Source organism: Rattus norvegicus, chromosome 1, assembly GCF_021556685.1.
Source record: "Rattus norvegicus strain SHRSP/BbbUtx chromosome 1, alternate assembly SHRSP_T2T, whole genome shotgun sequence".
In the NCBI taxonomy this organism is placed as follows: Eukaryota; Metazoa; Chordata; class Mammalia; order Rodentia; family Muridae; genus Rattus; species Rattus norvegicus.
This window is the reverse complement of record NC_141534.1, coordinates 219,899,490-220,020,000: the sequence shown is the minus strand read 5'-3', so window position 1 is coordinate 220,020,000 and position 120,511 is coordinate 219,899,490. Positions and strand designations below refer to the sequence as shown.

The window sequence follows — 120,511 nt, the reverse complement described above, 5'->3', positions numbered from 1 at the left end:
ACTATTACACAAATCGGCTGCTTTGAATTCTGTGCCTTGGGTATGAGACTGAAGGCTCATGGGTTTGTTTGTTTTCCAGCAGTTTATGAATATGTACTTCTTTTGCTGGGCTATCAGCATGTAATTCCAATTCAGGGGGCTCTGGCATCCACTTGTATGCTGTGTGGGCACCAGGCACTTACGTGGTATAATACACACACAAGCAAAACACTTACAGACGTAAAATAAATAAACAAATCCAAAATGAAAAAGCCATTTTAAAACTTTAAGAGATGAGATCATACTATGCTGCCCAGGCTGACCCCAAACTCCTAAACTTCCATCAAACCTCATGCTTCATGTCTCCTGAGTAGCTAGAATTACAGACACATGCCACCATGCCCAGTTTAGAAAAGGTTTGTGTGGCTCACAGTTTTGCAGAGTTCAGTCATGAGGTGATAGGCTCCAGTACTGGTGAAGCAGCTATGCAGGTGAGGCAGCACCTGATGCAGCGAGCTCATGATGAGCAGTGTTCATTTGATAGCAGGAAGCATGTGTCAGGTGTGTGGGGGTAGGAAAGGGAGAGACTCGATCCTGTTATTTCCTGACTGGAAGACTTTCTAGGTCCCCCAAATTTCTACTACCTTCCAATAACAGTAAGCTGGGGATACATGGGGGGCATTGTCCTTGCAGGAACACTCCCTATCCTAACAATAGCAGCATGCCTAGGTCTTTGTTTTGGCATTTACCTGTTTGGGGTTCTCAGTATTTTTATGTCTTTGATTATTATTGGAAAATCCTTCAGTCTCCTTCATGCTCTCTTTTTCTTTTGTAATTCTGATTGCACTTTGAACAATTTGTGTCCACAGTTCTTGGCATCTGTTCTCTGTGCTTTTCTCTTTGTAAATCATTTTGGGTCCTTTGTATTTGGCAACATCTCTTGGCCTGTCTTTCACAGATTCTTGAATTGTGTCAGATGTCACAATGAGCCCCTTGAAGTCATTTTGCATTGCTGCTGCTGTGCTTTTATTTTTAGCATTTCCATATGACATTTAGACTTTCTAGCTCCCCGCTGGAGCTCCTCATCTGTTCTTATATTTGGCTTGCTTTTCCCCCAGAGCTTTTGATATTGTTTAATTACTTTCAGTTCTTACTGAGAGTCCTACACGAGTTATTCCTGCGTCTGTTTATTGCTTTGCTTTCTTGTAGTTTCCCTCCTTTTAGGCTTATTTTATTTTTCATCATGTATATGTATGTGTGTCTGTATGCCACATGTGATGGGTACAGGAGTTAGTGGAGGCCAAAAACATCGGATCCCCTGGAGCAGGAGTACAAGTGGTTGTGAGGCACCTGATACAGGTGCTGGAATCAAACTTAGGTCCTCTGGAAAAGCAGTTCATGCTCCTAACTCCGAGCCATCCCTCTAGACCCTACATCACATTTTTATTCGTTTGCTTTAAGAAAATTGGAGTGTGTGTGTGTGTGTGTGTGTGTGTGAGAGAGAGAGAGAGAGAGAGAGAGAGAGAGAGAGAGAGAGAGAGAGAGAGACAGAGAAACAGAGAAACAGACAGACAGACAGTATATTTATGCATGCTATGCAGTGCACCTGTGGAGGTCTGAGTGTGAATTTAGTTCTCTTTTACCTTAACATGATTTTGGAGATAGAATTCAAACACAGCAAACAGCTGTGCCTAGTGTGCTAGGGCTTCCAGGGACTCTCCTGTCTTGGTGGAGGAGCAGGAGCACTAAGATTACATGTTTGTTCTTCTCTGTGACTTCTGGACATTCTTTTTTTTTTTTTTTTTTTTCTTTTTTTCCGGAGCTGGGGACTGAACCCAGGGCCTTGCGCTTCCTAGGCAAGCACTCTACCACTGAGCTAAATCCCCAACCCCGACTTCTGGACATTCTAATGCAGGCCTTCATGCTTGCATGTCAAATACTTTACTTACTGGGGTATTTCCTGAGATAGCTTCTTGAGATGAGGTTTCTTTGTGTATCCTAGGCTAGCTTCAAATTCCTTTCTCTCATGCTCTCTCTCTTTCTCTCTTTCTTCCTCCCTCCCTCCCTCCCTCTCTCCCTCTTTCCTTTTGAGACAGGGTCTCACTGTGCAGCCCTGGATATCCTGGAACTCACAGAGATCTGCCCACTTCTACCTCCAGAGTTCTGAGATTATAAGCAAGTTCCACTTGACCTGGATTTGTTTTTAAATTCTTGATCCTTTTGCCTCAGTTTTGCCAGTGCCAAAATTAGTAGGTATGTGCTAACACTCATGTAAAAAGCACATATAGTGGAGTGTGGTTTTTTTTGTTTTTGTTTTTTTTTTTTTGGTTCTTTTTTTCGGAGCTGGGGACCGAACCCAGGGCCTTGTGCTTCCTAGGTAAGCGCTCTACCACTGAGCTAAATCCCCAGCCCCGAGTGTGGTTTTTTTAATGTTTGTTGAGACAGGTCTCATGCTGCTATGGCTGGCCTGGCATTCACTCCGTAGATAAGGTGGTCTTGAGCTCACAGAGATCTACTTACTTTTGTGCTAGAATTATAGGCTCATACCACCAATCCAAGTGGTACATATCTGTAATGCCAGCATTCTTATAGTAAGTACTCAGGAAGCTAGTAAGCCAATCAACTTGGAACATCCAACACAAAAACAAGGTGGAAAGAGGGATGTGACTTCCAAAGCCATACTATAGAATGCATGGATGTGCATGTGCAAGTGCACACACACACACACACACACACACACACACACACACACACACTGTTTTAAAAAGTAAAATAGGGGCTGGGGAGATGGCTTCATAATTGAGAGCACTTGCTATTCTTGCAGAAAACCCAGGTTTAGTTTCAAGCACTCACATGGTTGCTTGCAAACAACTATAATCCCAGTTACTGGAGAGCTGATGCTTTCTTCTGGCCTTCACTGGTACCAGTCGTGCACATGATACACATATATACCTGCAGGCAAAACACTCATACACAAAAAATAAATACTAGGAAAAGAATTGTTTTAAAGATTTATTTATTCATTTAACATATATGAGTACACTGTTGCTGTCTTCAGACACACCAGAAGAGGGCATCAGATCCCATTACAGATGGTTGTGAGCCACCATGTGGGTGCTGAGAATTGAACTCAGGACCTCTGGAAGAGCAGTCAGTGCTCTTAACTGCTAAGCCATCTCTCCAGCCCAAGAAAAAAAAATTAACCCTCCCAAATCACAAAACACCCAGAACACTCACTGGGTGCCAGGCTCTGGACAGACAGAATCTGTCTTCTTTTTAGCATTTTATTTAGTTCTCTGGAGACTCACCTAAATTTTGCTGGTAGGAGGCTTTGCTTGTAATTGGCCTCTTAGACAACTATCTCTAGGGTAGAAAGAGAGATTGAAAATGATGAACACTACTAAACTCCTACCACTAGACAAGACTAGCATTCTTGCTTTTTGTCTTCTAGCCCTGTTGCCTGTCTACTAACATCTCATTCCTCAGATTTATCTTCATTCTTTGGGCCTCTCATCTCTTCCCAGAGATTTCCACTGGCTCAAGTTTACAGTAGTTAGTTTCTGTGCCTTGCAACCAAGGGTCTCTAACTGATGAAGAGAAGAAGCAGAGCTTTTGTTTCAGGAAGTTCATAGCTTAGAGTGGGAGATGGAAATAGAGCTCCCAGAACAGGAAAGAATAGGAGACACAGTGCTGTAGTCTCCCTTTATTTGCAGGGAATTTATTCTAAAGTCCTCAGTGGATTCCTAAAACGGAATGATACCAAGCCCATGTAGTTCATGCTTTTCCCATATATGTATGTGCGCGTGCGTATACACACACACACACACACACACACACACACACACACACACACACACCCTGCAGTGTTACCTGCTACACAGCACCAGAATCAACCTGTCTGTCCATCTCTGTGCCCCAGTGCCTTTTTTGCATTACTACTCTTGTATTTTGGGTCTGTTATTGATTAAAAAGAATATGGTTATACAGTTTTAATCCCAGCACTCAGGAGGCAGAGGCAGGTGGATCTTTATGAGTTTGAGGCCAGCCTGGTCTACCTAGAGGGTTCCAGGACAGCCAGAGCTACATAGAGAGACCCTGTCTCAAAAAATAACTAAACAGTGGTGGCTCACATCTTTAATTTCAATGTTGACACTAGAAGCAGAGGCAAGGAGATCTCTGAGTTCCAGGACAGCCAGGGTTGCAGAAAAACTTTGTCTCAAAAACAAACAAACAAAAATGAAAAATATGGTTACTTAAACATAAACCTGCAATATTTATACATTTACTATATTCCCAAAACAGAAGTGTCTGAGTGACTCACACATGGGTAGCATTTACAGTGTACATACATGGACAAGAATGATGCATACTCAAGACAGAAAGAACAAGATGGCTTAAGATTTTATCAGCTTATGACAAATAGTTTAAATAAAACTCACTAATTATTTCCAGAATTTTATATTTTGTCAAACTACAAGGACCCAAGGTAAATGATATTGTGATGTGAAACCACAGATAAGGGGGAAAACTACTCAGTGTACCCAGAGGACAACTGAGGCCAAATGCAAAGCCAAACAGGACAGCCAGGATCACGCAAGCCAAGGGCCATCAGATTTGTTCCTTATGCACCAGCGAGTAAATATTTCAATCTTAAGGCCGTATGAGCTCTGTTGTGACTCCTTGGCTCTGCCATTGTAATACAAAGTAGCCTGGGTCATAATGCAAGCAAATGAGAGCAGCTGCACTAACAAAGCTACTGACACGTGTAGGCCAACAGTCTGCCAACCCTGGTGTAGCCTAGAGTATTCGGAGGAAGAACAGAGATGGCCTAAGGGCTGTTTATCCATCTGTGGTTCTTGGCATTGCCAGAGTTTCAGTTTGCTTTTTGTTGTTGCTTGCCTTTAGATTAAAAAAAAAAAGATTTACTTTTTCTTTAAAAACTATTTTTATGTTGTACAGCGTGTGTGTGTTCAGAGGATTACTTGTGGGAAGTGGTTCTTTCTCCCATGTGGATTCAGAGATTAAACTCAGTTATCAGGCATGGTGGCAAGGCTCTATCCACTGAGCCTTTGAACTGGCTCTTAAGGTTTACCTTATTTTTATTGATACATGTGTGTGGGTGCGCTGTGGGTGGCCAGAAGAGGGCAGGGTATCTCCTGGGATTGGAGTTAAAGGTAATTGTGAGTCCCCTTGAAGAGCAACAAGTGCTCATAACAGCTGAGTCATCTCTCCAGCCCCAGTTTTGTTTTTTGAGATAGGGTTTTTACTCTTGCCCAGGCTAGTCTGGAACTCACTCAGGCCCAGGCTGGTCTTGAACTTGCAATAATCTTCCTGCCTTAGCCTCATAACTGCTGAGATTCCATAGGCATGGACACTGTATGCAGCTTCGTAGCTCCACATCCTTTACATCAACATTGACTGTGCACAATCCTTTCTGCCTACCCTTCTGTTGCAGAAGCAAAACCAGCTCCAGAAATATTTGAAAATGAAGTCATGGAACTACTGAGAGAATTCACCAAAAACAAAAACAAAGAGCAGAGACTGCGTGCCCCAGATCTGGAATATCTCTTTGAAAAGCCTCGTTAAGCCGGGTGCCACTGCCTGTTGTGGTGGTCATTATATGGATAGAAACTGCTTCTGGTACTGACCTTGGCTTCCTGCTTCTCCTTAGACACTTGAACCTCTCCCAGGACAGACATGTAATGTGTAAGATGACTCATCTAACCTGTGCTTGTCTGTAAAACCCAAGTCAGACCCCTTACCTGGCTGATATGTGCTGTGCTGCAGGTCTGCCACAAGAGGGCACTGTAGGGAAGCGAGTCCACTGCCTCAGCGCCAACAATGCAAAAGACACTGCTGCTGTAGGAAGAGCTGACCCCATCCTCCTCCACCCAGTGGCCCTGGACTTTTTTAAGATAAAACCACCCCAACCTGATAGTTCCACCAAAGAATGTCGATTCAGGCCTCTAAACTGAGCCCATCAAAGGTACAGCAAGCTGAATGAGGGCACCAAAGCAGGAATATTGTGGGCATACTGCTTAAGTCAACATCCTCATCAGCTTTTCACAACATACATGTTTTAAACTGAAAGATAGTTGAATGTTGAAGACTATCGAGAAGAAAGTCAACAGTTCACTAACCCTCACAGTTATCTTCATTTTTGTCTGATTCTCTGCTACATATAGTCCTATAATGGGGTTTTACAAGCTTATAGTCATAAGTTTTCTGACCTTCTGGTATTGTGGCAAACTTTCCTCTCATTCTGACAGCCATCAAATTATTTTAGTTGACCAAATAATAATGGCATATAAGAAGTAACATATTAACTGTGTCATAGGTCCTACCCTCGGGGAACTGAGGTAGGAACAGCACTAAGAATTTGAAGCTAGCCTAGATCACACTGTAGAGTGAGGCAGCTAGGAGAGCTGTGCACTCCTGAAGGATTCTTTCTGCAGGAGCTCTGGCTGGTATGTGAAGGTGCTGGCTGGAGAGAAAACTGGCCAGCACTGAGAGACTTGGGTGGGTAACTACAGGAGCTATAGGAAAACGGGAAAGATACCTGTCCAGGGAGGGAAGAGGGGAACCAGCCTTCACTTACCTCAGAGCACTTCCACAGACAGATAGCATTAGGCCTGTTTATGGACAAGAGATTAGCTTGGAAGGAGTCAGTAATACAGCCATGATCAAAAACCAGAATTTGGGCCTGGAGAGATGGCTTGGTGGTTAAGAGCAATGGCTGGCTGTTCTTCCAGAGGACCTGGGTTCAATTTCTAGTACCTACAAAGCAGCTCACAACGGTCTATAGCTCCATTTCAGAGGATCTGACACAGACACAGAAACACCAATGAACATAAAAATATAAACATAAAAAAGTAAATAAAAAGATGAAAGCTGGAATTCATTATTGTTTGATCTACATCCAAAGCTCATGAACGTCCTGCTAGACAACATGGCTTCTCTGTTAACATTTAGTAGCAACCATCACTTCTGGACAATTGAAGGCAAGAATGACAATATTGAGACACAGCTCTGTATTGCTCTATGGTGGGTAGGAGGCCACCAACTACTTCCCAAAGTGAGGAGCTTCCACCCAGAATCACCCAGGCCCCACTGTGGCTCTGGTAAGAAGTGGTGCAGCGTGATGGCTATGAGCTCAAGCCATTGCTTTATTGCTTTGCTGCTGGAGAAATTTACTGGCCTAAGCTGTGGTTTCTAACTAAGGGTGATAATCACTTAAGTCTCAAGATTGCCAAACGCTATAATAGGTAACACTGGATGGCATCAGCACCCGGGATAGCATAGGAAGACAGGAACCTTTGTTCAAAGCCTCACACTGAGATTTCTGTCTTCTAACAGACCGTCAACTGCACATATACAGACAAGGCAGTCTCATCTGAAAGTCAGGAGGCTAATCCTATTAAAATAACCACAGAGTGCCTTACCAGAATGCAAAGTAGAAGGAAAAAAAAACCCTACCCTGGTGACAAGTCCTTTGATGGAAAAGTTTAGCACTCACTTAGGCAAGGAATAGGGATGAGAGCTACGGAGTAAAAGGAGCTTACAGAGATGCTAGCCCTTTGGGCTTCTGATGTCCTAGGGGTGGTGGGGGTGCTAAACAGGCAGGGTTTATATATAGAAACATCTGGACTATAAGGAGTGCACAGGAATTGCATAGCGCCTTCCCCATTTATCCTGGGCATGTTATACAACAAGCCCCAGAAGCCAAGTATGCACCTCAGTTCTGATCCCTTCTTACCCTCATTTTGTCTTATTTCACATGGTGTTCGGCGTGCACCTGGGAATGGCATGCTTCTAAAGGAACTGTTTCCCTTCATGCTGCTGGCTTGTGTCATCTTTGAAAGGGAAGGATTTTGCTAACTTCAGCTGCTCAGTGTCAAGCCCAAGGGTGCTATGTAAACAGTTTTCTCTTTTATTAGACAGTAAGTAAAACTAGACTGGCCACAGTGCATTTTCAGAAAAATAAACGTATCACCAGGGCCAGCAGCTCCCATGACCCATGAGAAGCAGCAACTAGACTTTTTGTTCTTGGTTTGACATGTCACTGCTCAGTGACCTCATTCAGAGCCTGTACTGGGCACATGAGCATTTGACCTACCCTGTGAGTACCCTTGCACAGGTTCTTCCAGACACATCAAACTAGGTCAAGGCTGCTTCCTGCCCCCTCCCCCTCCCAGTTCTTCTCTTCACTGTTTTAAGTTGAGGCTTCCCATGACAGCTGAGTGTTTCTTGTGGCTGCCGTTAGAGAGGCACCTCATAGTGGCTTGGAGCACCATCTGGAGTTCATCCAGTTTCTTCAGCTCCAGCCAAGGTGACAGTGGCATAACCTGGCTTGTATTTTTAAGCATCAGAGGGGAAGGAGTCTTCTGAGATAGTTGAACTTCACATTTATCTTTCAATCCATCTGCCACTTTGAGGCTAGACAAGGAAAGCTGAAAGCCAGGTATGGTGGCACCGGCCTATAAGCCTAGCATTCAGGAGACTGAGATAGATAGTTACAAGTTCAAAGTTAGCCCAGGCTACACAGTTAATACCAGCCTAACTAGGATTATGGAATAATACCCTGTCAAAAAAATGAGGTGATGAACAACTGAAAAAGACACTAAATGTCAACGTCTGGCCTTCACATACATGTGTACATACCCATTCACACAGACAAAAACACATGTGCATGTACACCAGTACCAATAGCACACCAATTCATAGACCAAATAGCCAAGCAGCCTTATGTGGTAAGCGGGTCAGTGAAACTGGGAAGCAGAAAGTCCCCTTGTTAGTACAGCCCATTACTTATATGATACTGAACTTCCTGCCTTTCAACACTTGATGAGTCTGTTCAGATGTCACCCAAGGCAAGCAAGCTCTCTGGGGATGGGCTATGGAAGCGTCTTTCCTCCGTCTAGTAGAGCAGTGTGAGGGGGTGGGTAGCTTTCGGCAGAGGCGCCCTGGTTTTTTTTGGTTCTTTTTTTTGGAGCTGGGGACCGAACCCAGGGCCTTGCGCTTCCTAGGTAAGCGCTCTACCACTGAGCTAAATCCCCAGCCCCGAGGCGCCCTGGTTTTGAGAAACAAATATCTAGTTATATCTGGTGGTGTGAATCTGTCTTCTTTTCTACTCACCAGACTGAAGGAAGAGAACTGCTGGAGTCTGGGGGTCCTAGGCAATGCAGATCCTGTTTCAACAAAACTTTTAAAAGGCAGTCCATTGATAGAAATGTAGATATCTCTGCTGTGAAAGACAGTGTCAGTCTTGAAGAGTGGAGATGTGCAGAGAATTCGGACCCCAATGATGAGACATTAAAGCCAGGTCCTGGGCTGCTCCTGAGTTTAAAGTAAAATGTGAGCTAGGCATATCAGCTTATGTAACTAGCCAGCACGGCATGCGATTCTTTGTTTTTGTTGCTATTTATTTTTTTAAAATGTGATCTTATGTAGCCCAGGCTAGCCTTGAGCTTGATATAACCTAAACTTCTGATTCTCCTGCCTTTACCTCCCACAGGTTGAGACTACATGTGTGTGTGCTACTAAGCCGGTGTGATGATTCAGCGGATAAGGTGCTTTCCACCAAGCCTTAGAACCTGAGGTCAATCCCTGGGAACCACATGGTAGAAAGAGAGAACTGACTCCTCCAAGTTGTCCTCTGACCTCAATATGCATACTATAGCTCTCACAAAATACAAGGGTGCTACATACCCAGCTTGTTAGTATTTAATAAAGATACTCACCTATGGGGTTGCAGAGATGGCCCAGTACCTACTGCTCTTGTGGTTTCCAGCACCGATGTGCAGATCACACACACACACACACACACACACACACACACACACACACACACACCACAGAGACCCATAATTAAATGTCATAAAAATGTGGGTCAAGAAGGATGGCTCGGGTTAAGAGCGATTGTAGAGGTCCTAAGTTCAGCTTGCAGTTGTCACCAGGCCGTTCATAACCACCTGTAACTAGCTCCAGGGCATCTGACTTCCTCATCTGATGTTAGTCCCTACACAAGTGTGCATGCAAACACACACATCAAAGTTGTTTTTAAACTAAAAGAGGTGCCTATTGCAGTGCCCTGGAACACACGGGAAAGAACAAAGCTGCTAAGAGCAGATATTGGCAGAGGGGGGACAAGGCTATGGCTCTGTGGTTGAGCACTCACCTAGTGTGCATGAAATCTTGGGTTCAATCTCTAGCCCTGCAACAAATCTATAAAGCCGAGGGCAGTTCTCTGGGAGCTCATGCTCGGAGTCCTAGAACTGCCAGTGATCAGCCGGTTGACCCTGGCCACATTTCTTCTCCAGCTTCTCTCCTGTGGAGGTGAACCTTGTGCAGGGATAAGGACTAAAGGAAGGAATGCATGGAAAGTGCTGGCGGTGGTACTTGGCATCCTAGTGACACAGTGGTAGCCATAGTGAATTATTAAATCTGACCATATGCCAGACCGCTAAGGGTTTTATGCGGATCTTAGCGTTTAATCCTTGTTTACCGGTTCCCCCTATTGGTAGGAAATAAGGGTTGGTTGGATGGGTTGCGTGCTCAGAGTCACAGGAAGTGCAGGGACTAGGGTCTGAAAGGAAGCAATAGCCCCAGAGCTACCAAGTGCCACACTGCCCCTCGCCAGCGCTTGCGGAGTCTGTAGGAAGGCTACTGATCCTGATGACTCAGCTGTAGCTACCTCCGGGGCTCCCTGTAGAACTAAATGTTAGTCACTTCTTGTAAAGTAATGCCTGGCACTATTAAAAGGAGGCAAGATTTGTTTTGGCTCGTGTTTTCAAAAGGTACAGTTCACAGTTGGCTGACTGTTGCTTCAGGGCTGTGGAAGCCGAGCACCACAGCAGAAGAATATGGAGGGGCAACATCTCATAGTGACCAGGTAGTAGGGAGAAGCAGAAGGAAGGAACAAGATGTATCCTGGGTATGTCCCCAGGACCTATTTCCTCCTCCTAGGCCCCACCTTCAATTAATGCCACCATATAATAACTCTGTAAGGAATGAGGTCAGAGTCCTCAGGAGCCAGTTACTGCCCCCCAGTTTCCATCAGCTGGCAATGCTGTCCCCCCAGTGTAGGAGCCTGTGGGGGACATTTTATATTCAAACTGTAATGAGTAGCCTGGGGAGTTGATTTTCACAGAGATGGCCACAGCCTTAGCCACTGCAGACTTAATTACTTAAGCCCTCCAAGTAGGACACATGCAGTCAAGCTCCCCCTGACAGTTTGAGCTCAGACTTCCTTTGGGCTTAGGGAGAGGGGAGCAGGAGGGAAGGATTAGTATTCCCATCTTGCTTTGAGTGTTTCCTCCTCTCCTGGGTAACAGAGTTGTCTTGTCACTGGCTGGCTGCTTCCTCCGAGTGGGGAGTGGGGTGCAATGAGTGTTATCAGGAAGCACATAGGGACCTCGTCCCAGGGCCCCCGGATTGGCTTTCACCTCACCACAGCTCCCGCTCCAAGGCTGTCGCTGAAAAGCCAGCACTGGTCCTGAGGCTGGAGACCCTAAGGCCAGCCCTTTTTTGAGCCAGATCCACAGTCCCTGACCCTTGCTGCCCCAGGCTCCCATCTCTCAGCAGTCACTCTGTGGGAGGTTTTAGTGGATGGTGAATTAGATACTGTGTCTCCTGTCTAAGTAGAAGCAGGGTGTGTGATGCTCAGACACATAATTGGAAGGATATACTGTAATGGTTTTCACTAGACACTGGGGATGGGGAAGAATGCGCTTGCTCTTTCCTTGAGGCGTTCACTGTTTCCCTCTGTGCTTTGTCTCATTGATTGTCGAGCAGTGTGCTAGACTCAGTACCAGACACACAGAAAAATCAATGAATGAGTTACAGCTTACACCCCAAGGGATCACTGAAGGACAGCTGAGTAAGAGGCAGGCAAGGCCTCATCTGTGTGCCTCAGCCACTGACCCCCAAAGGCAGCAGCAAGACAAGCTAGCCTTGGGTGGGAGTGGCGATGCAGGCCACAGGGCAGTTGCAGTTACACATAAACTTTCCCTGTTCTGAATTCAGCTCACCAATTGAAATTGCCAGACAGACTCTGAACCCTGGCAGCCTTAGCCTTCGAGGTGCAGCTGTGATGTCAGCCATAGGCCTGAGGTTGGCCACTGCGTTGTTAGTGGTCGTGAAGCATCATGGTGAGTCATGGTCGTGGTGAGTGCTCACTCTAGTTTTCGTGCTTCTGCTGCCATCTGTCAACCTGCCCAGGCCACACTTGTGGAGGAGAGTGAAGGGCTTACATCTAAGCCACCCCCAGTCTCAGCGTGACTCTGGTAAAGACAAGAAGAATTAGGCTGAGCAGCTAAGCACAGTCCCTGCTCTTGAAGAGGACCTGAGTTGGGTTCCCAGCACCCACATGGCAGTTCACAACCGCTTGTAACTCCAGTTCCAGGGGATCTGGTATCTTTCTCTCACTTCCTCAGGAACTATATACACATGGTACATAGACATACTTGTAGGCAAGATACTTAGGCACATAAAATAAAAATAAGGAAATCTTAAAAAAAAAAAAAAGAATTAGCAACATCCAGTCCTCTTTGCTATCCATAGACTCTGGCTTATTAGTCCATCCCACCACGTTTTGGGGTAACTTGTTATGCACCATTATAGCCACAGTTGGTAATTGATGTAGGTGGTAAGTTGGGCTCCCCATGCAGCTTTGCTTACAGGGAGAAAAGTCATTGTGTGTGTGTGTGTGTGTGTGTGTGTGTGTGTGTGTGTGTGTGTGTGGCGTATGACTATCAGAGGATAGTGTGTGGAAGTCAGTTCTCTCCACCATGAGGATTCTGGGCTCAACATTTTGCTGGAGCAGGTACCTTTTCCCATTGAGCTGTTTGCCAGCCCTCATTTTTAAAAAAAGATTTATTTATTTATTATATATAAGTACACTGTAGATGTCTTCAGACACACCAGAAGAGGGCATCAGATCCGATTACAGATGGTTGTGAGCCACCATGTGGTTGCTGGGAATTGAACTCAGAACCTCTGGAAGAGCAGTCAGTGCTCTTAACCACTGAGCCACCTCTCCAGCCCCGCCTCATTTTTTAAAAAGTAGTTACTTAGTATCTCCAACTCTAGTAACAGTACATCAGTCTTACCTGAACACTTAAAATAACAACTAATACTATAGAATATTCACTCCAACCAGACATTGAGCTAGCAGGGGATAATGCCGTTCCTAGGGAAGCTTGCTCTGCCACCCTACTTCCATATAGCCTAGGACCAGTAAGGCAAAGGAAGAGACCCCCTCCATCACCCATCCAGAGAGGCAAGCTTGGCCAATGGGAAGAGTGAGAGAGTCCCAGGAGCCCAGCACCCACTTCCCACCCCCAAGTAGGTGGCCAGGTCTTTGGTGACTGAGTGACTGGACAAAGAGAAGCCATACAGCATGAGATGAAACTATCTCATATCACCATAGACTCTGGACTTTGAGCTGAACATAGGGGCTGGAGTAAAGGATCCTACAGGGGCTACACAAAGCAGAAGGGCAGCCTATATACTCTCAAACCATGAGTGTGAAAGAAACCCCTTTCCCGAGATGACCTGGAGACTTGGCTCAGTACTCACTTTCTTGTCACTGCTTCGGTCTGACTGACACATCTTAGGACAGTTGGCTCATGGTGTGTCACCAGCCCAGCTTAGTAGGACAGACTCATAGTGTGTCACCAGTGCAACTAGGGACAGTAGACTCATGGTGTGTCACCAGCTTTCCACCTCATTACTCTAGGATAGCATCTCTTCCCAAGCATCTCTTTTCAAGTGCACTGTGACCGAGTGGACCCCAGGCATCTCTTGCCATTGCTTCTGTCCAGTAGAAGAAAGCTCTGTCCTTGGCTTTATGATGTGTCATTTCCTTGAGCTTCCTGCTGCTTCTCCAGTCATACCTTTGCCTCTATGAATCCCATCCAAGTCATGGAAAAGGATGCCCCTTATGCTAGTCTCCTTTCTCTGGATGCTGGCAGTGGTGGCCTCATTCATGCCGGGGTCCCTGACCACCTATGTGTGAGTTCTAGCCTGCTAATGTGGCACCTCTGCTGTGCCTTGAAAGCCTTAAAGGCTCAACAGAAAGGAAGAGGGAGAGAGTGGAGGAAAGGAAAAAAGAGAGGAGGGGAAGGAAAACCCTTAAGATGACGTCCAAGAGTTCCTTGCTGTTGGGATGGTTTGGATGGTTATTTCCCAAAGTGATATTAGTCTCTGATACTGACTAAGGTACTGGAAGGAGCTGGAATCAGGGAAAGGTGGAGCCTTGGAGGAGGAAGGACATTAGGTCACTGGGATACTGTACCTCAGCCCTGTCCTTTCTCCCTTTTGCTTCCTGGCTCCTGTGAGGTGTGTGTGCCACCACATGCTGTCCACCTTGAACCTTGCCACATATCCAAGAGCAATAGGGCCAAATGACCAGGGACTGAATCCTATAAAATCAGACATATAGAACTGTGTGTCCCAGGCAACAGAGATAGAAAACTGAGTAAGACAGAGGTTATATGTCATATCCCTTCTTTAGGCTTTACTAAGTTTAAGCTGGCTTTAGCTCTGTAACTCTGTAACTCAGGCAGGCCTTGAACCGAGTGGACCCCAGGCATCTCTTGCCATTGCTTCTGTCCAGTAGAAGAAAGCTCTGTCCTTGGCTTTATGATGTGTCATTTCCTTGAGCTTCCTGCTCAACCCACGTACTTCTTCTTCTGGAATAGTTGGTGTTACAGACCCGTGTCACTGGCTTGCTATACATCTCCATCTTAAACCAATCCCTCTCAGTTTTTGTGCTTCAGCTTCTAAGTTGCACCCAAACCTCTGTGCTTCCTACCACAGGGCCTTTGCACAGGCTCTTCCCTCCTCCTGCCTCATCCTTCTCCTTCAGTGTCAGTCCTTTGGAGACACTTTCCCCCATCTCTCAGGTTTAAATCTATCTAATGATTCTCTGACTAACAAACGCCTGTTTGCCTTTTGGATTTAAACATCACAAAGCAAGGGCTAGGTCTGTTTTGTTGTGTTGTTGTTGTTTGGTTTTGTTCCTTTGTATTATATAGAGCCAGGTTCATCACCTGGCACACAAAAGATATTGTTAATTATTTAAGAAATTACCATTTGAGTCAGTGAAATGACTCAGCAGGCAGAGCCGCATGCTGCCAAGCCTGACGAAGGGCTCTATCCCCAGGTTCCACTGGTGGTAGGAGAGAGCTGACTTCTACGAATTGTCATCTGACATCTATGTGTATATATATATATGCACCTACATACATACACAAATATAATTAATTGGTTGATTAAAATGAAATGGCTAGGGGCCATGACTGGCTCCAAGGTTAAGAGCACTTGTTCTTGCAGAGGAGTTTGATTCCTAGCGCCCACATGGCAGCTTACAGTCACCCATAACTCCTTCTATGGGGATGTGACACCCTTTTGTGGCTTCTGTGGGTGAGAGGCTTACATGCGGTGCACCCGTATACAGGCAGGCGGTATGCTCACACATGCTTTTGAAAGATAAAAGAATGAACTGACTGACAGAGAGCTGCAGATGTAGCTCAGGTCATAGAGACATACCTGACATACCAGAGGACGTAGGCTTCACATAAGTAGGGCATGGTGGCACATGCTTATAATCCGAGGGATTAGGGACCTGAGTCAGGAGGGTTTCTAGCTGGAGGCCAGCCTGGGCTACAAAAGGAGACTCCTGTCTAAAACAAAGAAAAAGTACAGATAGGGGGGTCTGACTTGATCCCAAAAGTAAATATCACAGCAGCGAGAATCAAGAGTCTCTCTGGGGCTGCTGGGATGAAGAACCTGACCCTTCTCTAGTTACAGTGGTCCATTGTGGGAAAAGTAGCTCACCGTCTTCTACTTCCATAGGGAGAAGGGCTTTAATGAATGAGACCCATCTCTCTTGCCAAGTAAAGGGCCACATACTTGGTTGCCTCCCTGGCCTCTGAAGATCTGAGACGCTAAAAGAAGACAGCTCTGGGTTCCAGGCATGCTTCAGGAGACAGATGCTACTCCACAAGGCCTGGGAGCAGCCAACCCTGCTGCGGGTAGGCAGGACGCTCCTCAGGTGGATAGAAATGACTGGCTAGCCTAATGACAGGAACACGCACGTGCGCATACACACACACACACACACACACACACACACACACACACACACACACACGTTCTCCCAGCCTCAGCTGGATGCTTCCCCAGCTTTCCCAGAAGACATGCCCTTGGTCTTTCTCCAAAGGCCAGAAGGAAGGGGCCAAGTACTGCGGCTTCCTATCTGTACTGTCCCCTTTGTACAGCCAGGCAGAGCCCTATGTACAGAGGTGGAGAGAGCAAACGGTTCAAAAGATTTCCATTGTTTGCTCTCACACAAGTATCAGTTTGCCACCAAAGGGAATAAAATGGTGGTCAGTGTCCAGAACTTTTTTGTCTCAGTGACATGTGTGCAGGAATAGTTTCCAGAAAACCAGAACCCCCATCCTCCCCACCCGGTAACAGGCCCCTGTGCAGCTCTTCTGGAGGCTCTGGAGATGGGATCCTGGGTCACATGACCTGCTGCCTGGTCATTGTCAGGACAGCCAAGCAGTGCCTCCTCCCCCTAATTTGGTTACTCAACACCTCAGCCTGAGTCTGAGCCCATAAAGCTGAGAAGTGCTTGCCATGTATGAAGTGAGCTGCTAATAAAGCTCACTCATATCTCATACAGAAGAGCAGGAGCACTTATCAGCCCCACTTAAGCCAAGAGGCAGAGGCAAGGAGATGTCCTGCAGCTTGCCCTCAGTGTCTCTCTGGTTTGTCTATATCGCTTCTAAAACACCAGGGAGCCAATGTTTCCCAGTGGGTGCACCATACTGCTCTTTGGGACCGGCTGCCTGTATCCTGCCAACTCTCTCTTCTCTGAGGCTACTGTTCAAGACCTCAGTCTCCACTGGGTGCTGCAGCTCCCAGGTGAGGGCCCATTGGACCTGGAGACCAGCCTCTTGATCCTTCTGGGAGCTGGTAGCACACAAGATCCCACTTCCTAAATATGGCCTTTACTCCTCCAAACAACACAAACGTAGCTGGAGAGTGATCTCTTATCGTGACTGCCAGAAACCATCAGGAATCTCTGTGCAAGGAGAGACTTTTCAGGTGAGGAAGGGGTGCCCAGCGAGGAGAGGGATTGCAAATGAAGGCATTGGAGGATTTGGGATGTGTTTGCAGAGGGCTGCAGTGTTTATGGCAGGGAGAGAACAGCGGTTGTCTGGTGCATAAGCGATAAATCGGGGCTTCGAGGGAGAATGGCAGATTATATATCAATCCTAAAGTGAAACTGGTTTTAGGTTCTCATTATTATGATGAAACAGCTGAGATAATTAGCTTAGAAATACAAGAAAGCTCTTTGGGCCCCGACTTCAGAGGTTCTTCTAGGACTGGGCAGATCCACTGCTTTGGTTTCTGATGGGGGTTTCTAAGGCAGGAAATGTGTGGTGTCCAGGAGGCAAAAGTCGCCAAATCTCCTCCAAGAACATGCTTCCAATGACCTAAGGGCCTGTGGTGAGGATCTAGTTTTTTTTTAAAAGATTTATTTATTATTTTATGATATGTGTACACTGTAGCTATCTTCAGACACACCAGAACAGGGCATCAGCCCCATTACAAATGGCTGTGAACCACCATGTGGTCACTGGGAATTGAACTCAAGACCTCTGGAAGAGCAATCAGTGCTCTTAACCTCTGAGCCATCTCTCCAGCCCCGAGGCTCTACTTCTTAAAGGGCCTTAGCACCTCCTAATAGCACCAGTGGGGAGACCAAGGCTTTAATACACTAACATTTGAGAGATACTTAATATGCAAAGTATAGCAGTATATTGTTTAAAAATTATGATGCTTAATCACAGACTTATAATTCAGTGGGAGAGCGCTAGCCTAGCATGCCTGTAAGGCTCCGGGCTCCATCCTTAGAACCATAAAATAAAAGCAAGTAAGTTAAAATTATGGTGTTTGGGCCAGGACATGCCATAATGGGTAAAAGTCCTTATTGGGAAGGCTTGGTGACCTGAATTCAAGTCCTCAGAGCCTGTGTCAAACTGGGTTCAGCGAGGGGACATCTGTAGCCTCAGAATGCCTATAGCAAAACGGGAGGTGGAGGCAGGAGAGTCCCCTAGAAGCTCTCCAGTCAGGAGCCTGGACTGTGGAACACAGGTGCATGATGAGAAAAACTTTGCCTCAAACAAGGCCAGTGTGAAGGGCTGACACCTGAAGCTCTCTGCTTACATGCTGTGGCCCACAGGCATCCTCACACTCAAACATAAGTGTGTTGATGCCTCAATAAATATTGAAGAAAACAATTCATAAAAGTCCAGAGGGCTGAGTTGTGTATAGCGACACTGGAGCTTGGTGGCTACCAACAGCACATATCTCCTTCTTGCTTGTGTCATGTGTCCAGGGCTGATTGTGGGTTTGGCAAGACATCTTTATTACCCTCACCCTGGTCTTCCCCCAGACAGAGCAGTTCATGTGCTCATGTGGGAACACTGCAGGTGACAGACAGGAATGTTCTAGTGGTTTCAGGCTGTGTTTTAGTTCATTTTCTGCTGCTGTCACAGAATACCATAGACTAAAGTCAATTAGAAACAAAAGTTTATTTAGTTCATGTTTCTGGAGACTGGGAAGCCCAGAGTAGGGTGCAACTTTGCACTAGTCGTCCGGTGACAGAGGGACAAGTCAATACCTGCTAGATAGAAGGGGTGTCTGCTCAGGGCTCTCTGCCTCTTCATGTAAAGTCACTAATGCTACCCTCATGGGTCCAACCTCCCTACATCATCAAACTCTAATCGCATCTTTATACTACCAAATGCATGAATTTGGGGGTTAATTTCCAATAGATGGATTTCTGGGAACACATTCAAATCACGGTAAGTTGCCATGACATAGTACCAGGATGCTCCCATCTGCTAGGTCCCACATTTGTTCTCTGCTCTGGAACGTACCCTTGTACACTTCACCAGGAGTGGCACTCTGTAGCTCCTCCCATAGCACCAGCCAATCAACTACAAGGCAGTCTGGGGATGCAGTACTGCCCATCTTATTCCCCAGTCCTGTCAGTGTGGTTTGCTTTGTGCTCAGCGCTTGAACACTGCTTTTTCTGGATCCTCCACTCCATTCTGAACCATTTCTCCATGAATCCGAGGAAACAGGCTTAGGGAGGGGAGGCCTGGGTTTGGGCTACGAACCCAGATCAGATCCCTGGACTCCACCCGACCCTCCCTCCAGCCCCTTACCTGAGTGTCTGTCTTGCTGGTGGCTGTGGAGAATCTCCCTGGCTGTGTGAGGAGGTTAAGACTGGCTCCTGCTTGCTCTTGTATCACGCTGCATCTTCTGAGGGAGTCATAAATTTTTTTTTCTTTTTTTTCGGAGCTGGGGACCGAACCCAGGGCCTTGCGCTTGCTAGGCAAGCGCTCTACCACTGAGCTAAATCCCCAACCCCGGGAGTCATAAAATTTTAAGTCTTGTACAAGACCAACAAATTCACCCGGAGGAGACAGTGAGACAACAGAGCACGCAGAGCCAGAACAGCCATGAAATCAGCGCTGTAGCGTTCTGCTCGGAAATGTTCATGCAGGCTGAAGAGGGAAGCAGAGTTCAGCTCGGAGTGCAGAGTGCAGAGTGCAGAGAGAGCCACCGCCTATCCTGGAAGTCGGTGTCTTTAAGAAGAAAGGAGGGGTTGGGGATTTAGCTCAGTGGTAGAGCGCTTGTCTAGCAAGCAGAAGGCCCTGGGTTCGGTCCCCAACTCCGAAAAAAAGAAAAAAGAAAAAAAAAAAAGAAAAAAGAAGAAAGGAGCGGGGGGGGGGGAGATTGCATTTAATCTAGTAGTTTCATGCCTATTCAGTTCCCAGTGATGTCACTCTGTGTGTGTGTGTGTGTGTGTGTGAGAGAGAGAGAGAGTGTGTACACATCTGCAGTTGCATGTGGAAATCAGAGGACAGCTGTAACTATCATTGCTTAGACACTGTCCCTATGTTTATTTTTAATTGTTTTTATGTGTGTGCACGCGTGTTGGGTGTATACATGGGTGTGCACGTGTGTGAAGGTCAGGGGCCAATGCCAGGTTTCTTCCTCATTCACTATCCACCTATATTTTCTAGATGGAGTGTCTCTCACTGAACTTGATTGGCTGACTAGTGAGCCATGGGATCCATCCTCCTGTCTCTTTTCTTTCAGGGCTGAGATTAGAGGTGTGGGCTGCTGTCCCTAGTCTTCATGTGTCTTCTAGGGGACAAGCTCAGCTCCTTCTGCTTACATGGTAAGCACTTCGCTGGTGGAGCTGTTTGCACAGTCGGCCATGTGTTTACCTCACTCCCAGTAGACGGGGCTAGCTGACTAGCAAGTGCCAGCATCCTTTTATCTCTGCCTTCCAAGTGGTTGGATTTCAGGCACATGTTGCTACACCCACCTTTTTTTTTAAATATGTGGAGAGGAGAGAGAGAGACAGAGAGAGAGAGAGAGAGAGAGAGAGAGAGAGAGAGAGAGAGAGAGAGAGAGAGAATTTATCGTGTAACATAATCTGAGATGGAAGCATTCCATCCCGCAGGGAAGATCCCTAATCAGGATGGTTAAAGGACTCAAAATAGTTTTATGAAGTCCCTAAAACTGACCAGATTCACTAGGCCACTCTCTGCCAGCTATAAAAGCTTAGAGTTCCTCTCAGACAAGCCACGCTGCAAACAAGACTGAGACCAGACCCAGGTTCCTGGAAGAAGCAGAAACTAGCCAAGCCGCCAGGAAGAGGTTTAGACCAATGGAGGCGCTTGGAAAGAACATTCTTCAACTTGAGCTGCCTACAGCCTGTGTGCTGAGCTCCAGGTTCCCAGCTTCTGTGAGCTCTCGCCCATGCTGGGGAGGGCCTTGATGATGCAGCTGTCTTCCAGTCATTTTTGCTCCTGTAAGCAACCCCCCACTCACGCTCCCGTAAGTTACTCTAGTAAAACTCATTGGCTCACCAGGTTGGACTTTGGTGGTAGATACCTATCTGGTACCTTGGTCTGCCTCGGGCTACCTATTTAGGGTATGTCTACCCCTCACCCCAGGAAAAGTTTGGTCACACACGGCTATGATGCCCATGGAGGTCAGATGTCATCAGATCTCCTTGAACTGGAGTAGAGATGGTGGAGAACCATCATGGGAGTACTGGGAACTGAACCTGGGTTCTCTGTAAGAGCAACAAGCCCTGAGCCATGTCTTCAGTCCTCCCCTCCGTCTGAAAGAACGTGGGTTCTGGGAATAGACCTCAGGTCTTTGTGCTTGCCTGGCGAGCATGCTGCTGACTGTCCTGTCACCCCAGGCTCTCAGAGCACCTTTGAAAGGATTGGTCCTGTCTGTCATTCCTGCCTCACTGAGGCTTACTGGTCCTAGTGCCGAGAAACTAAAGATGGAGCCCTGTCCATATGACCAGGCTCTGGACATATGACCAGTCTACCCGAACAGTCACATCATCTGCCACTCCCTAGAGTCCATCATGCGGGGCACTATTCAGACTTCCCTTCCCTCTCTGGCTGTATCATCTCTCTTTCTACAGCCCAGGAAGCAGCCACTTCCCACTGTCCTGATTAGGACAAGTCTCCTTGGCTGGTTCATGACAGATACAAAAGTGTGACCATCAGACCCCAGACCTAGGGCTCTTACAATTTATGTTTATTTTCTTTTTGAATTAAGGACTCATGTCGCCAAAGCTGGCCTTGAACTCGCTATGTAGCAGAGGATGACCCTGAACTTCTAAGATCCTCCTGCCTCCACCTCCCGAGTGCTATGGTTACAGGTGTGTGCCACTGTGTACTGACATCACCAGTTTTATACAGTGCTGGGGGTGGAACTCAGGGCCTCATGAGTGCCAAGCAAGCTCTCTGCAAACTGAGCTACATCCACAGCCTCCCTGCTTCCCGCTTTTGATGCTTTTCTTTAGTGAATTGTTTGCCCAGGGCATTTGAAGGTGAGAGGCAGGAAAAGAATTGCAGCCAGTTATAATGGCATATACTTTTTAAAAAATAATTTATTTTTATTTTATGCCCATTGGCATTTTGCCTGCATGTGATCCTGTAGGAGGATGCTGGATCCTCTGGAGCTGGAGGTACAGACACTTGTGAACCGCCATGTGTGCACTGGGAACCGAACCCGGGTTCTCTGGAAGAGCAGCCAGTACTGTCAACTGCCAAGCCATCACTCCAGCTCCTGGCTTGCACTTTTTATCCCAGCACTCGGGAGGTGGAGGCAGGTGAATCTCTGAGTCTACAAGTCAAGTTCCAGGATAGCCAGGACTACACAGAGAAACTGAGTCTTGAAAAACTACTTTTGGTTGGATTTCAAGTAATTGTTTGAGTTGGACTTCACAACCAGCCATACAAACAAACAAAAGGATTCTACAGCATGTCATCAAGAGTAAGATTTTTAAGAGTTTGTAGAACTCCTGACACACGGTCTATGAGCAGCATGGCCTTGGGGGCAGTCGAACTTGCTTCTAACTGTGACTACTTCCTTCCTGAGCCATGTGATCCTAGATACTGTGTGACCCTAGATAAATCAGGCAGTCTCTCTGTGCCTCAGATTTTCCATCCACAAAATGGAGGCTCTAATCCTTCCCTGTGGTAAGGTTTAGATGCGCCAACGTGTGGGAAATGATGAGGATAGTGTCTGGTACCCAGCAAATTCTGAGCCAGTCAGCCTGTGAGGCCCTTGCTTGAATGCCCCTGTTGGATGGTACCCTTCCATTAAGCTGGGATCTACTGGCCTGCCTCTTCTTGAGAGCTCTGCACTCTGAGACCAGCCATCAAGATGCACCAACCAAGGTCAAACCACGAATGCTTGATGGTATGACATCTTACATGCTCCATTTAACCCTCTTAAGGGGACCTGCAGCCCAGACCATAAATATCTGAACTGAGTCAGATCTGGAAAAGGGAAAGATGTTGCCCTCCTGCCTGAGGCAGCCATTACTTTGCAAATCCATTAAGTCGAACCAAGTAGTGTCAGAGCTCACCGCTGCAGCCCCAGCGCTCTGCAGAGTATTACCCGGCAGGAAGGGAATGGATTCTCCAGTTAAAGCTGCATTCTGAGCCAAGTCCCGCCTCTTCCTGCCTGTGAGACTCCAGTTGGCCTCCCCATTTGTAAAATAAGCTTATTAGCAATAATTTTTCACTGGTAGGGCCGGAGCAAAAATTGATGGGATGCAGCGGCGAGAGGACTGGAAGTGTAACTCAGCTGACAAAGTACTTGCCTGGCATAAATACACAGAGGCCTGGGTTCAAACCCCAGCACTGTATAAACTGAGTGCTGTAGCCCATGCCTGTGATCCCAGCACTTGGAAGGTGGAGATAGCAGAGTCACAAATTCAAGGCCATCAGTGGCTGTGTTGCAAAGTAGACTTGAAGCCCTGTTTCAAAAGTAAAAAGCCAGGAGATGATTTCTAGGTTGGTGGCCATCACGGTGGTAGCAGTTAATAAGTATCAGGAATTATGGGAAGAAAGTGGACTGATGTGGGTCCTGGATTTTCAATCTAGATTGAAAGGATTGGTCGTTAGCTTCTCAGTAGAGGTGGGGAAACCTGGGCTACAGATGACAGATGAGAGGGCCAAGTCACACACTTTGCTAAAAGGACCTTCATCCATGTGGGTAGCCCCTCCTGAGACCCAGGACTGTCCAGTTTGCTCGGAAGAGTGGGTGTGTAGAGTTGCATAGGTAAACCAGGCTCTAGGCATCGTCCACTCCGCAGACTCGGCCGAGAAATCCCAGTTGCAGTTCTGAATTACAACCATTAGATGCCGCCACACAGCAAAAAATAAGGTACCACAAAGGGCTAGCTAGAGCTTCCCTCCCACTTCCCTTCCCTGTACAGGATCCAGTCACACAGAATCAGTCCCAAAACCCAGGCTGAAGTCCGCTATTTGCCATTACCTTCCTGGTGGAGCGTCCTCTTCCCTCCCTGCCTGTACAGGTTGCCAGACATGGCCATCAGGTATTTCACCTCACCAAAGACCTTGACCCTGTGAGTCAGACATGTTATCTTAGCTTGCAGACACGGAAACAGGCGCAGAGAAGTCCTACGGGGAGATTCTGAGCTCAGTCTCAGGACAGAACATTTTTACAGTCCTTCATATGACCTAGTCTGAAATCCTTGCTCTGCCGTGCTGGACTCTACCCTTGGACTGTTAGCCTGAATAAGCCCTTTGTCCCTTACGTTGTTCTTTTTAGAGTATTTTTGTCACAGCAAATTCCCATCTTTAACTGTTTGGCTCAACCCTTTGCCTCGTGAACTGGGAGATAGCTCAGAAGTTAAAGCACTTGCCTCACGAGCGGGGGGGCTGAGTGTGGATACTCAGAAAACCATGTATAAAGCTGTGGTGTGAGAAGGAATGGACTTGTGATCCCAGCCATAGCAGAATGGGAGACAGAGACAGGCAGGTTCCTGGAAGTTCAGGGACTAGATAGCATGACTTACATGGCAAAGTTCCAGACCAATGAGAGACTGGGTCTCACAAAAGGTGGAAAGAGACTACAATGGTTAGTGTTCATTGTCAACTTGACAGGACATAGAATTTACTGGGAGATGGGCCACAGGGATTATTTTGTTTTGTTTTGTAACAAGGTCTCTCTCTCTCTCTCTCTCTCTCTCTCTCTCTCTCTCTCTCTCTCTCTCTCTCTCCAGCCTTGGCTGTTCTGGAAATAAATGTGTAGATAGGGCTTCAAGCAGAGGTCTCACTCCCTCTCTACCCCTGGATAAATTGATGTGGGAAGATCTATTAAAATAAAGGACAGGCTCATCTCCTGACCAGGGAGGGTAACCTGGACCGTATAAAATGGAGAAGCTACCTGAACAGTAGAATGTATTCAGTTGCTGTCTTAGAGGGCATAGAATTTCCTGGAGCTGGAATTACAGATGACGGTGAGTCACCTGAAATGACATTTTCTTCACGAGTGGAAAGTTTCCTTAACTACCAAGGCACCTTTCCAGCTCAGCTGTCTGCCTTCTGCTTGTGCATGCAATGAGACCAGCTACTTCAGGCTTCTGTTACCTTGCTCTGCCGTGCTGGACTCTACCCTTGGACTGTTAGCCTGAACAAGCCCTTTGTTCCTTACGATGTTCTTTTTAGAGTATTTTTGTCACAGCAACAGGAAAAGAAACGGAGACAGTGCCTAAGTTCATACACTAAGACTAAGACTGACATGCACATGCATACATACATACATACATACATACATACATACATTTACACACACACACACACACACACACACACACACACACACACACCTCCACCACCACCACCACCTCCACCACCTCTACCACCACCACCACCACCACCACCACCACCACCACCACCACCACCACCACCAACATGCTTGCCCCAGTGAGTGGCACTAATAGGAGGTGTGGCCTTGTGGAAGTATGTGTGTCACTGTGCTCATGGGCTTAAGACCCTTACCCTAGCTGCCTGGCAGTCAGTCTTTTCCTAGCAGCCTTCAGATGAAGATGTAGAATTCTCAACTCCTCCTGCACCATGCCTGCCTGGACACTGCCCTGGTCCCGCATTGATGATAATAGACTGAAACTTGGAACCTGTAGGTCAGCCCCAATTAAATGTTGTCCTTATAAGAGTCACCTTGGTCATGGTGTCTGTTCACAGGGGTAAAACCCTAAGATTCTGCTTCTCTCCAGAGTTTTCCCCTAACCCAGGAGATGGCCTTCATCTACTGGTGCTTGGCTAAGTGGTTCATGGCCATTGTCACTGTCTCCATTTTCCAGGAGGGGCTGCAAAGAGCCAAGTGCCCTGTACCAGGTCTCCCATACAGAGCCAGAGCTTGTGTCCCCCGTCTTCAGAATCTGAGTTCAGGCTGTGACCTCTCCTCCAGGGGTTCCTAGAGGAAGGACGCCTGCTCTCTGCCTTTGCCCTTTGCCCTTTGCCCTGGGTGGTCCCATGTTTCACGTATGGAGTGCCCACGAGCCTCTTTGTTGACAAGCTGGAAGCTGCTTGATGGAGGCCAGGCTGAGTGCATTCAGTCCTCTGGCCGGTAGCCCCTGACCTCTGAGCAGAGTCATGACTCTGAAGGGTAAGAATCCAGTGGACCTCAGTTTGTCCTGAAGCCCTCCTAGACCACAATAAGTTCCGGATCCAGAGAATAGCATGCTCATGATCACTGGTGCTGGTGGGGCTAGTGTGGATGTAGTAGGATTTATTCTATGTGCCTGGCCCATATAAGAGCATGTATCCTAGGCAGTGCAGCCCCTTTCCCTCCATGTCCCTTTTCTTCATAGGCCACTTGTCCCAGAAGAGAAGCTCAAATACCCATGATAGCTGAAGGCTGGAAATCTACAGGCTTGCTAGTAAACCTGGCTGTGTTAAAAATTAAGTTATTTAGCTGGGCAGTGGTGGTACACGCCTTTAATCCCAGCACTTGGGAGGCAGAGGCAAGAGACTTGGAGGCTAGCCTGGTCTACAAGAGCAAGTTACACAGCTAGGGCCACACAGAGCAACCCTGTCTCAAAAAACCAAACCAAAACATTATTTAAGGTTCCCATTTGGCACACTGCACTGGCTGTTTGCAGGTAGCCCTGATGGCGGAATTGGCAGATACTGAGCCAATTTCCTCTGCACTCCTGGATATCCAACTGTTATAATGTTGACAAGACTGAAAACCAACTTGAGGCTTGCATGCTGTTACTGAAGTCTCTGTGGAGCTGGCCCTGAACATTTAGACCACAGCTTGCAAGTGAGTACCAATGTTGCCCCCTCCTTCCAGCAGGTGTTGAACCTGTACTTTCTGTCAGAAGTCACACACTTGATCAAGATGAGAAGTGACGGTGTAAAGAGGAAAGACACCTCATCAAAGCCAATAGGCCTTGATCTCAACCACTGCTGTGGTTATTGGCCATATACCAAGAGCCCCAAAGCTCATGGGGGAGTCTGGGAAATTGTAAGAGGTAATGTGTGTAAAAGGGCTTAGCACAGATTTAGCTGGAGCAGAACATAGCAAACATTAATTTACCAAGAGGCATAAGAGTGGGATCAGATCCACCACGTGAAATTTCAACTGTTTTGTTTCTTTTCTTTTGGGGGGAGGTGTTTTGTTTTGTTTTGTTTTGCTTTGGTTTGGTTTGGTTTTTAAGATCTCCGACCAGTCCAGGTGCTTTGTCGGTCTAAGCCTCTTGTTCCCCAGTGATGAGAGAATAATAATAGCTGCCTGGAAGAACCACTAGGAGAACGGAGATAAACATGTCTGCTGAGAAGTGGATACTTTGTAAATGGGAGAGATTGTCCAGGATTATCTTTGATTTCACATCAGCAAGACAAGCAACTCTCTGTGGTCTCGTGCAGGCAGTGTGGGTCAGAGCCATAAAGAGGCAGGCCAAATTTGTGCTATGCCTGGATTTCCCTTCCTGGACAGGTCAGCCCCTCAGTGGGCCATGGCTTGAGAAGGACATCAGAGGCTTGGGACGCTGTTGCTAGGTGCTGGTTGCTAAGCAACACTCTGTTTCTTCTCCGCTTGGCCATCTCCACCTCAGGAGAGCCAGCTTCTCTAGAGCAGCTCCAGCCTCTTGTGGCCTCTGCTGACCTCAGAGCTACCTAAGAGGGTAGGTGAGGGTGGGGCTTACTGTCTAGGGCCCCAGGAGAGCACAGTCAACTTCCAGAGGGAGGTGGGTGGGGAAGGAACTGAGTAAGAGATGGGGTAGGGGTGGGGCATGTCTGGAAGGAGAAAAATCTCAGGCAGGCGGTCATCTGGTCATGTACACTCTAAGAACCACATATAGGAGGTCAGACTAGAGGACTAGGAGTCAGATACCCCAATTCTAAATCCCAGCTCTGTCCCTTGTCCAGAGCTTTAATTCATTTCTTGGCATTGTTTCTTGGCTCTAAAGTGGGGGCATTTGAAGAGACTCTGGTAAGAGACTCTCCAGTATGAGTTGAAGGTGGGCTCTTTGTTTAGCTTAGGATGCAGTGTCCAGAGACGGGAGCAGGGGCCTGTGAGGATGACTCGGGTCTAAGAGGGGAGACTGCCTGTCACTGCTGGGGTTGAAGCTTGGGATCAAGATTAACGAGTATCTCCTGGGCTTCTTCTCAGGCCCGTGGGGCTCTGCCCTGCAGCATCATGATGGGAAAACTCCCTCTTGGGGTTGTCTCTCCTTATGTGAAGATGAGTTCAGGGGGATGTTCTGACCCTCTGAAGTTTTATGCTACTAGCTACTGCACAGCTTATGGTGAGGACTCCTCTCTGTTGGTGCTACCTTCAGGACCTTGGGTGGGAAGAGGGACCAGGAGAGGGACACCCTGTAGGTCAATCTTCACAGACAGTGACCTGCCACACAGAGGGGCTCTATTCCCCGAGCCCAAGGACTCACACTATCATGCTGGCCTTGTCTGGCTGTTCCCTTCTTTGGTCCTGTCACTGAAATGTGTCTGCCACATGGTTCCTGTGACCCATGACATTGGCTTTGTTTCCTGGCACCATAGTTCTCCAAGGGCCAGGCCTACACAGCTCTCATCACCTGGGCTTTTAGGTGTTCCCCTGGCTTAGTGTTCCCTAAGCCCTGGAGGGTCCTGGCTCTGCTTGGGAAGTCACTCCTCAACCTTTATCCTGTTTCTTTCTTGCCCCTTGGCAGGTCGGGAGGAGTTTAAGCCCCGCATGGGGAGCCATGTAGGCACAGGCTACAAATCCAACTATCGACCCCTGGTCTCCTACCAACCACACCTGGACACCCTGGACAATCCTGCCGTGGGGTACAATTTCCATCCTTGCCTTCCCTCCTCTGCCCTGCTGGATCTTAAATATTAAGGATGTCATTGCCCCAGGCTCCAAAACAAGGCCTGAGTGGCTCTGGGCTTGCTGCCCAGTTTTGGCCCTAGGGCCAAGAGGGACTCTTGAAACATTTGGGAAAGGGATGGGAGAGACGGCTGGGAATAAGAAATGCATCTCTCAGCCCCAGAACAAAGAAGGTGGCCCTGGAGGTTCCATCTCTTTCTTACTCCCACTCCGTAGGGAACAAATCCATGACACTTCCAAGTCTGTGGCCAGTCAGAGCTACGCTCCCCTGGAAGTGCCTGACGGCAAGCAGCCCCTGCCCTGGAACCTGCACCAGACGACCTCCGGCTACGGGCGAGAGAAGGTCAACATCGGACCACTTTCCAAGGAGGTCAGTGCTGGGCCCACGCTGGAAAGGAGTGAGCCCCAGGATGTGTGCAGGAAGACGGGTAGGGTAGGTTCCTTCTAGCAAGTGGGAATAGCACCTCCATCCATTGCACAGAACTGAGAAGACGTGGCATGGAAGAACCAAAGTGTAGGGTAAGGGGCCACCCCCCACGGCGGTCCTGTCTTCATCCCCGCTATCCCCACTGTCACTCCCTCTCCATCTCCCTGAAGCCCTGTCCCCACCCTCGCCCCTACTCCATCCTCTCAGATGCCAGGATCCTATTCATACGTCCGAACCCTTTGCCACCACTCTCACTGCCATAAGGTCACTGTCACAATCACTCGACCTCTCTGCTTCTGTCATCATTATCACCACCACTCAGATCACCACCACAGTCACGAGGACAGGTAGCCGTTCATCCAAGCAACCTACTTTGAATGCCTTTTAAGTGTGGAGGGAATGTGCAGCTGTAGCTCGGTGGGTAACACGTTTGCTGAACATTCACGAGGTTCTGGGGTCCATCCCCCAGTGCTTCGGAAACCAGGCGGAGTGGTATATGCCTGTAATCCAGCATTGGAGAGCGGGAGGCAGCAAGATAAAAAGTTCAAAGTTATCCTTAGCTACACATCAAGTTTAAGGCCAGCCTGGGCCACATGAGCCCACATCTCAATTTTAATAATGACGGTGACAAGGGCTGAAGAGATGGCTCAGCGGTTAAGAGCACCGACCTGTTCTTCCAGAGGTCCTGAGTTCAATTCCCAGCAACCACATGGTGGCTCACAACCATCTGTAATGAAATCGGATGCCCTCTTCTGGTGTGTCTGAAGACAGCTACAGTGTATTCATATAAATAAAATAAATCTTTAAAAAAAATAATGACGGTGACGATAGCAGGAGATGTGGTTCAGAGGTTAAGAGTGTTTACTGTTCTTCCAGAAGATGCGAGTTCAGTTCCTGGAACTCCAGCTCCTGGGAATCTGATGCTCTCATCTGGTCCTTGTGGGCCCCTATCTACATGTGGCATATACAAGCTCAAACACATAAAATACTAACAAATCTCTTTTCTGACTTTCTCTCTCTCTCTCTCTCTCTCTCTCTCTCTCTCTCTCTCTCCCTCTCTCTCTCTCTTTCTCTCTCCCCCTCCCTCTCCCTCTCCCTCTCCCTCTCCTCCCTCTTTCCCTCTCCCTCTCTTTGAGACAGGGTTTCTCTTTGTAGTCCTGTCTGTTCACAAACTAACTCTATAGCTATGTAGCCTAGGCTGGCCTCGAACTCAGAGATCTGCTTGCTTCTGTTTCTCAAGTGCTGGGATTAAAGGGGTGTGCCACCACAGCCTGGCTAATAAATCTTTTAAAATGTAAAATAAAACTAAAAAGTTTGAAGGGGTAAGAGCAGAGGGAGATACAGCACTGGAGGAGTGATGAGCAGAAGCCCAAAGGCTGGGAAAGAAGTTAGTATGGAAACCCTGGGTAAGGTTCAAAAGAGGCCACCATTCCTCTCACCACAGCCACCTAAGGGATGTGTGATCCAAGCAGTATCAGCTATGAGTTCAAAGGCCCTGGGGCAGGAGTTTCTGGGTGAGGGGCCCAGCAAGGGGTTACGTTTCTGTTGCCGTCTGAGGACCCAAAGTCCCCCATAGACTGCTGTCAGGGTGTGAGAGTCACCACTCTGAGCAAGGTACAGCAAGATACAAGCTGAGGTACAGGAGGGCCCGCTGATGTCACTGTATTAGAGTCACACAGACTGCCATTAACTAGCTCTGTAGGAGTAGGGAATGGACTGTGACTGGCGCTCTCTCGCCTGTCAGAATGATCATGTACTTCACTCTTCCAGGTCAGGAAGGTCCACTTTGACACCCAGGATCACGGGCCTCAGACTATCACGGGACTGGAGCCCAAGGAGGTTCCCCTGATCCACCAGCAGCAGGGCAAGGGCTCTACGGAGTGGGAGAACTCGCGCTATGTGAGTGGATATCTGCTAGGGCTGAGGAGGGGGCACGCCCACCTCCTCCTCCTGCAGAGGTTGGACCTGTGTTTGCTCTCTCAGGGGGCTCCCTCGGGCCCTGAAACAATGCAGACAAGGCATTTTCAATTTGATAGTTCTCAAACTGCATCAAAGTGGCCACCATACCCTCCTCTGTCCCATGACTAAGCTGATATTTTTTTTTTTTTGTTCTATCAACTTATCCTTCATCACAACCCCCTCACTTCTGTCTGGGTTCCTTGGGGTCATTTCCAGGAACTCAGCATGCTGTATGATTTGGAATTATCATGGAGGCATTTGAGGCACTGACGTGCCTCATCAGGCATCTCAGGTGTCTGTTGGGGAGCTGTGCTAGCCTCTTCCTCCCAGGCCCACTGGGTATCCACACATCCAAAGAGCTACCACCACCAACATGGGATGCCTACGTTCTGCCCTGGTCCACTGCGTTCCTATTGTTCTGCCTTGTACGTTCCAGGGCCCACGCTTCATGACTTCCGAGTATAATTCCAAGTATCTCAAGGAGTCTCCAAACCATCCAGGTAGGCCCTCCCAGCTCCACCTTCCTTCTCCGGCCCCTAGGAGAGACTCCAGGGTTGGAGCTGGTGCAGTTCTCAGAAGCTACCAAGGGGAGAAAGGAGGACTGTCAAATGGGTGACTTGAGGGAGAAGCTGTGCCCCTGGGCTGATTTCAGTGCCCTGTCCTGCTGTTGTAGCAGGGCCACTTGGCAGCTACTCCTGCCTGTCAGTCCCTATTCTTCCTTCTGCTTTCCTGGCCTGGCCCCTGGAGTCCATCCCTCTCTGCTGGTTCACTGATGTAGCCCCATGAAGCATAGAGAGCTGTGGCTTTTGCAGATCTCTTGCTTAAGAAGACAATTGGTTCCAAAGAAGAGACTGGCTTCACGGAAGAGTCTACCAAGAATCCCATTGTCTTCCAGCCGCCCTCACAGGCATATCCTGGGGACCCTGTAAGTGTGGACCCAGGAGCATCAAAATTCCCAAGACTGAGGGACGGGGTCTGAAGTTACTTTTAAAGCTTTGGACACAAAGTCTTCCAGTCAAGTATGGTATGAAATGAAAGAGAGAACACCACTGCTGTGCTTAAGACTCCCACTTTATAGATGACAATACTGAGGTCCAAGTAGGTGAAGGGGCAAGGCTCAAAGCTCAGATGGGAATCTTCTGTATTGGCTCCCATTCTGGACCGGGGGTTGGTCATTCCACCCAAACTTACCTATTCCTTAGTTGCCCCAGGCACATTTGTCTGTACAGAACCCTTCTGCATGCTTGACACAGTGGAGGCTGGATCAGAGGGTGTGGGAGCCATTGAGGGCAAGGGAAGCTAGGCTGATTTTCCACTGTGCATTCTTCCCCAGGTCCTCCATCCAGGACGGAGTATCACCAAGTCAGACTACCTCCCTATAAGTCACCCTCAGGTAAGCTCTGTGCTGGGGGGCCGGGACCACATATAGGGACAGTTGTACAAGGCTTAGAATTGTGAAGGAGTGGTACCCACAACTTCTTTGCTCCCCCCAGGGAAATGAGTTCCTCCCTGTGCTGGCCAGAGGCTCTGATCGGGACACTGGATACAGCCGAGTGAGTGAAAGGAGCTTGAACCCCAGAGTAAGTAATGGGCCCAGCAGGGAAGGATGGGAAGAGGCAGAGATGGATGAAGGGTATTGTTGCAGATGGGGCATAAAGTTAAGAGCTGGGATGGAGCCTGCGCTTGGAAGCCTGGAATACTTTGGCAGGGGGTGGGAGGACCTCTGCCCATCCCTTCTCCATCATATGACCTCAGCCAGCTTCTCAGCCTCTGGACTTATGTCTCTGCTCCTTCCAGATGCCTACTCCAAGCTCACAGCCCACCAGCATGAGCCACAGGTCCTACCAGCCTCCCCAGCGGATGCAACAGTCAAATGTTGCCCTGCTTGGCAGGGAGTCTGTGGGGAACAAGGTAAGGCTGCTGCACCCATCCCAGTCCCTGACTATGTTCTGAGTCTTAACCTTTCGTTCCCTTGCCCCCCTCTTGTGCAGGAGCCCACAGGGTTCACTCTTAACAACCCCAGCTATGTTCGGAGTTCCTATGAACAAGACAGAGATCAACGGTACCTCACCACCTACAACCAAGGGTGAGGCTCCCTTCCTGGCTGAAAGCCGAGACCCATTTGACTGACTGAAATTGAGGCAGAGCAAATACTAAGGATACAACCTTTGGGAGGAGAACCTGGCACTAAACTCTTCCAGACACAGACCCTCAGCTGTGCTGCCCCTTCCCTGGGAGAACGGACTTCAGGGGGGCATGTGTGGAAGTTGCACGGAAGGCAAAGCAGACAGTGAAGAGGTGTTATGAGGCCAGCTGGCCTGTGGCAGAAACATAGACAACAACGTAAGGGCACACACTTCTGATCTGGCCCAGCCTGAGGGTGACAGAGCCAGAGCGGTCACAGCCCAGGCCCATTAGTCACTGGTTAAAAAGCTGTCCTCAGGGCGACATGAAGTCTCACGGGGACTCCTTGCTCAGGAGAAACAGATCCTAGCAAGTCAAGGGGAGCTCTCACACAACAGGCAGAGCAGGATGCCAGGGCCAGGCTGGGAAAGGTAAATGAATGTAGAGCTCTGCAGCAGCAAACCATCAGTTGTTAAGGAACCGCATCCATCACATGCCAGGTGGGCTCAGTGCTCCCTCGGCAGGTAAGCTGTGAGCCATGCCTGAGGCCTAAGGAGGGCTTCTGCAGGGAAGTAGCCCAAGAGCCATGAGGACAGCTTCTGAAACCAGGGCTGGGTGGGAAGGGCTTATAGGGGCAGCAGAAAGCAAGTGTTGTAATACCTTTGTTTGTTTTTCCTTTATTTTGAGACACTCTTGCTGGCCTGAAACTTTCTCTGTAGATTAGACTGGCCCAGAGCTTGTGGCAGTGGCGACTTCCATCTCTGCCTCTCAAACGCCGAGATTATGCGTGCATGAACCCACTCCAACAGGAAGTGGGTTTGGGGCGAGGGGGACAGAATCCTAAGCTGGAAAGCCAGGCTGGCTCTCAGCACACCTCTGATCTTTCCATGCATGCACACTGCCCCCAAACCAGAGTATTCCATGTTCCTCTGGCTTGTCAGGCTTCCCTCCTCCTACCCCAGTTCTAGGGCACTTCCTGCTTTTCCACTGAATCCTGACTGAGGGCAGATACTGACCTAGGCCCCGGAGGATAAACCTTGTGATCACATCGGGGTGTGGTGAGAGAGGCGGGGAGTAGGAGTGCTGGGACCAGGGTGTTGATGTAAGAAGGTAGCATTGGAGACTTCAGAGTGTCTGGCCGAGGACCAGCTGGCAATAGAGGTCTCAGCTGAAAAAGCCTTGGTGCCCTCTGGGCCACACTCTTAGGGCTTAGCTTGGGAACACAGTAACTGCTCTCTTTCCACAAGGGTGACAGGGGAGCACTCTGGATGTTGGCAGACAAAATCTGTCTCTGTTTAAGAGACTGCCCCCGTTTTGAGGCCCTCATCAAGTTCCAGGCTTTCTGCAGGTCCTTACCCTGCTCACACACCCTGCCTCCATTACCTGTCAGGAATTCCTGCAGGTGCTGGACACCCTGCTTCTTGCTGGAGATCCTGAATTGCCCCCCGGGCGGGGGATGGTAATCCCTGATTTCCAAATGAACCTATTGGCATCCTGTCATTGTGTCTTCATAAGCCAGGGTGGGTCCCAGTCTTACTCATTCTGTGTCTCAGAACTCGGCCTAAAGCTCAGTTCTTTAGGTGGATGGAAGGGAGTCAGAGGCTTAGAGGAGACTGATGGAGCAGGGCTCTTTTCTGGGTGCTGACAGGGCCACAGGTGGGAACCCCACAGATCCTGTTCTTTGCTCCCCACACCCGTCTCAGCTTTGGAGTGGAGCAGGGGGACTCGGCTCCAGGAACAGGGGCAGGCTTCCTGAGTGACTGTCCTGGGTGGACAAGGCCTCGGGTGTGACAGGCAGAGGAGACACATGGGCAGAGGCAAGCAGACTGGAGCGCCCTGAGGCCCAAGATTGTTGGTAGTGAAGGGAGGAATGAGCTTCAGAAAGAGGTAAGCTGTATCTAAGGGCCCTTGTACCATACCAGGTACTTTGAGAACATCCCCAAGGGGCTGGATCGAGAAGGCTGGACTCGAGGTGGCATCCAGCCCCAGAAAGCAGGAGCCTATGCCCTCAGTGAGCCCGTTACCCACATGGACACCACACCCAACCCCACGGAGACCCTGAGGCACCTGCATCCCCATGTGGGAAGGTAGCATGTCCCCTCAGCTCTGCCCCTGCCACCCCTCCCTCAACTTTGCAGCCCAGATTCATCCCCTCAGCCCTACCCTTCCACTGCATGTTTTGCCTCTACCATGGTGACAGGGAGTGTGGGAATGGATTTAAAGGTGAATGAACTGTGGGCCCATCCCTCCCGTGACTCTTTCTCAGTTCTTCAAAACCTCCACCTGGATAGTATAGGCTCAGTTGGCAGACAGAATGTCTGTGGCTTGGCTGTCCTTGTTCGGACCTGGGTAGCTCTTGGGATCTGGGGACAGGAGGTAGAGGAGAGAGGCCCAGGCTTGGTCACCCTTCCTCCCACCAGTTTCCTTTCTTTCTGCAGAACCTTGACTTCAGTTGACCCCTTCTATCGAGACGTGCCTCATAGCAACCGCTACCCAACTTCCAGCTGAATCTGGGGGGTAAGAGGACAGGGTGCCTTCCTGTGCCCATTCCCTTCCCAAGGTCTGGGTTAAGTAAGGCTTGAGGGATGGGAGTCGGGAGGCCTTTTGTTTCTGTTGAAGAGGGTTCAGAGCCACCCCAGGGCTCTCCCTCAAACCTAATCTTTATCCCTTCTTCCCAGGTTTGCCATGATGGGACAAGCTCCTTCCCCTACACTTCCCAAGATGCCCTCGGTTACTTTACTAAAGAAATAAAGAACACTGAACTGGCATGGTATCCAGTCATTGTCAGGCAGGGTGGTGCTGGGGTAAGGGGTGAGCTAGAGTGCATCGGGGTAGAGGGTTCAGGGTCAGATTTGGAGTCAGGGGACTCAGAGCATCTGAGTGACAGCGGCTCAGCTGACAAGGGGCATCAGTTGGAGATGTGTCCCTCTGGTTGTGCTGTCTGGGACAGTGATTAGTCACGTCAGGCTGGAGGTTTGATACAAATGGGAACGTGGATTAAAGCAGGACTTTAGGGTCCCACTGATAGCCTCAAAAGAGAGAGGTCTATAGGGATAGGCCAGGAAGAACGTCAGGGAGATGGGGGGTGGGGTGTGATGGATGGGCAAGGTAGACACCAGCACAGGGTAGAAGGCTGGTGGCAAGGCTGGGTTTCTCTCCTGCCAAGCAAGCAGAGGAAGACATCTTTTGTGAGAATGAGAACAAGTTGTCTGTTAGAGGGATACCCCACTGAGCTTAGCGCCCAGTGAGCAAATGCGTGGGAAGATGGAGCAGCTGGGCACTGCTGCTTCTCATCTGCAAGGCAAAAGTCTAGCCCGGCTCTCAGCACCTGCTGCCGCCCGGCCAGGTCTGTTCCGTGCACAACTGTGCAGCTGTATATGTGGCTCTGTAAGCAACAACCCCTTACTTTATGCCTCAGGAGCCTAGATCCTAAAGAAGCATGTGAGTTGCTCGGGGTCCCGGAAGGTAGCCAGATAGCACTGCTGAACTAGGGGCTGTCCCCTCCAAGTTCAGCCTGTAATGAAGTTATGACAAGACACTGGACCCAGGCCTGTCTGTGGGTTAGTGACTCACACCTAATGTTGGAGGTCATGGACCAGCAGGTTCTTGGGCACAGCCATCTACTCTCCCTAGGTCCATTTGTGCGTCTCAGTGGGCATCCATGTTGCAGTTTTGGTGACCCTGGAGTGCCGTTGTACCTGGTAAAGTCCTGTGTAGCAGGCCTGGGGCTGTCCAGAGCCTTCCAGGGGCTCCATGTGGACTGTGGGAGGCTCCAGCTGGTCCCAGAGTTGGAGGAGGGGAGTCAGGGACACAGAGTCTCTGGGCTGTAAACCCAATCAGACTCAGGGCCCGGTGACAGCCTCACAGGCTGTGCGTGGGGACCTGCTGGTCCATGGCCTCCAACATTAGGGGTGAGTCACCAACCCAGAAACGGACCTGGATCCTAAAAATGTCTTGTTATAACTGCATAGTGGGGTGAGGGCATCCACAATTACTAGCCCCTTCCTGCCAAAACACAAAACACACACACACACACACACACACACACACACACACACATGGTGGGAGTGGAGGGAAGAGAGAGAGACAGCACAAAACAAAATCACATGAAAGCAGTTAAAAAGGACACAGAGCCCTGAAGACACCCATACACAAACATAGGGCACATTTGTGCCAACAAAATGTAACCTCAGTTACATACTTGGGCACAATGACACATATCTAAGGAGCACTAGAGAAGCAGAAACAGGAGGATCAGGAATTCAAAAAACCATGCTTGGGCTCTCAGTGGTTAAGAGCACTGACTGCTCTTCCAGAGGTCCTGAGTTCAATTCCCAGCAACCACATGGTGGCTCACAACCATCTGTAATGGGATCTGATGCCCTCTTCTGGTGTGTCTGAAGACAGCTACAGTGTACTCATATAAATAAAAATTAATAAAAAAAATTAAAAACCATCCTCAGCTACATGGGCCAGCCTGGACTACATGAGACTTTGTTTCAAGAAAACTTAAAGAAAGAAAAGAAGGAAGAAAGGAAGAAAAGAAAGGAAGGAAGAAGCAATAATAAGAGCACACCTGGGGGTTGGGGATTTAGCTCAGCGGTAGAGCACTTGCCTAGCGAGCGCAAGGCCCTGGGTTCGGTCCCCAGCTCCGAAAAAAAAAAAGAAAAAAAAAAAAAAGAGCACACCTGAACAAGAAGAACATACACAATACGTAGATGTTCACATGAGCATTTAATATGTTCATACATGCAGACACATGCACATGTAGACACGGGTAAGCAAAGACACAGATACACAGACACATGAAAATAGTGTATAAGGGTCAGGGAAGATGGCTTAGTTGGTAAAGTGTTTGTTACATAACCGTGAAAACTTGAGTTTGGATCCCCAACACCCATGGGCAAAAGCTGAGCATGGTAGAAAGTGTCTTTGATCTCAGTTCTGGGAAAGGAGAGACAGGAGATCTCTGGAGCTCCTGGAGATAGTCTGGCTGAATTCATGGGCTTCTGGGTTAGTGACTCTACCATAAAAAATAAATTGAAAAGCAATTGAAGAAGACATTCAAGGTAAAACTCTAGCACACACACACATACACACACACACACACACACACACACCATACATACAGACACACAGCTCACATACACATACATATACACACATACACATACACCACACATACCACACACCACACACACACCACATATACATACACCACACATACACCCCACACACACCAATACACCAACATACATCACACATACACATACAACACACATGCACACACATACCACATACATATACACACCACACATACACACACATACCACATACATACCACACACCACACACACACACACAACACATATACACACATAACATATATAACACACACACCACACACACACCACATACACACACACATACCACACACCACACATACCACACACCACACACACACACACAAACCACACACACACACACACCACACAGACACACACACCACACAGACACACACACAACACAGGCATACACACACAAATGGATGTGTGTATAATAACTTGCATAGCAAACACACACACACACACACACACACACACACGGATACATGCACATATCCACACACATGCACACATCCATATACATCCACTACCCCCAATCCCATTTCATTTCTTGAATGTTTTCCCACGAGAGTCACTTCACAGTTCATGTTTCCCATTTGTCCTATCTCTACCTGGCCCAACAGGGGACCCGGGGTCTGTGTCACAGGCACTGAAGTCTGATAACAGTCTTTCTCCATTGTCTCTCTTTATTCTATGTCCTACACGCCAATTTTCAAAACATGTGAGGGGGCACTTGAGCAGGAGCTGTGAACTCTGCCCCTGAGGAGAGGTGAAGAACTTCAATTTGCTCCTTAAATTTCTGTTCCTTCCTACAGCAGGGGCTACAGCCTGCTTCCAGGTAGATGATCCATGGGTCCTAATTTGGGTCCTGTGCCCCAGTCCAAGGATCGGTGTGAGGACAAGATAGCCTAGGGCCCTGGGGGCAGGAAGGGTGTCTAGAAAGGTCAAGGCTGAGCCATGTTGATGATTGAGGGTCTCTGCTTGGTAGGCCTGAGAAGTCTCAGGTCACACAGCCGTAAGAGATGTGAGTTAAGCCTGTTGGTAAGGAGTAGAGTTGAGAGCCTTCAGTGGCAGCTATAGCCCACTGGGATGACTCAACTGCAAGCCAAGCTTGCTTCCTTGGAGACCTTTGCAGTAGGCCTAAAGAGATCCAAAGTACAGGAGGACAGTGGGGGATGGGTTGAGCCTGGGTCATGGCTGTGGAGAAAGGGCCTTCTACAGGGGCACCCTACAGAAGACAGGCTGCTCGGATCTGAAGACCGTGCTCGACTGACAAGCCTCAGTAGGGGCACACACAGCATCTCTCGTTCACAGCCGATCCACCAGAGCCCAGCACAGAACTGTCTAGAATGTCTGGAAGAATGAGATGAATATAGGAAGATGGGTGGGTGGGTGGGCGGGCGGATGGACAGATGAATGGATGGGTGGGATAATACTTTGTGCCTGGAGAAGTACCTGACATGGGTTTCTGGGTGTCACCTGCCCTAACAACAAACAGGGTGTTGGTCAGTAGGTACCCTGCATCTGTGTGGCAGACAGCTGAGGCTCTGTGGTGCTGCCCTCAGGACAGCTGCTCTTTTTATAACACTACCCTTTCAGCCTCCCCTTACCTTCAGTCTCTGACCCTCATAGCTTTCACACTGGGGCGAAGGGACCCCACATGGTCCCTTGGTGGGTGAGCATTCAGTTTGTACAACCTGACAGAGAGGCTGCCCCTCAGTAGGGCTGGGCCCTCACCTCTTCCCAGGGTCACACTCTGCCAGACCTTTGTGGCAGCTGACTACTAAAATGCTTCCTTCCTCAAGCTGCCGGTATCTTAGAAAAGGTTCTAGGGGTGCCATTGCTCATGATTAACCTTTACTAAGCTCCCACGGCTTGCCAGGTGCGGAGAATATTCTGTGGGCCTTCCCCGCTGCAGATAGAGCACAGAGCGTCTCCCTGTGGGGGCATGTTGAGGACACGTAGGCAGGGTGGTGACGGCATTGGGGTGGGGGTGCAGGGCAGGGCGGAGAGGGAGTGAAGGCAGGTCAGGCCATATCCTTGATGCACGGGGACGTGTGTGAGGCTGCTGCTTGTCATAGCAGTATGGCAGCTGACGTTGACAGGTACCATCTGGCCTGGAGCACGTGATGACATAGAACCAACAGCTCACGGGCTTGACAGCTGGCCAGCTGGGAAAGCAGGGCTCCCAGGAGAGTGATGGGGTGGAGGGTGTTGTTCAAAAGCATCTGTCTGTGAGAACTGGAGGCCCTGGGCGGGTTGGGGGCTGAAGATGGTGGGCATGATACACACAGGCAGATGGAGTACACGAAACTTCTCCGATTTCCTCTCTGGCCATCTGGAGAGCCACCCATTCACCAGGAACTGTTCCCCAAACAACCACACAGGCAGAAGGGAGGAATGGGGATCAGGGCCCACCCACTGGGGGCTTCTTTTAAAGGGTCAGGGCAGGGATGGGTACTCTTGTCTTCCTCCAGCTACTGTTCCAAACAGATCTGCCAAGAAAAGTCTTTGAGGGACACATGTCCTTCACCGACTTCCCAAAGACCTTTGGGACAACCTGAACCAGAGAGAAGAAACCACTTTCTCAAAGTTGTGTGGCTTGGTGAACACATACTATCTCTGGCCCTTCTTATCAGACTGCTTAGTTAGGTAGGGGCCTGGGATGGGTAGGAGCCTAGAAGCTTCCTATTTGAGGTCAGTGACAGTAAGGGCGTTGTCTATTTTCTGCTAAAGGGAGAGGATGTGAGTGTATGTTAGAATAAGTAAGGTGTTCGTGTGTGTTTGGGTGAGGTCCTAGGTAAACAGCCAAGTCAGAGGGGCATCTGTCCACCCAACCTAAGCTTGGATGACTGGGAGCTCCAGTCAGTGTCCAGTGAGAGGTGTGGACCCTAGGCACACAGCCTTACTACCGAGTCCTCTCCCTGTGGCTCCTGGCACCATAGGCAGGAGGCTCATACCAACAACCCAGGGCAAATCCTGGGCACACAGAAACAGGAGCTGGTAGTCCAGTGGCTCCCTGGTTCACAGTAGAAGGTAGAAGTAGGGTGAGAGATGGGTGGGGGTAGCTCATGTGACTCCCAGAGTGAGAGCAACCTGGCTCTCAAAGTTCCTTGAAAAACATAGAAACTGATTTGATGACAGTTTATTTTTTTATTTTAAAATTATACTTTGTTCATTTGCTTTTGAGGGGGTAGGAGGAGGTGAGTATGAATATGCCATCGCTCTCCTAGGTCAGAGGACATCTTGAAGGAGTTGATTCTCCTCCCTTCTACTATTTGGATCCAATATAGGCCATCAGGCTTGGCTGCAAGTACATATACTCTCTGAACCATTCTGCAGGCTTGAATACCCTATTTTATTATTTCTGAGGGGACAGAGTCCAATCTGTAGCCCAGGATGTGTCAAACCTAGGACAATCTTTTGGCTTCTATCTATCAAGTCCTGGGATTACAGACAGCCATGACACTTCAAATGCAGGGTACTCTGGATATGCAAACCCCTTCCTTCCCATAACAAAACAAATAAACATAACTAAAACATTTGAGAGGCTTTGGACTCTCACACAATCCCGGCTTAGCAGGGAAGTCAGGGAAGGAACTGGAGGAGGCAGAAATTGAAGCAGTGGCCATGGAGAAGTGCTCCTTACTGGCTTGTTCCTCATGGCCTGCTAAACCTGCTTTCTTATGACAACCAGCACTCACAGTGAGCTGGGTTCTTCTACATCGTCAACCAAGAAAATGCACTGCGGGCTTCCTCACAGGCCATTCTGGTGAGGGCATTTTCTCACTGGAGGTTACCTCTCTTAAAAGTGACTGTAGCTTGTGCCAACTTTGCATAAACTAGTCAGTACACCGGGAAACTGAGCTGCAAGTGGTTTCAACTTCTAGAGTCTGCATGGGGGTGAAGTGTTTGCAAGGCCAGTGGGATTCTCCAATATCAGAAGAGACTTCAGAGCAGCGAGGCCCTGAAGAATTCAAGTACCATTTACATATGGGACGCCATCACTAGCAAAAGGATGGACATTTGTGATGCCTTCTATGGGCCTGGAACAACACCCAGCTGCTGGTTTGCGACTGGAGGGATCTCTGGGAGACACAGAAAGATATGCACAGAGTGTCTCACCTGACTCTAGGCTCCTGCACAGACAGGCAGGTGGGTGCAACTTCAAAGGGGCCTCAGAGGCTGAAAGCTGTGTCCTTAGCTGAACTTAATGGTGTATATCTACAGATAGCATAGTAAGACTCTATTTGTTGTTTAATTGAACCTGGCATGGTGGTACATACCTGTAATCCCAGCATTTGAAAAGAGTGAGGAGAATTAGGAGTTCAAGGCTAGCCTGGGCTACAAGAGATCTTGTTTCAGAACCAAACAAAGCAAACAAAAATGTATCTTGGGGACCAGAGAATATAGCTCAGTAGAACATGTTCATGCATCAGGCACTGTTTAGCCTCCAACATCAGAAGAAAAAGGAATGAATCACCACACCACGAGCTTACCTGGTACTTGAGGAGGCCAGAGAGGGCATGTAGCTCCCTGAAACTGGAGTTACAGATGGTCCCGGGCTGCCTTGTGGGTGCTGAGAACCCAGTGTGGGCATCTGCAGTTCAGAGTCTCACTGTGTAAGTGAGGATACAGCTCAGTTGATAAAGCGCTTGCCTAACGTGCAGAAAGTCATGGGTTTGATCGCTAGCACTACTAAGTCGGCCTTGGTGCACGTGCCTGCAATCCCAGCACTTGCGGGATGGCCACAGGAGTATCAGAAGATCAAGGCCATGCCACATAATGAATTCAAAGCCAGCCCGGGCTATATTACATGACCCCCCGCCCCCCATTGTGTATGTGTGTGTGTGTGTGTGTGTGTGTGTGTGTGAGACAAAGGAGGGAGAGGAAGAGGCAAAGGAAGAGGGAGAAGGAGAGGAAGAGGGGCAGGGGGGAGGGGAAGGGAGGGGAGGGGAAGGGAGGGGGAGGAGACTTGGTCTGTCAGTGGTTAGACTTAGCAAAGACATCAGTGTGGTTATTTCCAGTCGATTTCTAGTGAATGAATCTATTCTTAAGGTCTAAAATCCAGTAAGGGCAGGATTTCTGTCTTCTTGGCATTTCCTTCTCTTTAGGGAATAGACTGCCTTCCACACAGCCTGTGAGTGGGAGAGACATACCTTTTCACATGTTTGTGTTTTGGCTTTTTAAAACCTTTTACAAAAAGGGCATGGTGGTGCATGCCTTTAATCTCAGCACTTGGGAAGCACAGGTAGGTAGATGTGTATGATTTCGAGACCAGTCTTGTCTACATAGCAAGTTTCAGGCCAGTCTGGGCTACATAGTGAGATTCTGTCTCAGAGAACAAAAATAAATAAATAAAACAAAAGTTATTATTGGAGCTGAATTGCAGATGACCCAGACTGAGTTCCCAGCACCCACAAGGCAGCTCAGAACCATCTGTAACTCCAGGTCTAGGGGATCTGATAGCTGATCTCTGGCCTCCTCGAGTACCAGGCAAACTGATAGTGATTATAGCATATATACATCCAGGCAAAACACTGATATAAAATAAAAATAAATCTTTACAAAAATTATTAGTATGTTGTATGTATCTGAATGGTGTGTGTATGTGTGTGTTGTGTGTATATGTGTGCATATGTCTGTATGTGTGTGGGTGTGTATGTGTGTGCATGTGTGTGTATGTGTGTGTTGTGTGTATGTGTGTGTATATGTGTATGTGTGTGTTGTGTGTGTGCGTATATGTGTATGTGTGTGTTGTGTGTATGTGTGCATATATGTGTATGTGTGTGTTGTGTGTATTTGTGCACATGTGTGTGTATATGTGTGTGTGTTGTATGTGTGCATGTGTGTGGGTATGTATGTGTGTGGGTATGTGTATGTGTGGGTGTGTATGTGTATGTGTGTGGGTGTGTATGTGTGTGTATGTATATGTGTATGTGTGTTGTGTGTATGTGTGTGGGTGTGTATGTGTGTGTATGTATGTGTGTGGGTGTGTATGTGTGTGTACGTGTGTGTATATATGTGTGTTGTGTGTATGTGTATGTGTGTGGGTGTGTATGTGTGTATATGTGTGTGTATGTGTGTGTTGTGTGTATCACAGCATATGGGGGTCAGAGGACAATATTGTAGAGTCGGGTTTTTTTTCAAACATGTTGAGTCATTTCCTTGGCACAGTGTGGGCTTCTTGAGACAGGGTTTCATGTATGTCAGGTTATCCTCCAACTTGTTATGTAATGGAGGCTGGGCTTAACTCCTGATCCTTCTGCCTCCACCTCTCAAATGATGGGTGGCAGGTGAGTGCCACAGCATCTGGCTGAGTGTTTTGTCTCTGTTCCTCCTCCAACTGCCTCCATGACCTGACCCATGGTTTCTAGGGTCACAGAACCATCCCTGCAGCTGCCTTATGACCTCTACTGCTCAGCCTGCCCTCCATGCCCTGGCACACCCATACCGGTCTTAGAGCTTCAGAAACTTCTGCTTAGCCCTGGTGAGAAAGATTCAGAGGAGAGATGGCTTACCTCCGCCTCTGCTCCAAGGCTTCTGTGATAGGTAGAATCAGGTCACATTCTCAGGCCACAAAAACTGGTCCCATGAGTGCTGGTGAACCCCCCACGCCCCATAGATCTGGGGCTTCTTCTCTCATGATTTCCCTTGACCTCTTTCCCTGGCATCTGTAAGGCCTCAACTGATTTCCTTCTCTCTCGTCTGCAGGTCTACCCTGGATATTCTTTTGGGTAGAATCTTGGCTTCCCTGATACTGCATGCTGTCCTTCTCCAGGGCTTATGGGCATCGGCTGTCTGCTTTTCAAGTTCAAAGGCAGGCTTTTGGACCTACAAAAATTCTTTTTCTCTTTCCAACCCTGGCTGTTGTAAGACTCTGTAGTCTGGGCTCTGGATTTCAAAGACCTTTTTGCAACTCTGAGCCGAGGATTTGCCTCTTTGTTCTGTTCCCCCAGAGAGTAGTAGGCTGGGAGGCCAGCTCAGCTTGTGAATGGAGGGGATGGATGTAGGGAAGTGCCTTCTCAGGGACAGCTGATCCTGAGTCAATGCCTCTCTTGACCAGCCACCCAGCCCTCAGCTTTGAGTAGATCCCCAGGGCGGAGTGGCTCTGCCCATTGTGGACTTGACACTGGAGGCCAGGAGAAGGACACCACACTTTAGAAAGTGCCCGAAATTGGGTTGGTAGATGGCTCAGCAGGTAAGAGCTTGCTAATCAAGCATGAGGTCCTGAGTTCAAATCCCTAGGATTAGGGGCTGGGCAGATAGCCCAGTGGTCAAGCCTCAAAAGTGTGAGGACTGGAGAGTTAGAGTTTGGACTCCCAGAATTTAGATAGCTGCCAGGCGGCCTGGTGGTTCCTCCCTGTAATTCTAGCTTCAGAAGGCAGAGACACAAGATCCCTAGAAGAAGCTCTGGGCTTGAGTGAGAGACCTTACCTCACTGAATAAAAAGGAAGAGTGAACAAGGATGATTCCCAACATCACTGTGGGCCTCTGCATGCAGTGCACCCTCATGAAACAAACACCTACCCACACGTGTGCCTTTTTACACATAAACACACACAGACACACAGACACACAGACACACACACACACACACACACACAGAGAGAGAGAGAGAGAGAGAGAGAGAGAGAGAGAGAGAGAGAGAGAGAGAGAGCGCTCCAGAAAACTGAGTATGGACCTACACACCTGAAATTCCAGAGCCTCTGTGCATATACGTGTGCACCTAACACACACATTGCAGGAAAATGTTATTTACTATTTACAGACAGTATATTTTTTAGCCCTGATCCTCACTGTTTATATTGGGTTTGTGTGTGTGTGTGGGGGGGGTTTGGAGGTCAAAGGACAACTTGAATATTGCTCCTCAGAGGCTATCTGGCTCTTTTCTTTCCTTTTTTTGGACAGGGTCTCTTACTTGCTTGGAACTTGCCTTTGGCCTGGATGGTGCATTAGTCCCTGGGATCCACCTGCCTCTGCCTCCCCAGTGCTGAGGTTTCAAGCGTATTCCACCACACACAGCTTCTTACATGAGTCTGGGGATTAGATTCAGATCCCCATGCCTTTGACACAAGTATATTACCAACTAATGTCCTTTCGGTTTTGAGGCCAGACAAGTGCCCCCCCCACCAGCCCTCCGACTTCGTTCAGGCTCATTCTCCAGGTGTAAGAATTGAGGTTCTAGGGTTGGGGATTTAGCTCAGTGGTAGAGCGCTAGCCTAGGAAGCACAAGGCCCTGGGTTTGGTCCCCAGCTCCGAAGAAAAAGGAAAAAAAAAAAAGAATTGAGGTTCAGAGAGGATGAGGAGCTGAAGTGGACAGGTGACCCTAAGACGTCATGAAACAGAGGCTCCCTACACTACTGGAGTTCACATTCTTAACAGTCTCCAGTCCAGCAAGCCATGACAGGCTCACCTCATCAGGAACTCATTTTGCAACACAGTGATAGCCTAGAGTAACAAGCCAGCCACTCCCTTCATCAGACTCTTTGACCTCTGTTGGTGCGGCTGAGCTCGGTTGTCCGAGGGGGTGGGGCCGGGTGGAAAGTGGAACTGGAAGGAGAAAACTCGTCTTTCAACACCGGTGGGCGAGTAGCTGTGCACTAGGGTTCCCTGGAACGTGATCCGATGGCCACACCTGGACTCACGTTTCATCCAGCTGGAGGAGGTGGGTGGCAGAGACTGACTCAGCCCTGCGAGCGGGTTTCCATTCTGTGTGCACCTCAGGGCCCTGGGATAACAAGTAGGCTAGAGAGTGCCAGTAATTTGGTACTAGGAAATCCTGAACCTGGGTCCTGGACTTGCAGACCTCTTTGTTCTTTGAAGCTGTTTTGGGGTTCTGAGGCCTGTCCTCTCAGTTGTAGGATCACTTTGTCCCTCAGGCCAATATGCTGAGCTCTCATGCTGTGAGAGGGAGTGGGGGCGTCTCTGTTTCTCCACCACTCTTGTACTCTGCAGCGATAGTAACATCTTCAAGTCGGGCACTCCTGGAAATCTTGTTTCAGGCTGAGGGCAAGCATTTGGGCACACTGAGTAGTTTCTTTGGTTTCTCTCAGCCAAGTGAGTCACTGATCCAAGGTATGAAAAGTTTTGTCTTCTTAAGATGGATCTGCATCTCAGCTCTGACTCTTCCCAGCTGTGTGACCTTGCTCAAGCTGCTTACCCTCTCTGAATCTGTTTCCTCATCTGTAGAGTGGGAGGGATACAGTACCTGCCTGGTGGATCGGCAGTGAAGGGTAAATTAGACAGCCCGTAGGTGCTCAGTAAATGACAACGCTCATTAGCGTGTGGGAGAGAACCAAGATGAGAGGGGGGTATACCATGCAGGCTTCTTCCTGCAGCTGTTGTTCAAATGCATGATCTCTGCTCCAAGTCTGTCAGTGACCTCAGATCCAAAGTCAACACTAAAGCCAGGTGCCTCCTCCTCACCTTCCTTCCCTGCCTCACCTGAAGTCACAACACTGGGAGCTCCACAGTCCCAGAAAGCTCCTGGGTTGATGTGCAAAGCCCAGACCCAGAAGCAGCCACCTTCAGGGATGTATCCCTGTGCACATCTTCTGGCCTCACTCTCATCTCCTCTTGTCCTGGCTCAATGTGCCTCTTTCACGAGGCATCTTCCCCCCCCCCCCTTACTCCTTCATTGCAACCTGACCATCACTAGGCTCCTTTTTAGTTGGCTGTCTCCACTGGCAGAATAACCCACAGAGGTGCAGAGTTCTGCCTTGGTGCACATAGTCATAGCAACCCCCAGTGCCCAGGCCTAGCTGTAGGTATTTGATGTTTTTTGAATGAATACCTTAAAGACCACAGGGAGTTAAGTTCTGGCTGCTGCAGGTAAGGGGACAACCCTGTCATTTCCCCACGTGAGATAATGAGACTAGATCTCCAGGAGACCATGAACGGACCAGTGGGCGAGTCCTTTCTGAAGCCAGGGTCTCCGGAGTCTCGCAGACATAAAGATCATGCCCTCCCAGAGGTGATGAGCCCCCTTCTTGCCCTGACATTTCCTTACTGGTTCTAATAAACTGGAGTCTTTGCTTTCTAAGAATCTCCAATAAGGTGACATTCTGGGACTATTTAAGTCTCAGCAAGCAGCCCGTGGTCCTGGCTCAGGGCAGGGAGAACTCAGGAGCCTGGGCAGGGTCAGCAGGGGGAGAGGTGCTTCTGGGACACAGGAGAGGATACAAAAGCCTCATTCTGTCTGTCTGTCATTCTTCCATTTTTTTATTTAAAAGAAAACAGACTTAGAACAAGCATAAGGAAGTGTGAACAATCATGGATGCTGGAGACTGGGTACAGGGGCATTTATCACAGAAAGCACTGGGTTGGTTTTTGGTATTTAAAAAAACCCTCATATAGATTTGAGAGTGGGTAATATTGTTATAGCTTGTGGTTGGCAATAGAGAGACCATTCCGAAGGCCTGGAGACCTGTCTTTTGGGTATTTTTGCAGTCTGTGTGTGTGGGGGGGGGGGGCAGAGGGCATGGCTTGGTCTGGGCCGGAACCTGGAGTTGTCAGAGTCCTGGCTCTTTGCAGGTCTCAGTTTCCTGCTTCCCCGGGAGTGGGGAAAGGTTGGGGGGCCATGCTGTGGGTGAATCTAATTCATTAGCGACAACTCAACAGGGACCAGGCGCTCACAGTGCCAGCATGACTCACCGAGATGATTGCTTCACTGCCGATCTGCGTGGGCTCTGAGAGCAGCACATTTTACCTTTACCCACTGCGAAGGGCCTGGTGGGAGGTATAGGTACAGGATCTACCCAGAACACGAAAAAGACCCGGAGGAGGCAGAGGGCTGGTCTCCATGCTCTCAGCCCCTGGAGCAATGCCTGGCTGGTCCCGGAGGGGAGGCATTCATAGGGCTGCCAGGATGCCTACCGAGTTCAGGAGGGCTGCCTGGTGCTGCAGTGCCAGCCTGAGCATGTGGTGAGGGTGGGTTGACTGCATTCCCTCCTCCACATCGAATGTCCCTTGGTAAAAAACGGTGAAGGGATGTGGGGGGTTGGGGGGATATTCATGCCTGCCTGGGTTTGCCCTGGATTCCTAATATCTGAATGCCCTCCTCTGCCAGATCCTCTCATGTGAGAAGAGTGTTGGGTTTGGACTTAACAAGGGTCTGAGTACTCAAGGAACTTGAACCCCGTCTAGCAAGGGCTGAGAATCCATCCTTCTGGGAATCTGATGTATGGGCTTGACTTTTTCTAGACATGGATCCCTTACCTTGGCCGGGGTCCCCACATCATTTTATTAGTTTCCCCCAGGATGGAGATCCACGGCTGTGTCTTAGTAACAGTCCCCTCTGTCTGTATCTACCATTATCTGCTCACCCCAAGAAACCCCTTACCTGAAGACCACTGCTGTTGCTCTGCGCTTCTGTTTCTTCAACTAACAAATTTCTATTAAGGGTCAGAAAAGGAAAAGCCAGGAGTGAAGAAAGGATTTGCTGGATGGTGTCATCCCTAGGAAATTCAAGAGCAAGCAAAGTTGACCCCTGATAATAGAGGTCATGATCAAAGCAGCCTCTGGGAGGTGGAAGAGGTGCGAAGGAACTTCTGGGTCACGGAAATGGAACATGGGGGCTGGGGGTGTAGCTCAGTTACTGTGGTGCTTGCCTAGCATGAGGTGGGTTTGATCGCCAGCACCATAGAATCAGAACACAGTGGTGCACACCTGTAATCCCAGAACTAAGGAGGTGGGAAGACCAGAAATTTGGCCATCTATTGAGTTGGAGAACAGTCTGAGTTATGTGAAACTCTGTACCTAACAAACAAAGGTAGGAAAGCTTAAACAAAGGAAAGGGGTTGGGGGAAACCAACTGTTACATAGCAGAGGTATTCACATTTGTTAGAATACACCCAATTGCACTGATATTCCCAGCCTTTCCGTCATTCTGTATATTAATCATTGTTTTTTATTTTTTCAGATAGGTTTTTTTTTCTTTTCTCTTTTTCGGAGCTGGGGACTGAACCCAGGGCCTTGCGCTTGCTAGGCAACTGCTCTACCACTGAGCTAAATCCCCAACCCCTTCAGATAGGTTCTTACTAAGCTGCCCAGGCTGGTTAACATAGCTGGGATGATAAGTGTGTGTCACTCTACCCACCTCCTTGTATTGCCCACCCACCCCATCCTATATATCTTGTTAGCCTTAAGCCACTATATAGCTTAGGATGACTTGGAACTCGCAGAAATTCTCTTGCTTCTGCGGGGGGGGGGGGAAATCTGGGATTACAGGCGTGAGCCACACCCTTGGGTTCTTGCTGTGTTGTTTCTACAGGCTGGTTGACCAGCTGGGGTTATAGAGGTGAACCAATGTGTCCTCCTCCTGTTGCCTGATGTTCAAAATTTCATGGCAGTACGGATGTGTTGGAGGACACCAAGGTGTGTCCCAACGGCTAGGTTCTAGAGAAGGCGGGGGTGGGAGGGGTGGGGGTGGGAAGGAGAAAGTGGTCTGCTGACTGAGTGCTCACAGTACAACCTCTTGTCACTTGTGCAACCCTCAAGCAGATTTGCCTAATCCCCAAAGGCCACTTTCCTCCTCATTTCTGTGGGATTAATAATTAATTCCCTTCTTAGTTTTTGCATTGTGAGTCAGAGACTCTGTTGAGGAAAACTCACTGGAGGGGTGGGTGGAATACTGGGTTTTCTTTTACTGGGAAGGTGTGTGCTTAGGAGTTGGGGCTCTTGAGTCACACACAGTGCTTGGCTTCAAACACCAGCTTTTCTGGTCAACCAAAGCTTAATCTCTTTGAGCCTTGCTCAATGCCTTTCTTTAAAGTATGGGAAGTAGTTTTTGGCAAAGTGACAGACACGTGGAGCTCTGGCAGCGAGAAAGGGGAGGAGGCTATGAGAGCTGCCGAGTCATAGAACCAAGGTGATTACCGTCGGTGGCACTCAAAGGTAGTCACTTGTCCCAGTCCTCCGCTTACCATGGCCATACGTAGACCTTGGGTATCCTCGGAGGGGCTTGGGTAGGAGAGGATGTTAGAGCACCAGCAATGGGCGGAACCCGGCGAGGGCGGAGCCAACCATAGTCCCACAAATCTTCAGATCTAAAAAAGGTCAGAACATAACATTGTTACGAGTTACTATCCTGAAGTGACCCCGGCTGGGAGACTGGTCGCACGCCGCTGGACGTGGGGAAAAAAAATGCAAGTGACTTGCCTTCAGGTACTCCCCAGTATCCCTCCCCCCTTTCTTCGGTCCCAGGTTTCTTCTTTCTGAGCCCGCCTTCCTTGAGGCTCACACAGCTACACCAAATGGCCCGCTGCGGCAAGTGTAGATAGCGTCGGACGTCGGGGCTCAGCGCTACCTAGCCCTGTGTCTGGTTTGCGCTCAGCGGCCGCCTGGGCTCAGGCTGGCTCACTGACCCGCTACTTATCCCGGAACCGGTTCCAGATTCAGGACCCTTCTCACGGTCCTCCTTGGCCCCGCCCCACCCCGCCCTCCCTCTGCCTATTGGCAGCCGCACGCGCGTCGGGGGTTGCCAGGGCGACGGGTCGCTAAGCTGCTAGTCAGCTCCAACTCCAGCCAGTCGGCCTTCGGCGGAGGCAGCGGGGGAGGCCGAAGGGCGGGAGACCGAACGCGGTGCGGGGCGGCGGGGCCCAGGCGGGCGCCTCCTCCCGGCCCGGCCCGGCCCCCCTCCCGGCACACAGGCAAGCCGGGGCGGGGGGCCCCCCGAGGCCGAAGTGGCCCAAGCCCCGTCGGGGCGGCCAGGGCGTGACGATGCCGGGTGGTGGCAGCGGCGTCCCGGGCCGGGGCCCGTGACTATGGGCATCGCAGAGTCCACGCCGGACGAGCTGCCGTCGGACGCCGAGGAGCAGCTACGCAGCGGCGAACAGCAGCTGGAGCTGAGCGGGCGGCGGTTGCGGCGGCTGCCCAGCGCCGTGTGCGCACTGAGCCGCTTGCAGAAGCTGTATGTGAGCGGCACCGGGCTGCGCGAGCTTCCGGAGGAGATAGAGGAGCTGCGCGAGCTGCGCATCCTGGCGCTCGACTTCAACAAGCTGGAGCGCCTGCCCGACGGCCTGTGTCGCCTGCCGCGCCTCACGCGCCTCTACCTGGGCGGCAACCGTCTGCTGGCGCTGCCATCCGACTTTGCGCAGCTGCAGAGCCTGCGCTGCCTCTGGATCGAAGGCAACTTCCTGCGGCGCTTTCCGCGGCCTCTGCTGCGCCTGGTGGCGCTGCAATCGCTGCAGATGGGCGACAACCGGCTGCGCGCGCTGCCCGCGGAGCTGCCGCGCATGACGGGCTTGCGTGGCCTCTGGCTCTATGGCAATCGCTTCGAAGAGTTCCCGCCCGCGCTGTTGCGCATGGGCCGGCTGCACATCCTCGACCTCGACCGCAACCGCCTGGGCGGCTTCCCCGACCTGCACCCTCTGCGTGCGCTCCGAGTTTTCTCCTACGACCACAACCCAGTCACTGGACCCCCGCGGGTGGCAGACACCGTTTTCCTAGTGGGTGAGGGCGCCGTCGAGCGCATGGCTGAGCGTGACGAACCCATTCCGCGGCCGCCAGCCCGGCGTCCAGCCCGGGCCTTTGATGATGAGGAGGAAGAAGACTTGCTCATAGGAAGTGCAGGACCCAGAGCCCTGGGGCCCGCCAGGGATAACCTCCGAGCCTTGGAAGCCCCTCCAGGATTGGGTACCTGAGCCTTTTCCCTGAGAGATGGGCTTGGCTACTCTGGAAGAAGGGGCTTTGCAAGGCTGTGGCTGTCTGGATATACGGTGCCGCTGGGCCTCTTACTTGGGTCAGTGAAGGAGCATCATTGATCGAGCTGCCTGGCACAGGCAGGCCTGAGGCCGTCTTCAGACACTCCTAGGTATTAAGAGAGAGTCCCTGGGCTAACCTCTGGGCAGTTTTCAGACCAAGAAGTCTGGGGTAGAGCCACTGATGGTACAACAGGCGAGCCGGTTCTCACCTGGAATCAGGGTCACCACTTATCCATAGAATCATCCCTACTCCGACTTGGGATGTCCAGGGCATCTATCACTTTCACCTGAGGTTTGGATCGCCTAGGCTTTCCCTAGCTCTTGCTAGAGTCATTACCTTTGGGACAGACTGTATAGGGGCAAAACTGCCTCTCCGTGTGTGTATTGGGGGGTGGGGAATAGTTCTGGCTAGAGGCAGGGCATAGGGACTCTGTCCAAGACAGAAACAGGCATAGACTGGGGCCCAACACCTCACCTTCCCTCAGTTCTCCAGCAGGTATCCCCCTGATAGCTGTATGGTACACAGAGGAGAGGGTCTCCACCCCATCTTTCCTCCTGATCTCTTCTCTCAGCATGTGCTGAAGTATTGCCGGGCAAAGAGAGATCTTCCCTCTCCTACAGCCTGTGCCCTCAGTTGTCAAGTGTGAGAAGATGCCACTGTGCCTCCAGGGCCTCCTGCCCCAAGAGAGAGGGGCTTTGCACTCTAGGAGGCTGCTCAGGGCCTCCGTACTGCCTGCACTCTCCATTTCCTTACATGGGCACAGCCAGGGTGGCTGGCACGGCATGGGGCACTGGACAGGCACCATGTGCCTCTACTCCGTCACCAGGGACAGCCTCTGAGGGGCTGAGGAGACAAGCGCTGCAATTCCCAGGGCCAGATCCAAGCAATAATAGGAGGAGAGGGCCAGAGGACACTCAGGGACACTGTCAGGGGCTGGAGCCCCAGAAGGTAGTGTTTTCTTTAGAAAGAAAAAAAAAAAAACCTTGTAAACATAAATTATATTTCTTGGAGAAAGAATGCGTGTTTCCCACATGTCTATTTATTTATAAGTCCGGGAGCACCAAGTTCCACTGGGGTGGGTGCACCTCCCCCGCCATGTGCTCCAACTCTGTGTCAGGATGACCCTGGCCAGCTGTTGTGCCCTTCTTGTCTGGGGAACAAATGCCCATTGCAGAGGGAAATAGCATTGACATCTTCGGGTGCCCTCATGTTCCGCTTCACCCTACCCTTGGTTATGCTGTGGGGGTCATCTGCAGCTTGGTTCTTGGGTTCTAATCTTGGCTCTCCCACCAGCGGGGCTGGCTTTCTTTTATTCGCTGGACAGTACTGGCTCCTCCCTCTCACTCTGCGCCTGCACTTGCTCCATTCTCCTTTGCCTTTCTCAGCCTCAGTCCCTTCAGTTTTGGTCCCCATCACCATGGCAATGAAAGCTGATGTCATATGAAGTCAAAAGGTCAGGCTCAACCCAGTAGCTAGACTAGCACATTGGGCCGGGCTCTGGGTAAGGAGGAGGCTGGGTATAGATCTAGAGTGAGATAAGACTAGACCGACAGACAGAATGAAAGGTGGGGCATGAGACTAATGTGGGACCCAGCTGTAGGCTTTGTTTCTGTTGAGGTTCCATTGGGGCGCTCTGGAGTCTGGTAATGCGGGGGTAAGGATTTGAGAGGTAAGGTTATCAGGTGGTTTGAGTGAGACTTGCAGCCCACCAGAGTCTGACCTCTGGTTCCAGAACTTGTCAGGTCCACGGGAGAACACCATGGACCAGGTCTGTCCCTGCTCCTAACTCTGCTGTTGGCTGAACGACCCTGATGAAACCTTGGATCCCTAAGTTTCTCCACCTGTAGCTGAGAAGAATGGGTTTTTAAGTCTGATGCCCCAGCCCAATACGCCACCCACCGTTTTATCTACCGTGCTTTCCTGCGTAGCTACAGTTCACGTTTCCTTTCTGATGTCTCTGCTTCCCGGCCCTGGCTCACCCAAAGCCAGATGGTCTGGGCAGTGCCCTACAGCGGACTCCCCTACGTCATCCTGACGTTCATGTTCAGCCCCCCCCTTTTTCCCTTACTCAGCTTAGCACCCTTATCTATGACTATTAACCATCCAAGGAGGAGGTAGTGAGGCTGTCAGACACAGATCCAGTTTCTTCTGGAAAGTTAGTTTGGTTAGAGTTCATGCAGATGCCTGAAGCACTGGTATGGATCTCTCTGAGGAAATGAGGGCACTTGAGAAAGGAGCGTCTGTCACCAGTTCCCCTGACCCAGCTTCCTTAGGTGTGAAGAGAGCACCTTATGAGGGATTCCATTAGCCCCACCACCCTATAAGTTCCTGAGTAGGCCCCTGAAGAGAAGGAAGAGATGTGAGACACTTGTAACCACAGCCTCATCTGTGGTCCCCCCGCCACCCACTGGGGCAGTCAGATGTGGGACACATGGTGAGTGGGACATGAAAGCTCTAGGAGATAGGTGTGTGGCTGGCAGGGGCAGGGGCCAAGGGAGCTGGGAGAAAAAGCCAAGGGAACATGAGTGGTGGGAAGAGGGGTGGTAGGACAAGAAACAGGTTGAGGAGAGAGTTCTGGGACCTGCCTATTGGCCTATTTGTGGTCTCCTAACCCAGCGCTCAGTTCCCACTCTGGAAGAGCTACTCCACCCTTGGCTGGCTGGCAAGTTGGCAAGTGAGACGGATGAGAATCATAGCCCGTCTCCTCCCCTCTGACTCTCAACTCTCTAGACTGATTCCCAAGCCTCCAGACCAGCCGACCTTTTGATTGGCAGGCAAGGCATCCGAGTCTGGGACGTTAGCAGGGTCCTTTCCTAGCTTTATAATTGCCCACCGCAAGGGTTTGATAAAGGGGGAAGCGGGGTGGTTGGGAACGGGACACCCTCCCCAGAAACCCCTCCCCTCCTTTCATGCAGCCACACCAGCTTTCTTATGTCTCCCAAAGCCTCCTTAAGACATCAGGGCACTGCGAGTCTGAAGATGGACATTTATTAACACAGCCAGGCGTGCCACACAGAACGTCTATTCAGACAGGGAACCCTGCCCAAGGGCTCACAATCTAAGAGACACCACACTCGCATTCATGTGCATCCACAGACACATAGACACACACAGGACCCAGACATGGGAAGTGGATGACTTCATGAGAAACAGATGGGGGCAGCTCAGGATGGGGGCATGAAGCATGTTCAGATTATCCCTCAGCTGTCTTTCTCAGAGAAGGAGAGGAGAGCCCAGAATCCAGAAAGGTCAGAGAGACCTTTAGAAGTAGTGCATCTGGGAGGGACTTGCAAGAGAGAGAGTGGTCTCAGGCACATGAAGGGATGTGTGAGTAGCTCAGAGCAGGCAGAGGGACTGAGCCTCAGAAGTCCAGGGTAGAGGTCCTGTGCCAGTGGCCAGGGTCTGGCACCTCTGCTGTGCTGAACCAACTTTGCTAAAACTGTTTCTTGGGTTTATTTTCCCAAAGAAAAGCTAAACCATATCCAGCGTGACCCTGAAGCTACTTACCTGACCCAGGACTCCCTCGAACTTCTGGAAGAGAAGCCAACTGAAACTGTTCTGCCCCCTGTCAGATGCTTGTGCACAGTAGGGCAAGAGCTGTACCTCTGAGCTATACCCTAGCCTGCGTACACCTTTAAAAAGGGATTTTAACCCACATTGTAGGACGTTAAAGGGGCAGAAGAGGAGAGGGTAGGCAGCTTCAGAATGGGGGTACTTAGTACAGGTTGAGGAGGCAGCTGCTGGCCCCCAGATGTGGGGGACAGAGGGTATGTGACCCTCTTCACTTCAGAGTGGGGCAGGGCCCATGGAATTATGGGGTTCCCTTAGTGCCTATCTGAAGCAGATATAGTTGGCCTTCTGCAGTACCCTGAGAACTGGCAGGCCAGCTGCCCTGGACCAAGCAGGGAGTGGCTGGGAAATTATTGCTTCTTTGTGAGTCGAGGACACTGAGAGCACAGCGAAAGACATGGCTTGCCAGACCCACAGACAGGAGGGCACTGGAGTCTCTCAGGTCCTCGGCCTGGAACTGGCCAATGGGGCTCTTTAGATGGGAGAGATTTTTTTTTCCAACCATAGAAAATCAGCCTAGACAATAGGTTGGAGAAAGGCCATGGGTCCAGCAGGCTGACCTAGAGCTCAGCCTGTTCTTTCTTTCCCCTGCCAAGTCCTAGAAGGAGACATTGGCCCCAAGTCATAGCAGCTGAGCAGAGGTGATGGTAAGATGGTGGCTGGGGTCCCATCTTTGCTTTTTCAACCGACCTGGGAGTGTAATAAGGGTTCCCTGGCAAGAGAGAGAGTGTGTGCCCAACTAAGTGGATTCCAAGGGAGGTCTTGGAGATCTTAGGGAGTTCCCACTACTTCTAAGATGACTTTAGGTCTGACCTGGGACATGCAATGCTCTCTGCTTTGGGGCAGCTGGTGAATGTAGTGGGGATTAGTCTAGATCTGAGAGTGAGCTCAGGCAGGCCCCAGTCACTGATGAAAAATCAGAGGTGACAAGCTGAGTGGAGAACCCCAAGACCCCCCATTCCCTCCAATCCCAGCTGTTGCTTCCCTTGGAAGAAGAGAGAGAGGGCTGGGACCCTCAGAGGAAACAGCCAAGGCCCTACTTTTTCACGATCCTTTATTAATCAGAACAGGCCTTGCCACAAAAAGCAGGGCCCATTCCCACAAAAATATGATTTTGCAAAGAGGAAAATTTTGCTGGCTTAGAGGGTGCATATGGTGGAAAAATCGTATGGTTCTTTTTCCCTTTTGTCTTCAGTTCTCTTTGCTGTATTTTTTTCTTTTTTTTTTTTTGTGATAGTGGATTTTTGTTTTATTTTTTATAAAACACTTGCGCTCAAGGACTCAAACACAATACAAACAGCGCCACCAGTTCCCACCCCTGGGGGTTCCAGCTGAGCTGGGAGTCCCCTTGGCTTTTTTTTTTTTTTTCTTTTGTGGCTGTTTTCCTTTGTCCCTTCCCTGGCCTCTGGTGCTGGAGGGCAGGTGGAGGGGTGTGCTGGGGCAGGTGGAATTGTATAGCAGTTACACAGAGAAGATGGTCACAGGAAAGGCTACCTAAACAACATAACAACTAGTCTAGGGTGCCCACAAGATGTCAGATGATGCTCTTAAAGGGGGTTGGGACACAGTGAAGAGACAGATTGGCTCTGGCGGTCCCTAGAGGCTCTGTGGGGTAGGGTGGACGGGCAGGTGGCCTTGCTTTCAGGCGTCAGCAACAACTTTGCTCTGGGTAGCACCTTCAGAGCCCCTCCTGCCTTGATCCCCTTGGTCAGGTGATGGTGGCCTCACAACCTCCCCCATGAGGTAGGTGAAGTATTATTACCATCATTTTACAGATGGAGAAACTGAGGCCCAGGGAGTGTGGGTGACTTGCCCAACATCCTAGGACATTAGTGGCAGAGCCCTGGTGCTCTCCTCACCCTCAAGTCTTCCCCCCCTCCCCCGTTTCCATGTTCCTCCAGTTGCCCTCCCTTAACCATCGTAGGCCCAGACTCCATCATCCAGCTGCGACTTGTGCAACCCCACTCTGCTCTCAGCCCACAGTTTGAAGCCTCTTGCTGGCACCCCCCCCCACTCCACCTACACGTGGGGGCTGAAGAATCCCAGGTTGGGTCACTACTATTCCTAGTAGCTTGAGGGGAGGACAGCTCTGTAGGGGATGCTCTCTGAGCTGACTGGCTAGGAGGTGCATGAGCGAGCCCTGCATAAATCTGATGCCAGCCTTACACCTACTGGTGCAAGTTGCCCGGGTCCCTCAGATGGCTCTGTGGAAGTACTCAGGAGACCGAGGCAGATGGAGGGAAGGATGGCAGCAACTTCTCTCCAAACTCCCAGACTTCCTACATCACCCTCTTCTATTTCCACACAGCCTCTGCAGGGGGTTGGGAGGAGCCCTTGCCAGGGGCTACACCCAGCTGGGCAGGGGAGTTGGGGGAGATCCTACCTAAAGCGAAAGCTGCAGTCTACAAACATTTAGATTTACAAGTAATGTGGGTAACTATTTGTTTCACAATGGAATTATTCACTCTACAAATGATTCACCTACTACTTAAGAGACTCCTCCTGGGGACAGGGTGTAAAATCTGATAAGAACATTTTCATATGAACAAAAGGAGATCTCACCCCAGCCAGAAAGTTGAGCGGTAAGGGGAAGCCCGCTGAAGGAATTTAAAAATGCCCAAATGCCTCTGCTCCCACTGTGCTCTAGACATGCAGATCCAGTCCAGACCCCTTCCATCCTTGGGGTGCCAAGTTGCCAGCCAGGGTAGAACCGTAACTGTGGTCCCCAACTGCCACCATAGATGTAGTGCTCTGGTGCCACCTGGTGGTCGAATCTGGGAATGTTGGGCTCAAGTCACTGAATTGGTTTTGAGACTCTTTGCCCAGTTGGGTCTTTTTTTCAATACAGCACAGAGGTGACGGGACTTAAGAGGGATCATTCTGGAGTCTGCTGTTTCCAAGGGGAAGCCAGTTCTAGTCTCAGCAGAGGCTGGGAGAAGAAACGGCAGCTTCTTTGGGTATAGCAACCTCAGACTCCTGGAATGTCCCCTGTTTCCTTTGCTTACACGGTGGGTGGGAGGGGCAAAAAGAGCTACTACTCTGGGATTGGGGTGGGGTATGTGTCAAGACAGCCTGGAGAAGCCCAGGGGTTGATCAGATTATGTAAAGAAAAGGCAGAGGTGTCGGGGTAAGGGGTGGGGGTCAGGGGCTGTATCCAAGCCAGAGAGTGTGGAGCAGACGCCAATTTGGCTGCAATATGAGATCTGGGAGGGTGGGGTCCCCAGGTGAGGGGTAGGGATGCCTGAGAAGGATGGGAGTGGTGCCCTGTTGGAAGGCCATGCACACGGTGAGTAGGTGCCTACAAAGTGTGAGCCCAGGCCCAAGGAATGACACTGCAGTGGGGAGTTCTACCGGGGAGCTGTGGGGGTGGGGGCTACAGAGACAGGCAAAGTGGGCGCCAGGAGGCAGCTGAAACAGCCACCTGCCCTGGTCCCCACTTCTCAGCTGTCCATACCCTTCTTCTCCTACCTTCCCTGTGGCCTTGACCTCTGCCTGACCCAGCCCCACTTCCTCCTCAAGAAACTCTGCTATTCTCCATAGCCAATCAGCACTGCTGGCTGGCCCCAGGGGGACAGGGAGGGAGCACCCCCTTTCACACATGTGCGCATGAGCTTCCAGGTGCACATGTGTACACGCATGTGGGCACACACACACACACACACACACACACACACACACAGTAGACACAACACAAATACACAGGGCCACGCCTCCAGGAATCTGGAGCACAGGCTATATACTACCCTCAGTGTCCAGGGCCCAGTCGGCACCTGAAGCTGGGGATGGGCCTGATGACCAGGCCGAGGCCAAACGCCTCGGCCTTCCTCTTCTGGGCCCCAAAAAGGGGGGCTAGGGAAGGGGTGGCTTCTCTCCACTCCAGGCACTGCCTTAAAGAAAACGGGGGCTACGCCCACCTGGCGGGCCTCTGGAGGGATCTGCCCATCTGGCTCTTGAGCTGTCCCCCACGTCTTTAGTATCAGCAAATCAGGAAAGAAAGAGGCAAAGCAGGGAAATGGCTCCCAGAGCTCCCACTCCCGAGCTGGACTCACGGAGGTGGGGCTGGTACTTCCTAGAAATGGGGCCCAGTAGAGTTCTGGTACCCTTCCCTGGCTGAGCGCTCGGGGTTCTCCCCTCACCCATGGCAGGGGGCCGGGCTGGGCATTGTGCATAAAGTGGTAGGGCGTGATGGGGAGCCAGGCCTTGGCCCTCGGGGCCTCCCTCGGCCCCTCTCAGGCTTTCAGCTGGTGCCACTGGGCCACAGGCTGCCGGGGACGAGCGATCATGTCTTTCCAGTGCTTCACCTCGCCTGGTCCGCTCTTCCAGGACAGGTAGATCTGGGGAGGAAGAGAAGATGCATTATGGCAGGCTCCGAGACTTGGGCCCTGTCCCGTGGAACAGCCTGGCCCACAGAGGCTGCCTTTTTCCTTTCCCAGCCTGACCTAGTTCCCTGCCTGTGCCATCCCTCAAGGGCCTGGGCATGCCTGGCCCTTCGACATTGAACTGCAGCCCATTTTACTGTGAAGGTCAGGACACGGGCGCTTGGCTGGGGCAGCCTTCCCTGCCCTAGGAAGGGACACCATTGTTATTGTCTCTCCCATCTCCTGGCATTTCCTGTCCCCATCCTACCCCCAGACTTTGTACTTTGAGGTCAGTGTACACTTACAAACCTGGCAGGTAAGCAAACTACATGATTAGTCCCAGGTTTCCGATGGGGAAACTAAGGCACACACAAGAGTTAAAAGTCTTACCTTCAGCCATAGTTTAAAAGTTCAAATGGGGTAAGGAAGGTCTTGGTGGTTCTAGACTACCAATCCAGCCCAGGCTCTCATAGGGGCTCCACAACATTACAGGGCTGCCCCAGAAACTCCCAAAGTAGTCTCAGCTGAGCCTGGCCTAGCCAATGCTGAATGCTCAAGACCAGGGCCATTGGAAGAAAAGCAGACAGTGTTGCGGGACCCTGGCCAGGGCACCTTAAAGCCATCAAGATGACAATTTAAAGGGCAAGAAACTGTCACAGGTCAAAGAGCCAGGGGACCTTGACTACAGAGTACAATGTGCTAGCTAATACTGGATCCTGGAGCAGGCCTGGGGCATTAGTGGGAGAACTGGCCAAATGCAAATGAAGTCTGGCGGATTCACAGCAAGGCTCCAGGTCAGTTCCTTAAGCTGTGACAGATATACCGCCAGGACACTGGGCCAGAGGGACATAGATATGCCATATCATACTTCCTACTTTTCTGTACATTTAAAATTATCAGGTGTAGTATCTCGTACCTAAAATTCACACACTGAGACAGAAGGATTGCTATGAGTATGAGGCTACCCTGGGGGTACATAATGAGTTTGACCACTATGTACAGGCCAGACTGGGCTACAATGTGAGACCCTGTCAGAACAAACAAACGATAAAACACCAGGACAAAATGAGCAAATACTATTCAGGGGTGGAATATCTCTCAGCCTCAGGCTCCTCTGTGCAACCGACTGATAACAAGAGACAGCTGGAGACTGCACAAGTCTGCTGCCCTCTCCTGACTAAGTTCTCAGTCAGTTCCCTCTAAGGCTCACTGAGTACTCCACCCCACTGTCCCACCATTACCACCACCACAGGTCTCAGCCAAGTGCTCCTCTGTGACTACCTGCATTTGCAACATCAGCCCAGAATGTTCCACAGCCCATAACAAGGCCAGATTCCCAGCCTCTGGGAGTTGAGCTGGGCCTGTGACGCAGAAAGGTTGCAAGATCATCCCTAGGCTTCTTTAACTACCCAGACCAAAGCAAGAACAAAACCATTTTGACTTGGTTTGGCCCACAGAGGGCTGGTCTGGTAAAGGAAGCTAAAGGTTCTCTCCCAAGTAACACCTACTTCTATAAAGCAGAGCTTTAGTAGAGGCTAGAAGGGCCTCTGGGAGGCTCAGTGGGCCCTGCTCACAGCATGTACACTACTCTATACCTGTGCCCACAAGTTGGCTGAATGATACTCCTGGGGTCAGCTTTCTTCCACAAGGCTAGCTGCTTTTCTCTTCCCAACAAGGCATTCTCTGAGGAATGCCTCCAGATTGGCCCCTTCTCTGTAGATGCCAGTTCATCCTTCTCTAAACACACCATTGCTGGGGTTTGAATAAGAAGGACACTATAAGCTCATTATATTTAAATGCTTGGTCCTCCACTGGTGGAACTGTTTGGGAAGGATTAGGAAGTGTGGCCTTGTTGAAGGAGGTTTGTCACTGGGGCTGGGCTTTGAGGTTTTAGAAGCCCATGCTATTAGCTCTCACTGCCAACTCAGATGTGAACGCTTAGTTACTGCACCAGCACTATGCCTGCCTGCCTGCTGCCATGTTCCTCGTCATGATGGTCCTGGACTCACCCTTTGAAATTGTAAGCAAGTCCCCAATTAGATGCCTAAATTATTATTTTATTAAATTAAAGTGTGAGTTGTCTTGGTCATGGTGCTTTTTCACCATGCAGGGGAAAAGTATCTAAGACAGTCATATACCAAGGGAACCTGTGTTTCCACACCCTCACTTCCTCTCCCTGATCACTGGCTCTCTGCACTATTCCTGGTCAAATTTCTATGACTTGGTCAGGGTTCATGAGTGCCCAGCACATGTGAAGCCCCATATTCAATCCCCTGCACTGCATAAAGCAGGTACCATGGCACTTGCCTATAACCAATCACAGTGTTTGGAAGAGAGAGGCAGCAGGATCAGAAACCCAAGACCATACTCAGCTACGTAAGGAATCTGAGGCCAGCCTATGCCTGTGGTGCATGCCTTTAATCCCAGCAGTAGGGAGATGGAGGCAATTGGATCTTTCGAGTTCAAGGCCAGCCTGGTCTACAGAGCCAGTCCCAGGACAGCTACGACACACAGGGAAACTGTCTCAAAACAAAACAAAGACTATATGGAAGTCAAACTGCTGATACTGAACAAATGACTACACCATAGGAAGAAACATTTCAAACCTAGCTTTTGTTACAATAGAAGCTACATGTATACTTCAAGGGCCAGGCCGAGCATCTCTCTCACTATCCTTATCAAATGCTCCCACTACACTGTGTGGCTGGCACTTCCTGACTCTCATTTTAAGCAGAGGAAATGATGCTCTTCTCTTCCCAACAGAGAGGTGACAGCTTTTTAAGGGAAGTATACCTTAGTGTCAGTAGATAAGTGGGCTCCATTCTAAAAGCCACAAACAACAAAACCGGAACCCAGGCAGCTGGACTTTTGCATCTGTACTGAGTCCCAACATAGCGTTAGAAACACAGGGACGTGCTTTTCGAAGTAGAAAAGTGGAGAGATTATGTCATAGAATTGTGTTGTCAAGAAACTCAAGTCATGGCTGGCTTCTTGCCTAACGTGCAAGAAGAGGTCGCCTTCATTCGGAATCCCCTCCCTTCTGTCTCAGGTGGGTCTGACCTTGCCCTGGGACCTTCTGCACGGTTGGCATTAGCTTCATTTACAGATAACACAGAAGCTCAGAAAGGCTGAGTAACTTATTCTGGACCACCCAGCCAGCTTTGTGCAGATCAGCTAGGAGCTGAAGTAATTAAGGTCTTTGGTTTCTGGCAGGGGCTCTGCCACAGCCCCACTTAGCTATAAGCAGGGCTGAACCAGTCCGAGAACTCAGAAAACCTTTAGGGAATTCAAGGTTCCTTCTTTCCCTGTCTGGCTGGGTCTTTCCTGATGTCTGGGCCATGGTCCATGCTTATCCTTGGCCCCCGCTGCCTCCTAAGGATAAACCCTTCCGGTCTGGCTATGCACCCAGCCCAGCCCTACCTTGCCAATGACGTCATTGCGGCTGAGCTTGTCTTTGTCCATGACAGTGATGATGATGGTGGTCTCCCTCAGCTTCTCCGTGGGTATGTCAAAGGCGAAAGACTCATTGAAGATGGGATTCAGGTTCCTCTTCTTTGTCACCGTCTTCTTTTTCTCTACCCGCTTGTCTTTATACATCAGCCACACCTTCACATAGGGGTCTGGGAGGTGGTGGTAGACAGAAGGGTCAGAGGGACAGACGTGTGTGTGTGTGTTGGGGGGACTCAAGGGTCCTCATGCCCTCTCAGGTGCAAAACCTAAGTGGGACCTGGCATGTTTTTGAAGTAGGTGACGAGGCCATGCCAGGGCAAGAACAAGAGGGACTGGGGATAATTGTCATATGGTAGAACCTAAAATGACCCTAGACATTGCCTCAGCATTCTTATGCTAGTACGGGTCTTCCCAAGTCCACACACAAGCAGCACCTGAGCTAGGACTAGGGTCTCCCCACCACAATGTCACCTTTCTTCCTGACTCAGGGAAGTCTGGGCTGCCAAGATGACACTGACCCAGGATATGTCCAAGGAGCTCTACTATCTCTAGTCAGAGGACTAACAGGCAGGGGTTAGGGTTAGGGCCCCTATATGTCTATTTCCCATATCTGAAGTGACCCTTGTGTCATGTGAAGCTCCCCCCTACCCCGTGGGCCTGCCCATCCTGCCGTGATAAGCCTCAGCACCTGATGTGCCCCCGATGTCCATGGCTTTGAGGTTGCGAGCTTTGATGATGTTCACGATGATGGAGTTGGCAGAGGGGTTGTAGCAGAGAGACAAGAGCAGCTCCCCTCGGCTCCCCTGTAGGGCAACAAGAGGGGTGAGGCTGGGCCACAGGGAGGGGCTCTCCTTGATCTCCCTCAGGGAGGTCAGGTGTGGGAACTAGAAGGGAGGGCGTGGTCAGGGATCCAAGCTGTCCACGGGTCCCATGTGCCCTGACCTGGGTGATAGCAGCCCCTCTGTTTGTCAGCACTGCATGCCTTCTCCTCTCTTCTGGAGAACCTTTGCTTATTCAGGGCTCCCAGTTCCCTGAACAGAGCCCTGGGCTCATTGTACAACTCAGGTGATTCGCCCCAAGTTCTAAACCCCAGGGTTCCAGCCATAGGGGGGGCAGCCAGCTCTCTGGGGGCCGCCCACCAGTGCTCCACTCTGAGCCCTGCTGACATCCTGGGGCTGAGGGTGGGTGAGGAACCTCTGCCAGCCCTGACCACATTGCTTCAGTTCAAAGACTACAGGGGGACTTACACTCCCATCGCTGCATGGCTTCAGATCCTTCCAGAAGGTCTGCATCTGGGTCAGGTCCACCTTGTTGAGAGGGATGGACACCTCCCCAATGGGGTCATTGCGGCTGAAACGGTCATAATCCAGGACCTGGAGGTAGAGGATCCTCTGTACCACTTTCTCATAGGGAAACCCTGGGGCAGACAAACAAGGTAAGAAAGAAGTTAAAATGGAGAAAAGGGAGAGAGAGAGAGTGGAAGGGAGGAGAGGGTGGAGGGGGAAGCAAAGAATGGGGGTGGGGAAGGAAGGCCCTGTGAGTGGGGTGGCCTTGTCACCTCTGCTACCAGCCTACACCAGGGGGCCACAGCTGACTGCAGTAGCACTTTCTGAAGTGCCAGAAAGAACTCTGTGTCATGTGACCCAGCAGATGGGGAAACCGAGGCTCCGATGGTTTACATGACAGTCCCAGGACCAACAGCAGGACAAAGACCATTAGTGTGTTCATGGCGTGTGTGTTCAGGTCTGGACAGTGGCCCCCTTGCTCCCTTGACCAAGTCTGGACAAGAGGCTCTGCCTGAGGCTGTAAGGCTATCACCTAATGAACCCTGGGAAGAGAGGGGACAGGGAAACTAGAAATGTGCCTGTGAGAGTGAACCAGAGTTCTGGGACTCTGCTTTCTCCTTCACTTCCTCCCAAGGCTGAGGATCAGCCTGCCTATCAGCTCTTTCTAAACAGAGCCCATGTTGGATACCCAAACCACCAGCACCTCCTGCCTGTCAGCCATGAGAATGTCCAAAACCACCCTTCCCGCTCCCGAGCTTCCTCCCGTGGCCCATTCTCAACACTGTGGCCAGATTGATTTTTTTAAAAAATAGCCAGCATGCCACAGCCTGCTTCTTTTAACATCCAGAGTACTCAGAAGGAAAGCCAGTCCTTCCAAACTGTGGCCCCGCTGTCTTCCTTCTGTGGGCAGGTACCTAGTCCTCCCTCAGTGCCCAGGCTCCATCTTCTCCTGATCCCTTGAAGTCCTGGCTCTGCCCTCATCAGGACCTCACCTGTGAACCCCACCAGACCTGCTCCAGCCAGTTTTCAACTTTGACATCTAGTTCTTTCCTGGCATCACAGAAGGGGTGGGCTGCCCTGTAGCACACTCTATCGCTGGGCCTTCTTGACTTTAGGGCAAGCCCAAACAGATCTATCCAATCCTTTCTTCCATTATCCTCTGGCTTGCCTACCGGGGCAGGGCAGTCACTTAACATTTTAAAATTACATTCATGTGTGCGAATGTGTGCATGCATGAATGTATGTATGTGTGTGCACATTCATGTGCCAGTGTGAATGTGGAAGTCAGAGGACACCTTGGGTTGGTTCTCTCTTCCCACCATGTGTATCCTGGGCACCAAGCAAAAGTCATTGGGCTTGGCATCATGTTAGGTAGCTCATAACTTCTGACCTCCACTGGTCCCTCACACAAAAGGCTCTTCCTTAAGTAGATGCACACAAATGCACATAAAATATTTTCTTAGAAAAGGTCAACCGTTGAAGACGCCCAGTGTTAGCCTCTGCCTTACACATGCATGCATGCACATGTGCACATGCTCCTGAACACACCCATGCCCTGGCACATGTGCACACAGAGAGGATAAATAATTGAATGAAATAATTGAATGGATGAATAAATGCCAGTGGGCTGGCCCGATGGTTCGACCAGAATGGAAGAGAAAGGGAGGAGAAATGGCTCTGACTTCTGGGAGGCAAGGGTGATCTGGAGTGGGCACAGGTGACCTGGGGTGGGCATAGGCCAGCCTGGACGCGTTGTGAGATACTGAGGTGTGAGCAGGAAGAAGGGAACACCTAAGGGAGCCCCACCAGCTGGAGTGATGGAGATGAAGGGGTGGGAAGAACACTAGTGGGCACTTCACCAAAGACACAGAAACCACAGGAGCCTCTGATGGACGTGGACGTGGGAGAGGATCCCTCTGATTCATTCAGGGTCTGTCTCCCTTTCTACCTACTAAGGAAGATATGTCTTGCTCATCTTGAAGGCCCCATGGGACCTTGCCCAGGTGACCTTTGGCATCTGCCCAGGTGACATGCATGGAAACAAGTGTCCTGGGGATATTAGTGGCTCCAAGAGGTTCCTGTGTCTAAATCAGTTTTTCCAGGGCCACACGAAACAGTCTCCTATATGCCAAAAACTCATCTACCAGAACCCACCTTGAATGGCTGGTTTTTGAGGGCTTTTTCTCTGCACACTAAGAGGAGTTTATACAGGGTTCCTGCGGACCATGGCTTAATATCAGTACAGCTTTGCCCTCCATGAGACAGGACTGACTCCATCTTCTCTGAACTCCCAGGATCCAGCTAAAAGTTGGCAGTAAGCGAATGTTTGTGTGAGAGAGTTGAGGATTGGGGCTCTGCCCATAAGCCTCACCCATGTGCTGGCCATTCAGATGCCAAGCCTCTGGTTACCTGTGCCATCTTTAAAACAGTGCCCATGTTGACCTGAGGAAGCATAGGCCTAGAAACACAGAGGCTTTTACCTCATTGTCAAGGCACAGAATACACAGGTGCTGATGGGCCTGGATGCCAGTTGGGGAAGCAGCCCTGGGATAAGCAGTGTGTTCGGTTCTAGAAGACCAGGGCACCTTAAAGCAACCGTAATCCACAGGGACTGATTTTCCTCGGCTGAACCAGGTTATGGGGAGACTTAAGGCTTCCCACTGTAGCACCCTGCCTGGCATAGGAGCTGTCCCCTCCTTATTGCAGACCCCGTGTTCTCAGACATGAGGGATAAGATTGGCTTTGGGAACGGGCACATTGGCTTAATGCCTTTGGAGCCAGAGGGAATGGCTCAGAGATCTTGCTTGTCTCCCATGGCAGTGAGGGGACAAAGACTGGCAACAGACCACATCTCCAAGTAGCAGATATCAGCGCCTTTTAGGTGTCAGGGCCTGCTCTATGTGCTTTGAAAAGTTGCTAACTTGTTCAATTACTATCATCACTTCTCTTTTATAGATGAAGAAACCAAGAACCAGGGAGGTTAGGACTTTTCTTAATGTCACACAGCTAGTAAATAGGAAACCTGAGGTTCCAGTTCAGACAGATTAGACCAGAGCTGAAGAGGATGAAGATGAGGATGAAGGAAAAAGTCCCAGAAGGTTCTGGTACTTTCACTAGATTTGTAGGGACCCTTTACCTGGTTGCTCCATAGCAAAGGACCTCTGAATGTCGTAAGTTGGGACCCTAGCCTGTAACAATCTTCCCCCTCAAAGCCTGTGGCTAGTATGTTGACTTCTCTCACCTCCTGGGATCAATCTGAACAACACACATTGGGTTAACCTGGCATGTGTGTGCATGGAAGTTGTGTGTGTGTGTGTGTGTGTGTGTGTGTGTGTGTGTGTGCGTCTTACATGCCTATGTGTGCTTGCATGCCCGTGGACCTGCAGGTGCGGGTTCATCTATGTTTCTTTTTTTTTTTTTTTTTTTTTTTGGTTCTTTTTTTTTTTTTTTCGGAGCTGGGGACTGAACCCAGGGCCTTGAGCTTCCTAGGCAAGCGCTCTACCACTGAGCTAAATCCCCAGCCCCTCATCTATGTTTCTTGATGGTGGCCATGCATGTGGGATGGATCAGTGGGCAGGGAAGTGGGAGTAGCAACGAGCCTCACCTTCAAATAGAAAGGTCTCGTTCCAGTGCGGGTTTAGATTCTTCCGTTTCACCTTGGTCTCCAGTTTGTGCTTCTTGTCGGGTAGTAGGTAGATCTTGACAAAGGGGTCACTAGTGCCACTGAAGTCCTTGGCCGGCAGCTCCTGGGCCTTCATGACTTTCACGGTGAGTGTGGACTCCTGGAAGTTGTAGCCAACACTGAACTGGATTCGGCCCAGGTTCTCTCGGCTGCAGCCCTCATGGGCCTCATCCTCCTCGGAGCCTGGGGAGAGCTGCAGTGGAAAAAGATGGCAGGTTAGTGGGGATTCTGTCTCTACCAGGCTCCTGAGTAACATGTCAGGGTCCAGAGACCTGTCTGGCCTGGAGGCCTGCTAGCCAATTTCTCCTCGTTTGCAACATGTGGCCCGCTGGGGTAATGCCCCATCACACTTACGGCCAGTGGAGGATGTTTAGGCTCTGAGATCCCCTGCCTTAACCAGAAACGGAGGGAATAGGGACAGAATGGTTCTGCCTCCTGGACTCAGAGTTGTGAGTTAGACACCCAGCTTTCCCACCTCCTCTTGAAACCTTCTCCAAGAGTCGCCCAAGGCTGTCCTGGTCGTCTCCTCTCCTATGCCATGGACTCATGGGAGACATACCAACTCTTATACAGAGGCTTTCTAGGGGCTGTGAATGATGCAGTTTATAACATAGGAAAAGCAAGTGTTCAGATGGGAGGCTGACACACCAGGGGCATGACTGAGATAGGCTTGCCAGGATGTCCCCAGGGATCCCGACTGAAGCAGGCTGGGGTCCCTGGGGACTGAGGTTGTACCTCAGGCTATGCCTGTTCCTGGTCTCCATTCTTCAGAAGAGATACCTGTCAGGCATGGAAGGCAAGGGGGTGGACACAAGGAAGGGTTGGGCATCACATTTTGATTACAATATGGAAACGGGAGGGGGCAGTTGGGGCTCTCCCAGTGGAAGACCTTAGGGTCCTACCCTTCCCTGTCAAGGTCCCTGATGACCTGAGTATCTTATGGTCCACATCTCCTTTGGTGACAGAGGGGACCCAGGAGTGGCCCCCAGGGAACTGAAGGTGGGACGAAATGGTAGGCACTTGCCTTCTCCCCACATTCCCTCAGAAAATCTTTGCCCCACCCTGCTTCTTGGAGAGGCAACCCCAGCTTCTCGACACAATATCCCAGTGACAGAAGGCAGACAGTGGCACATACCATGGTGAAGACTCTTACATCACCTTCTTACTGCCAGGCCAGGCGGCTGTCACCCACCTCTCGCTGAGGAGACTGGCTCAAAAAGGTTAAGTTACACGCACAAGATTTCTCAGCAGTAGGGACCCTCTCTGACTTCCAGCTCCACTCCACAGGCCCAGGCCCCAAGTGACAGTAAGGTCCCCCCCACAGCCACTAAAAGCAAAGACCTGCCTGCACCAATGGGATGTGTCTAAGTCATATTGATGATGGAAGATACTGCCCACGGGTCAGCTACCCACTGCACACTAACTCTCCCCCATGCTTGGCCCCCTTTGTGTCTTACTCTATTCTGAGGCAGGCACTGGTATGTCCAAAGTTTGGCTTGGAGCACCCACACAGACTTTAGGCCATTCATTTCAAGCCCCATGACTGAATGGCTAGCCATAACTTGAAGTCAAGTTTGTGGCCAGCAACTGTGGGCACTTGGGCCGTTTGTCCTGGCTCCTGAACTTAGACCTCAGTTTGAACTTGACCTTGGGCTCCACCCAGTGGCTGAAGAGGAATTGCACTGAACTTGTGTGTGTTTGATACTGGGGTTCGTTTATTTAGTCCAGCTGGCCTCTAATGCTGTTGAAAAGTAGTCCTTGAACTGCTGACCCCCCTGCCTCTATCACCTGACTGATGGGACATGTGGCACCACACCTAGTTGACTAGGTGCTAGGGATCAAACAGTGCTTCATGCATGCTAGGAGAGCACGCTAACACCTGAGTTACTTTCCTAGCCCATTGCTGATGCCCCTGCGTACCCCTGGCTGACCTCCCAGCCTGCAGGCTCTATCCTAGGCTCACCCAGAACGTGGCTTTCCAGTGTAGAGCACCCCACATCCTACGATCACAGCAGCCATCTTTCCCTGAACTTCCCTTCCAGAACCTGCAAGCTGGGGACCATGGAACGTTAAGACTGCAGGACTCAGGGTTGGGGATTTAGCTCAGTGGTAGAGCGCTTGCCTAGGAAGCACAAGGCCCTGGGTTCGGTCGCCAGCTCCGGAAAAAAAAAAAAAAGACTGCAGGACTCCTGGGAGGATAAATGAGTTCGTGGTACAAGTAGATTGAACCAGCCAAAACTACCTGCACCCCAATTCCCTCTCATATTATGGGGGAGTCTTAGGCCACTGTAGGTGTGGGTAGCCTCAGCCCCACCTAAGATTGCTCCATCTCTTGGGGGAAATCTGGTCTGTCTAGGCAGACTTCACTTCTAAAGGGGCAGAAGCTAAACACCCACGTGCTTTCTCAAGGCCCAGCCTCAAGCCTTAGTAAACAAGCCATTTCCATGGCAACCAGGCTGCCCAACTTTCCCCTCCCCTGCCCCAGCAGTCAGCCTTAAAGGACATCAAGTCAGCCTGTGCCAGGTCCCACATTCCCCAGAGGGGTTGGTTCTGTCTGTCTTTAGGTATCTGACGCCTGGCTCTCAGAGTCAGCAGCCTGGGGTCTGGACAGCTGCATAGGGTGAGGTCACAGGTCATACTCTGGCCTGCCTATCTTTCCTGTCACTGTTACTATCAATGTCCTGGCACTGGCAGAGGGATGGGTAATTAGCCTTGCCTTCCCACCTCCGGGCATCTGTGGAGCACATAAGAGGGAGATGGGTCTGTACTTCCTTCCACTGCTTGAGTCTGCTAGCCTTTCCCTCAGGGCAGCAGGGGGCTGGTCTGCTGGCTGGGAAAAGGCTGTCCCTTCTGGGAACTTCACTACCAGGAAATAACACCAATTAAGGGGCTATGTAGTGAGACAGGGTGGTCTGTGGCAATGGGCTTCACAGAGTTAGAGATAGGAAGGAAGTCGCAAAGGGCTGGGCAGAGGGAAATACAAACCCACGCTCTACCTCAGGCCAGATACAGGATACAGGCAGCCCCAGTGAGACTGGGTGGTTAGGGGTGGCTAGAACCCTGCCTTTGCAGTATGGGAGCTAAGGAAATTATCTGAGCCCTGCTGTGTCCAGTAGAAAAAGGAAGGTGCTAGGTTCCCACCATAACCCTCTCTAAGCCTTCCAGGAACTTCTGGCCCACCAGATCCTGAACTGGCTCTTGTCTGCCAACTTGCCATGCATGGGCTTGGGCCTCTGGAAAGAATGAGCAGCTGTGACACCCTGATGCCACCAGGAGGTGTCATGGGAACTGCAGTCTCAGATGTGATGACCAACTTAGACTGGGATCTTAGGCCAGGCAGCAACAGAGTGACGGGGTCACTGGTGGGCTACAAGACAGTCACCCCTGGGGTCTCCACCTTACTACCATCTCTGCCATTTTAGGGAAGGGCACCTGCCTCACAGCCTCTCTTCCCAGGACATAAAAACATCTTGTGTGGATAAGATTTCTTAGGCTTTTTCTTAGTTGAGAAAAGGATCAAAGTAAGACAAATGAGGAAACTGAGGCATGGAAAGGCATTTTGATGAAAGGTGGGGGTGGAGGGGAGCAGGCCTCATTCAGTCAGCAGAGCCATCATGCTGGGACTGAGTACCTAAGTCTCTGACTGAGTTGCCTACTTCTGGTCCCCCCCACAGCCCATCCCCACCCCTTCTCACCATGAGCATCTCGCTGGTAAGGGAGTTGACGAGGTCCGAGACAGAGGAACGGGGCTCCGTTCTGCGGTCAGACTCATCATGTGGCGTCTGGCCGGGCACTGGGGCTGTATTCACAGCCTTCCCTCCTGCAGGCAACCTGGAGGTGGGGGGGGTAGGGAGGGAGTTCTAGTGAACATAGGCTTCAAGTAGGGCTGGGATGGACTCCATGGGCCTGGGTAGCCACAGGATCTTCTCTGAGAAATCAGCCCTTGTCACCTCCTGTGGGCCAGCAGGAGTGAAACCTTTGTTCACAGAAAGCCTGGTTTCCCCTGAAGACCCATGCTCGGGGCTCATCCTTGTTGAGCCTCTGCCTCAGGTGATTGGCTGAGCTGCCTTGGGGCTGTTTAGAAGAAGCCTTCATGCTTCTCGTTACTCCCCAAAGCCCCCCCCCCCTCAGCTCTCTGACTTACATGGCTATTCTTGTGAGCTCCCGGCTCTGCAGAAACCTGTTCCATCCAGTCTGGAAAGGGGAGGTACTAGGTGGCCTGACCAGGTGTCTCTCCACGTCATTACCCTCTACAAACACTCCACAGCCTCTCTCCCAGAGCCCCACCTGTGTTTGCTCAGCCTCATCAGAGCCAAAGTGTTCTTCACCCTACAGCCAAGGTGAGGGGGGGACCACGGCTCTGTCTGGCAGTGTCTCTCTACCATGATAATAGTGTTCTTGAGCTGTCTCACACAGGACCAGCCACGTTCTTGGAATCTATATATTATGGCATGTAGCCAGAGTAAAGGAATACTATGTACATGTGTGTATGTGCATGTGTGTATGCATGTGTATATGCATGTATGTGAAGGCCTTGATTGGCATTCCCTGGGTGTTATCTGTATTGTTTTTGATACAGGGTCACTCACTGGTCTGGAGCTTGCTAAATTTGGCTAGCTGGTGGGCTGCAGGAACCTGCCTGACTTCAGCTCCCCAGCAGAGGGTTTATGAATGCACCATGCACAGCTTTTTTTTTTTTTAACATGGGCTCTAGAGGCCCAGGTCCTTGTGCTTGTGTGGCAAGTCTTTTACCGACTGAGCCATCACCCCAGCCCTGAGCATTAACGTTTTAATCTGATTTAATACAAGCTCTTTTACCAGCTGAAGATGTAGCTCAGTGATAAAGTGCTTGCTTATCGAACATTAATCAAGACCTTATGTTCTATTTCCAACATGGCACAAAAGTGCCCATTGGGCTTTAATAGCCATTTAGGGCAAGCGATAACCCCATGTGCCCTGGTCCCTACCCCATTCCCCACTCATCCAACACATTTGATAAGACTCTCACCCAGAGTTAGAGAAAGGCAGGCCACCACCTAGCAGGCAACCGTGTCCATACCCGATGCCATGCTGGTCCAGGGGGCCGGGATCTCTGGTTTAACAGCCAAGTGGTTAGCCCAGGCTCCATTCAGCTGGGACTTAGGAAGGGGCAACTAAGACCCTGCCCAGGGACCAGACTGGAATGTCTCATGAGGAGGAAAAGGTGGGGACAGGCAGTGAGGAAGAGATGGTGTAGGGTTTGGGGCAGGCTAAAATCAAACAGCTTTGAGAGCACAGAGCCACACAGGCTGGATACAAGCCACATCCCCTGGCACAGACCAGCTTGAAGTACAGGGACGGCCACAGCAGGCAGATACAGACATGCTCAGAATATGCCAGGTCCTGGGGGAAGACACCAGGATCCACAGCAGGGCGTGCACACATGAACACACATACGGACACATAAAAATTCACACCAGACCAACAGATACCTAGAAGGGCAGGGAGAAGACAGCATAGGCAATGGGCAGGGCAGCCAGCACCTCTGTGGTAACACACACAGCTGAAGGCATACTTAGATCCCCAAAGTGGGGACCCAGCCATGCGAAAGTGTGCACGTGAATTGGAACAACACAAAAGCAGGAAAGGCAGGGACAGCAGGTCAAGTGCACCACACACCTGCCGTGAGACCCTGGCATCGCTCTGTAACACAGCACGACATGTCCACCCACCTGCCTGCCCGCTCCCTGAACACCCTAGAGGTGCGGACACACCAGTGCACAGAGTAGCAGGCACATACAAGCCCCTCACCTCCGCGACCACACACACACACACACACACACACACACACACGCACACGCACATGGACACGTGCTCACACAGACAGGCACAGGGAGGAAGAGGAGGCTGAAAATAGCTGGAGAGGTAAAGTCAGGTTAAAAATAGAGCAGGAGAGGAGAGAGCGTGAGATTGACTACTGAAGGTATGAGAAAGTCGGAGTTATTTTGGCCACACCACAGCGTCAGCATAGCTGCAAAGCAGCCTGGGAAAAGATGGTCAGCACCCCTGAAGCTGTCGGAGGTCACAGGACAGAGAGGTAGGCATAGGGATCAGCAGAGGGAGAGGCCGAGGTCACTGGCCCAGGGACAGCCCTGTGAGGAGCAGATGGAGGAAGGAGATAGAGAGAGGAGAGACAGAGAAAGTGGGGAGAGGCTAAGAAAGGTTAGTCAGACGTGTGGAGAAGGCTGCTGGGTGGACAAGGTTGACAAAGAGGAGCGAGGCGGCCGACAGGAGAGGCAGAGAGGAGGCGGGGGACACACAGAGGCAGAAGAAACATGGTGGCTTCGGAGGAGGCGAGCAATGGGGGTGGCCTGGTCCGCTCTGCCCCCCACTCGGGGTGGGGGTGGGGCCACGGTGGAAACCATTTGGATCCCAAGGAGCAAAGGTGAAATGCTGGAAGGATGGTCATGAGCACGCAGTGGGTGGTGTGGAAGAATGAGTGGGACAGACACAGCAAGGGTGGAGGCGTCCACCCCCCATCCCACTCCTACACTTAAGAGTACCTTGAGGTGTATTATATATTGAGGCCCAGGGCCTGGGGGATTCTGGAAGGGAGCCTTCAGGGGACCAAGAGATGTTGGGTGGGTTAAAGGCATTCTGTCCCTTATATCCCCTATAGCTTGTTAGATAACCATCCTTTCTGCCTGGACCCCGGAGTGGCTTCTCCTCCCCACAGAGCTCTGTCTCACACGAGCCTGTTGCTTAACAGACCAAGGGGGCTGACTGTTCCTCCAACAGCAGCCAAGACACCTGGTCAAGCTGGGGCAGAGAGGGCACGCTTTAGAGGAAGGGACAGATGAGCCAGCCTGTGGCTATAAGGCCCAAAAGTCAAAGGGTGGATCCCAAAGGTGTGACGGCTTGGTGAAGGCACTTATGCTAAGCTATGGGATAAGGGCATCTACTAGGGAAGGGACAGTTGAGTGTAGCCCTTGAAGCTACCCACTCGGAGACACCTCAAGAGAGGATTTTGAGAAATGAGTTTCAAATGTGGGAGGGCATGAGCAGGTGGGAATGGCAAGTGTCCACTCGGAAAGTGGGGCCAGGTAGTGGTGAGGGCACAAAGCCTCCACCTCCACACCCACCTTTCCCAGGCAGGCGGAGGACAAGCTGATGTCATGATCAGAAGGGATGGGTGTACTAAACTGTGGAGACCTGAGTGGCAACGTGGTATAAATAGGTTGTGGGGTGAGAATGGAGTCGGTTAATTAACACATGGGTGATGTGAAATCTCGTTTCCAGCCTGCGTCTGCTCCCTCACGCCTCACACCTTCCCCCCCCCCCAACCCTTCCTGGCAAAGGGCTTGGGTTCTTCTCAGACTTTCAGAGGGCTCCAGTCCCCCTGCGTCCTCTTGTCCCTGGCCCCAATCCCCTCTCCTTGTAGCCCTCTGGCTTGCTCGGAGCCCATCTTTGAGACCCCGTGGCTTCTGTCAGACCCAGTTGGGTTGGGGGTGGCAGTCTCTGCTACTCCCCCAACCCCTTCTTCACATACATGGGCTTAGGGACTGACACCAGCCGTGGCACCAAGTGAAGGAACAGGTTCATTCTCCCCTCCTACTCTGTAGGGACGGAACGCACTAGGCATGCAACGTGGATTCAGGGTGGGAAGGAAAGAGAGGGCTGGTCTCCGGAAGCCACTGTGAGATAGCCAGACAGCTGTCAAATACGGCCTATCTCTCCTGAGCTATAGGCCCCTAGCAGCAGCCTGGGGCAGTCCCTTCCTGTCCCTAAAGGCCTTTAATGAGCATCAGGGTTGCCAGTCTAAACCTGATCTCTGCCTAGCTCACAGGATCTGACAACTGTCCCAGCCCTAGGGCCCATTTCCTCATTAGAAGCAGTGTGTGTTCCTCAGAGGTCACTCTGCTCAATGCTTCATTTGACAGAGGCAGATGCAGAGGCCTAGACAGGGTCTCTGACTTGTCAGAGGTCATGGAGTGAGGCTCTGGCTAAACCAGTGCTGGCCCACATGCCCTGTGTTTGGCCTCATGGAAAGCAGAAATGAGCACAAATGTTCACTTAGATGTGAACAGCCTAAGGCCAGGTCTAGGGAGGAAGCAGGTAAAGATTCCACCTTTGGGAATGCTAATAAACCCTACTACCTTCAACCCTCCTTTTACCTATGAGCAAGCAGTGCTCACTCGCTCCTCGCCAGTGGGAACAGCAGGAGCTGTTTCCCTGAATTCTAGGTGGAGAAGGCTAGGAGGTCCAGCTTGGACTGCAGTCACCTGGCTTCTGCTGGTCTTCACGGGGTCCTGAGGAAGGCGATGGAGCCAAGGAGCCTGGCAGAATCACACTTTGACCTTACTTTGGACAGCTGGTCCCAAATCCCATTTCTGGAGGCTGTGCTCAAGGGCCACCCTTCTGGTTCCTTCTGGTCACCAGGCCTCTCCCATGGTTCCTCACCCCAGACCCTCCCCCTCAGGGGCTCCTTTTCATTGGCTGAGTAGCACAACAGGCCCTGCAGGCCAGGAGGAGGTTGAGATGGTGGGGATGAGGAAGAACGGGCTTAGCCATTCCCCAACATCCGCCCTCACTCACCAACCACCAGAGAAACGGGGATTTCGGGTTGGGAAGGGGGACAGATGAAAGATGGAGGGGCAGCAGAGGGAGGCAAGCAAGGAGATGGGGCCCAGGAGGCTGGGCTTGCTCCAGGCCAGGGCAAGCATGCTGGGGAGCAGGCTTGATCCAGAATGGTCCCAGGATGGTCCCTTCATAGACCCACGGGACACCACTCAAGTGGTCAGGGGACAACACCAGCTGGAGAGCTTCTCCTACTCCAGCATCTGCTGAAGACACCACCACCTCGTCCAGCAGTCGGGGCCGGCTGAGGCAGGTGGCCTCTCCGTGCCTCCTTCTCTGCCGCTGCTGCCGCTGCCGCAGGCCTCGCCCGTGCTCGTACCTCTTGTCCCCCTGAGCGTTCTGGTTCTGCTGGGTTCCTGGGTTTTGCAGGTCAGGGATATTGGCAAAGTCATCCTGTTCCGAAAGCCCTAATACCAGGGATAGCACCACCATCCGGCCTTCCCTGCCCAGGATGGGCAGCCCACCAGCCGGGGTGAAAGGAGGTGGCCCCACGGACAGGAGCAGGGGTGAGGGGAGGAGAGAGACAGAAACAAAGAGAGAGAAGAGAAAAAGCGTAAGAAACTGGCCCTGGAGAAAAGAAACCAATCTTCAGAACTGTAAATAGTTGGAGAACTGAGTGGGGAGGAGGGAGAGGGTCTAGCTGGCCTTGGGCCAAGAGCTGGAGTCTCTGGGGTAACATGGGATAGGGGCTAGGCACAGGCCTGAGGAGAGGACTTAGGGATCTGGGATAGTCCCTAGGGTTCACACAGGCTGACGATTGGAGCAGAGGCCCCAGGACATGACATCCCCAGCTGAAGGCATGATTATCTCTTCCCTGGGAGAAGGGGGAGAGGCACTCTCAATATCTTGCACAGGACATGCAAAGGGAGACTGGGGACACAGGGGAAGCACTATAGAAAAATCTGACATTCAATGGACATTATACACTGTGCTCAGGGATGTCCTTCATAGATCTCTGGGTCATGCTCAACCAGATGCCCTTGAAGCCAGCTAAGTAGCTTTTTCCAGGCTTCCAAATATGCAGCCCATCATAGGAGAATCCCAAATCTGTCCCTTCTGAGATCCCAGGCATAGTGGGACCTCTCTCTTGTCCACTTTCCAAGAGCTTCAGAGAGTAAGAGACCTCCAGGACCTGTTCAGTGGAGGTTTTTCCTTGGAGAAGCAGTTCAGAAGGCATCAGGAAACAAAGGTGGAGAGAAAGTAAGGAACTTGGCAAAGTCTGGAGAAGCTTTGGCAGGGCTGCAGGGAGCCCGCGCCTGCAGTGAGACGCTGCTCTGAGGGAGGTGGGCCAAAACAGAATGGCGGGCAGGTACCAACAGGATGAGTGTGACTTGGGGACGATGCGTGAGCAGCAGCACAGAGTTGGAGGCCACACGTTTGTGGAGCCCTCCGCAGAAAGCCACGGGACAACCGTGTGGGGTTTTGCTAGTGTCAGGGGCACTTCCTGGAAGGAAACGCAAATTCTGGTGGCTGCTCTATATCAAAGCCATCAGAGGTTTTGAGTTTGCAAGGGCTTTGTAGAGCTCAAGAGAAACTCTGTAGAGCCCATCAGAACAAAGAGTTGAAGGATTCTCAGACAAGGCAGGCATGAAAAACATGCCTCAAGAAGGGCCAAGGGTAAGACGGCAGACTGACAGAATGTTCCAGAAGGGGGTGGATCTTAGGTCGGGAATCTATCACATCAGCCACTGATGGGAAGTAAGAGCTTCTGTGATTATTCCCCAGAGAGACTGTCAAAATGGGAGCTCAGGCCAGACAGCATCTGGGATGAGGAATGAATGAGAGGTGTGGAAAATGGGAGACACATGCTACTGGGGTCTGAGGGACAATGAAAGCCAAGCATAGAATGCTCCTCCTCTTCTTCTTCCTCTTTTCTTCTTCTTCTTCTTCTTCTTCTTCCTCTTCTTCTTCTTCTTCTTCTTCTTCTTCTTCTTCTTCTTCTTCTTCTTCTTCTTCTTCTTCTTCTTCTTCTTCTCCTTCTCCTTCTCCTTCTCCTTCTCCTTCTCCTCCTCTTCTTCCTCCTCCTCCTCCTCCTCCTCCTCCTCCTCCTCCTCCTCCTCCTCCTCCTTCCTCTTGGCCACAGCTGCAGCAAGCTGACATGTGCTGGCATCAAACTTTTGGGGCTCAACTCTTCCCTTCCCTTGGGCCGGAGCCTGGCTTCTTTTGCTCCTATTGCTAATATCTAAGTTGGTAAAATTCCATTTGGCTGCTCAGGAGCTAGTTGAGCTGGAGGAAGGCGAACTCAGTGAAAACACATGTTCCCCCACCCCAAGTTAATGCATTTTTCAGATACTGCTTTTGGTCTTTAAAATCCGAGCTGCTCCTCTGCATAAATACCCAGATTGTCATTCTCTGCAGCTGCACAGGCTATGAGGGCAAGGATGAGGGGCAGAGCTGGACTGGGGGGAGACACACTAATATAATATCTCTGCTTGGATGGGGTCACACCTGTCAAGGAGAAAGGATGCAACCCCGTGGGAAGGGAGGGCAAGTTACTGCAGGGCTTGGGTGGCCCTCTCAAGTAGACTCTGGGACCTGCACAATTCAGCAGCTAAACTGCAGGGCAGGGGTTGGCATGCCTCAGCCTGTCAATGGTTCTGTGCAGTCCACAAGCTGGTAATGGTTTCTGTAATCTAAAACTATTAAGGGGGTGGGGGGAGGAACCTTATGTGGTAGAGACTGAATGTGTCTTGCAAAGCCTAGAGTATGTGGCCTTCACAGGCAGAGTATGCAACCTCGTTACTGGTGTGGGGGCTGGAGCATGGCATACGATGCTGGCATCTGGGCCATGCCACAGGATACAGGCATTTAAGATGTGCGCCTCAGAATTCTGGTTGGTTAGGAAGATGCTGGGGCGGGGAAAGTTGTTATCTGGGCTTCTGCAACCGGGGGAAGCTTAGGCACAGGCCCCGGCCTAAACAATTGCAGGGAGAAAAGGAAGAGGGTGGGCATACTCCAGCCTAAGATAGGGTGGGGGCCTAGCTGACCCTCGGTTCTGTTCCTGCCACAGCGGAACCAGATCCCTTGACCTCCTATTCCATGGTCAAAGCACCCATTTCAGAACAATCCACTGTTAAGACAGGAGGCCTTGCTGGACATCTTCTCTGGTGTAGCACTTGATTGCCTTCCCTGAAGGCAGTCGGACAGGCTTGCCCGATTTCTAGGGGTAGCCTTGGGTAGAATAGGTGGTGGGCCACAGTACTGGCATCTTGCAACCAGTTGTGTGCACCTTGTTCTGTTGGAGGCCTTTCTGAGTTATGGCTCTTTTCTGAGCCAGAAGCACTATCTGGGCTCTCAGATGGAAATAAAACATGCTTTGAAAAACTTGCTGGCCGTCTGGCTCTCCTGCGTCATTCCAGTGAGCTCTGCCTTGGCCCTGGCCATCTCTTCTTCCTCCTAGACTTACGGTGCTGCCCCTCACCGGAGAAGTAAGTTTCTCAGGGAAGACCTGGGTGATAATTCTGATCTCAAAGCTCGAGCAAGGCTCATAGGCCCACACCTCTCAGCCCCTAGAGAGTGAATATCCCTGTGAGGGTGGGGGTGCTGGGGCAAGTGCCAGGGAAGCAGCTAAAGTCAGTGGCTGTCTAGCACGGTGTTGCTTTGACAAGCTGGGTCCTTGAAAGAAATACCATGCTCCGCAGCTTTGGGGGTGTGGCTCAGGTTTGTCCTCAGGGGAGGAAGGGTCATTATGAGAGGGCTGAGGTCAGGGATGGATGGACAGGGAGGGTGCATGGGGCAGAAAGGTCAGCAGGGTCTGGTTACAGAGAGGAGGGGAATTGGAGGGAGGACTGCAAGACTCTGGAGATTCAGTGACAGGGATGGGTTGGGGAGAGGAGGAGGGAAGGGCAGAGTGAGGCAAGACTGGCACTGTGACAAGAGCAGCTGGGGACTGATGAGTGTGTGTGTAGATCTCAGGGACCTCCAGAGCACTTAACTTAGTGTTCTCATTCAACTTGGGGGGAGGGGTGCGGGGGAGTCTCTTCTCAAGCTTCAGAGGCAGTGAGGGAGTTTTAGGGTCCTCAGAGTTCTAGGGGCTTTGATACAAATCCTTTCATGGTGGGGCTCCAGACACAAAAGGCTGAGGAGGGGGACCCTTAAACTTGCCAGACACACTGTCAGACACAGAGGAACAAGAGTGTCCTGCTCCAACTGCTCCCAAGAGACTTGGGGGAGGGGGAAGAAGATGGGTGGGGGAGGTGGGGAGCTGGCCCGCTCAAGGGGAGGACTTACAGGAAGGATTTCATGTCCAAGCCTCGGTTTCGAATCTGCCCCACCACGTGGTCCCAGCTGCCTGGGTTGGAGCGGCTGCGGCCCCCAGCTGCCCGGTACTTGGAGCCGGCCGAGGTGCCCTGCCGAGCCTGACCTCGACCATAGGCCCGGGGGTTGGAGCCCGGTGCCGAGGCCGCGTGGGCCTGCAGCTGGCCCAGGCTCTGGCTGGTGGTGGGCTGACTGGGCTGTCGGCCCCGCTGGTTCTGGCTCAGCGGCTGTTGCAGGCTCTGCTGCCGCATCAGTGTGCGGGGTCGCTGGCATTTCGGCTCTCCCGCGGAGCTGGGGATAGACTCAAGGGTAGTGGCCGTGGACAGGGTGGAGTCCTCGAAACTTGGGGCGGGTGGAGGAGAGGAGAGAAAGGAGAAGCAGGTGAAGGGATCACAGTGGAAGAGAAAGAAGCCGAGGGCCAGGGCTGGGAGGCCCCAGTGCAGGGCACGCTCGGCTGGACCTCGCCAGGCCTCCATCGGAGTTGTCACTGCTGCAGTCGCTGCCACCACCTCACCCACCCTGAGGTTCCCAGGCTGGCTCCGCCCACCCACCTCTGGCCCTAGCTCGCTGGTTCCCCAGTACCTCTGTCTGGCCCGACCTCTCTGCCGGTCTGAGTGGGCTGCAGGAGCTGTGGCAGCTGCATGGTGAAGGCAGGTCCCCAGGGCCCTATAACTGCCTGTCATGTTGGAATGGGAGGGGCAGGGAGCTGTTGCCACCCCTCTGCCATCTCACTAGGGGGACACTAGGAACATCTGCCTCTGTGTTCTAGGTACTACTGTCCTTTGGAGACAGAAAGAAATCCAGGCCAGCACAGAGTTGGCCTAATAATGGCTAGGGAGGCAGGGCAGCCATTCCTCACACCCTCAGAAGAAAAGAGAAGGCAGACTCACATACAGAAACCTACCCTGCGGCCAGAGCAGCCTTGGAGTTCAGTTCTGGGGCAAATCTCTGACTTCCTCCTACGAACTCCTGCCCTGGTACCTAGGGAATGATCCCCACTTAGAAGTGAGGACCAAAGAAAGAGCAGACAGGAGTGGGGGAGTCTCAGGAGCCACTGGTCTGGCTTCACTCTAATTCTGACTGGCAGGAAGCTACCCTGTCCTTTACATATAAGAGGACATCCATGCATCGGCCCACCAGCATCTCTAAACATGCTGGGCAAATCAGGGCAACAACAGGAAACAGGGCCTGGCTGGTGAGAGGTGATGGAGAGCCAGAGGGGCCTGGGTTCAAAGCTCATCTCTGTCATTATTAACTGAGCAACTTTAGATGAGGCTCTATACTTCTTCAGGCCTTAATCTCTCTGCTTTAGACAGAGGGCACAAAACAGCTTTTGTGTTTCTGCCTGTTTTGTGCTCTGATCAGAGATCAACTCAGGTTAGCAATAACCACAACAGGACTGGGGGAAGTTATCCCTCAGGTACCAGGAGTGCAAAGCAGACATTGTGTTGAACAGCTTCAAGTGAGTCCCTTTCCCTAGGTCTGAAGTTCTAGTCCTTTCCAATCCAGCTGTCTGGAGCAGGAGGTGGTGAACTATGACCTATCAGCCAAATCTGGCCCACTGCCTGCTTTTATAAATAAAGTTTTAATGGAACTTTGCCACTGGGATTTGTTTACATTCCTCTGAGGCTGCTTTTTCTGCTACAATGGCAAGGCTGAGAAATGTGAAGGATGTCTAGGCTTGCAAAGCCTAAATTTCCTAGACGTCACTTGGTCCTTTACTAACAGAGTTGGCCCACCCCTGCTCTAGGGCCATGGGATAGCCAAGTAGATCCTGGGAGTAGTAGGAGACCCCAGGGCCCTTGGAAGCCACGTTCACCACAGCAGCCAGACCTCAGCCATGCTCACCCTCTAAATCTATTCTGAGAACCAAAAGACAACAGTTAGGTGGCCCCTGTGGGATGGGCAGAGAAAGAGAGGGGAGAGATAGATAGATAGATAGATAGATAGATAGATAGATAGATAGATAGGACAGAATGAAAGAAGAAAGCAAAACGTGGCTGTAGCTGGGGACTTCTAGGCAGGCAACAGCCTGGCCTGACTTGGGCTGGGAATCAGGGTTCTTCCCAGGGCAGGCGTAGGTCTGGCCAGCCTTGGTAGGCCCACAGCTCAATGGAGGGTAGGCCAGCTGGGGGAGGGCTGCACACCGTCTTCTCTGTCTCCTTGCCGACCTCATTTCAGTTTCCTATCACATCCAAAATTAGTCCAATTTACAGCCCTTCAGTCACAGGAAACTAAAACTGGATCCTCCAGGCCTGAAGCCAGTGAGCAAATAACACGGAAGCCCAGTCAACCTAGAGACTGAGGCAGCCGGGGGAGGGGCCTTGCTTCCTTGATGGGTTGTGAGGCATCCATTTCTAGGGACATTCCTGGGACCATGTATCAGGAAGGAGTCTACCTGAGTCAATGAGCAAATGAGGCCTCAGCCTGGTAACCCTCTGTGGGCTCCATTGTGGAGGAGGGTATCTTCTGAAGAGAACCAGGAGGGCCCTAAATTGAGCTAGGTACCCCAACAATAAGAAGGTGTCAAGGCTGTTGGCCATCTGGGGGGAGGCGCTATTTCATTGCCCAAGAATGAATCAGTGTCAACAGCTCAAAGTGGAACCCACACTCAAATTTGTGAGGTGCTCATGGTTCAGAGAATCTGGAGCTTGCAAGGGCTTTATTGTGGGAGACCAGACGTTCTGAAAGTCAAGAGGAGAATAAGGTAGCCTTAGTGGGGTGACAGATCATGCTTGTGTTTACAGTCCATGACTGCTTGGTAAGCCCACACAGCCCTTAAAAAGAAACATCTCCTCTGACCACCCTCTGACATTCAAAAGGAGCTGCTTGCTGGGGGCTCAACAATCTCAACCCTCAAGAACGCCCAACAGTGGGACAGCTCACTGACCAAGACAGGACAAGCCAGTGGGGATGGCTTTGATGAGATGAACATTTGAGGCAGCCTAGTGGCTGCTCACAGATGAAACCCTGTGGTAGATGGTGTCATGGTACAAGCAAGGCTGGGATAGGCAGATGAAATCATTCAAAATGGAAAGGCTCAAGGCTGGGTCTGGAGCCATCAGCTGCTCAAAGAGGAAAGGCCCACTGGCGAATGAGTGTGTAAAATACAGGGAGAGATGGGCCAGCTCCCCGGGAATGGAATGGTCCCATGATGGGACAACCAAGGGCCTGTTGCCCACAGGGGGGATGATGGCCTGATGGCTGAGATGGGGTGGCCAGTCAAAGAGGATGGGATGGCCCAAGGACTGGAGTGAAGTTGCTCTGGGGACAGAGAATGGAATGACCTGGTCACTGGCAAAAGAAGACATTAATGGGAAGCTGCCAGAGGCCTGAATGGGAGAGCATGTGGCTGAGTTGGTTGTGCCTGATGTCGAGGACAATGGAATGAACCAGGGGCCGAGGACGGCACCTCTGGGGGCAACAGCGGGCATGCCAGGGGTCCCGCTGTCCACCCTGGTGGGGGCAGGCCGGAGCTCATGGCTCTGGTAGCCATGGGGTGCCATCACTCACTTGGACAAGTTGAGCTTCCCTGCGGCCAGGTGGCTCTGCACCATCCGCCAGCGGCCTCTCCCCGCCTTGCCACTGCTGCCCGGCTCGCTGGGGGCAGCCCCGCCGCTTCTCAAGGCGTCCTCTCCGGGTGGTGGCACCGGCGCCGGCTTCTCCCCGAGCCGGCCTTCCCGCTCCACCGCCAGCCCCGCCGCCGCAGTGGCCACTTTGGCGCCTGACAGGAGTGTGCCACTGGAGGCGTGCAGGAGGCAGCCAGGCCAGAGGAGCACCGGGGGTGGCGGTGGGGGAGAGAGGGCAGGCCACACATGGGGGTGGGGGTAGGGGAGAAGAGGAAAAACATCGACAGATAAAAGGAAGAAAGAGACAGTGAGAGAGGAGAGAAACAGACGGACAAGAGACAGACAGAGAGAAAGAGAGACATCAGCACTGCAAATGAGTTAACAGTGGAGCCTGTAGAGGAGAGAGGGGACCGGGCGGGCTGGGGTCAGAGAACAACGCACCACGACAATGGAGGGGGCCCCTCCCCACCGCCTAGGGCAGGAGCGGTGGGGGTTGGGGGAGGGCAGCCACCTCCAACTCTATCCCACAGGACAACGAAGGGTTAACGACGGAGGAAGAGCGGGCTGTCCAGGCCAGGAGGCCCCCAGGCAGGGAGAGAGAGAAAGCCGTGTTAGTCAGAGTTCATCACCACCACCACCACCATCACCGCCACCACCGCCACGAACCACCGACCACCGACCACCGACCACCAGCAGCCACGGCCGCAGCACACAGCGGGGGGAGGGGGGAGGAAAAAGCGAGCCACAACCGAGAGGGAGGGACCAAAACGGGCAACCCCATCCTGACTGCACAGAGGGTGGGGAGCCAGGGGGCGTGGCTAAGGACCAGGTGTGGCTGCGGAGGGGGCTCTCCTGCATGGCTGGCCCTGGGAGAGGTGACAGGCGAGGGATAGGAAGGTGAAGGGGCAGGAGGGGTTGCTCGTCTCCATGGCCAGCCTGCCCATGGGATGAATGGTGGGGAGAGTGGAAGGAGAATGAGCAGGAGAGGAAGTGAGAAGGGGCAGGAGAAGGGAAGGGTGGGGCGTGCGCGGATACTCAGTACATATGATCAAACCAGGTAAAGTCACTCACTTGAGGGACAGTCGAGGGTCGCCATAAGGGGCGTAGGGTGAAATGTTTAGAATAAACTCCTTGGGAGGATAGGAACTCCATTTCTGCTGCACTGTGCTTTCATTGTTATTCCAAAAGTCTCTGTCTAGGTCGCTGGAGGGGCAAAGAGAGAGGGGAGAAAACAGGGAGATACAAGAAGAGACCAGAACTGCAAGTCCTGTAGGGGCAGAAGGGACGTGGGGCCCCTGGGGGCACACAGAGGGTGGGGCATCGAGGGTCTGCTCCTGCAGAGGAAGAAAGGCAGGAGGGCAGATGGGCACCGAAGCCTGGGCCAGGCATCCTCGCACTCGCATATCTGTGTAGGCACACACACTCACACAAACACACATGCACTGGAAGGCTGGCCAGGGAAGCTGCACAGGAAGGAGACAAGCTGCAGGCAGGCAGACAGGAGAGTCTCGTGCCTAGGAAGCTGGTGGGAAAGAGAAAGACCATGAGAAAGGAGGGGGAAGGGTCAGGTGGGGAGGTGGAAGTGGGAGGCAAGCCTGGATGGCAGAGGGAATGCTGGGAGAAGGGGAAGGTGCTCATTTAATGTTAGAAGGTGCTGGAGAGTAAGGGGAGTACTGTTGCTGGTAGCTGGCTCTGTCTCTCTCTGGCCTCAGCTTCCCATCAAAGACTGGCTTTTCTCCCTCTTCCAGCTTCTCTAACATGTCCCTGGGCCTCCTCCCACTTCTGGTGAGGCTGCAGTGCAGGGCCTCCATGAGGCTGGGTGAGCAGAAGGCTCCACGTGAGACAAATAAGGTGTTTGGGACAGGTGGGTGAGGCTTTCACATGAGGGAGGTGGCCTGACCTCTGACCTCAGAGAGGGCGTCATCAAGACCCTTTGTTCTCCGGCCTGTGTGAAAGGAGTCGGCTCTTCTGTCAATGGAGCCATGGGACCTGCCCAACCTTGGGCTCACAGTGTACGTGCTGGGAAGTTGGTGCTGTGTCCCTTTCTAAGATAGAGCTGCTGGGATCCTTACCCTAGTCCCCCACCCCTCCTCTGGGTGACTTGTCCTTCACAATTGACATGCTGAGAACATGAAGGATGTGGGAGTTTCTGTGTAGGGATATAGGGTAGGTGGCAGAAACCTGGGCACCATGTCTGCAGGACATGGCCTTGATGTCCAGAAACTGCAGATGGCTTGTTCATTTCCTGGGCTCCCAAAGTGACAGGGTTGGGCACTGAGGGAGAGCTGGAGAGGCGGTTCAGTGGTTAAGAGCCCTGACTGCTCACTGAGGGAGAAAGGTAGCTTCCAGGCTGCACTCTAGAAGGGAGCCATGCACGGTGACAGGACTCATGCTGGAGTCAGAGCCTAGGGAAGCCGTCTAGACTGTGTCCCTGCTCAGGTGAGGTAGATTATGGCTAGGGGCCTGGCATCATGGGGGCATTCTCCCCTAAGAGTCAATTGTTCTCAGGAGAGCTGCTTCTCATGTTACATCCTGACTTTGACACTTCATCTGCTATGAAGGAGCAGGGAAGAAAATGAGATAAGAAGCTAGATGTCACCACAGGCCCAGAGGGGATGGTGGCCTTGACTCTCCCAGGTGACTGTCACTGTCTAGGTACTCTTTGGAAATGTCTCCCAGGGTGGTCTCTGCACAAAGTTCAAGCCCAGGTCCTGAGGCAGCTCGCAGTGTCAGGGGGAGAGGTGGGTAGGGGCGGGGAGGCAGAATAGTCTCCAGTGGAAAACGCTCTCTCTACAAAAGATCTCATGCCCACAGAGACTCTCTTTTGGCTATACTCCCCAGCAAGACCTTGTTTGGATGGAGAGCCCCTGTACGAGGCGTTAAAGGGATGAAGCAGGCTGGCAGCCTCCCTTTTCCTGCCCCTTCCGGGTCTCCCTCCAATCTAGGTCCTAGAGGAGAAGATCCACTCAGCGTCATCACCAGGCTGTCCTCCCCACCCTGAGTTCTGGGGCCACGTGGATTTCTACTATGGTGCTGTAAAGAGACGATCTCTCATAAAAGAAGGTTGGGAAAACTGTTCCTTTACTAAAGAACTATCCGTCTTAAATGTGCCAGTGACCATCGGTATCACCCAAAGGGAGGTGGAGTGTGCAGTGTTTCCCCGACTGGGTTGGCTGTGAACCCCTGGATGTGCTCATCAGTTCAGTGTTCCCGAGCCCTTGACAACGAGCTTCCTTTGGAGGGAGTTCTAAGCCAGTAGGGAGTTGTACGGTAAATAAGTTGCCCAGGATGGGGAATGCAAGACACACATGAATAACGGCTTCTATGCCCAGGGGCAGCTTGTCAGGTGGAAGCAGGCTCAGGCTGTGGACAATGGGTTGGAAGGGTGTTAGAGGGACACTGTGCCCTCACTGTGCCTTAGAGAGAGGCCTTTCTGGCCCTGGCTGTAGCCTGCTTCCTGCCTCGATGCCTTCCTTTCCCTTGCTAGCTAGAGGAGGACCCTTTCTACATTGCCTGCCTCATCCTGTGTGCCCTCTCTAGGAAGATTATGTTCACCCATCCTCTCCTGGGCTTCAAATAACCCGGACTTGAGGCGGCCTCCTGCTCCCTCTCACATGATCCTCCTCAACCCCCACCTCCAGAAAGCTCAGAGCCTGTGTTCTGCAAACAGCCCCTGAATCCCACCAGCTCCTGTCTTTGAAGAGTATGCAACCAAACTGAGCTTCAAAGACTCCCCATGGTCTCCTTCTGAGCCTTCCACCCACCCAAATCCTCAGTTGGCCCACCCTTCTCTTCACCCGCCCACCTCAGACAACAGCCCCAAGACTTCTATGAAAGTTCCAAACAGGGTCAGAGTAAGAGATGAAAAGAGAGGAGGGGCAGGAGGGAGCCCTCGGGAATGGAATGGGGAGCACGGGGAAGAATGAGAGATGCAGGAGGGCAAGGGTGTGCAGGGGTGCAGGGGAAGGGGCAGTGAAAGTGGGGGGCCTTGAGTTGACAGGGGTGGAGATGGGTAGAGCTGGGGGCTCAGCTTCCAGGCAAAGCCCCTTGGCCAGCAGGCTTGATCCCGTCCAGTTTAGAGTGGAAGATGGGCTGGACAGAACTCCCTTTGAAGATCTGGTCTCCATGGAGAGCAAGGTGGAGAAAGCTCCATTCTCAGAGCCTGGCAGGGCTTTCTCTCCTAGTGACTCTCAGCAGAAAGCCTGCCAAGGTGGTCTTGGTCTATGGACTAGGCCCTTAAATCTCAGTAGAGAACCCTAGGCAGGATACAATCAGTAGGACTTAAGGGGGAACAAGATGCAATAGGAGGGCAGAGCCCCTCCCCATGCCTCAGATTCACTGGGACTCAGCACTTAGGCTGGCTGGGGTCCTCATGGTTTGTCTCCCACCCTTTCCAAGTTGTCCTGGGAGCATGAGTGGAGTGTGAGAAAAGAAACCCAGTCTATGAAGAGGGGGCTCTAAGACCATAAGTAGGGTCTTGGGGAGGAGGCTGGAGGGTCCAGGGACCTGCTAGGGTGGGTGGGGACAATGTATGTGACATTAGGAGTTGAATGGAAGATCAGCATAGTTTATACAGGGCTTTGTGGGTGAGAGGCAACCCTAATGAGGCTGCATACTCCAGAATCTCAGAGTCTGGAGTATAAGAGAAATGGGGGATCCTGGGTCATCCAGGGTTTTGAGCCCAAGGGGATGGGCACGGCCATGGCCTCCAGGGAGTAAGGAAGATACTAGATATGTGCGTGGCTAGGTCTGAGGACAGGGAGGAGGGCTTCTTGAATTTGGGCTATCTGTGTTGTACCCCCCAAACTGGCAGCCTGGCACCTACTTGATGGCTTTCTTCTCACCGCGCCCACGCCCCGAGTCTGGCGTGCCCACCGTCTCCAAGGAGTTCTTGTAGCGTTTGCCCTGCGGAGACAGTACAGGGTTACTCTTTGGCGTGGGGAGATCTGGACTGTCCCCATCTCCCCAGAACAGAAGATCCAGAGTCAAGGACGTAGATTAGATATCAACAAAGCCCAAAGGCAGTGTGAGGGACTGTGGTCATTCTGGGGTACCTGTCTCATGGCTGGGCCCTGGGTAGATTCTAGGACCTGTCTCTGCCCACAAGCAATCCTTCATGCCTGACCCTCAGGTATCAGGCCTGTCTGCTTGTCTCCTGGGCCTCTGGCCCAGCTCCCAGAAACACAGTTTCCTCTGCCGTGGACAGACGGCTCTCAGGCGCCTGGCCACGTCACAATGTCCACGTCACCACCCCCAGATGGTGGGGGCGGCATCCTGCAGGGCAAGGTTGGCAGTGCCCAATGACGTGAGTGGTGGGGGCGGGGAGCAGGTCACGTGCCTGGGCCTGCCAGGGTTGTTGGTCATTGCCTGGGGGCTTCCTGGAGTCCTCATGTCCTGGGGCTAGGAGGCAGGGACAGAGCTTCTGTAAGAGATCATTTTGGGAAGAGGGGGATTTGAGCTCAGAGGTTCCTGAGTTCTGAGGGGCTCCAAGGTAGCCTGGCCCCTGGAAAACCCTGAGTTGCTTAGCCCAGTGCGGGCAGGAAAGAAGCAGGGTAGGGGTGGGCATCCTCGTCCAGCAGTGCAAGGGAGAAAAGCAATGACCAGGTCTGCTGCTGGGAAGGTGAGCACCATTCACCTTCTCGGCTTGGGTTTCTAAATTTAGCTCATGCAGAGCCCAGCCCCATTAACATTCCTGGCTGCTACCAAGCGTCCTCATGAGCACCCCATGGGCCTCAGGTCTGGGCCAGGCCCCAGGATGGTGCAGGCAGTTGGGGGAGGCAGGCTGGAAGGGGCCAGGTCTGCCCTGCAGCCCCCCTTTACTACCAGGTATTAACTGGCCCTGTCCTAGTAGAATGGGGACAGACAAAAACACAGACATATAGACACACATGTATGCAAGCATGCACGTGTGTGCTTCAGCATTTCATCACGTGCACTGACACTGCAGCCACAACAGTCAATTATTCCATCTTTCCAAACAAGAAGAAGAGCCGCCACGGCCGTGTTCCCCCAGGCCCCTGGCAGCTCCATGGCACCGGAATCTGGGGGAAACTGCAGCAAATCTCCCAGGAATATGTGGGTTGCAGTGCCCTCCCTCCGTTCTAACTGCAGTACCTCTGCATCTCAGGGCACCTTGCTGTGGCCCTAGCAGGGCCACAGTGCCACATGTCACCCTGGCCAAGTCTCCCCATCCTGACCTCTCTTTATTCCCTCCTGGAATGATTTGATGTCACCATGTGGGTCCACTGGAGAAGAGGCTCCCGGACTCTGACAGCTTCTCTTTCTCTTGTTTATTTGTGTCAGATCTTACATCCTGGCACAAAGCCCCACAAAGACACGGCTGACCGCTCTCTAGCACCTAGAGCGGCACCAGGTAGCTACAGGTAGTTTACGACATCAACTTGAAGGGCTCTTCTATTTCCCCAGCAAGATTGGGGCTTTGGGCCTCAAGCTATTTCCTTGATCTCAAATCTTCAAATCCAAGTACAGAGATGCTGGGCCCTCTAGGCCCATAGAGCCTCCCTCCTTCCCCTTTCTCTGGTTCCTCCCATCATCCATTACTTAGAGACAATTCTAAACAATTCCCAATACTGCCTGGAACCATCGGGGCTGGGCCATGCCATGGTCACCAAGGGCTATTTTCGGAAAGACCTCAGGTAGGAACTGGAGTCATGCTCTTCCCCAGCATCTGGGCCTAGTAGGGAAACTTTGGAAATCTCTCCGCCTTCTCCTCTTCCTTTCAGGTATTGGCAGGAGACCTTTCCTTGGTTAGCATCCTTTTCCTAGGATGCCCAGCTGCCCCTTCCTCATGACCAGGCAGGACTGGGGTTGGTGATCTTAATGGCCTGGGACATTTGGGAGAGATTCCACCACTCAGAGAACCTTTCCTGCTGACTGCAGTGATTAACTCTGGAGCAGGAGCCAGGGTAGGACTGGGCTGGGGCAGGGAGAATTTCATAGGACAACCCAAAAACCCAGGTGAGGTCCCAGAGATACGAGGAGCCTAATGGCACTAGCCTGCCTGTGAGGGAGGGGTCTCGCTGGGATGATCTGGTGAAAGCCAGCTAGAGATTAAGGAAGTTATTAATGTTTAGAAATAGAATCTGGGCTGTCAAGGTATCGTGTCACTGTTGCTGAGGGGACAGGAAGGCCCAGCTGCTGTCTGTGAGGTAGCATTTTAATGCTTCCTCTAAAGACCAAGGAAAATGCCTGATAAAAAGGACCCTGTCATCAGGGATCCACGGTGCCAGGAGTTTGGGGTGGCATTTCTGGGGCAGGGAATGGGCACTAAGAAAGAAATGGTCTATGAAGAGCAAGTCCAGAGAGATAGAGTGCGGTCCAGAGTCCTGGGAAGGTTCCTGGCTGGTTCAGAACCTTCCAGGTGCCCAAGGCACTGGGTGCTAGAACTCCACCTACTCAGTCCCTTACTCTCTTCCCATGGGAGTTGAGTGGTGATGGGATGAGGTCATTTGTACTCTGGTCCTGGAAAAAGTGCCTTCACACGAATACACAAACACACACTCAGACTGGCACAGTGCTTATGCAAGGGGGACTAGGACATGGGGAAGACCTCAGTTACACAAGGATCTGACAATGATACACATCCCCTGCTCAGCACACACACACACACACACACACACACACACACACACACACACACACACACACACACACACCAGATCATACAGTCTTCTTCCTCTGCCTTCAAACACATTCATGAGGTCTAACTGGTCCTACAATAAGGCAACAAGGCGTGTGCATAGTGTGCATAGCAGTGTGTGCATAGCAGCCATTTCCATGGTCTCAGAAGACACTGGGACTCAGGGCACAAAGCCCAGCTCCCTCCAGGTCCTCCCTTGGAATTTTGAGGCAGTAGTCCAAGGAACAATGGAGGGCAGCTAGCTTACACACCAGCCTACAGCAGGGGCAGGACACACTCACACAGGGATCTGAGCTTGTGGATCTTCCCCAGGGATGGGAGCTGCCCCAGAATGGAAGGTCCACCCAGTAAATGAATTTTCCCTCTTGAAGGAACCATGCTGGGTTATCTGCTTCTTAGGTTCTCCCCATAGTTTCCTCAGCAGACCTCAAACCCTTTCCCAAAGGTATCTACCACTTTCTCTTCCTACATGAGTGTGGGGTATGTGGCCCCTACCCACTCAGAGCCTACAATTCAGCTTTCAGCCAGTCCTTATGATTCCTCTGTGTATGCTGCCCCCAATCATCCTAGTCTGAGCTGGAGGTGGGGTGGGCATAAGGGGTTGGGGTGTCTGATTTCTGCCTGCACCCAGACATCTCAGAGATGCTATTGAGATGGCTCCCTGTAGCCCTCAGAAGTCCTTCTGTGCTTCTGGGCAGGGTAGGAGGTAGGACTCAGGCTGAAGATCCCCTGATGGGGTCCTGCAGAGCTGCAGCACTTGCCTAGCTGCAGAGTTTGGGTGGAACCGGTGGCTCACAGCTCTCTCCCGGCGCCCTCGAGTGATGAATGTCCCTCCTGACAGTCTCGTTACTTATTGATAGCCTAATCCCGCTCGTTAATTCCCCAGCCCTCGTTAAAAATGAAAAGAAGCCGTTTGTGCTTGTACAAACCGGGAGAATCAGGATGGATGTGCAGGCGGCTAGGAGGGTGGGAAGGGGCGGGCAGTGCCTTCTCATTGGTCAGAAGGCTTTGTGTCTTGGCCACGCCCACTGGGGGGCGTGGGGAGGGAAAAGAGGGATGTGACTCACCAAGGTTCCAGGGGCCTCAATTCTTAGTCTGCGGGTGTGTGCCTGCAGTTCTTTATGCATGAGGTGGAGCATGTGAGCACACGCTCCTATGTAGTGCTCTGCAAGTGAATTTATTCCCCGGTGTATGCCTCCCGGGTGTAAAAGGATGTATGGGACCTGGACCTAGGCAAAGAAAGGGGGTGAGGATGTGCAAGCTTGCGGTGTGAAGTTCTGTGCATAGGTCCCTGACTGTGAGCAGACAGGTCTTCTGATTAGCCACTCCATAGAATTCAGATGTCAGTGATTGCAGTATAGCCGATGGAACGTCAAGGCCCGGCCCCAAAGGGTCTCCCAACAAGAGCCTCACCAGTTTGCGCTGACACCAGTGGCACAGGCCGCAGAGGACGATAGTGACGCTAAGGCTGACGGTGATGATTGCAGAGACCAGCAGGACATCGCGGGTGGGTGCCCCTGAAGAGGACACACACAGTCAGAGCTTTATGGGCCAGAACCACTCTCTATCCTAGAGCCTCCAGAACAATCGCCCTCCCCCAGCCCTTCTTTCTGGTACTCCCATTCCCAGCTTTGCTTTTTCTGCCAGCCTGAACCTGGGAAGTCCCTCCCCGCTCAGTGCCACAGCTTCTTCATCAGTACAAATTGCAGAAACACACTGCTTGGTGACTCTATTAGTGACACTCTCAAGAGGACACGTGTGCAACCTAGGTGCATCGGTGATCCTAGAAGAGCTACTGCTTCCGTGTGGCCTTCTTGTGCCTCCACACCTCACACCTAACTCTGAACAGCAAACAGGCCCAAGGCACATCTGCCTTCTGAGCACCTTCAGACTCCCTTAAGAGCTTGGCCAAGACTCAGCAGTGACACGTGTAATCAAATGGGAGTATCTAGAATGTTCTGCCCACACTAACTCAACTTTCCTTGGGCTGGGAGCCTTTTCCTGGTCACAGCTCCACCCTAACCCCCCAGGCATGCTTCTCACCTCGGTTGGCTCCAGTCTCCTCAGCATTATTTGGTGAGGACACAGAAGCTCACAAAAGCCACTGAAAGCTTCCAGCTCATGCATCCTGGGGTCTCCTACTTTAGGAACGGAGACCTACTGTGAGAGTGAAACCCCGGGTTTCCGCTCAGATCCTGTTTCTTAACTCTGTGGCTCAGTTTTCTCCTCTGGAAATGCGTATTTAACAGCCTCCCTGTCTTCCTCACAGGGGGTTGTAAACATTAGCCTAAAACAAATGTACAGAAGGCAAAACCTGGGCCAAAAATGACCGTGTTGGGGAGTGAACAGAGAAAAAGCAGTGAGGAGCGTGCATGAGCTCTAAGTATGTATGCACGGGGATGCGTCCTAAATCAAGAGGATGCAGTTTATTTACAGAGGAGCTGCACGAGCTTCTCGGTGCCAGTGACTGTGGTAATTAAGAGTTGATGATATCTGTCTGGTCCTGGTTCCTGTGGCTTTAGCTGCTGCCTCTCTTCTCCTCTGGGTCCGTCCTGTGTAGAGGCCTCCTGGAGGAGGGCTGGGTGGTCATTCTCAGCTCTCTGGCCCCTAAGCTCCCTCCCACCACCACCACCAGCACCCTGGGGAGCCTCTTTACTCATTACTCATTTACCCATTCTTTCTAGAAGGCTGTTTGGGTCAAACCAACTTCTGAGACCTCCTAGGAAATGTCACCCTCACACAGTCTTCACCAGCCACCACCTGCCAGCCTACTAAGTCCACTTCTGTACCAACCGTTCACTCCAAATCACAGGCAGCCCCTATGTGCATCGCATGAGCTCTGATCGGATCCTGCCCTACGACCCCGGGCAAGCCCTTATGTCTGGGACATCAGTGTCATATAGGTGAAAGAGTTGACCTTTCCTAACCCAGAGGTACTTCGGCTAGAGGGACAATATCATCCTCAAGACAACAAATGAGATAAGTGTTAAAAAATTAGCTTCAATTCACAGATAGGGTAGCTGAGGCTTAGAGGGCCTGGGCATATTCAGTTTCTCAGCTCCGTGGATGAGAACTGATGTTCAAGCCCAGACAGTCTGGCTCAGAGACCATACTCTTTGCCTTGGATATTGGTTCGTGGTTCTCAAAGTGTGCTTTGGAACGCACAGTGTTCCCTGGACTCTTTTTTTTTTTTTTTGGGGTGGGGGATGTAGAGATAGATTCTGAGCAGAGAAGGCTGGAGCCCCCTTCAATCAAATCAGCAACATTTCCCATGGCTTTCCATCTTGGGCTTTTGTAGAAAATTACATTTGAAGAAGGGGCTGCTAAGCAAAGTCGAATCCTTCTGGAAGGGTGGCTCAAGGGTCTCCTGCAGCTTGGATGCTGTTATCTTTCAAGGAGCAGACCCCTCCCCCACAAGATCTCTCAGACCCCTCAGCATCCTTTGCACAGCCCTTGAGGGCAGGGTGAAACAAATGCTTGCCAGTACAGATTGCACTGATGTTGGAAATAAAAGTGACAAGGTGTCCTTGGCCAGCGTGCCCTCAAGTGCTGTTACCATCAAGGGGCACAAGCGTGTCCTCGCCTGCCAGCCAGAAGGAATCATTCCCGGAGGATGGACTCATTGTGTCCCTGGGCTTCGAGGGACCTTGGAAGTCACAGAGTCAGGCCCCATGATGCATGATCCCCTCTGGATAGCCCTGGTGGTGACAGGGAGCTGTTCCTGCAGGAGGCTGCCTCTCCTGCAGACACCATTGACAGGGCTGCTGTGGCTTGTGCTGAGTCCAATCTGTCTCCCTGGAACTCGCAGCCGCAGTCCCCAGCCTGCCCTAGGGCTGCTCTGCCACATGACAGGCCTCTGAATCCCTGCCGACAGTTCTCATGTCCCCTTCAAGTCTTCTCCAGGCAAAGCCGTCCTAGCTCTTTCTATCCCTTCCTCAGATGACATGCATGGTTTCAAGTCCCCTTAACGTCAGCACATTAACATTTGGGGAAAGAAATGTTGCAGCCCTAGTCAGCCTAAGCCCAGGGCGGAGTTCCACGACCTCTCCTTGGGCAGAGGAGACATCCCGGGTCCCCAGGGGTGAGACAAAGACAAGGGCAGACAGATGACATTGGGAGACCTGGGAGGCAGGGCAAACCAGGAGCTAAGCAGAACCAGCCTGTTGGGCCAACTGTAGGGGTGTTCAGGGAGGGAGATATGGGCTCAGGGATGCTGCTGCCCCTCGTCCAGGCCTGTGCTGGGCAAGTCACCACATAGGAACTCAGCATCCATGATCAAACTGAGTCCTGCCTTCCTGTCCATACCACCCCTCAAGCAAACCTGAAAGAAAGGAGAATTAAGCAGGTGGACCCCTGTGAAAGGGGCCCAGTTGCCCATGCATGGCACGCTCTAGGAGTTCAGCTCCAGTGGGGTAGAGATTGGCTCCTTACGTAACACCATTCCATCATGGAGGGTGAAACCTGGTATAGAGTAGGTGTTCAGTAAATACTGTTTGGAAGAATCAATGAGGAAGAGTCCCAGGCCTCTAGGAGTAAGACTAGCCCCCGGAGGCTGTCATTTATTAAGCACCCACTGTGTACTACACTTCAGGACCTGTGAAGACAGAGGCTGTCAGTGCTACACTCACTACAGTATCCTTGGTGACACACAAAGATGTGCTCAGTAAATATTTGTTGAATGTGTTCAAGGCCTGCATATGTTATCTCATTTGTCACCCAAACAAGATAGAAGGGAAGAGATGGGAGAGGCGGCAATGACAGTCTCAGAGCCTCTCTCTTACACACACACACACACACACACACACACACACACACACACACCACGGGCATTCATGCACATTCCAAACCAGGACCCTGTTTACTCTTCCTCCGTACCAAACTTTGCCCTGCAAACCGTTGAGCTGTCAGTATAGTGATGAAAACACCCCCATGAAGCCTTCCTTAATCTGCCCGATAAAAATGGACGTCATCTGCTTCAGCATTCCCAGTACACTGGGACTGCAACATCCTTTAGAGTGTAGTGATTAAGCACTGTGGCTCTAGAATCAGACTTCTGGACTCACATTTTGGCTCAGACTCGTTCGAGCCACGTGACCTAATCCCCGCATGCCTTGGTTTCTCTACCTGTGAGCCAGGGCTAATAATAGCACAGTTTTCCTTGGACTACTGAGAGACTAACAGGAATTAGCACATATAATGTGCTTAGCACAGTGCCTGACACAGAGTAAGCAGTAAATGCTGGCTATTATCATAGCATTACTGCATTGTGCCCTGGACCAGGGATATCTGGGGCAGGGAGCTGGACTCGCTGAGAAGTGAGTGAAACAGCGAATGGGTCCATTTCCATTTCTCCCCAGGCCAGCAGAGGCCAAGGGTCACATTCTATGGGGTTCTTTCCATGCTTATCTACCCCCTACCACAGAAAGCTGCCCTGTAGAAGCTTAATGACAGCAGGCACCAGTGGGTGCTTCTAGAATAGAAGGGGAAGGGCCAGTGCGTGGGAGCTGTGGGGCAGGGGCCACAGCTGGAAGGCAGGCTGGGCCTCAGGTGTGAACTGCAGACCCAGTGCAGTCCTTGGTAAAGCTTTGGGTCCACTGCCTCTCATCTCCTCAGCAAGCCATGATTTATGGATGAACAGAATCAAACAGGACTGCGGGCTGCTGGGATGCCCTGGGGAAGCTGCTTGAGAGGCAAGTGGACTTCTGAGGGCAAGCTCACTGGCTGCCTGGTAGGGGGGAGGGCAGGTATATACACGAAGAACACGGATACAAGCACTGCAGATCTCTCATGTAAACACAGAACACGGAGACTCATCTTTGACATAGAATTCACACTTACACACATACACACACACACACACATGCATGCATACACATGGCCAGGTACAGGGGAGATGTCTGGTCCACCCTATCAGTCATGAAGCCTGGGCTTTCAGGTGCTTCCTCTGGCCTGGAATTCTCACTCCTGACTTGTTTGTCATTTGTCCACTCACATAGCATCTCCTCCTTCCTTCCAGGGTACAGCAGAGTAGGTATAGTAAGGCTTCTTGGAAGCTCATGATCTGGGTTCGATCCCCAGCCCCGTCACCATCCATGTGCATGGCCCATGCAAGGCCTGTAGTAGGTCTCAGTGCTCTCCCTACCAATGTTGATCACCAGTCCAGCACTCTCCTGGTGTGGTGCTGTCAGGGCTGAATGACAGCTAACATTCACTGGGGACACCTAGTGTGGCAGACACTACACCAGGAAGTTTCTGCACGCTATCTCTAGAACCTATTTAATATCCCCAGCAGACAGGGGAAGAAGCAGAGGCCTGGGGAACCAGAGTCCTTGAGCCTGTGCTTTTCTTCCCTGCTACTGTGATCTCCCTCTGAGTGAATGGATGTCAGGAGATACGCTCTACTGTACTGCCTAGCCACACTCATTTCCCTCCTCCCCACACGCGCCCGGGCCAGCCATTTCATGCCTGGGAGGCTTTGCGTGATGTCTTAGTCAGGTTTCCATTGTTGTGATCACATCAATGACCAAAAGCAACTTGGGGAGGAAAAGGTTTATCCCATCTTAGACTTTCCAGCACCACTCTATCGGTGAAGGAAGTCAGGGAGGAACTCAAGCAAGGCAAGAAACTCAAGGTGGAAAAGACAGCAGTAGCCATGGATGAATGCTGCTTCAAAGCTTACTTCTGGCTTGCTCAGTTTGCTTTCTTATGCACCACAGGACCATCTGACCAGGGGTGGTAACACCCACAGTAGGCTGGGCCCTCACACATCAATCATTAATTAAGAAAATGCTTTACTGACTTGCCCACAGGAAATCTGGATGGAGGCATTTTCTTAATCAAGATTACCCCTTCCTAGATATGTCTAAGTTTGTGTCAAGTTGACTGGATGTCTGTTCCTTACAGTCTTTTCTTCAAAGCATTTGACCAAAGGTCTTCATGCTTCTCACAGCCCACCTTTCTTTCTTTCTTCCTTCCTTCCTTCCTTCCTTTCTTTCTTTCTTTCTTTCTTTCTTTCTTTCTTTCTTTCTCTCTCTCTCTTTCTCTCTTTCTTTCTTTCTTTTGTTCTCTCTCTCTCTTCTTCCTTCCTTCCTTTTCTTTCTTCCCTGTAATTTTTGAGATCTTTAAACTTGTTTATCGTTAGTTCATATGCAAAGGTGTTTTTCCTATGGTTTTCTTTTGTCTATATGTCTGTGTGGAAGTGTCAGATCCCCTGGAGTTACAGATGGTTGTGAGCTGCTATGTGGGTGCTGGGAATTGAATCCAGGTAACTCTGGAAGAGCAGCCAGTGCTCCTAACTACTAAGCCATCTCTCCAGTCCTCCCATTAGCCTTTCTATGTACTGGAACTATGATAGCTCTCCCATAAGTCTTTCTATGTACTGGAACCATTTGGGTGAGCTCTCTATATGGCTCTCTATAGATCTCTCACAATTAATGCTCTATATCCTTTACATGCTGGGAGTACCTAGAGGGCTGAGACCCCAGATCTACAATCTCTGCAGCGAAACATCCACAGAGATGCTGTGGAGATAATTAATAAATGCACGCAATCATCCAGTTCCAGGAAAACCCACTTCTCCCAGGAAGCCCTCCCCAAGGACAAAGCAGTGGCTGTCTTTCCCCAAGAACTAATTGACCTAACTCATTCCTTTTTCTTGGGCATAGACCTGTTCCCTCAATCAAGGCTATGGAGGTAATGTCCTGTCTTCCTATTGCTCATGTAGCATAGATCATATATAGGGGAATATGGGGTCCACCAGAAATCTATACACAGGCTCCCTTACCAAAATTCACATTTGTACTCACCGATGGTGACATGCGTACTGTCTGTACCTACTCCTTCATATATATATATATATATATATATATATATATATATATATATATATATTGGTTCTTTTTTTTGGAGCTGGGGACCGAACCCAAGGCCTTGCACTTCCTAGGTAAGCGCTCTACCACTGAGCTAAATCCCCAGCCCCGTGCCCCCAGGTTCTTGACTTGAGTACCCACCCTGACTTCTTCCAATGATGAACTGTGCTATGGACCTGTGAGATAAAAATAAACTATTTCCTCCCCAAGTTGCTCTTGGTCATGGTGGTCTTCTTTTTTTTTTTTAAATCACAACAATAGAAACCCAAACTAAGACAGGCCTCCTTTTCAAGAACTGCCCAGAAGGAGCCTTGGCTGAGTTTCCTTAACACTTCAGACACCTCTCTGGCTTATGTTGCCTGTGGACCTTCCCCTAGGTGCTGGCCTGATGAGGCACTCTCACTTGGTAGAGGCTCAGAAGAAATCCAGAGGCCCCAAAAGAAGCTGGGGGCCAGATGCTGTGATGCTGGAGCTGGGCTAACTGGGAGTGGAAAGAACAGAAGAGTCTAAGGATGTGCCCAGAGCTCCATCATTGGTAGTGATTAGGGCACAGTTACAGAGAGAGAGAGAGAGAGAGAGAGAGAGAGAGAGAGAGACAGAGACAGAGAGACAGAGACAGAGAGAGAGACACAGAGAGAGAAGGGGAGGGGAGGGGAGGGGAGGGGGAGAATATGAGTGAGAGTGAGCACAGACTGTTGGGGGTGGTTGGGCCTACATCTGCCAGCACCTTCCCATCCTGAGCCCACCTCCTCCCACCTGATCCTGATCCTGCACTATACAGTGCTTCCCTCAACCCTGAGGATACCGTTCAAGGTGGAAAGCAGTGGAAGCCGGAGTTAGGGCTTCCACGTGCAGCCCCCCCTCCAAGTGCATGCTGAGCATATGGAAATTGGGGAGGGGTGGCATTTACAAGTAGACAGAGCCTACCAGCCTGGGGTAGGTGATGTGGACATGGAAAAGGGACATTTGGGGTGCTTGTGTCACCTCCCTTCTTCCTCCAACCCAGTACACACCAGAAAGGAAGACAGAACCACTGAGCCAAACCCTGAAGCCCAAGCAGGCAGGCAAAGCCCTGCCGCTTGGCATTCAGAAGAATTGTATGTCCTCTCTTCACTCTGAAACTCCTCCTCCTTCCAGGCCACCCACCTTGGAGCCTGGCAGCTCTCTCCTTGCAAGGGGAAGAGCAAATGAGATGGGTGGGAGAAGAGAAAAGGGAAAAGGAGGGGAGAGAGCCCAGCATGCTTTTCCAAGGAAAGCTGGATCTTTGGCCCTCCCCTGTACCCTCTTGGACATCTTCTCTGAGTGTCCTTCAGGAAGCACAGGAGGAGCGCACAACACCTTGGGACTCACCCGGGGCAAGAGCAAGAGAAAGCCCGAGGGGAACTGTTTTGGAAAGTTACAAGTTACTGAAAATAGGGGCTTAACACAAGCAAGCTTTCTCAACCTTGACTGTAATACGTGAGTGAGCTGGGGCGAGCATGCTGGCAGGGGCCGCAGAGGCCGGCTGCATGCAGACACTTTAGAATTCAGAAGAGGTGCCAAGTGAGTAAACAGCGAATGAAGGATTATCCGGATGGGCCAGGAGCCGGTCCAGCAAGAACTGGATAGGGACATGTCAGGATACACAACACTCAGACTCCTCATCAGGGGGTGAGGCCTGGCAAGCTACAGGGTCTTATCCACGCCTTCTCTATTTCTGCTCTCTCTTCCAGCAGACCTCATCATGGCCTGGGGAATAATGGCTCACATTTGTACTGTGTGGAACAGTTTGTGAAGTGCTCGACAGTTTACCAAAGGTTTCAAATCCATTACCGCTCTTAATGGGGGTCATGAGGGCATCTTCTGTCCAGTAGCCTCCTCCCCACACCACAGCCACCCTCACCTCCCACAATTCCTGGCTTTGAGTGCTGGCCTTCAGCCTCAAAAGAATAGGAGGGGAGACAGGCCATCAGCGGATCACAAAGATCTGCCGAGGCCAGAAGCCATCGGGATCAAGGCCATTCAGGATGGACAGGTTCAAGTGTCAGATCCATGCAGGGTATCTAGCCGAGTTATCTGGAAACCTGCTGCTCTCCCTGCCCACCTTGTTCCCAAAGCTGATGAGCCGCCTGGGTAGCCATGAAAAGGATCACATCCATCAGAGCAGCAGGAGCCCAAGAAAGGAGGAGCTCACAGGAAGGGCCTCTCCAGCAGGAGTGTGGAGCGGGGGCAGGATCAGGGACTGGCGTGTGATGATTAAGTACAAGCCTTGACCACTAGTTACTCCTATGAATAATGCATTGTTGTGCCTTGGCCTAAATCAGCATCTTATTGTTATTAATAATACACGGCAGCACAGAGGCTGGGGTTGGAACGCTACGTTGTATCTCATTGGAGGATCTCAGAGCACTGCACAGTTACTCAGTACTGATGACTCAACTCGACCTCCCCAGGCTATAGGCTTCCTTATGGGCCAGGAAGGGCACCTGTCCTTCTCTGACTTCCTCCCACCTGAGGCTCGGAGCCACGAAGGCCACAGGAGAGAGGACTCATCTATCCTGAATTTCAAATCCTCAGCCAAGGTGTTGGGGTGGGGGAGGGGAGGTACACTTAATCTTTGCCAGCTCAAGGGCTCTTAAAGACGCAACGGTATGTGAAGCAGCTTCCAGAGATGTTTAAGAAGGAAAGAGGTAGCTAGAGAGGGACTCTACACTGAATCCAGCTCTACTACTCATCAGCTGTGTGACCTTGGGCTACTCACTCGCTTCTTTGTTTTCTGCCTTGTCTCTAGAATTTAGGGTGTCTGAGATTCCCTCTTGTGTGTTATTTCACTATGTTACAAGGTATCAGTCACAGGGTTAGTGATTTGGAGGACTGAGTGACTGGGTGCTTTGGTGCTGCCCGTGGTACTGAAACAGATGTAGACCGGATATCCTTGTCCTTGGTGCTGAACTCTCCTCTGTCTCAGAACTGTGGCCTCCTCTACACCGCCCCTCGCATTGTTCCTATAGAGGAAGACTCAAGAGACTGGAACGTTCTCACCATTACAGCGCAGTAGCTCTCCTTTTGTCAGTCCCTCCCTGGCCAACCCCTAGCTGAAGCCACGAGAAGATCTCCAGAGCTCCTTTTCTTTAGATGGTGCGGTCCAAGCGAGTCACAAGTCTCTCCGCTAATAAAAAGGACCACACCCACTTCCCTCTAAGGCAGTCTGTCACACCGCCTCCTGGTGGCAGTCTTGGAACCTGCACCCAGAGCAGGAGCACAGAAGGTCCCCAGTGGTGGTGCAGGGTGCACAGGGAAGAAGCGGCAGACGGCCTGGCCCCCGCCACCCCCTCACCGCTCCCAGGGCAATCTGGCACTCTGAGCTTGCATCATTGCCCAACATAAGCACGCTCCAACTCGTCTGTCCTTGTTCTGGTCTGGTGGGATGCCATGTTGCCCTGGTCACAATGCGGGCTGAACTCAGATGGCCAAACTGCACCAAGCAGAACTTGCTATTTCCTCCTCCAGGTGGTGGGTGGTGTTGACTTGACAAACATCAACCTTTCTTGGCCAGAAGATGCCTATAATTTGCTTCTCTCAGGGCAGAGAGGCTCCTTACCTCTCAGCCACCTGAATGAGAAGCTTCTCACTGCCCTTTCCTAGAAAAAAGGGAGGAGCTTGGGGAGGCCATAACCATAACCACTTCTCTTCTACAGGTGAGAGACTCTTAAGAAGTAGTTGTGTTTGGTGATTCTGTGCGGTGTTTGAAGTTAGCCTGGTTGCCTGAAGAAACTCCCCCAGTCACCGTAAACAAAAAGCAGGAATGGGGACTAGGGGCACAGCTCAGCTGGTAGAATGCTTGCCTAATATGCACCAGGTCCTAGGTCTGGTTCTCAGCACATCACAAATGAGGCATAAATGGTTCACGCCTGTAATTTGGCATTCAGGATGTGGAGGCAGGAGGATCAGGAGACCAGTTTGGGGGATACCTGAAACCCTACTCCAGAATGAACAAACAAAGCAAGGCAGATGAAGCCACCAAAGACAATAATGAACCACAGCTTCTCTGAATTCAGGGAAGGAGTGAAGTCAATTTACTTTAATTACAGTAAAGCTATCTAGTACCATTCATTGAGCACTTATTATATGCTAAGCACCGTACTAAGAGCTCTGCAAACATATAGTAGCCTTACAAACACTTGCAGGAGGAAGCATCGTGTTCAGCCTCCTACAAGTGAAGAAAGTGGGGGCTCAGAGAGCAAGAGTGATCCCCTGAGGTAATGCAGTTGGTGGACATGAACCCTGGCATGGGAAACCTGACCTGTCTACCCTTAAACACCGGCTATTTTCCAATGTTCCAGAGGCCGCACCATCCTCCAGGTATCTGCAAGAGCACTCTCCCCGTGTACCACCCTGACCTCAGCTGACAGCCACAGGGATGAGACAGTAACACCTTGCACTCGGCAGTACACGTAGCCTTACCAAGTGCTGTCATAGCCGCTGACTGAACTGAGCCTCATGACACTCTGAGGGGTGAGGGCCGGCAGAAGTGACCTCGCTTGACTTCTCAGGGGTTAACGCTAATGCTCAAATGAATGAGTAGCTTGCCTTAGGTCACATTTTGAGTCAGAGCTCAGTCAAAGGTAGTGGGCCTGCCAGCTCAGTGCTTTCTTCCCTCTTCCAGCTCAAGGCTGGCTCCTGGCACACGGGGCAAAAAAGTCTTCGGGGGGCTTCATTTCCTAAGAGGTGTTCTGAGGCCTTGACCTGGGCTGCTCTCCCTCTTCCCGCTCCCTAGAGGCCACCAGCTGTCTCAGCTTGAAGTTGGAGTCTTGGAGTCTCATTCTAAATGTTTTTTTTTTCTTCCAGGCAATTACCTCCTGCTAATTAGGAAGCTTGCCTGCCAGTCCCAGGGCCCCGGGCTGACCCCTTTCTCAACCCACAGGGATGAGGGTGTGTGGAAGAAGGGAGTGGCGGCACTAGTCACGAAAACTTCCTGGGTTGGGCCGGTCAGGGCAGTGGGGGCAGTGGAGGGTCAAGTTGTTTTGAGGACATGTAAGAAGGGAAATGAAGATGGCTGTAGCTAGGAGCAGGGTCCCTGAATGGCAGTGAGTCAGGAGACCAGAATCCAGAGCAGTCTAGACTCACCCATGCAGAGTAATAGAGACCGGGGCAGCTGAAGGGGCAAAGCTACCTGGAGAAACATGGATACAAGGAAAGGAAGGGAAGGGATGGGATACAGGAAGAAAAGGAGGAAGGGAGGAATCTAAGGAAGGGACAGAGAGGGAAAAGAAGTCACCCCATAAAATGGCCAAGATTATAAAAGAGGATGGCAGAGGGGCTCACTGGGAGACTCCAAGAGAGAGAAGGAGGGAAGGAGGAATTACTGGAAGAAAACCCTGGAGCACCAGAGAATGGGGGAGCTGGCTTTGAGTGGCAGCTCCCAGAGCCCTGAGAAGGGCTCCCTCTACATCATTGTCCCTGAGCATCCCCAATGTCAGTATGCAGCCAGCTGGGCCATGCACCTCCACTGAGCCACAGGTATGGGCACGCATGGGCACGCATAGGCACGCATGGGCACGCATGGGCACGCATGGGCACGCATGGTGACAGTCCACCAGCTAGCTCACGCCCCAGATGTTCCACATTATGGGGACAGCCAGCTGACTTTCCTCCAAAGCTAACTTGTGCCCCTTCCAGTGGGCTGGGCCAGGGGACCCTCCTGGGTCACAGTACTGCGATTGGAGCAGGTGGGGCTGTGCGCTCCGGTCTGTCTGTGTCTCGGCAGAGGGGTCAAAGCACAAAAAGGTAGTGTTTGGCCAAGGTCAAACAGCAAGAGGGCGAGGGAGTCTGGCACAGAGGACCCCATGGGGGGTCCCATTCCCTGCTAGGCAGCAACGGCAGATGAATGTGGATCTTGGCAGTCAGCAAGTCAGACCTTGATCAAATCCCTGTGGTGTGTGCTGTACCACATGGAAGGGAGCAAGAGTGGCCAAGGGGTTGAGAGAGAAGTCAAGGGGAGGGGGGCACTGACTAGGAAGATTCTTCACGGGCAACAATGGCGGCTTACTAGACACAGTGTCACCTGCTTAACATGTGATGTGTGGAATCCCATTTGATCCTCAGGACAACCCCATCACCCTATTAGAGAAAAGAAACTAAGATTCAGAAGGGCTAACCAGTGAAATGGTTCCAACTTGGTGGCTAGCCAGCCATCGTGAGGCCACTAGGCAGGAGACCCCTCCATTATGACATTATCTAAATTCCTGATTCTGAAAATCTAGGCCCAAAAGGCCATTGGGGCTGCAGTTTTTCTTGCTGCATGAGAGGGGGGAGGTTTCATGAGGTCCCACATCTTAACAAGTCCCATTTTTAGGCACTATGGCCTAGGTTCTAGTCCTAGCTCAGCCACTCCCTTACTGTGTGACTTCACAAAGGTCATCTGCCTTTTCCAAGTCTGGCTGTTCCCTCCTGTAACATCTAACAGTAGGGGGAGATAGCAGTGACAGCTCGTGTGTGCACGGTTTACACACTAAGGAACCCCCTGAGGCAGCACTGGTATCTCCACACAGGAATGGAAGCACAGCGAGGCTAAGTTGCCGACGTCACGAAGCGAGTCAGCACACAGCAGATGTGGGATACGAACCCCACTACTTGTATGTTTGCAGGTGCAGGTGCCTATGTGTGTGCCAGTGTATCATTTGTGTGTGTGACACACGCATTTGGACATATATGTGTGGAGGCCAGAGGACAACCAGGGAGGTTGTTCCTTAGGAGCTGTCCACCTTGGTTTTTATTAGATCTTTATTTCCTGTTTATTTTGTTTGGGCAACATGCAGGTACCATAGCATGCATATGGAGGTCAGAGACAACTTACAGTAGCTTTTCTCTGTTTCCATCACGTGGGTCTGGGGATTGAACACAGGCTTCCGGGCAGGTGCCTTTACCCACTCCTTGGTTTGTTTCTCTTTTTGTTTGTTTTTGGGGGGACAGGATCTCTCACTGGTGGCCAGCATACCTCAGGAATCCTCCTATCTGCGCCTCCCCAGTGCTACCTTTACAAGGATGGCCCACTGTGCCAGAATTTTGTTTTAAAATGTATATCTGGGGAATCGAACTCAGGTCTTCATGCTTTCGCGACAAGTACTTTACTAACTGAGCCGTCTCTCTAGCCCAGAACCTCATTAATTTTGATCTAGAGTATCCATGCTCTGGCTGCACATTCTTGGTTGTTTCCCTGCATGTGGCTTATCCTTCCTTGCCTACCTGTTCGTCTGTTCTTAATCAGTATGTACCTAGTATAGTCATGCTGGGTCACACATGCCCACAGATATTCCAGTACCAACATGAGGCCAACTCTAGTGTGCACTTGTCTGAGTGCGCATGCACTTGGATGCATGTGCGCGCGCACACACACACACACACACACACACACATACACACTCTCTCTCCCATACACACACACATACACTCTCTTACACACACACATACATACACACACTCTCTCACACACACATACATACACACACTCTCTCTCACACACACATACATACACACACTCTCACACACACTCTCTCTCATACACACACATATATATGTACACACACATTCTCTCTCTCATTCTCTCTCTCTTTCTCTCTCTCTCTCTCTCTCTCTCTCTCTCACACACACACACACACACACACACACACACACACACACATACACCCCTCTGGGTGCTGGTTGGTTTGTGGAGACCTTGTGCCGTGCTGCACTGCATAGTCACGTGGTAGTGACGTGGGCCACCACACCCTCTCTCCTTTACTTCCCTCTAGTGCCTGGGTGGCTGGCACACCATGTCGTCACACACCTGCTGGCACCCCCATCCCCACTGCCTTCCTCACGCCTCTCCCCTAACAGAAGCAGGCACCTTCTCCAGGAAGGAAGCAGGCTCTGGCACAGGCTGGCTCCCACGGCCTCAAGATGCCAGCCAACTCGGGGGTGGAAAGGGAGAGAAAGAGGCATCAGTATGAGGTTCTGGGGGGCTTTGGGTCTATGGTTCCTACCAAGGATCAAGCCCTCCTTCAGTTCTGACCGTCATAACTCAGCTCTCACAACCCTAGGGATGCCAGCCCCACCTTAGTCGCTTCTACAAATAAGACAGATAGGGGACATGGGAACAGAGGGTCTAGCCCTCACTCCCAAGCAGGGCTATGGTACCACCAGGGCTCTCTGGCTGAGTATAAACTGCACCCCTCCACCCTATCCCTGGTCCCTACGCTCTCCTCCCCCTGCCCAAACATCTCAGAGTTCTGGGTATTTTTAGGCCTCAGCTGACAGGCTGTGAAATCGCTCCCTTCGCACCTCCCCAACCAGGCGGGGGCTGGAGAGGGAGGAATGAGGTTGGGGAGGGCCACGCAGACAATTCATTGGGCTCCTCCCAGGCTGGCAGGTGCCGAGCAGGGTGTGAGGGGCTCCTCCCCTTTTCCCCAGCTCTTCTGGCAAGATGATCTCTCCACATTGCCTGGAGAAGAATGGAAAAGAAAGCGTCTCTACTCCATTCAGGGACGGGAGAATAAAGGGTTTATAGGGACAGCCCTAAGCACTAAGGAAGGTGCTGGGGACACCCTCTGAGTCCAGCTCTGTAGCCAAACCAACTCTAAGCACTCCTTTCTGAGAGATGGGCTGAGAGACAGGCTGGCTGGGATCCTAGTAGGATAAGGGAAGCTCTAGGCAGCGTATCTCAGTGGTTACCACTCAGCCTGCGAAGTAAGAGTGACTCAAATTCTTTATCCTGTTTTGTGGAATGACCCAGCCAAGATCCTCTAGCTTTCCGGTTCTCAGTTTCCTCACCTATACAACCTAGGCTAGCTGTGAAGCTTATTATTATTTATATTAAAAAGCAAGGTGGTGCACACACACACACACACACACACCTTATATACACATATTCCCCCTCACACACATATATTCATGCACACACACTCATATGCATGTATGTACATGTGAACTCAAATGCCAACATGTGCCTATATGCTACCAGCACCTCCGTGTAAGTCTATTTGCCTTGGGATATCTGCACCCAAGGGAAATAAGAAGATCTAGACCCTGCTGGAAATGGGCCTCTGGCCCATTGAAGGGGTGTGTGTGTGCCCTGCCTAGTTGTCATGGAGACAGTTTAGCTCTGTTGGGACTCTGGAGCCCAGACCTGGCAGCTTCAGTGAGCTCCGTGGTTCCTGCTATGGCCTGCCCCTGATACCTATTGTGGGCATGGGATGCAGACCCAGTCAATAGGAATGTCACCTATGTCCCTGGACCCCTGTAACTACTTCCCTTGGCTCCCCACCCATCTCTGACAGAAAGCTTTTTCTAATGACCCCTAGAAGTGCTAGAAGGCACCTGAATGCACAAGCTTACCACAGGTTTGCAGGCCAGGGCCTGGGTAACCTGGCTTTGGGCTCAACCCTGTTTAGGTGAGAGAGTGAAGCAGAGGATGGAGACAGAGATGGGCAGGTATGTCTCCTGGTGAACTATTACCAGCTTACTGCCAAGCGTCCCATCCGCACTGTTATAGCTCTTTACGGGGATCTGTTCAGAAGGGCTTCCGTTACCTCACGAAAACAAAGGTGGGGGTGTGACTTGGTAGAATTTTTGCCTCCCATGAATCCCTAGGACCTCATCATCTAGATGTGGTTCCTTCCAGCATTTGGGAGGAAGAGGCAGGAAAACTAGAAGCCTGAGGTCCTCTTAGGCTATGGTAGACGTTCCAGGCCAGTCTGGAATTCCTGACACCCTGTTGCTCCCTGTGTCAATAGCCCAGGCCTAATTTATCTTCCCAAGCCTGATTCCAGGCTACTGTTCCTTAGGGTCTCCCTTCCAGCCATGTCCAGCCTTCAACTGGCCAAGCCCTCCCGGGCCCCAGTGCCTTTGCACATTGCCAAATGCCTGACCCATGCCTCTTCCTACGGCTACCTCTCATTTGGTCTCCAAGACCCAAAGCTCTTGGATCCTGCAACACGTCTGGAATCCCAAACTGACTTCTAATTGCAAGTCCTTGTCAGGGATGCTGATGACGGACGGACGTGTGATATGCTTAGAAGAGTGTCTGTCACACAGCAAGCACTCTACAAATCCATGCCACCTTGACAGCTACTTCCCATGGCCTCAGTGAAATCCTTCTCAACTCTTTCACTAAGGCAGTAGCATGCTTGTCCCACACATCAATCTTAGTACGGGGTAATGTTGATAACAGCTGCCCTTCCACATCACGAGTGTTTACTATGTGCGAAGCTCTGAGATGACTACTCTTCTTGCCTCATCTCTCCTCATCCTCCAGTCACTCAAGAAAGAAGAACCATCATTATGCCCATTTCACAGAGGAGGAAACTGAGGCAGCAGAGGAAGATAGCAAAAACTACCTCTGCAGGAATGCACCTAGACAGCAGGTGGGCCCAGGGCCCTGGCTTAAGCAGGTCATCCCTGGTGGCATAAGGTACCTAGCATATGCTAAGTACTCCACAAATAAGAGCTTGCTACTATAGTGCTTCTGTTAATATTAGTGGTGGGGAGGTGTTGGGAGAGCTGAGAAGGAATCCTTAAGCAACATGACCTGCAGGGCACCCGACTCCACTCCTGGAGGAAGAAACTAGGGGTTCCAAGGGGTCCTAGGTCTGCTACACATAGGGTCAGGGGTTGTAAGGTGATAGACAGGGAACCCTAATCTCACTAGGCCTAGAGACCCCATGGGATGTTTTGATGAGCAACTCCTCTAGAGGGCTCTGGTGTACTCAGATTGGGCAGAGCAGGACAGGGCCTGTTTTGGGCTGGCCAAGCTAGCTACAGCTCTCTGGCCCTGCTGACACTATCCTGTAGTAATGAGACGGATCCAATTTGTATCCAGAGCCCCACCGGGAGCAGCTGCCGCGGCAGGGTTTGAAGTAATTTAATTGGACACATTAGCCACACAGCTCTCTCCTCTACTCCCCTGTTTGGGGCTTCATGCAGACACCCCTTTCACACTTACCCAGCCCTGGGAGGGTGTAGGCACACACGCCATCAACCAGTTAGGACAGACTCATTGGCACCCCTCTTCTCTTTTTTCTGGGGTTCCCGGAGGCACAAGAACCAGAGGCCCCTTTCTGCTGATGCAAACTGTAGCTCTGGAAGCCTCCTGAAGCTGAGACTTAGACCCTTCCCTCCTGCCTCCTCCAGTGGGAAGAACAAGGTCACCCCTTTCTCTCCACTGAGCAGCCCCAGAGGCCTTCATTCTCCCAAACTCCAAGGACATTGAGGGAGCAGGGCCAGCAGCACAAGCCTTGCTCTGACAATACCTTGGTTCTGTCGCTATCCGGGTGACTATTGATACATGGGATAGTTCTTCTCTTGGTGCCTGGGGGAGGGGTGCAAACAAACACTCACAGAATCAGACAGTCACCAAAACACAGATGAATTCAGTTTAACCCAACACACACACACACACACACACACACACACACACACACACACACACAGCACCGTGGTAATCTTGTCTCTGTATACAGAATATGCTCACAACCCATCCCATGTTCACACCCATGCCTGCTTACAACTGGATGAGGCCCTGGTCTCTGAAGATGGAAGCCAAGTCGGCAGGTTGAGGGTGTGGCGGGTGGGGAGGGGCGCAGGTAGGATCCCTGGAGAGTCCTCACCCTGTCAGACTGAGTACAGAGCCAGGGGGGCCCTCCCCAGAGCTCTCCGTTACAGCTCCCTGCGCACCTCAATGCACCTTGCTATGAATACACTCATTAGCTGCTGTTTACAGCGGGCAGGGCACTCTGCACAGGAGCACAGCTATTACGGCCAGCCAGCTGCCGCCCGCACACGCCCGCACGTACGCACGTAGGTACACACAGCCACCGAGCTCCTGCCAGCGCCCCAGCTTCCCCTTCCCCCTCGCTGGAGCCCCACATGTTCTCTCACGTGGATATACCAAGTCCCCAAACATCCCAGCCCACCATATAACTCAGTTGCAGGCCTGACCACCCCAGGCGACACACCTGTCCCTCGAGTCCCTTCCAGGTAGACACTGCCCAGCCTTCCCAAGCAGCCGCTGAGCCAGCCCACCTTCATACCAAGGGGTTGGGAATACAGGCATAGATGCTGGGCGCTCTCCAGTCCCTTCCACAGGTTTCGTTCTGTCTGCCAACTCTGTTCCAACCCTTGGGGAGTTCTGCTGGGTGAGACAAAGTCTGGCCCTCCAGAGGCAAGTTGGACAAAGCCCAGCAGGGCTACCCCCTGCTGCCTGAAGGTCAGCACCTCCATATCCATAGAACTGGCACGATTCGCTTGGCACCACTGGCTGGGGTTCCCTGGCAAGGGAGAAGGGTACCCAGGCTTAGCCTGGCACAGACTGGCTCCGGCACCTGGCCAGAGCAGTGACCGCCTTGATGGAGAAAGCTGACCTCATTGACCATGAGTGCCACCTGTGGGCACTGACCATGGAATGGGGACACAGAGATGTCTGTGCCCACCTAGGATATCTCAGTGTCTCTGAGGAGGCCATGGAACTGGCTCCTCCTGCTCCACTCAGGGCTAAGCCTCCCAGGCAGCACATGGGCCCCCTCACCAGCTACTCCCTGTTGTTCTAGGCCTGACTCCCCTGGGGGAAGCAGTTATTGAAAACGGTCCATCAGATTCAATAAGGATTCAAAGTCCCTGGGAGAATAGGGGGTGGGTGGAGAGTGGGGGTGGATAGGAGGGGACCACATGCTCCTTCTCTGCCCTTCCCCCATGACAGGCTTCAAGATCTGGGGTGGAGGGCCCTTGCTCTGTTGCCCTTGGAGTCTGTGGGTCAGCCAGGGCCAGGACCAGCTGACCAAAGACTTCTCTTTGTTTACTTGATGCCCACCTGCGCCTCTGCCTTCTAGCCTTTCTCCCCTCCCCTCCCCCCTATCATAAGCTAGCCCATCACCATGATCCACCCCCCTCTAGCATCCCTACCATCAAAGAAGGTCATCGGGGCCATGTCTTTTCTCAATCCTTTGGGTCCTTAAGCACCTGGCCTGATGATCAAGTTGTCTCCACAAGGCCATGGAGCAGCACTGAGCAGTCAATGAGAAGCCTGTCTCCACAGCGACTCTACACCATAGAGGGGCCCTATATCCGAAGATAACCCTCTCCCAGCCCAATGTTAGACCTGCTTGGCCTCAGATCCCCTTCCTGCCATACCTGTTGGGGGAACAAAGTGCTCTGATGTCCTGGGCTCTGCCCCAAGCCCAGGACACAAGCATTACAGCAAACAGGGCCTGTTCTGATGGGGCCAGCTAGGGGAGGAATGTCCTTTGGAGAACAGTTGTCAGGGAAACTGTGGGGTAGCCTGGCTTCCTTGGATTTCCACACCCAGCCTTAGCCCTGTCCCATCCATGGGCCCTTATAGTAATAAACTTAATCTGGTCTTTCATCCCTAACCCCACCTTCACACCAACCCCTTCATCAGATTCTGCCCTTAACTGTGCCCAGGGAGTCGGTCGTTGATTTAGGTAGTAATTACCTTGCCATGCCAAGGTACACACACACACACACACACACACACACACACACACACGCACGCACGCTCATACCCCTTCACTCCTAGGGAACGATCTGCTTAATGTAGTGTCTGCAGGGGACAGAGTCCACTAACAGGTGGGACAATTGAAGGCTTCAGGCACTGCTGTCTAGTGGAACTAACAAAACCCCAGAAGCCTAGGAAGTGAGTAGGAAGCCCTGAGGACCCGACCCCTCTCTCCCAGCCCTTCTCTTTGGCCTTGCTCACCAGCTCACTGCAAGGTCACCTCTCCCTCCCTCCTCCTTCCCACTGCTGTCCTGCCTGTCCTGTCCCACTGCAGCGCTGACCCCTGCAGGCCTGCGGAGGCCCTGCCCAGCCTGGGGACAGGCAGTCCGAGAGACAGACTAAGGAGGCAGACCAGGCCAGCTTTGGGATGCAGAGAATGAAGGTTGGGAGGAAGAGGATAGGAGAGGTTGCAGGTAAGGGGTGCAGGGCTGGGCATCGTGGAGCAGGAGCTCATGGGTGTTCATGGGCAGGACCAAGTCTGCATTCTCCACCTGGCTTCTGTTATCTTCCACCACCTCGTTCTTTATAAGAACAGGAGTAACAATGCCTGGGGCCAGGGACCAGGTGGATAGAGAATAGTAGTTGTCAGGTAAAGTCTTGGTGCTAGGATGAGCCCTATGGGGACCTGCAGAGGGAGTGAGGGGGGAGAGAGAGGGGGGGAGGGGAGGGGAGGGGAGGGGAGGGGAGAGGAGAGGAGAGGAGGAGAGGAGAGGAGGAGAGGAGAGGAGAGGAGAGGAGAGGAGAGGAGAGGAGAGGAGAGGAGAGGAGAGGAGAGGAGAGGAGAAGGATCCTCTTCTCTTCTGCTCCTCATGCCTCAGGCCAGGTCCAGAGGGCTCGGGCTCTCTCTCTCTCTCTCTCTCTCTCTCTCTCTCTCTCTCTCTCTCTCCTCCCTCCCTCTCTCCCTCCCTCCCCCCTTTTCCTGTAATAAAGCAACAGTGGGCCACAGGTGTTCCTGAGAGGGGAAGATGAAGAGACCAGGCTGTAAGAGGTACTGGCTCCTGTAGGACCAGAGGGGAGGTGAGGGACTGGTCTGAGTCACACAGGAATTAATTTGCATATCTCACTCCTCCCTGGTGCCAGGCAAAGGGGAGTTGTGGGTGGTTAGAAAGGGGGGACATAGGACCCTAGCTGCAGGCAGCAGAGTCTAGGAGACCTTGAATACGTTGCTAGGAATGGAATTCTGACATGGATCCTAAGTAGTGGATGGTGACACTAAGGGGCACAGAAGGCCCCAAAGATGCCAGAGGATCAGGATTCCAACATACCCTACCCACACCAACCTATTCTGGTTCCATCAGTCCAGTGCCTACACCAGAAAGAAGAAAGCCTTGCCAGCTTCCTTCACAGTCAGAACCACTCTTGCCACAAGCATTGCTGGACCCGACGATTTCAAGGGACAAGATGGGCAAGCAGGAATGGGAAGGTCCAGGGCCTGTCAGACTGTCAGGAGCAGCTATGGAATCCAGGCCCTTTGCCCAGAAGATGCCAAGCACATCAAGTTGGTCTCTGTGGAGAGGGCAGAGGTGCTTGGAGGAGTGGTACATCATGGTGCCAAAGTATTAAAAGGAGAGGAATAGGTGGGTGAAGGCATGGCCCAGGGCCAGTGACCTAAAAGCAATGGAGACTGTCCCCACTGCACTCCCTCCGAACTTGGCTGATGAGGAGGAAGCAAGCAAGAGGATGCCCCTACCTTTGGCCCAAGTGTAGGAAGTGGGCATTCCCTGGGGAGAAATGTCAGGATAGGTGACCTGGGTTCAGACAGATGACGAAAGGGCCCCTCAAAGGTAATGTCCCTTCAGCCCACACCTAGAGGACATTCAGATAAGGGCATGAAGCTCCAGAGGAGACTGAGTCTCAGAGCCACATGCTGAGTGAATACAGTGTCTGGCCCCCAGGAGGTCAACCTCAGTGGACCTGGAGTGCCCCTTGGAAGGAAACAGCGAATGTGGATTGGGCATAAATGGGCAAAGCCAGTGTCTAACAGCTTCCTGTGCAGCTTCAAGGACTTGAGTCCCCTACTGTGGAGGGTTTCAGCTTGGCCTTCCTCACGGCATCTGCCTCCCCCAGAGGCCCTTGAAGGGGAACCCAGAGACTCTTGTAGGAGTAGGTCTTAGGCTGGAGCCGGGCTGGAACCCGGCTTTGGTGAGCAGCCCAGAAACTGACCCCAGAGGGCAGGAGGTGTGAACTAGCAGAAGTGGGGGTGGGGGCCTCTGCTGGGTCTAGAGGAGTATCCCAGGTGGGAGCTGGAACTGAGGCTGGACAGGAGCTGAAGGAGATCTGTCTACAGGTGGGCATTGCGTGGGGGAGGCGTCAGGAGCCAAGGAGGAAATGGCAGAGCAATTTCCAGAGGAAGGAGGAGAAATTCCTGGCTTGGGCTCTAAGGATTCTCGATGGATGCTAAGCTGACAGTGGGCTCCCAGGCCACTCCCTTTCTGAAAGGCAAAGGGGTGCGGCCCCCTTCTCCCCTTCCCTGGTAGGACTGGAGTGAGTTTGGTGTTCTTTGCGTCCCCCTCCCCAAGCTTAGGAGAACATTGCCTGCCACCCCCATTGTCATCCACTGCTGCGCTTTCTCTTCAGGTACCCCTGCCTCCCCCTTCACTGCTCCTGCGGTTCCCCACCTCCCAGAAGCCTCTATACCCCGCCGCTGCACCAGATTCCCACTTGCCCCCTAGAGCCCTCTCAATTCACAGTTGGCACCGCAGATGACACTCCGCTCCTCTGTGCCCACATCTTGGCCCAAAGCTGCCAAGATCTTCCTTGCCCTGAGATCCCCCAACACTGACATCCCCGGGGCACTGGTGCTGGGGAGCAGGGGGTACCTCTGAGGGCACTGCCCGGCTCCCACGGGGACAGCACCTCCTCGCTCCGCCACACACGTTGTCCTTGGGCTGCTGGGGGTTGGGGGGGAGGTCTTTGTGGGGACACTGCGAAGTCGGCCCCGGGCATCCAGCCTACAAATGTCCCGACTGCCGGGTGTGAATCTGAGTCTCTGCCACTTGAACCCACGCCCCCGGGGCACAGATGACCCTGGTAGAAAGGGGTGCAATTCGTGCGGCTCCAGCCGACAGCAGCCCCAGGCTGGGGCTCCGAGACGGCGCCCAGGCGCTGCAGCCGTTCTACCCGCCGGTGCGGGGCGCCCCAGCTCGTGCGGGGCGCCCCAGCCCTCGCGGGGCCGCGCTTACCTGGGCTGGCCGCCTCCGGGTCCCGGTACATGGTCCCCTTCGTCGCCGGCTCTCTCCGGGCTCCTCAGAGCCGCCTGCGGCCGCGCGCTTCTCTGCCGCCGCTGCAGGGCATGGGGCCGGGCGACCCCCGGGGGCGGGTCCGAGGGCGGGGGCCGCGCGGGTTGCACGGAGCCGCGGAGCCGGGGAGCGGGGGCCGCCCGCCAGCCCTCCGGGCCGCCCGCGGAGCACGCTGCCGCCGCCGCCGAGCCGCGCGGAGCCTCCTCCCTCTGGCCTGCGCGCCGCGTGTGCGCGCCGGAGCGTGTGTGAGTGTGTACGAGGCGGTGTGTGTGTGTGTGTGTGTATGTGTATGTGTGTGTGTGTATGTGTGTGCGTGTGTGTGTGTGAGTGAATGTGTGTATGTGTGTGTGTGTATGTGTGTGTGAGAGAAAGAGAGAAAGAGAGAGAGAGTGTATGTGTATGTGTGTGTGTATGTGTGTGTGTGTGAGTGCGCGCCCGGGGCACCGCCGGCGCCGCCCGCCCGCCGCGGAGCGCCACGGCCACTGTCACTGATGCGCCCACTGCCGGTCGCGCGATGTACTGCAGCCCTGGACTAGGCGCCGCCGCCCGGAGCCGCCCCGAGGGCACGGCCGCCGCCCCGCGCACCCCAGGCGCTCACGGGGGCCGGCCTGAAAGGGCGGCGGAGCTCCACTGCTATGCTCGTCTAAGCTACGGAGGGCATGACCCATTCGGCCTGTGCGCCACGGGTGGCGGTGGTCTTGCACGCCACAGGGTCGCCCAGCTGGCCACCTCCTCCGAGGTGCCCTCTGACTCCGCTCCGAAAGGCCTGGAGATCCATCCCGGGTTTTCCGGTCGGTGGCCACTCGTGGGCGTTAGCTCTGGACACGGAACAGCGGAGGGCCAGAGAAGAAGGGTTGGTGGGTATCAAAACCAGGAGTGGAGTGTTTTGCCAGAGCTGGGCCTCGGTCTGACGGGCTTGTCTTTTCTAGAGCTGGCCCACTGCAGGAACGGATAGGACTAGAATCTCCATCTTCCGTGGGATACTAGGTATCAAGACCCTTCCCACTTATTTTCAGCTCCAAGAGAAAAGAAAGCAACCATTCAGCCACTATTTATTATTCCTTTCCCGACCCCATTCTCCTGTCCTTTCCCTTGACCCAGTGCACCCCTGATAAGAACGAAAAACCTGCTTCTCCTGCCAACCTTGGTGATATCTTGGTGATATCGTGGATATCTCTGCCCCTGTATCTGTTCAACATTGTCCAAATCGGACGGGCTCTGTTTTTCTCTACAGAATAGAGACTATTTGATTCTAGGGCAGAGAGGAGACTTTAAAGGCCCATGACCAAAACATGGGGATAAAATACCGCACCACCTTGCACACATCTACACAGGGACTCACTTCCCCGCCCCTAGCACACTCAAGGATACAAACTACCTAGCTCATAAAGAGTAATGGACCCTTCTTACGATGCAGGTGTTGCTGTACCCTGCACTGAAAGGGATGGGTAAGAAGACAGCACAATCTTTGGGGCAGCATTCCTCCTTCCGTGCAATTCACAAGTGAACCAGGCTTTCCAACATCGAAGGTTTCTGCTCCCCAAAAACCACCTATCTGGCTTTATACTGTGTGTATGGCTCATGCCCTGCTATATCTCTACCTCCCACATGGTACAGGCAGCCAGCACCCATGGGGCTGAACCTTTGTTCCAAGTGTCCCTTATTGTGCTTGTGCACGAGCACACACACACACACACACACACACACACACACACACATTTCCTGGAACTCACATAGAACCCCCCCCCTTCACACACACATACATATTCACCTCCACCCACAGCTTTTTCCGGTTGAGAAATAGATAAGGAATTTCCCCCAGCAAACCTTCTCTCAGACTGTTCTGCTGGAGAACATATTTCCTGGGATTGAATAGTCTAATAAAAACAGAAGTGTGGAAAAAGCACTTGGAGGTTAGGGTCTGTATGTCCCCAATGGCCAGAAATCTCAGCTCTCAGTCTGTGGTCAAGGGGCTACTCTGTCCCACATTCGCCATGCACCCAGGAATTCAGGAGCTAGCTACAGCCTGCTGTGGGGGTCCAGCAAATCCTAGGAAGTCAAGCTGGGCCTCTAGGGTCTCCAGTTTTTTAGCCATCCCGCTGCTTCCCAAATCCAGCTGCCTCTCTCGGTCTGTGTAAAGAGCGCTTCATCCTGTACCACGCCATCAGTGGGTATGCAGAAAGGGCCTTTCTTTGGGAAGCTACCTGCTCCAGATCCCTCCCACCCTCCTGAGAGAGAGGAAGAGAATCGTAACATTCCTTAACATTGCAACTTAACAGGTCTTTTATTGGGCAGTTGGGAGTTCCCAGTTTCTCAGAGCTAATGAAGAAGACA

General features: G+C 51.6%; 4 protein-coding genes and 1 long non-coding RNA gene across 49 annotated transcripts in view; 3 read left to right on the top strand and 2 right to left on the bottom strand.

Moving 5' to 3' along the window:
- The window catches only part of Sdhaf2 (succinate dehydrogenase complex assembly factor 2), a 27,701-nt gene extending 17,955 nt beyond the window's left edge, over nt 1–9,746 (top strand). For 5 of the 28 annotated variants that reach the window (XR_015631107.1, XR_015631121.1, XR_015631112.1 and 2 more), the window contains 2 exons: nt 5,435–5,619; nt 9,494–9,746. Coding sequence is in view for 5 of the 28 variants with exons in the window: in XM_087574660.1 (XP_087430786.1) it covers nt 5,435–5,565 (131 nt within the window). In the remaining 23 variants the exon portion in view is untranslated. Of the gene's footprint in view, nt 1–2,075; nt 2,233–5,434; nt 6,877–9,493 lie in introns of those variants that run through there. The other 23 variants (XR_015631106.1, XR_015631120.1, XR_015631111.1 and 20 more) reach the window with 8 other exon arrangements.
- A 17,566-nt stretch (nt 9,747–27,312) lies between these two features.
- Saxo4 (stabilizer of axonemal microtubules 4) lies at nt 27,313–36,028 on the top strand. 4 transcript variants are annotated; one of them, NM_145786.1, is given in 14 exon segments: nt 27,477–27,565; nt 28,054–28,189; nt 28,592–28,709; nt 28,969–29,122; nt 30,950–31,078; nt 31,575–31,638; nt 31,951–32,063; nt 32,472–32,531; nt 32,632–32,718; nt 32,936–33,049; nt 33,130–33,224; nt 35,185–35,349; nt 35,701–35,779; nt 35,941–36,028. In NM_145786.1, coding segments are annotated over 12 exon segments (1,278 nt in total). In that variant the 5' UTR covers nt 27,477–27,565; nt 28,054–28,080; the 3' UTR covers nt 35,771–35,779; nt 35,941–36,028.
- A 12,558-nt stretch (nt 36,029–48,586) lies between these two features.
- On the bottom strand, nt 48,587–51,775 carry LOC134483971 (uncharacterized). The gene is made up of 4 exons (XR_015652931.1): nt 51,550–51,775; nt 51,315–51,437; nt 49,733–49,784; nt 48,587–49,358 (listed from the first exon to the last, which is right to left on the bottom strand). It is a non-coding gene; the product is annotated as an uncharacterized LOC134483971 (long non-coding RNA).
- Nucleotides 51,776–52,154: 379 nt separating this feature from the next.
- Lrrc10b (leucine rich repeat containing 10B) lies at nt 52,155–53,383 on the top strand. Its single transcript, NM_001107577.1, has one exon. The coding sequence runs from the start codon at nt 52,155–52,157 to the stop codon at nt 53,031–53,033; it is 879 nt and encodes a 292-aa protein (NP_001101047.1). The 3' UTR covers nt 53,034–53,383.
- A 2,683-nt stretch (nt 53,384–56,066) lies between these two features.
- Syt7 (synaptotagmin 7) lies at nt 56,067–118,542 on the bottom strand. Of its 15 annotated transcripts, none has more exon segments than NM_001398614.1 (13): nt 56,067–60,998; nt 64,443–64,642; nt 65,161–65,275; nt 65,720–65,889; nt 69,363–69,633; nt 73,136–73,271; nt 78,376–78,498; nt 82,287–82,655; nt 85,827–86,054; nt 86,954–87,085; nt 90,708–90,787; nt 94,956–95,059; nt 118,121–118,542. In NM_001398614.1, coding segments are annotated over 13 exon segments (2,064 nt in total). In that variant the 5' UTR covers nt 118,152–118,542; the 3' UTR covers nt 56,067–60,893.
- Between the last annotated feature and the right edge of the window lie 1,969 nt (nt 118,543–120,511).

Coding starts and splice junctions, on each gene's coding strand:
- Saxo4 (XM_087631780.1), top strand. CDS start 28,081: ATGATGGGAAAACTCCCTCTTGGGGTTGTCTCTCCTTATGTGAAGATG. Junction 32,064..32,471: donor AGGCATATCCTGGGGACCCT/GTAAGTGTGGAC, acceptor ATTCTTCCCCAG/GTCCTCCATCCAGGACGGAG. Junction 32,719..32,935: donor AAAGGAGCTTGAACCCCAGA/GTAAGTAATGGG, acceptor TGCTCCTTCCAG/ATGCCTACTCCAAGCTCACA.
- Lrrc10b (NM_001107577.1), top strand. CDS start 52,155: ATGGGCATCGCAGAGTCCACGCCGGACGAGCTGCCGTCGGACGCCGAG.
- Syt7 (XM_087585256.1), bottom strand. CDS start 103,548: ATGGATGTGATCCTTTTCATGGCTACCCAGGCGGCTCATCAGCTTTGG. Junction 65,890..69,362: donor CGAGACCTTTCTATTTGAAG/GTGAGGCTCGTT, acceptor TGTCTGCCCCAG/GGTTTCCCTATGAGAAAGTG. Junction 64,643..65,160: donor GGACATCGGGGGCACATCAG/GTGCTGAGGCTT, acceptor ACCACCTCCCAG/ACCCCTATGTGAAGGTGTGG.